This window comes from Gossypium arboreum, chromosome 8, assembly GCF_025698485.1.
Source record: "Gossypium arboreum isolate Shixiya-1 chromosome 8, ASM2569848v2, whole genome shotgun sequence".
Classification (NCBI taxonomy): Eukaryota; Viridiplantae; Streptophyta; class Magnoliopsida; order Malvales; family Malvaceae; genus Gossypium; species Gossypium arboreum.
In genome coordinates this window covers 3,061,094-3,197,076 of record NC_069077.1, presented here as the reverse complement: position 1 = coordinate 3,197,076, position 135,983 = coordinate 3,061,094, and the positions used below count along the sequence as shown (strand labels likewise).

General features: G+C 30.4%; 16 protein-coding genes and 2 long non-coding RNA genes across 23 annotated transcripts; 11 read left to right on the top strand and 7 right to left on the bottom strand.

Moving 5' to 3' along the window:
• Positions 1-3,675: 3,675 nt before the first annotated feature.
• Positions 3,676-4,583, bottom strand: LOC108465870 (putative gamma-glutamylcyclotransferase At3g02910). Its single transcript, XM_017766258.2, has one exon. The coding sequence runs from the start codon at positions 4,364-4,366 to the stop codon at positions 3,776-3,778; it is 591 nt and encodes a 196-aa protein (XP_017621747.1). The 5' UTR covers positions 4,367-4,583; the 3' UTR covers positions 3,676-3,775.
• Positions 4,584-8,926: 4,343 nt separating this feature from the next.
• LOC108467703 (F-box/LRR-repeat protein 14) lies at positions 8,927-11,319 on the top strand. The gene is made up of 2 exons (XM_017768438.2): positions 8,927-9,210; positions 9,698-11,319. Exon 2 carries the CDS (start codon positions 9,743-9,745, stop codon positions 11,144-11,146), a length of 1,404 nt encoding a protein of 467 aa, XP_017623927.1. The 5' UTR covers positions 8,927-9,210; positions 9,698-9,742; the 3' UTR covers positions 11,147-11,319.
• Positions 11,320-12,747: 1,428 nt separating this feature from the next.
• LOC108469981 (V-type proton ATPase subunit H-like) lies at positions 12,748-18,421 on the top strand. 2 transcript variants are annotated; one of them, XM_017771126.2, is made up of 12 exons: positions 12,748-13,008; positions 13,334-13,406; positions 13,998-14,123; positions 14,321-14,423; positions 14,507-14,579; positions 15,525-15,590; positions 15,689-15,800; positions 15,994-16,155; positions 16,268-16,393; positions 16,707-16,832; positions 16,976-17,155; positions 17,899-18,421. In XM_017771126.2, the coding sequence occupies exons 2-12, from the start codon at positions 13,377-13,379 to the stop codon at positions 18,145-18,147; spliced, it is 1,353 nt and encodes a 450-aa protein (XP_017626615.1). In that variant the 5' UTR covers positions 12,748-13,008; positions 13,334-13,376; the 3' UTR covers positions 18,148-18,421. The 2 variants fall into 2 exon arrangements, with proteins under 2 accessions (XP_017626615.1, XP_052873993.1); XM_053018033.1 differs by lacking the exon at positions 12,748-13,008 and adding an exon at positions 13,058-13,116.
• A 20,739-nt stretch (positions 18,422-39,160) lies between these two features.
• On the top strand, positions 39,161-43,006 carry LOC108469856 (WEB family protein At3g02930, chloroplastic-like). The gene is made up of 3 exons (XM_017770925.2): positions 39,161-39,564; positions 40,020-40,233; positions 40,357-43,006. Exons 1-3 carry the CDS (start codon positions 39,548-39,550, stop codon positions 42,679-42,681), a joined length of 2,556 nt encoding a protein of 851 aa, XP_017626414.1. The 5' UTR covers positions 39,161-39,547; the 3' UTR covers positions 42,682-43,006.
• A 1,192-nt stretch (positions 43,007-44,198) lies between these two features.
• On the top strand, positions 44,199-47,621 carry LOC108470249 (uncharacterized). The gene is made up of 7 exons (XM_017771536.2): positions 44,199-44,607; positions 44,943-45,044; positions 45,322-45,436; positions 46,080-46,195; positions 46,270-46,455; positions 46,879-47,021; positions 47,107-47,621. Exons 1-7 carry the CDS (start codon positions 44,483-44,485, stop codon positions 47,286-47,288), a joined length of 969 nt encoding a protein of 322 aa, XP_017627025.1. The 5' UTR covers positions 44,199-44,482; the 3' UTR covers positions 47,289-47,621.
• An 87-nt stretch (positions 47,622-47,708) lies between these two features.
• LOC108470248 (uncharacterized) lies at positions 47,709-54,151 on the bottom strand. Of its 2 annotated transcripts, none has more exons than XM_017771534.2 (11): positions 54,031-54,151; positions 52,109-52,164; positions 50,703-50,827; positions 50,519-50,610; positions 49,710-49,915; positions 49,453-49,641; positions 49,172-49,372; positions 48,913-49,066; positions 48,710-48,773; positions 48,057-48,113; positions 47,709-47,969 (listed from the first exon to the last, which is right to left on the bottom strand). In XM_017771534.2, the coding sequence occupies exons 1-11, from the start codon at positions 54,100-54,102 to the stop codon at positions 47,893-47,895; spliced, it is 1,293 nt and encodes a 430-aa protein (XP_017627023.1). In that variant the 5' UTR covers positions 54,103-54,151; the 3' UTR covers positions 47,709-47,892. The 2 variants fall into 2 exon arrangements, 1 of the variants encoding a protein (XP_017627023.1); XR_001869292.2 differs by having other exon boundaries at positions 47,927-47,969; positions 48,963-49,066.
• A 1,674-nt stretch (positions 54,152-55,825) lies between these two features.
• Positions 55,826-59,261, bottom strand: LOC108468966 (G-type lectin S-receptor-like serine/threonine-protein kinase At1g11330). The gene is made up of 7 exons (XM_017769836.2): positions 57,829-59,261; positions 57,642-57,749; positions 57,375-57,553; positions 57,067-57,277; positions 56,725-56,962; positions 56,496-56,646; positions 55,826-56,409 (listed from the first exon to the last, which is right to left on the bottom strand). The coding sequence occupies exons 1-7, from the start codon at positions 59,114-59,116 to the stop codon at positions 56,113-56,115; spliced, it is 2,472 nt and encodes an 823-aa protein (XP_017625325.1). The 5' UTR covers positions 59,117-59,261; the 3' UTR covers positions 55,826-56,112.
• A 1,649-nt stretch (positions 59,262-60,910) lies between these two features.
• LOC108467480 (histone acetyltransferase MCC1) lies at positions 60,911-64,599 on the bottom strand. The gene is made up of 6 exons (XM_017768103.2): positions 64,328-64,599; positions 63,317-63,527; positions 63,081-63,225; positions 62,738-62,837; positions 62,395-62,623; positions 60,911-61,249 (listed from the first exon to the last, which is right to left on the bottom strand). Exons 2-6 carry the CDS (start codon positions 63,502-63,504, stop codon positions 61,078-61,080), a joined length of 834 nt encoding a protein of 277 aa, XP_017623592.1. The 5' UTR covers positions 63,505-63,527; positions 64,328-64,599; the 3' UTR covers positions 60,911-61,077.
• A 1,279-nt stretch (positions 64,600-65,878) lies between these two features.
• LOC108469982 (heat stress transcription factor A-1e) lies at positions 65,879-69,796 on the top strand. Its single transcript, XM_017771127.2, has 3 exons — positions 65,879-66,351; positions 67,787-69,073; positions 69,270-69,796. Exons 1-2 carry the CDS (start codon positions 66,103-66,105, stop codon positions 69,047-69,049), a joined length of 1,512 nt encoding a protein of 503 aa, XP_017626616.1. The 5' UTR covers positions 65,879-66,102; the 3' UTR covers positions 69,050-69,073; positions 69,270-69,796.
• Positions 69,797-73,349: 3,553 nt separating this feature from the next.
• On the top strand, positions 73,350-76,508 carry LOC108470288 (TOM1-like protein 1). Of its 2 annotated transcripts, none has more exons than XM_017771588.2 (4): positions 73,350-73,561; positions 74,418-74,947; positions 75,282-75,545; positions 75,787-76,508. In XM_017771588.2, the coding sequence occupies exons 2-4, from the start codon at positions 74,429-74,431 to the stop codon at positions 76,207-76,209; spliced, it is 1,206 nt and encodes a 401-aa protein (XP_017627077.1). In that variant the 5' UTR covers positions 73,350-73,561; positions 74,418-74,428; the 3' UTR covers positions 76,210-76,508. The 2 variants fall into 2 exon arrangements, with proteins under 2 accessions (XP_017627077.1, XP_017627076.1); XM_017771587.2 differs by having other exon boundaries at positions 73,352-73,561; positions 74,395-74,947.
• A 1,610-nt stretch (positions 76,509-78,118) lies between these two features.
• Positions 78,119-82,929, top strand: LOC108470095 (probable arabinosyltransferase ARAD1). Of its 2 annotated transcripts, XM_017771303.2 has the most exons (9): positions 78,119-78,690; positions 78,841-79,014; positions 79,800-79,957; positions 80,046-80,193; positions 80,648-80,763; positions 80,838-80,976; positions 81,203-81,313; positions 81,874-81,942; positions 82,557-82,929. In XM_017771303.2, the coding sequence occupies exons 1-9, from the start codon at positions 78,199-78,201 to the stop codon at positions 82,683-82,685; spliced, it is 1,536 nt and encodes a 511-aa protein (XP_017626792.1). In that variant the 5' UTR covers positions 78,119-78,198; the 3' UTR covers positions 82,686-82,929. The 2 variants fall into 2 exon arrangements, with proteins under 2 accessions (XP_017626792.1, XP_017626793.1); XM_017771304.2 differs by lacking the exon at positions 81,874-81,942 and having other exon boundaries at positions 78,134-78,690.
• A 4,747-nt stretch (positions 82,930-87,676) lies between these two features.
• On the top strand, positions 87,677-92,459 carry LOC108469859 (cellulose synthase-like protein D3). 2 transcript variants are annotated; one of them, XM_017770929.2, is made up of 3 exons: positions 87,677-88,152; positions 88,659-89,563; positions 89,698-92,459. In XM_017770929.2, the coding sequence occupies exons 2-3, from the start codon at positions 88,695-88,697 to the stop codon at positions 92,258-92,260; spliced, it is 3,432 nt and encodes a 1,143-aa protein (XP_017626418.1). In that variant the 5' UTR covers positions 87,677-88,152; positions 88,659-88,694; the 3' UTR covers positions 92,261-92,459. The 2 variants fall into 2 exon arrangements, with proteins under 2 accessions (XP_017626418.1, XP_052887403.1); XM_053031443.1 differs by having other exon boundaries at positions 87,677-88,401.
• A 5,768-nt stretch (positions 92,460-98,227) lies between these two features.
• Positions 98,228-98,757, bottom strand: LOC128296325 (uncharacterized). The gene is made up of 2 exons (XR_008286894.1): positions 98,643-98,757; positions 98,228-98,512 (listed from the first exon to the last, which is right to left on the bottom strand). It is a non-coding gene; the product is annotated as an uncharacterized LOC128296325 (long non-coding RNA).
• A 12,462-nt stretch (positions 98,758-111,219) lies between these two features.
• LOC108469450 (dirigent protein 4-like) lies at positions 111,220-111,783 on the bottom strand. Its single transcript, XM_017770331.2, has one exon. It carries the CDS (start codon positions 111,776-111,778, stop codon positions 111,239-111,241), a length of 540 nt encoding a protein of 179 aa, XP_017625820.1. The 5' UTR covers positions 111,779-111,783; the 3' UTR covers positions 111,220-111,238.
• Positions 111,784-114,805: 3,022 nt separating this feature from the next.
• Positions 114,806-116,155, top strand: LOC108468497 (glucan endo-1,3-beta-glucosidase-like). The gene is made up of 2 exons (XM_017769377.2): positions 114,806-114,955; positions 115,022-116,155. The coding sequence occupies exons 1-2, from the start codon at positions 114,886-114,888 to the stop codon at positions 115,963-115,965; spliced, it is 1,014 nt and encodes a 337-aa protein (XP_017624866.2). The 5' UTR covers positions 114,806-114,885; the 3' UTR covers positions 115,966-116,155.
• A 60-nt stretch (positions 116,156-116,215) lies between these two features.
• On the bottom strand, positions 116,216-116,762 carry LOC128279442 (uncharacterized). Its single transcript, XR_008269621.1, has 2 exons — positions 116,649-116,762; positions 116,216-116,510 (listed from the first exon to the last, which is right to left on the bottom strand). It is a non-coding gene; the product is annotated as an uncharacterized LOC128279442 (long non-coding RNA).
• Positions 116,763-129,186: 12,424 nt separating this feature from the next.
• LOC108470319 (uncharacterized) lies at positions 129,187-133,860 on the top strand. Its single transcript, XM_053018473.1, has 8 exons — positions 129,187-129,771; positions 130,070-130,165; positions 130,810-130,956; positions 131,006-131,315; positions 131,628-131,718; positions 131,917-132,244; positions 132,523-132,671; positions 133,078-133,860. Exons 1-8 carry the CDS (start codon positions 129,409-129,411, stop codon positions 133,589-133,591), a joined length of 1,998 nt encoding a protein of 665 aa, XP_052874433.1. The 5' UTR covers positions 129,187-129,408; the 3' UTR covers positions 133,592-133,860.
• A 740-nt stretch (positions 133,861-134,600) lies between these two features.
• On the top strand, positions 134,601-135,804 carry LOC108469520 (NAC domain-containing protein 45-like). The gene is made up of 2 exons (XM_017770391.2): positions 134,601-134,865; positions 135,244-135,804. Exons 1-2 carry the CDS (start codon positions 134,664-134,666, stop codon positions 135,552-135,554), a joined length of 513 nt encoding a protein of 170 aa, XP_017625880.1. The 5' UTR covers positions 134,601-134,663; the 3' UTR covers positions 135,555-135,804.
• Positions 135,805-135,983: the final 179 nt, after the last annotated feature.

Sequence of the window (135,983 nt, the reverse complement as noted above, 5' to 3'; positions counted from 1 at the left end):
TCGAATTTTTTATTCATCCCTAATATCAGCCACACACTTGTTTTCTTATCCTTTTTGGTTTAGGCATCTTCCAAATATTGGAATTTTACGTGGAAGCATATCATCCACTTGCGAAAATAAATATTTAATGCTAAAATAATTATTTTTGCAAAAATACATTTTAAAACGAAATTTCCTTTTTTTTCTTCTATAAAAAACATAATGAAAAACACACACCATTTGCCTTTTGTGTCATTTTATTTTATTTTTAGATTATTTCCGCATTTAATTTTCAAAACCTTAATCAAATTATTCTTGAATAAAAAAATTGTCTAAATCATCAAAATTAAATGATATTATATCAAAATTCACATATAACTTATAAAATTCAAAAAATTTATTATTAATTATTTGAAAATCAATAAATTTTAAAAAATTTATCTACATAAGCAATATGATACATATAAACTATCACACGAGCTTATCACATGAATATAATTTAAAAGTTTTATCAATTTATTCATCCAAAAAATATTAAAATTTGAAAGTAATAAAATAAGTAAACTTTAGGAACTAAATTTACATTGTGCGTAAAAATTTGTCCACCGATAAAGTTTTTTGTCAATATATATATTATTAAAAAATCTAGTTTATCAATATAGTAATATTTTATATTTACAGGAATAATTATATTTATTTAATATAAAATAAATTGATGTATTTATTTAAATACGTGTGATTAAATCAAAATAAATGTTTTATGTAAATATTTGAGTCATAAATAAATTTTCACGTGTATAATTACATGAGTCAACATTCATGTATCAAATTGCATAACAAATCAAAGTTCATAAATAGTTTTGAAATTTATCCCTATCTCATAAATAGAGTTTTTGGAACTTGAAAAATAATGATAAATTTAGTTCTCAACATTTACATCTTTTGTTATTTTGACTCTCATTTTATTTTTTAGTTAATTTTAGTTATTGAACTTTCAAAAGAGTCAAATTATTTTTGAAACGAAAATACTATTTACAATATTAAATTTTTAAAGATGTCGGTCTACAACCCGTATGATAATCTACATGTATTTCATACAACACATAACATTGTTTGTATTATACTCATGTCAATAAATAATTTAAATTTTATAATAAAATAAAAATTCTTATTTGGGTTTATATAAAATAAATGGAATATTAATTTAAGCGGAGATTTTAATGAAAATAATTTTTATCTCAAAAATAGTAATTTACATAAATCATGGCAATATAATAGTTTGAAAAATATGCAAATAAATTTTAAAAATAAGATTTTAAATTCAGGGTTGCCATCAGTATTGAGATATGGGAGTTATCAATTGAGGCAATCGCTTGTCGTTTCATTCGACGACAATGAAATGAGATAGCCCATCATATAATTTTGTCTACTTATCAATTCATATTTCTCTTTCTTTCTCTTTTAGATATATATATATATATATATATATATATATGAACTCATTTATTACATAGATATATAGAAGTAATTAACTGAGAATATAATAATTAGGGTATTAATTATAATTTTTTATAACTATAAATTAATTATATTTTTTAAAATATGATTAATTAATAAAGTATAATTTAAAAAGTTATTTCTTTTACTAAATTGCCATTGCACATGGATTTTAATAAATATAATTTTAATTACATGAAAAATAGAAAAATAATAGTTGAACATTATCATTACTCTTTGAAATGAAATAAATAGACAGTGATCAAAATGTTTTATTTTGAAAAGTTAAGTGACAAAAAATTATTTTAATAGTTAAATGATTAAAATAAAATAAATTTGATAGTTTGGTGAATGGTTTTGTACTTTGCCCTATAAATTACATAATATATAAAATTAATGTAATATAAAGTATTATAAACTTAAAACGGACTTGAGTATTGAATATTTAAGCTCGAGTCCGCTTCATATTTTAAATAGGCTTAAATTTTTTGCCCAAATCTTCTCAAATTTTAAGCGAATCTCAAGGTTTAGGCGGATAGCACCACCCATTAATTGATCTAGTACTTTAATCTTTTCATTTTCATAAAACCAATAAAAATATCTGTATGGTGGGACTTTAACTCCAAACAAATTAAATAAAATATTTAATTTATCACTTAGCTAAACTTTTATTTTAATAAATTTTTTGTACATACTTTAGTACTTCCATTAATTGTATATAAATTTATACATACTATTATTTAAGTGTTTTATTAAATTGGAGTCACTAACTTGGTTAGAGAAATTACGGAAATATTTTTTCGTAATAAAATAAATCATATTATTCGATAATACTTTAATTTTTTCATTTAAAAAACTAATAAAACATGTTCATAGTGGGATTTGAACCCAAACTAATAGCATAAATAAAACATTTAATTTACCACACAACTAAAATTTTATTTTAATAATTTTATACATTTTAATTTTATTATCCATACTTTATTACTTCCATCAATTGTGCATATATATACTATTATTATTATTATTATTATTATTATTATTATTATTAATAAAACCTCGATTGAGTTGGTATCACAAGTTAATCGGATATCAAGTCGATTATGAAATGACTAATATTCTTTTTACTAAATGATTATAATATTTTTGTTTTTTTAAACTTTTATATAGTTTTTAAATAAAAGAACTAAAATTAATATGTATAGGATTGAACTCATATTTAATGGATTTATAAACAAATTATTTACCACTACGCCATTAATAATTATTGAGTATTTTTTAAATAATTTAAAAATAATTTTTAACACAATGTTTATTCTTAACAAATTTCTTTCAAGGGTTAACTAGGTACCAACTCGATTAGGAAATTACAAATATATCATTTTATTAAGGAATAAACCTCAAAATTATACACGTTAAAATCTAATTGTGGTTCAAATATATACTTAAAACTTTAAATTTAATTTATTCATACACGTTTAAAGAAATAAATACATCAATTTATTTTATATTGAATAAATATAATTATTAATGCATGCAATATATAAACATAAAATGAAGTTATATTAATAATTGTATTAATAATTTATAAGAATTAGATCAAATTAAATTTTCATGTATAAAATTATACAAATCAAAGTTTATGTTTATAATTATACATTAAACTATAGTTCATGTATAATTTAAAATTGTTCCTTTATTAAGTGACTAGTATTATTATTTTGACGCCTTTTTTATTTTTCAAACTTTTACATATTTTTAAAATAAAAGAACAAAAATTAACATATTAAAGAATTAAACACATGTTTAATAATTTTATAAACAAATTTTGCTATCACTCCACTGATAATAATTCTTAACTTAACTTTAAAAAATAGCTTTTAACATAAAATATTTTTGTCCGTTAAATTTATGTATGTATATTATCTTATTTTAATAATAAAACTATTGATTGGGTTAATGTCTCTATATTTTTATATAATTTTAAAATAAAAATTAAAATTAACATGTAATGAGATTAAACCTGTGTTTAAAAAATTATAAACAATTTTTATTATTATTATACTATTAATAATTTAACAACTACTCGAGATTGATAAAATGATAAACCATTAAAAATATTATTGAATAAAGTCTTTCTGCGCTGCTTTTTTTTTTAATAATCTTTCTGGTAAAGCTTTAAAAAAGAAGCTCAATAAATTTTCTCAATTTGAATTTCTTCGATATTCCAAATTAAACAAAAAGAAGATTCATAACAAAATACAAAAATTTTATAAACACCCAAATATTTTTTCCTGAATTAATCGGAAGGAGATGAAATAAAAATCCTAACATGATCCAGAAAACTGAGATCTTGAGGCCTATCTTTCCTTTTCACATACCCTTTGGCTTCTTTCTCTGAATAAATCCCAAACCCTTTCCTCCCGTTCTTCATCCACATCTCCTTCTCGAAGCTCTTGTGCGCGTAATACGCCTCCGCCGCGCACGTTATTCCCCCCGCGGCCGCGCGGGTTAACACCGCCTGATCTTCCTCGTTTTCTTTGTTATTCCCGCTTTCGTTCCCGTAGCCAGCGGGAATCAGCAGGATCGGCAGCCGCTCGTAATGACCGCGACTCGTGCCTTCCAACTCATCGACGCGGGCGAGTCCCCGTGACGACACGGCGTACAACTCGCCCGTGACTCGGTGTCCTGAACCGGGCAGGTTGAGGAGGAAAGGGACGCGGTAAGGCCCGCAAACGAGAGGGTATTTCTCCACCGTTTGGTAACTGCCTTTGAACACGGCATCTCCGGTTCGCATCAGATCTTGAAGAAGAACGTGATTGGAGAACCCTCGTTTCAAGGTTCCGTACGTGAATATAAGGCTCGTACAGCTACTGTTTTCGGATACCATCTTTCTTTTTTCTTTTTGACGAGTAGCTGTGGTGATTGGCCTATGAGAAAGTGAGGGAAAACTGAAGGAAAAAAAAAAAAAGAGAAAGAAAAAAAAATGATTTGCTGATGCTTATATAATTAAACCGTATATGGATATGGAGTTCTATTTATAGGAGGATTCCACTTTTGGCTGGTTGGTAATTTTAACTATAAAAAATTCTGTCATTGAAATTTACTGACGGCAAATCAGAGGAAAAGCATATGGTAAAATCTATACAGTTAAAATATGTTTAGTATTATGAATATTAAGTCAACAATCACATCCATCAATATCAATATAAATTTAAATAAACTTTAAATTATAATAATCATTAAAATTATATCTCTACTTCATTTATATTTCTTATATTTATAAATAGAGATTTTAAAAAACTTTATAAATATTTTGATTAATTAAAAAAATATGCTCTCTATTTCCTCTCTCATTCTCTTTGTTCTTTACTCATTATCTATTTATTTTATAACACTTAAAATTTATTTCATCTATTTATATTTTTAAAAATTTAATCCATTTATTTTTGATTCTAGAGTTTAAGTCCAACTGTAGATATTGTCACAATAATAAATTTAATCAAAAAATTAATAATATTAACAATTAGATCTAAAATTTAAAATCTAAAAATATATTAATTAAATTTCTAAAACGTATAAATACATGAACTAAATTCTTAATTTTTGAAAAGTGCAAACACTATAGACGCACTTTAATCAACTTATTTTGCTGACAAATATTTTATTTTATTTTATGACCCTCACGATATTTGTGAAAAACTTAAATATATTTATTAAAACAGTTTTGAAATTTTATTAAAAACATATTATAAAATAAATAAATATTAAAATAATGGAATTTTGTCAGATATTTTTATAATTTTTGAATTTTATAATTTTATAATATTTTTAATTACTTTAAAAATATTTAAATAAAAATTTACTTTATTTTTGTTTTCTCCCACATGTTGCTCTATATCGTAACTTAGTGCATCATTTTTTACTTCATTTGCATCACCTTCAATTAATCAAAATCGTTACTCCTTCCTTAGTGTCTTCACCTACCGCTCGAACCACTCTTTTAGCAACTACCATCATGCTTCAAACTCCTTTTATTACCGAAACCAAGATTTCAAGTAGAGTTTTTTGTGAGTCGGGCTATGGCCCATTTCTAAAAACTTCTCAAGTTTGGCACGAACAACCGACCCTAAAAAAAACCATATTATTGTTTAAAATAATAAAATATCAAATATATAATCTTATATTAATATTTATATATTTTATAATTAAATTTAAATAAAAATATTTTAAAATATATTTAAGTTAAATTCAAGTTGGATCACGTCAACCCAAATACAAAAAATCATTATCAAGCCTCGTTTAAATTGAACTGAATAAGTTAAACCGACCGATAACTCAATCCATGGACAAGTGTAACTCTAAACCTACAAAATAACAAAAATTTTCTATAAGATTTCTTATAACTTTTATAATTTTTAAAAATTAATTATGTATAACTTATTCTATATTGTATATATTTTCTTAAATATATTTTTTGTAATTTCTAACATTTTTATAATATATAAACAATATCTATGAAATTTAATCATATCTATTTTATTATTTTCTATATTTTTATTATCTTCCTTTTTTGTAATTTTTCATAATATATAATAAATATTACAGTTTTCCTATATACTTTATAGTTTGTAATTTTCTAAATTTGATGTAATATTTTAATATTTTTAACTTTAAATAATTGAAAATAATTTAATTCCTTGCAATATAATTAAAATATTAATCCATCCACATCAACATTTTCCCACGTCAAACGCTCCATCATCATTTTTCTATGCCAGTTATTATTCATGAACGAACTATTAGGAGGTTTAATAGAAAATTATATTTTAGGGACTCAATTGATTACTAAATATCAATGAGGACACAATTCATTGTAATTTTCGATTAAAAGCTCAATTGGTTTTATAATTATTTTATGAGAACTTTGTTGATATTTAAGCTTTAATATTTTAACAATCTAACTTTCACATTTCATATCCCATTTATGTAGATGATGCATGTTAAGTATGATTGAAATTTTAAAAATATATTTATTTTTCATCTAAAAAAAATCTTTCAACCATCCCATGTATATATAAACATAGATAAAATTTTAGATCAATATAATAAAGATACTAGATTAATTTAAATTTTTATATGCATAACAATTACAAGTACATTGATAAATTCATTGGTAGAATTGTTAAAAATATTAATAGTACAAAAGTTTTGAAAATTGTATAAGCTTCAAATGTGCTCCAAGTCCCTATACTTTTGTACATTTAAAATTTAGTCCTATTATTTTTGGATTTAAATATCGGGTCTAATTGTTAATACCTTTAAAATTATTCTATTAAATTTGTTGATGTAACATTTTGAATAAAAGAATTTCATTTGTCAAAATAGTGACAAGAAAAAAGACGTTTGTAATAGACTTGAATTTAACAAAAAATATAACAATTCCGATAATTAAATTTGTATTCTTAAATTTTAAGAATAAAATAACTAAATTCTTCAAAATCAAAGTAGAACAACTAAATTTTAAATGTGTAAAAATATTTCCTCCTCATATGAACAAAGAAAATACAATAAACAAAGGTGGCATGCTTAACTATATGTTTGGCACCTCATCAAATTTAATAATAACAACAAACTTTTAACGGTTTTGTAAATTTTATATTCCTATATTTTAATTATTTAATTTAAATATTATATTTAGAATATTTTAAATCATATATAATTTCAAATAATTTATACATACAATAATTTTATGCAAGTCACCAACTCGGTTAGAAATTTTATGGAAATGCCCTTTTATAATTAAAATAAGTTATATTTTTCAAAGGTAATTTAATTTTTTATTAAGAGATACGTATATGATGAGATTTGAATCTATAGTAATTGAATTAGTAAAACCTTAATTTACTACTCATTACTCAACTAAAGCTTTATTTTAATATATTTTATAGATTTTTTTAATTTGCGAACCTATTTATACTTGCTATTAATAAAGTCTCTAATTGAGTTGATATCACGAGTCAACTGGTACCAACTCAATTAGGAAATTACGCTAATATGCTTCTATAATTAAAATAAATAATATTATTAAAGGGTACTTTAATATTTTCACTTTAAGAAAAAAAAATGCATATAATAGGATTCAAATCCTCACAAATTACATTATTAAAACATTTAATTTACTACTTAACTAAAACTGTATTTTACTATTTTATACATTTTAATTTTATTATGTACACTTTATTACCTCCATTAGTTGCATATTTATACGTATTGTTATTTAAGTTGCTAATTGAGTTGGTATCACCAGTCAATGTGTACCAACTCAGCTACGGAAATTATGAAAATGTGCTTCCATAATTAAAGTAAATTATATTAGTCAATGGCATTTTAATATTTTTATTTTAACAAAAACCAATAAAAATATGCATATAGTCTGATTTGAACTCACAACAATTTTATTTGTAAAATCTTAAAATTTCCACTCAACCAAAATTCATCTGAATATATATATATATATATATATATATACATTTTATTTTAATATATCCAATTTATTATATCTATTATTTGTATATCTATACTTCTAATAGAATCTCGGATTGGGCTGGTGTAACAAGACAATTGAGCATCAACTCGGTTAGTAGAATTACAAAAAAATGTTATTTCATATTTAAAAAAATTTATATTATTCAAGGGTATTTTAGTCTTTTTCAAAACTCGATAAAATTTTTGCACATGGTTGGATTTGAGCTCGTGTTATTTACAGTAATAAAAATCCACTTTACCCCTAAATCAAAGCTTTATTGTAAATACAAAAGGACTTTTTTCTAATTTTTCTAATTGACTTGGTTCTTTTATTTTATTATTTATTGTATGTTAATTTCAAATACAAATTTATGTTCAAAATACGTAATTTTCACGTACATACGTGCATAATAGAATTTCTAGTATTATTTATAAAGCTCTTTATTTAGTTAGTGTCACTCATCAATCCGGTTCTAATTCAACTAGAGGAATTACTTTATTGTCTCTTCACATTTAAAATAAATTATATTATTTGAGGGATCTTTAATCTTTTATTTAAAAAACCACTAAAATATGCATCTAATGATATTTAAACTCATGCCAAATAGATTAGTAAAACCTTAAACTTATCACTTAACTAAATTTTTATTTTAATATGCACAAATTATTATTAATAATGTTATTAATTGAGTTGGTATGACAAGTCATCTTGATATTAATTCACAATTAATGATAAAATTATGATAAATTATTGTAATCTATTTAATATTATTTATCTAATTATTTATTTGTTTCAATTTTATTTTACTCAGAATTATTTTTTTAAATTTTAATATGATGGAATATTCCATTTGTTATTATAATTAATTAATTTTAAATATTATCTTTTATTATTTATTATATATTATTTTTAAGCAAGAAATGGGATTTCTATAAGGCAAACTTTTCAAAAATAAATTTTTTTTCGTATATCTATGTTTTCTTTAAAGGCAGATATTTTCTGAGACCTTTAATGGATATTTACGTAAGATCGTAACGTTAATTGCTACCACCAACCGGCGACCGATAAAGCCGCCGCAAAGGCAAATAAGAACTTTGCTATTACACCAAAACTGAAACAGAACGAAACGTTCCTTTTAACAAAAGCTTAGTTTCCAACTTTTTAATTCTAAGGGATTTCTCACTTTCATCAAATTTCCTTTTCAGGTAACACTTAAAAATCATTTAATTCTTTTTATATCTATTGTTCCTTGTCAGTATAATCCAAATCCTTATCTCTCTTTTTTATTTTTTTTTAGATTTGTTTGTGACTCATAATTCATTAGTTTCATGTGTAGATTTTTCTGCTTTTTCATATCAAATTTTGATTTAGATTTATGTTCTGGGAAACGATTGGAACAATGGGTTCTCTTTGTTTTTGTGCTTAGTTGATCAGATCCTGTGTTTTTCTCCTTTGATTGTTTGCATTGGAAGCGGTATGACAAAAACAATAGAAAAATAAATTATTTGCCTTCGAAATTATTAAGAACAGTTTATTTAGGTTAGGTTCATCCGGTTTTTTATGGGTTTTAGTCAGATTTTAATTGTACATAAATTTTGTTCCATTCTTTGTAGTCTGCAAATTGTTGGGTTTTAGAATTTCTGTTTAAATTTGTGTTATTAGATGGAAAAATTTGATCTTTCTTTGCTGCAGAAATCCTAGGGTTCTGTTGTTGAAGTAAATGATATCTGGTTTACAATGGATGAGTTACCAGAGAACTTGGTTTGGGAAATTTTAGGCAGGATTAGGAAAACCGGGGACCGAAACTCAGTTTCGTTAGCGTGTAAACGTCTTTATGAACTTGATAACGAACAGAGAATTTCTCTTCGAGTTGGGTGCGGGTTAGATCCTGCGAATGAAGCTTTGGCTTCCCTCTGCAATAGGTTTCCCAACTTAACAAGAGTAGAAGTCACTTACTCCGGTTGGATGTCCAAACTCGGCAAACAAATGGATGACCAGGGGCTCTCGATTCTTTCTGGTTACTGCCCGTTACTGAGTGATCTCACTCTAAGTTATTGCACATTTATAACTGATATGGGCCTTCGTTACTTGTCTTCTTGCTCCAAGCTTTCGGCATTGAAGCTGAACTTCACCCCGAGAATTACCGGGTGTGGCATACTATCCCTTGTTGTAGGCTGCAGAAGCCTCACGATTCTCCACCTTATCCGCTGCTTGAATGTTAACAGTGTTGAGTGGTTAGAATATCTTGGCAAGCTTGAAACACTCGAAGATCTGTCTATTAAAAATTGTAGAGCAATCGGGGAAGGTGATTTGATAAAGCTAGGACCGAGTTGGCGAAAGCTAAAAAGGTTGCAATTCGAGGTGGATGCTAATTACCGTTATATGAAAGTTTATGATCGGTTGGCTGTAGATCGATGGCAAAGACAGTGGATTCCATGTGAAAATATGCAGGAGCTTAGCTTGGTCAATTGCATCATCAGCCCTGGAAGAGGGCTGGCTTGTGTATTAGGGAAGTGCAGGAACTTGGAGAAAATTCACTTGGACATGTGCGTTGGAGTACGAGACTCTGATATTGTAAGCTTAGCACAAAAATCTAGTAATCTTCGGTCAATATCCCTCCGAGTTCCTTCTGATTTCTCACTGCCTTTACTGATGAACAATCCATTGAGATTAACCGACGAGAGTCTAAAAGCCATTGCTCAAAACTGTTTGATGCTTGAAACACTGAGGATATCTTTCTCTGATGGAGAGTTCCCTTCGTTTTCATCGTTCACGTTAAATGGAATCCTTAGTGTGATCCAAAATTGCCCTGTCCGGGAACTCGCACTGGACCATGTCTATTCCTTTACTGATGTTGGGATGGAAGCTCTATGCATGGCTCAGCATTTAGAAACCCTGGAGCTCATGAGATGCCAAGAAATAAGCGATGAAGGGTTGCAGCTCGTAAGCCAGTTTCCTCGTCTGCATGTTTTGCGGCTGAGCAAATGTTTGGGGATTACAAATGGCGGGTTCAGAACTCTCATCGGTTCATACAAACTCGACTTGTTGGCCGTTGAGGATTGTCCTCAAATTTCAGAAAGAGCAATCTTCGGTGCGGCTAGATCAATATCATTCCGGCAAGATTTATCGTGGATGAATTGAAACATCTTTTACAGGTTTGAGTCAATGATTATGTGGGGGTTTTCTTTTGATTGTTTGTATCCTTTCTAATTTCAATGAACATTCACAGATGTTGTTGCATCAGCTTTACATGTAACAGTTGATAATAACAATGTAACTTGTATATGCCAAATTGTATTATTGATTGTTGAAAATGCTATCCTAATTTATCTTCTGTGATCTATATCCTTGTAACAGGTTGAGTTTAAGATGAGTACAACAATGGCTGCCCCCATTCTTTTTATTTGTTTATTTTATTTTAATTTTTAAAGAATGAATCTGTAGTTGTCCCTCCATCTCTCTAATATTTACCAGACGTGAGTTTGGTTGAGTTTGATTAGAATTTTTTTATAATAATTTAGTTCAATTTTCGATTTTTTATATTATTCGGTAAAATTCTTAAAGTTTTTCGTAAATATTTTTAAAATTAATTTTTCAAAGTAAATAAAATAATTAACAAAAATGATTTTTCATAAAATTATCAATAAAATTGACTTAAGGATGCTTTGCTGCTATTTAATGTTTAATATAAATTTATACAATTTTAAGAATATGATTATATGTTTGTTTTAACCAAAATATAATTATATGTTAAAATTATAGTACACTGTTTTCTTTTGTAATTGGTACAATAAATAATTTGTCTCGTCCTTCTAGTATATGAAAATATAGTTCTCGTGGCATTATTTAGTTAGCTGAATTTTTTAATGAAGGATTATTTTAATTACCAAATCTAGCCAAAAAAAAAAGATCGCTAAATAAGAAAATAAGTATATTTTACGAGTATCATGAATTAATCCTTTTCATAAAGAAGCTAAGTGCAAATAATCCTTTTATAACGAAGCTAAGTGCAAATTTATTATAGGTAATATTGAAATTTACCAATATATATTTGTTTTTATTGATATTTATTATTATATTTTAAAAATATTTAGAAATTTATCATTAGAAATTTACCATTGACTCTTATATGGTTAAATTTTACTACTAAGTTTTCAATTTTATTACATTTTACCAGTAATTTTGATTTTTTAAAATTGAATTTTACCACTCAATATTAATTTAGATAATTTAAAAATAGAATATAATAAGAAAAATTATTTTCAATATTATGCTTTAATAACTAACAATAATTTAACATATAAAAATAAAAATTAATAAATTAAATTAGAATTTCTATTTAATGAAATAAAAACTTGAAAAATAAATATATATATCAAAAGAAAAATAAGTTTATTTTATAAAATAACCATTTTATTTAATATTAATTAACTTATTATTTTTAAAGGTTAATTTAAAAATATAAAATATTTTTATTAAATATTATCTTTAAATTAAATAAAATATAACTTTAATCAACCAAATTTAATATAGTATTAAAATTATAGTGATAAATATCTTTAGATGACAATGATAATAGTAAATACCAATCAAAGTGTAAGGACAAATTTCAATTTACACCTAAAATATAGTGACAAAAACATTAATCACTCTAAAGAAAGTCCAGATAGCCACGCGTCGAGCTTATAAAGCAAAACCAGCGAGAAGGAAGCCTACTCACGGGAGCACCAGATCCACCCTCTTCAATCAAAATCCTCTTTACGGACCTGGCCAGAAGAACAGGGCCACACCAGATTAAAGAAGAAAAAAACAAAAAATCTTATAAACAATCCGACACCGTTTCCGATCTTATTAGTATTTTTGTATTATTATCTAAATTATCGTCCACTTTTTCTCGATTTTCCTCCAAATTTCCTTTCCATCCAAACAACAGGCTCTCTTTCCCGTCTCTGCATTTACGTTCTATTTTTTTTTTAGATTTATTTTTTTAAAAAAAACTAAAGGTGATTGAGATAATTTTTTCTCCTAATTATTTTTTTTTCTTTTAAATTGTTTTAATGTTCACGTAATCTGAAAAGTTCAACTTGCTTTTTCTCTGATTCAATTATTTTGTACTCTCCTGTTTTTTTTTTTAGATTTATTTTAATTTATGCAATTTTAACTGAGAAGTGAATTGAAGTATACGTTAGATTAATCAGATTGGATCTGTTAATTTGGTTCTTCAGATTTGAGATTATAGGTTTTTGTTGTGTTTAGTTAAAATCGGAGTTCGATTTTAAATTTATTAAATTAGTTATTTACTCTCTTTTTTTATGTGAAATTCTGTAGGGATTTGAGTTCGTCTGGATTTGAAGTACTTTCTTGAGCATATATGGACCGTGCTGAACTATCCACTGAACAGGTTGGTGATCTATCACTACATTAGCTTTATTTGTTATGATTTTATAGAAAAAAGTGAAAATTTCATTTGCGATTAAGTTGCGATTTCTCTTTAGCTTTAGAATCATTTGATCATTGTTGTTGTTCTTTCTTTTTGGCTTTGGAAGCAAAATGGAAGTGCGATCGGCTATAAAAGCTAATGATAAATTTGAAAATTTCATCAATAAATTTGTAAAGAAACATATTTCCTGCATGAATCAGGCATTACATTTTCGTCTGTTGCGGTAGATTTGGTGGAATTCCATGGATGATAATTTTCATTTTCAGTTACTGACTGCGAAAACCAGTCTATTATACTTGAATATGTGTTTTATATTTTGAAACCCTGAAAAGCATGGATCTTATAAAAAAATAGGTTAGGCGTTCTCCTAATGTTCTATTTTGATGGGATACAGAGGTTTTAGGACTCTTTTAAATTCTTCAAATTGTTTGTTTGTATATTTGATAGGAAATCTCTGTTTCAAACAATTCTATTCTTAAGCTGTATTCGAAGATATAGTGACGGTGACATGTTAATGGTGATTCCGTTTTGATGTCTTTTTCTCCTTTGAAGGTTCTGAAGAGGGACATCCCATGGGAAACATACATGACAACTAAGCTGATTTCAGGAACAGGCTTGCAGCTGTTAAGGCGTTATGATAATAGAGCTGAAAGTGTCAGGGCACAGTTGTTGGATGATGTAATGTTTTATAGCTCTTCTTAACATACGAGCTGTATATTATTTTGTTGATATGTTCTTTTTTCCCCCTCCAATTGATTCACTAGTTATACTAATTTCTCTTCCACAGTAAATTGAATCACATTTCTTAAAGGAAAATCTTATAGAAATAAGGATAGTCTTTGCAGTGATATTGATTGGTAAAATGACTCTGACAGGATGGTCCAGCCTATGTTCAAGTGTTTGTTAACATCTTACGTGATATCTTTAAAGAAGAAACAGTGGAATATGTTCTGGCTTTAATTGATGAAATGCTTACAGGTATTTGAACTTTGAAGAATATTGATCTTTTGACAATGTCATTCATCATAAACAAATTTACTTAATGATATTTTCTATTGCAGCCAATCCGAAACGAGCCAGACTATTTCATGACAAGTCTCTTGCTAATGAAGATACTTATGAACCTTTCCTAAGTTAAGTTTTTACCAAAGATTGCTTTCATTATCAATTTGTGCCTTTTTTTTGGGTGTTAGTGCGAGTGGATAAGTAAGGTGGCTGATACTCTTTGATTTTTCAACTACATATTCTTTAATCTTTCAGTTATGACCAGTGGTACCCTAAAATAGTCTATAGTGTCTGCTTGATGACTGCTACACAGTTAGAATTACCTTTCTAAATGTTATATCTATATATATTGGCTTCACTTCTCCTTTATTGCATTATTTTAACTCTAAATTGAGCTGGTTCCTACGCACTGACTCTGCTTACTGAAGAAACTGTCTTTTATTGTTAGTGATGGCTATTGACTTTTTAGGAATTTTTCATTGAAAAGTGGGTGCTGGCCCCTTCAAGTTAATATAGTTTTCTCTTCTCTAGCATTCTCTTGCTTGAAATCTGAGTTAATTTGGTAGGATTTATCTCCATCTGCATAATGAACATGTACAAGCATCAGGAGTCTTGATATCTTGCACATAACAGACTCTTAAGCGATTGTTCGTTGTAAGTTGTCTCACTAGTTGTAAAATAAATAGTTGCATGTTTTGCTAGTATATTTGATATTATGCTGAAAATATGCACGTATGCAACAGGTTGTGATCTTAGCTCAAAGGTTCTAGTTACTATGTGGTTAGCAGACATGGTATTTATGAGGAGCTTCTGCTTTTTGCTGCTAGGTTCAAGAGTTTTTAGATGGAAATAATTTGTATCTTGTAGGTCACCAAGCATGAGTTTATATATGGCTGTCAGTGTCATATATTCTTTTTTAATCTATATTCTGCTCTCATCTGTGTTACCTTATATATTTGGAAGAATAGAAATGTCTCTCGTTAAATTTGAAAATGTTCATCCATGTACACTTGATTTCCTATCTTGTACTAAATTAACTGAACTAAAACTATCCAAAATTTGGTCTACTTTCAGGTTGCTGTGGAAAGGCAACTGGTTCATACAAGAAAAGAGCTGCAAGATACTTGCCTTGATAGTAAGGTACAAAATATGTAATCCATATAAGCAATGAAGTTGGCATTGTGTCTTGCATCCATTATCTAATGATTCTTTACATTCTTTCTTCTATTAATTTATAGTGCAAGGCCAAAAACCCAGGATGGCGTTGTTGCAAATGGAGAAAATTCAAAGAAGAAGGGCACTACCATTAATGATGTACTAAAGGAATTGGTTGAATGGCTGTGCACACAGGTTAGCATACTGCTTTGCATTCTCCCTATGATTTTAGATGCCTTCTGGAAGTTCCCATGTCCGTTTTGCAGTCTCTGGTTGTCTCATTCTCACTCATGGCCTTGTTGCAGCATGATTTCTTGTGAAGAAGATTCTATTTTTGTTGACTTGGATTAGAGTTGTCCTTACTTCTTGATGCTTAATGTCTTCGCAGCTGAAGAAGCCTTCCCATCCTACTTGTGGTATTCCAACTGCTATTAACTGCCTTGCATCATTACTGAAGGAACCTGTCGTCAGATCTTCCTTTGTTCAAGCAGATGGGGTGAAGTTACTGATTCCTTTAATTACTCCGGCATCTACCCAGCAATCTATCCAGGTATTTTTTATTTACATATTTTGAGGTGGTTAAGTGTTAAAGAGGTGATTGTTTTCCTTATAAGCCATTTGAGTGGCCTAATTCTGAAATTGACAACTAATCTTTGTGACAGCTTCTCTATGAAACATGCCTCTGCGTGTGGCTGTTATCTTATTATGAGCCAGCAATCGAGTATTTAGCAACATCTAGGGCTCTTCCAAGACTGGTTGATGTTGTTAGGAGTTCCACAAAGGAGAAGGTGAGCTCTTCTAATGTGCCAATTATCCAAGTTCTGCCTTGTAATGTTGATGTTACTGGAATAAAATGTATGCATGAGCAAGCATCCTTTAATGTGGTACATGGGCAGAATTCTGTTATTTTTCGAGCTTTCCTTTCCCCTTTTAACTTTTTCTGCAATTCTGTACTAGCTTTATGAATTTTTATTATTACCAGGGATGAATTGTATGCTTTTAGATGCAGGCTGATTAATCTATTTCTATGCCAATTTTCTCATTTGAAACATGTCTTTGATTTGTGTAATTATTTATTTGGGTATGACCAATTGCGGCCAGGTTGTCAGGGTTGTTGTATTGACCTTTAGGAACTTGTTATCCAAAGGCACATTCGGTGCTCAGATGGTTGACCTTGGACTGCCGCAGATTGTTCAGAGTTTGAAAGCACAAGCCTGGAGTGATGAGGTAAGAAAACATAATGTTTAATGCTTATGTTAAATCTTATTTTTCCTTCAGCTTAATTGTTAGATTCAATGCAGCTATGCTGAATTTTATGTACTCTTTATATACTGATTCTTGCATACGGATTTGATTTGGATATCTCATAGGATCTATTGGAGGCTCTCAATCACCTGGAAGATGGGTTGAAGGATAACATTAAGAAACTGAGTTCCTTCGATAAATATAAGCAAGAAGTTCTCCTTGGTCATCTTGATTGGTCACCCATGCATAAAGATCCATTGTTTTGGCGGGATAATGTTTCATGCTTTGAAGAGAATGATTTCCAGGTATATTTTTTCTTTTGTTTCTCATGGCTTTCAATTTTTCATGCTGTTTGCTTGCTTCTGGGTAACTTTACGAAGAGCAATTCAAATATAAAAATGTTAAGTTGTCCAATTGGTCTGTTCAAAAATTACCGACCACCCAAATCTTCTTAGCGTAGTATTGAGAAACACCAACTTACCACCACATACACTCACACATGTAAACTGCTAATTTGTGCAGTGTTTTGGCCTTTTGTTAAGTCTATCACTCTTAGAAGGAAAGTACTGCCTGGATTAGACAATATGTAACTCCCTGATGATTGCTTGCCTATCAGTAACAATTATTCATACGCAAGTATAGATATGTAAATTTTTTAAAAAGAATGTGTTCTATGAAAAAAGAATCCTGTCTGATAATGTGCTAAAGTTAAATTTCCAATCTGATGTTCAATGTTGTCAAGGGAGCCAGGTGCACTTTAGGTGTTACAATCCTTAAATATATACATTCATATGTGCATAAGTATATGCATGTTTTTGTATGTCTGTGTCTATGGAAAATGGGCAAAAGATATATAATCATAACAAATGAGTGTTGCTGCTGCATTTTTCCTTGAAACGAGTTATTGTCATAATAATTTGTTTCACTTCTGCTATTTTTTGTTGCGTAATGACGAGATCTGGGATCAGTTAAAACAAGCATATTTATGTAGATTGAGAATATCCAAGTAGAAAACCGTGTGGTAATTAGTTATCATGTACTTTCCCAGGTTCTAAGGGTCCTCATTACAATTATGGAGACGTCCAGTGACCCAAGAGCTCTGGCTGTTGCTTGCTTTGATCTCTCACAATTTATTCAGCACCATCCTGCTGGCCGGGTGATAGTAAACGACCTCAAGGCAAAGGAGCGGGTGATGAAGTTGATGAACCACGACAGTGCTGAGGTTACCAAGAATGCCTTGCTCTGCATCCAAAGGCTTTTCCTAGGTGCCAAATATGCTAGCTTTTTGCAGGCGTAGTTCAGCTTCATCGTGCTCGGTCATGTCCTCATCGGATGGTAAGTAAATTATGCTTTGTAGGAGTTTTATATTCTCGTTCAAGTCCAGTTGGGATGGCTGATATTTCTGTCGGATACTTCGTTGCGAACATGTCTAAGGAAGAATTGTTTTGATTCTTTTGTCAAAAAAAACCTTCAAAATTAGTGTTTTTAAAATTTTGAGTTGTGGTGGGTGTAGAATAAAATGTATGCAGTCCTTGCCCTATTTTTAAAATAAACTGCATTACAATGAACAACTTATTTTTAGCTTGAATATTTTGAACTTTGATGACTGTTTTTTTTTTTTTTCTTACTCTTTGGTATCTAGTAAATACAAATACATATGGGCAGTGGTGGAGCCAGAAACTTTATTTAGGGCCGGAATTAAATTGTATATTTTTACGATATTAAAAATATAATTTCATCATTTTAGTAGTCTATCTTTATAATTTTTAAAGGGTTAAATTAAATTTTTATTATTTTTGATGGTCAGAGAGTAATTTTACTATTATTAATTTAAAATTTTATAAATTATAAATGAAATAAATTAAAATTAACTATTTTAGGGGTGATGGCCTTTGGGTGTCTGTTAAGCTTCGCCACCGTTACTACAAAATTGTGAGAGATTCATTTACACCAATATATAAATAAAAAGTTCTGTACTTTTTTTAACCATAGATCATAATTAAATCTACGGTTAAGATTAAGATTAAAAAATTTCTCTGATTAAAAACATTCCTTAATCCAACAATTAACTTTGAGATCAACATTAAAATTTGTTTGGTGCATACCAAAAAAAAATCTCACCGGTTTCTTCCAAAACAAGGGAAAGTCTATATTTAAATTTTATTTATCTTCTTTTATCATTCAAGCCAACTTTTTTTTTTTTCACAAGTTGTAGATAAATTATTTAATTCTCGCTGTTAAACTTCCTTTTAATTCATGATTTGTTTTTTTTTTTGAATTTTCACTTGAACATTTTTAAACATTGAATATGAAATCTAGCCTAAAAATAATCACAAGAAGGGGAACAAAATCGTTTTACTACTAATCATTATGGAAATAAGAAGGAACGTGCATTGGCAATTAAAATTTTTAAATTGTAATTAGTTTGAAATGGTAGGAGAATTTTTTTTTCAATTTTATTTTTTCATAAATATTTTTGTCGTCTTTGAAGTAACTTTATTATTGTTAACTTTCTTTTTACCGTTTTACATTTTATTTGAAAAAATGCAAAAAAATTAAGAATAATAATAAATATAAAGAAAACCACTGAACTTAAATATAGTAATTTCTATATATATATATATATATATATATTTGTAAATAAGGTGACAAAATCAATTGATAGTCACTGATTATCCCTTTGAATTGATACAAAGGTATTGAATAGGTACCTGCGAATCCACCGTATACTGCCAACACTGCTGTGGGGGCTTTTAGGCTTCCTCGAACTTTCCTGTGTTTAACACGGCCAAATTGTATATATTTTTTTTCAATATTGTGAAAGAAGTATATTTATGTATATTGTGAAAGAAGTATATTTATATGCTGAAATTGTACTTAATATATCAATATATGTATGAGGAGAGAAATGGGTGTGAAATTCAATTCCAGAAAATCCAAAAATGTGGGGTTGGTATGGTTTGAAGTTTAGCTCAATGAAATTGAAGCATACGTGAATCTTCCCCCTATAATGTATAATATGCAATTAATAGAAAGCAAAAGAGACTAAAAGGCCCACAAGCAAACCCAGCTCTTACCATTCCAGGCACGTACTACACATGTTTTGGTTTGATTCGATTTTATTAAATTTTTAAAATTTTATTTTATATTAATTTTATATTTTAATTTTTGAGTTTATTTAAAACTTTTGATTATCCTTTTAATAATGTTATTTTTAAAACTCGAGTTTACGTTTTATTCTTAAGAGTGTAATATATTTTATCAATAAACTTAATATTTATTTTTGTATTATAGCTTTTGACATTATTTGTAAGATTATATTGAATTTTAAAGTCATCTTTCAAATATAAAAATTAATTAAAATTAAATAAGAATAAAATTTACTTTGCGTAACACGGAGTTTTAACTTTCACTTTAAAACCCTTCGACAATTTTAAATGATTTTCGATTTTTTCTCACCCTAATCTTTTCTATTATTACTCATATTACTTTTTATTCACTATTATTTAATATAAATTTAATCACGTTTCATAAATATAATTTAGATAATTTATTTATATACTTATACATAGAAATTATGGAAAAGTAATATAAGAGGATCTGACTTTTGTTTTATAACTTAATTTACACTGTGGTTACTTAAAATTCATCATATTCAAATATAATTATAAATATTTGAATTTAGGTGATCTGAGTTATTTTAAATTGAATCATTTAAAAATTATTTATTTAGATTATTTTAGTTTTAAATTATTGATATTTTATGATTAAATTTTAGTTAAATTAATTTTAAATTTAAAATAATCAATTTAAAATTAAAATTTAGATAAAATTCTAATAAAATATACATTTTATTCAGGTAAAGTATTAAAATAGTCGCTTTTGCTCGCCTTAAGTCATATTTTAGTCACTTATGTTTGAAATTTTACGTTTTAGTTACTTACGTTATCGTGTTGTAACATTAGTCACTGAGCCGTTAATTGCCGTTAATATTGTAACTGTAAGCTGACGTGGCACATTAAATCATCATTTCAAACGAAAATTTTAGGTTAAATTATACATTTAGTTCCTATATTTTTTTCATTTTGAGCAATTTAATTCTTTTATTTTATGTTCTTTTAACTTTTTTTTTGTTTATTTTCCATTATCTTCTACTTCTCCCTTTGCTTTCCTCCCTCTCTATTTTTTTAACGTAGTTTTTCTATGTTTTCCATTTGTTAAAACTAATCCCTATACTTTCATTTTGGTGAACAATTTAATTTTTTTTTATTTCTTTATTTGTTAAAGCTAAATATCTCTGATTACATACTCTGTGTGCAAACCCAGAGACCGTTTTCGATCAATGCAAGATAAATAAAATTGATCCTATTGAATTAATCGATAACGATTCTTCTTCAATGTATAATAGAACACTAAGCTAAATTCTATCAAAGACATTGATTTTCTTACCAAATTGATGCCAAGAACTAGAAACCAAGCTAACCCTAACGAGATCAGAAAGGTTAACCAGATTAATGAGAATCTTCATTAAAATATTAGGTCCAAACAATTCTATAAAATCACTACAATAATCTATTTTTGGATCCTTTGTATAGCTTCAGCAATAACTATAAAATATCAAAAACCCCAATTCACAATTGTCTATAATAAGCAAAAAAAAAATTATTCTGAGTTTTCATTAAAGATCAATACAAAATTATTACCCTAAGCTAAAGACATATTAAAAACTAATCAAAAGTAGGATTAAACAGAACGTACATGAAATACCTAATACCAAAATAAAAGCATAGGGATTAATTTTAACAAATTGAAAATATAGAAAAACTATGTTAAAAGAAATGGAGAAGGGAGGAAACTAGAGGGATGGATAAGCAAAAGAAAATGAAAAATAAACCAAAAAAAAAGTTAAAAACATAAAAGAAAATTAAATTTCTCAAAACGATAAAATATAAGGACCAATTGTAAAATTTAATCTAAACATTTCATTTAAATTGATTATTTAACATGTCGCATCGACTTATCGTTACACTATTAATGGTAATTAACGGCTCAGTGACTAAAATGTTACAGCACGATAACGTAAGTGATTAAAACGTAACATTTCAAACATAAGTAACTAAAATATAACTTGAGGCAAACAAAAATTACTATTTTGGAGTTTACCCTTTTACTTAAAAAAATAAATTTCTTTATTTTATTCCTGGGACGAAATATTAGAATATTCTCGAAGACAAACCTCTGACACTTTGAAACAGATTTAATCTCTCTTTTTCTAATTAAATATAAAAAGTATATATATATATGTATATATAAAGTAAAAAAGTATTATTCATCATCTGAACAAGCACAGCTGTCAACTCTTGAGCTTTTGCTACAAAAATAATTTTCCTCTAAAATTAAATAAAAACAAAAATAAAATAAACCTGAAATATTATTCATTATCTGGCTGGCTGGTGGATTAGGTACATCTCTAGATCCTGCCAACTTAACACAACAACTTAGATTCCAATTTTTGCGCATCAATTATATATAAATTTTAATTTTTATAACTTTTTTTAATTATTCATGAATTTTATTAGATTATATTTAATTTTTTGTTCGATTAGATTTTATATTGTTTTAATTCTATTTTGTAATTGTTTTAATAGGAAAGTAGGGTTTAAACATGATTTAACCTATATTCTCTTGATTGTTATAATAGTAACAATGCCGATTGAATTAAAGTTTTATTTTGGTCAAATTTTGCTATTAGCTCTTATATTATATGAAAATTGCAGATTTAATCTCTATATTCTAATTTTGATAAATTTTATTATTGTACTTTTTGAATTTTAAATTTCAATTATGATCCAAGAAATAATAGTCAAACTTGTTAGGACAAATTTTGTTTAATCTCGTGCAATGCATCAATTGTGAATTTAGTTATTGATATCTCATTTAATCAATTTTAGTTCTTATATTTTTAGATTTTAAAATTTTAATCTAATATATACTAAATTAATTAATTGAAATTACGAGATCTTTCTATGAGTAATACTTAAAAATATCAAATTAACGTCACATTATATAGATGATAATATATTTGTCGTATAATATTTTAGAAATAATAAAATTTAACTTAAACGAAACCAACAACTCCTATTTTGGTTAGGATAGAGATGAAAATTTAAAATTCAAAAACACAAAAATTAAAATGATAATTAAATTAAAATACAAAGAGTAAACCCATAATTTATGGATACCTAATGATAAAATTTTACCATTGACTTTTACATATACGATTAACATAAAACTTTAATTAGTTTATTTTAGTTATTTTTTTAAATGTTTATTTCTTAAAAAAATGTGATAAAAATTAAAATACAATAATATATTTTAAATAAATATACGTAACAATTATCGTAATTTAATTAATTAATCCATTATCACCATCATATATATGTTTTATTTTTTAATATGTTGTTTAAACTATGTATATCGAACTATTTTAATTTTTAAATTGATTACGATTTGATTTAATTTTTAAATAATGATTTTGAATATATTTTTATTATTTTAAATTAATTTTTATAAATTAGTTTCTTTAATATTTTAATAAATAAAATGAATAATATTAAAATTTTAAGCTTTAACTTATTTGTTTTTAATTACTAAATTGTTTTAAAATATATATTTAAATAATTTTAACTTTAAAAATATTTTTTCAACTAAGGGAAGTTTTAGTATATTAATAACTAAATTACTTCAAACATGTAACACCTCCTACCCGTATTTCGAGCCTAGAATAGGGTACGAGGTATTACCGAACTTAATATGATCAATCATGTAAAAATCATCCATAAAATTTCTTCTAAATTAAAAACTTTCATACATATGTTTAACGTCCCTTATATGGGCCTATGGGGCCCAAAATATACATTCAGGGTGGTTTGGGACCAAACCGTAAACATATGAAACTTTTACAACACTTAGAAAATTTTCATACTTTGGAGAGTCACACGCCCGTGTTTTCAACCCGTGTAACTCTCTGTTTATAACTTCATCACCCTTGTCAGTCGTACACTTCATATAAATAATAAGAAACATGTATGGGCTCATTTCTCATTAAATTTCTCATATATATACACAATTTCATGTTATGTAATCATACAACATATATCAGTCATATCTTTGTAATCTGAATATATTTTTATAACAACTTATCTTGATTTCATATTGTTTCATATTTAAGCTTAAATAACCAAAGTATTTGAAATATTATCTTTATGCAAATAGTACACATAAGGTATATAATTCCATAATTATGAATAAACACATTTATCAAATATTTTCCATATTCATATACCAATGTCTCATGTCTCCATATATAAATAACTGTCATTTTCATGAATTCCGAGTTCAATTTCATAATTATTTGTCTCCTATTCAATTTATTCCATGTCGGAACTTTATTCATTAATACGTTTGAATTATCAATACATATGGACAGTACATTCAAGATGAACAATTATATAATCACAAATGAATTCATTTATCAACCAAGTTCTATACTCATATCTTATCAACTCGCACTTCCTGTATCATATAATTCCATGTAACACTTACTAAACTTTGTCAAATTAGTGAACGTCTTACGGAATTGAGTACTTTGTTTTCTCGATGCTATAGTTCAACTATGGTCTTACACATCTTCACACAATGATGCCATAGCCCAGCTATGGTCTTACACATATTCATATATCGATGCCATAGCCCAGCTATGGTCTTACACGTAATCACATACCACATATCGATGCCATAGCCCAACTATGGTCGTACACGAATCACATATCTCACTGATGCCATATCCCAGATATGGTCTTATACAGTAGCATATATCACACCGATGTCATATCCCAAATATGGTCTTATACGGAAATCACTTGTCACTTGTAGCCGAAGCTACCACTATTCACTGATCAGGTAGCCGGAGCTACCATTTTTCACTGATCAGGTAACCGGAGCTACCACTTTTCATCGATCGGTGCGTGAGCTACCACTTTTCATCGATCGTGGCCAAGCTACCACTTTTCACTTGTCATTTGTCCTTGATCAGATAAGTGTAGTCAAAGCTATCACTTATCACTTTCACTTGTCTTTGATCAGATAACTGTAGCCGAAGCTATCACTTATCACTTGTTGCCATGGTCCAACCATGGTCTTTTCCTTCAATTAATCTTGTCACTGAACTGAAATGCTCAATTTGATCATTTATTCAATTTTCATGCTTTTACATTATTCATGATTTTATTATCAATACATATGAAATAACACATCATGAAATTCATAAAATTAACAAATAATCACCAAAATTTAGCCATATAAACTCACAAGTTCAATTTTTGTATTATAACGATAATCATAATGTCATAATAAATATTCCAAATAAAACATTATATCATTTCTAATCCAACACTTATCGATTATAATCGGGCATGTGATCAATTTATACACGAGTCATTCATATGTTTTTTCCTCCTCCTCCTCTCCATCCACATTCTTGGTATAAATAACACACTTGTAAGTAACCTTATCCATAATTTTCACTAATTACTTATGTGAATATTCAAGCTATCCACCCGTGTCATAGCCACTAAATTATTTATATCTGAAGCTACAGAACTCCAAATTAAGATCCACTAATTTTTCCTGAAACTAAACTCACATATCTTCTTACCATAAAAATTTCATAATTTTTGGTTGGGCCAATTAATACAGTTTATTCATTGAAGTCTCTCCTGTTCTGCTGTCTGACAGTTCCGACCCTTCTTCACTAAAAATTAATTATATCCTTGTACAGGATTCAAATGGTGTTCTCGTTTATTTCTCTTGAAAATAGACTCATTCAGGATTCTAAAAATATAAATTTAAGCCCCTAATTATTTTTATCCAATTTTTTATGATTTTACAAAGTCAGAACAGGGGAACCCAAAATTATTCTAACCTTATCTCACAAAATTTATCATATCTCATGATTTACAATTCCATTGCTTACATCATTTCTTCTAGACTCAATAAGCTTTAATTTCATATTTTATCCATCCTCTAATTCAATTTCTACAATTTTTGGTGATTTTTCAAAGTTAGACTACTGCTGCTGTCCAAAACAGTTTTAGTGCAAAATGTTGATTTCCATTTTGCCCCAAAGTTCACAATTCATACAATTCAGTCCTTACTCAATTAACTCCTCAATTAAGATAATTTTCTCAATTAATAGTTTTCATAGACATTATAAGTTATTTCATAACTATTGAACTTCATAATTTCTACATAAAACTCTAACTTCAAACTCTTTTACAATTAGGTCCCAAACATTCACTTTCTATTCAATTCTTTCAATAAAATCAGCATATAAACAATTTAAAGCTCTAATTCCATGCCAAATCATCATATACTTCCAGAACATATTCATAGAAACTTTTAATTTCTTTCATAGAATCAAAAACTAATGAATTTAACAAGTGGACCTAGTTGTAAAAGTCACAAAAACACAAAAAAATTCAAGAAATAATCAAGAATTGAACTTACTTGAAGTAAAAATATGAAAAACCAGCTTAAGGTAACTCTTCCATGGTGTTTTTGCTGATGAGAATGCAGAAAAATAAAGAGAAATCTAGATAATTCCACTTTAGTCCTAGCTTTATTAAGTAAATTTTGCAATTTTCTAATTTTGCCCTTAATTCTCCTTATTTTCTTGCTGATTTCATGCCATTGTCGTCCAGCCCAAAGAGACCTTGGGTCTATTTTCCTTTTAAACCCTCTTTCTTTTATCATTTAAGCTATTTAATAATTTCCCACAATTTTTCATTTAATACAATTTAGTCCTTTTTGTTCAATTAACTATCAGAACTTTAAAATTTCTTGACGAAACTTTAATACTAACTTATTAACACTCCATAAATATTTATAAAAATATTTATGGCTCGATTGAAAATTCTCGAGGTCTCGATACCTTGTTTTCGATTCTAATTATTTTAATATTTATTTTTAGTACACTATTCACTAATTCAAAATTTTTCCTAACTTCACATTTAACTTATACTCACTAAATTGATAATATTTCCTACTCATTTGTCCAATTTAGTGATCTCGAATCACTGTTCCAATACCACTGAAAATTAGGCTGTTACAAAACATGTTTGTAAAAATTAAAAACCAAATTTGTTAGTCACCGACTTAAAGTTGATGAGAGGGACCAACTTAGATTAATTAAAATATTGAAGGAGTTGAAATCATTTAAATTTCAACTAAAAACAAAATAAAATTTATAATTAAGTGTACAAAACATAATCAAAGGAGTTAAAATAATTAAAATAATATAAAACATCAACTAAATTCAATAAATAGATTAAAATTTAAGAATAGGGACTAAATTATAAATATGACAATGAACAAAGGACTTATCTTGGAGATATCCCGAAAATAAAATAAATAAAACCTTCCATTGTGAATGATAGGAATAATGTAAATTAAGAAAGAATATGTGATGGATTATGAAATAATGTATAAAATCAATAAAAGAGAAAGATGATAATGAAAAGGAAGTTGAATCACGAAGTATGACATGACGTATTAATTTAAGAACAAAAATTAAATTGTAAAAATATGAAAATTATTGTGGCTTTAGTGTAAATATTCAAAATTTATGGCGTCAAAAATATATACATGGAAAATTTAAGGGTTAAAATTGAAAATCTCCAAAGGAGGAAAAGACTAAAATATAAAATAATTGGTAGATGAGGACCAAATTGAATAAGTGAATAAATGAGAGAGATTAAATTGTAATTCTTTTTAAAAGTGAGTACCTACTCAAAAGTGAAATGTTGAGAGGAAAAATGGTCATTTCCCAATTTGGATATATATAAATTATTAAAGTATAATAATTATGGATTATTTGGTGTTGAAAGATAATTGGTTGAGATATTTTATTATTATTGTATAATTGTTTTATTGTTAGATATTTTTATTAATTAATTAATGGATGAATAAATGAAAAAAAAAAGATGAAAAGAAGTTATCCATCATTTTCCCATGTTTTTGTCCACCATGGGAGAAAAAGAAGAAGTTTTGAGGTTTTTTCAATTTGATCCTTTCCATCAAAATTCATTATTTTTATTTAGAAATCAAAAGAATTTTTATGGCCTCCAAGAGGGGCAAGTGACAACAAGACTATGGTGCGTATGAATATCATCTTGAATTCAAGAGAATTGAAGTTGGAGGAGATAGAAAATCAAGCTAAGACTTGAAATCAATAAGATAAGGTAAGAACATAGGTAAGACCATCAAGATTTTGTCATGTTTTTAAGCATGATATTGTTGAAAAAATATGAAAACGATCTTAAAGTAGAATTCTGTTATATAAAATTTTGTGTTCTTAATATGTTAATGAAGAGAAAGAAGAGAAATTGATGGAAAATATTTTAGAGAAAGGAAAGGAGATGTAGAAAGTGGTGAAATTAAGGAAATGAAAATTTTAACTAAAAGGAGATAAGTACTCAAATGAATTCCGGTTATTTTTCAAATGGCTGAAGTCAATCATGCGGTAAGTTAAGTGAATGGGAATGTAATAGAAATCACGGACTAAAATGTTAATGATTAATATTTAGTGTAGAAATTGGCAAAGTGGTTTCTTTTGAGAATATATAAGATGTTTAGAAAAAAAAGACTCAACTTTAAAATTCACAAAAATTATAGAAAATAAGTTAGAAAATGAACAAAACATTGCTCTATATGTGTATATATATATATATATGAATATGATAAATGAAAAGTTATATCGCTCAGTTTTTAATTAAGAGTTATCACATTTTATACTTGATGAATTATGTTTCTTAAATTTAAAATTATATCACTTTATTATTAACAATAAACATAATTATTCAATATTATTGAATAATTATGTTTATTGTTAATAATATGTGACTTTCATTTAAATAATTATGTTCCTATAAAGAGACATGAGACCTCTTATAAATAGGAGTGAAATTTTATTTGTATGACGCACCCAAAAATATAAAAACAAAGTTTCTTTCCAGTCTCTCACCATCTTTCATAGTTCTATATTGTTTTATAAAGAATTGTTGTAGAAATTGATATCATTTTGCTATGCTCCACTCAGTGCTCAGTTAATTGTTTCTGTTAGTACAAAACATAAATAGTCATTGAGTTTTATTGTATCATCGAAATTCATTTGCCAGTAACTCTTTTGCACACTATAATATAGGTGAAGGCAAATAAAAATTTTAAAAAAGTGACATAAATAGTCACACTTTGAAACATTGGTTAATTTCTCATAATTCAGTTTTATCTCCACACATCAACAGTAATTACAAAAATTAAGTTGATGTTTTATGGTAATTGTGAGATTAATTTTTATTCCGTAAACATTTCCTCTACAGCATTAGAAGCAGAAAAACGTGCTAAAAAATGTGGTGGAATACTGGATTTGATGTGTACATATGACTTTAAAACGCTGACGTGTCTTCAAGTTAGAGGTGACAAATGTCATAGTTTGAAGTGATTTAAAACTGATTATTATCATATATGCGCAAAAAGAAGTTTATTGGATTTATCCTTTTGAAAGAACATTTATTTTTAATATAGTGTTTTTATCTTTTATTATAGTATTGTTGTAATATTTAATTTTATCGTCATGTTTATTTTTATATTAACTGTGAATAAATGAGTTGTTTATCTAAAAACTTAACCCAATTTAACGAAAAAGGAAACAATGAATCGAGTGAAATAAATAAATAAATAAATAAAACATGGCAGCCACAAAAGGGGAGGGTAATATATTAGATATTGAATTGGCATAAGGCATTTGCCAGTTGATATCCTAACCTTTTTGTTTCCCTACTCTCCATGTGCTTCCCAGTTGTTTTTCAAGCTCAGATTTATTTAAAAAACTAATATTATTTAATTTAATTTTTGAAAATTTTTAGCTATAGAATCTCTTTGATTTCTTTTAATTTTAAAATAGAGTAGATAGTCACTTTTGAAAAAGAAGAAGAACAATTTAATCTGTATCACTTTCGGAATTAAGCAATTAAGGGTAATTAATAATAATGTTAATATTTTCTGTCAATTGTACATAATATGTTTATATATTTAATTTTTATTTTAACCTTAATTCTAAAAAAATTCAACAAATTCAGCCTCAACATTTACACATTTACATAAATGTTGTTGGATAAATTCGTTAAATTAGTACTAAATTGATGAATGTATAAACTTTGAGCACTAAATTTGTCATTATACCAAATAAAATTATGTATAATTAATGGAAAGCATTAACGTCATGATTAATTGTCTTTAGTTGCTCACTTTTGAAATTGAAAAGGATTAAATTGCTCTGATTTTTTGAAAATGACCAATTTGTTAAAATTTAAAATTAAAAGAGATTGAAAAGTTTTTTACTAAATTTTTAATAGGATTTTATGATATAGGGTTTTCACTTTTCTTTAAAAACACAAAAGGCTATAATTTAAGGATAAATAAAATAGATATAGAGGTTGAAAATGAATATTGGATTTATTGATGTCTTTTTTAAACAATCATATGATGAAATTAGATTAAGGTTAAATGTTGAATTTGTTGTTTAATGGGTAAAATTAAATAAATTATTGGGGTTAAAGTTAAAATTTATTATTTACTAATTGTATAAATTTTAAAAATATATAATTTTATCATCGGGGAGAGATAAGGCCATTGTCTGCTCTTTGTCTCTACCTCTAGATTAAATTTTTTTAGGGATTACTTACACAATGACTAAACCTTTCAAAATGATTAAATAATGATCAATCCTTGTGGAATGTACTTAACTAATGATTTTTCAAGCATTTTACCGCAAAATATAATACAAAATTAAGTGAATGTGTACCGCTTACGATTGAGTACATAGCAACTAATTAAGTTTGATATTTTTTGGGTTCAAAATTTAAATATTACTTAAAAACATAAAAATATGATTTGAAATTTAATATAGAACTTTTATTTGAGTGATTTAAAAGAAATTAACCCTTATTTAATCATTTTAAAAGATTTAACTTAAAATTTTAAAATTATTTAATCATAATTTAAAAAGTTAGATAAACCTATAAAAGGTTTGCCTAATTTGAACTTGGATTAAACTTGAATTCCATATTTTATTTTGTAAAAAAAATTACATTTGCATGTAGATTTTTATACATGTTCTTTAGTCTGAAAAGATTATATGAAATAGTGATGTTACATCATTTGTATTTTTTCCAATAGTTTAATATCATATCAGTATTTTCATCTTGAATTTTAGTATTTTTATCCTGAAAAAATAAATCCAAATAAAAATCTTGAAATTCAAGATGAAATTACTAGTGTGACATTAAATTATTGAAATGAATAATATTCTTATTTTATACAATCATTTCTCATATTTTAAGTACTTAAAAGATACTTGTAATTGGGATTCGAATAGTAATTTTAAATTGTAACTGGTATTCTTGTAATAAAATAAGGAAGTTAAAAAATTCAAATTCTATTACTTTTTCATGAATAATAAAATAATATTAATTTAATTATAATTTTTACTTGACTCGTTGAAAAAATTATTATATATGTATATATATATTGCAATAGAAAGAGACCAATTTTTTATTTAATTTTCAATAATTAATTTTAACAAATGATGCGTTTTATTTTTTATCCTTGAAAAAATAATAAAAGAAATTAAGAAATAACAATAGAAAAGATCAGTATTGGCACTAGCAAAGGGAACCAAAGGAATGAATGTTGAGACATGCCATGTGGAACGTCATGTGCATTGCTGTTCTTTTAAATTCTTTTCAACTTGAAATTCATAATTAATTTAATATCAAATGGGAAACATTCATAAAAATTACTATGTGCAGATAGTTTGTGCTTGTTTTAATTAGGTATATACATTTATATTTTTTATTAAATTGGTTTGAGTTAATTTATCTCTCAACTTTTAAAAGAAATTAAATTTTTCATCAAAATTTTAAAATATAATTGAATTATTATTTTTTAATAAAATATTGATCAAAACGTTAAATTTTAAACATGGTAACTCGCATGGTAATCCACACGTGCTTCGTTTTATTTTTTAAAATTTTTATAAACTTTTGTAATTTTGAATTTTACAAAATTTTAAATATTTTTATAATTTTTTAATTATTTATTGACGTGACATATAAGACAAATATTGTCATGTTAACATGAAGTACATGTAAATTGCCATGCGAGTTGTCACGCCAACCTCATTAAAATTTTAATGTTTTAATTAACATTTCCTTTAAAAACTATTCAACTCTCTTTGAAAGTTAATGGTCAAATTTAACTAAAAAAGATCAAAATAATAAAATATATATATATATAAATATTGAAAGTTAAATATAACATTATGCCTTTTAATTATCATATATTGCAACAAAATTTTGATTAAGTGTCTAATTCAATAAAAGATTTACCCTTATCAAGAAATAATATTGTATAATCATCTTAAGGAGACTTACTTCGAAAATAACTTTTAAAGATCATATTAAAGTCCAAAGATTCTAAGATCAACTAAGGATAATTAAATGTCATCTTGTTGATAATTGGTAATAATCATCCCACTTATTTTCTACATAAAGTTGAAATCTTGTACGTTTATAAATAAACAGTTTAGGCATGTGATTGAGATAAGCTTAGAGCGCACAATTAAATCCATTTTGTGAGAAGCATCTTATACGATTTTTATTTTTCACCATTAGATGATTTGTTTTCTACATTCAGTAGGAAAGATTGTTTTCGTTGGAGTAGAGTTCAAACTAAACGTATTTGGGTGAGGCTGTAGTTATCTGAATGTTAAATTGAGCTGCAATTATCTAAAATTTAAGATAAATTGAGCTTAAATGATTGTTTGTATTATGAGAGTTAATAGCTTACGGCATAGTAATAAGTTAAGTTTAAACTGTATTAATAATTTACGATGTTTTGTTTTTATAAGTTCCAAACTAAATGACAAAAGGTGTTCCCACTTCACCTCCCACACCTATTAATTTCGAGTTTTCGGCTGTGTATTAAGGTTAGCTTATTGAATTTGTTAATCTATATTCTCTCTATTTCTAATATCAAGGAGCGATCATTCTATTTGACTTTTACATTAACCTCGATATCTATAAATATTGAAATTTAAATTCTGAAAAATAAATTGTAAAAATAACAAGGAGAAACAATAGTATTTAAAAGAAAATCTCGAAATATTTATTTTTCCGCATATTATTCTTAATTTCAACTCTTTTAAGTTATTTCCTTTTTAATTTTATGCCAAATCTAAAGCTTGTTGCACACATTTCACTTATTCATCACTAAGAAAGGAATTTTCAATAAATATTAAATTGGAAAATAAAAAATGAAGACAATTTAATATAAATGAACTTTTAGCTCCAATAACTTAATGTAATATTTAAATCTGGATTTAGTCAGGTTAAATTTATAATAAGGCACATCTGAATAAAATCAGGAATTATATAAGAGGGTCTAGATAAAATTAAAAAGGAGTTTGAAGATAAATTTGTTTAAATTAAATTTTAAAAATATCATTTTATTTAATTTAAATATTCTTTTACATTCTTATATTATTAAAAAATTACATTTAAAAAAATTTAAATATCATCGATTGAGTCTTAACTCGATTGACATTCGTATTGTTATCAGTGTATGAAATTAATGTTAAAAAAAAATCATTTGGCCTCGTTAACATGATCACATGCATGCAATCCTTTTTATTTCTCCCTTTTCCTTTTTACCATTTTTGGGAAGCTTCTTCTTTAAGAAATATTATATGATAGGTTAAGATCAATGTATTTAATATATTCCCCAACTACATGAATATGAAGTACATAAATTTAAACTAAATATATCATTAATATATTTTTTTTCATTTTCTTTGGCCTAGGAGTAGGAGGTGTTGTTCTTTTATAAAAAAATTAATTCAATGATATATGCATTTATTTTCTCCACCAAATGGATTTAAATGTTGTTATAATAAATAAATAATTGATCGAATTATCAATAAGTGTTAGATGTAACGATAAGATATATTGTAATCTTAAAAGAGAATTTGAATTTAAACATTAAAAATAGCATTGTCGGAAAATAATCATAAACATTGAAAAGATTAATCTCTATAAATCATAAAATGACCATAAAAATACCATGATTTCTAAAGATAAAACTCTTTTATCTTGGTGCTTATGTAATTTTAATAAAATATACACACAATAAAAAAGAATTAGACCAAGTAATGATGAATATGATACAAATATATTCACGTACAAAATTATATATGTTTAAATATATAAATCTGTTTTGGCCTCTAAACTATAGTAAAGTTTATACTTTGACCTTTTTTTTATTAATTTTTTGGATCGCTTTGTCCTTTCTATTTTCATTATCGGTTCATCATGTTATCCCTTAACCATTTTAGTTCAAAAAAAAATCTGATGTGTGCGCTTGTTCACCCCTTGATAATATACTTAAGGTCTGTTTTGACTCTTACACTTCTTCACATTTGATTAGCTTAGATGATGACGTGGAATTTTTAAAATGGAAATGCTCAAAGGGCTACCATGATAGGTGAAATGAAAGTAGATGGGCATAGTAACTGAAAAAAATATAATTAAAAGGCGAAAATGAGAATTTCACTATAAAACAAGGGTTAAAACTGGTATTAGATTAAATTAAAGTTATTCATAAGTTGGGTCTGACCAAAGTTTGGTTCTGAAAAATTTTCGTACTTAACCCTGCTCAAAAATCTCGTTTTACTATTTAAAATAACAATAGAATATTAAAAATAATATTTTATAATTAAATTTAAATAAAAATAATTTATTGTAATTTAACTTGAATGCGAATTAAAACAGGTGAATCAAACATACAAAATATTTTATGGTTTGACCCTTTGAACAGGTCCAGACTAAGTATACATTGATGTAAAAATAATTAAATACAATTATAGGATGTAATAGATAAACAAACAAAAGAAAATGAATTGCCATGAAGGTCTAAGTGGACCCACCTACCAATAAAGCAATTGATTTAGGGGAAATTTCCAGCACATGGAGCATTGATATATGGAACATTATTCAGGATTATTAATAAATCTCTTTGATGGAAATTATTAACATATCTTAACCAAATTACACTAATTAATTAATTAATTAATTCAAAGCCCCTTTTTAATAAGCATTAAAAAAAGCTTTGCAAAATCTCTATCTCTCTGTCTCACATGTGCTTTCCTTTTTCTTATTTATTTAGGTTTTAGTTGAATTAAAATATTTATGTACCAAATATATAATTATAAATGTTAAAAATTGAAAATTTTCAATAATAATAATAACTTTGAAAAGATGAATATTCTTGTTAAACTTGAGCTATCATATTCATATCCCCACCTTCTCTTATATTGATTGCTTCAAACATGGAGAATTTTTAACTAACAACATTTATCAAATCATGATTCAATTTTGTCATTTATTTCATTAAGATAATATTGTCTTCTTCTTTTTTAATTATTTTCTTTTTACATTATATAGAAAATTATAAAATTTTAATTTGAGATCCTTTTGTTACACTTAAATTTAAAATTATATAATAATGATTAAATATTAATTTTGATCTTTGTGCTATACTCAAATTTAAGATTTAATTTTTATACGTCAAATTTTTTATAAATGATTTGGTATTTTAATAGTTACAATGTCATTAATTATTCTAAATATTTTATTTTGATTAAAATGTTGATGTAATTTTAAGAGTTGCTAATATTATTAAAATTATTTGTTAAATTTAAGTCAACTGCAATACTATTTTTGTTATATAGCTATTGAGTGAAGTATTTTTCTTTTAAATTTCAAAACGTCCCATTAACAAATTTAATGAAGAATTTAATAGCGTTAATAATTGGAATTAAAATTTAAATTTCTAAAAGTAATAGTACGAAAATTAAATTTCAAGATACAAATAATATAAATAATTAAAATATATTTTAATATTTAAATATTTACTCTATAATTTAACTTCGATATAAGGCGCTAAATAATTAATTAATTAAAGCTTGAAAATTTGCCAAAAAAAGATAATAACACAATAACTTAACTATGAATGTTCTTAAATGAATCAAAGAGATTATTGTCACGAGATAACAATCTTTAGCCATAAATTACCAAAACAAATAAATTGAGTAAATTAAGGAGAAAGTTGTACCATAATCTACCAATTAATCCAATCCATTCACATAATTTTAATGTCTCGAATTTATTCTCAAAATGTTTTTTCTTTTTACACATGAAAAATACTTTCAAGTTAGTATTTAAAACCTATTTGGACTGTCACGTAGAATTGTCGTTATGGATGCAATGGAGTTTAACAGTAGAGTAACCATTTCGTAATAAAACGATAACGTAAGTAATTAAAACGTAATATTTTAAACATAAATGACTAAAATATAATTTAAAACATGTAAAAATGATTATTTTTATATTTTATCATTTCAAATTTATAAATATTTCGATTGAAATTCAATCCCAATCTCAACCCGAATGGGGAGAGATAAATTTTGGGTAACAACATGTTTTTGAGGTAAAGTCCCACCTAATGCAATCTAATAGTTTTAATAAAAGAAATTTGGCCCCAACCAATGGAAAATTAGGGGAAAAGGTTTTGTAGGTTGCTAGTCATCTTCCTCCCACCATACAATTTTTTTTTTTTCTCTTTTCCAATGTGCTGTAAAACTCAACTTTGTTAATTACGCCATCTAAAAAGTTCACTATATTTAGTTATATATAGTTTTATGTATGCTATATCTACATATTTTGATTAATTTGGTTGCATTCTATTTCGTTTGTTAAATTATTAATTGATTTTTATTCTAATAAAATAATATTTTTTATTTTTTATAAATACATCAAAAAAAAAATTTCTTAATTTATCATTTTAAACAAATTAATTTTTAATTTTCACGTTAATTTTAATAAATATATTATATAATTATTTTCATTCATCATGAATGTATCATAAGATTAAATTAATTATTATTATTAAGTGATTTAATTTAATTCTTATAGTACTATTAAAAAGAATTACATAGTATAAAATTTAATTGAGTTAATATTTATTGTTTTAAAATTAGTTATTTACTATTATCAAGATTAATATTTTTAAAGTTTTTGTAATGGTTCGTAAATAAAATTTTTTATTTAAAGTTTAATTGCCAATGAAAAAAAAACCTTTATGTATTTTCTAATTATATAGGTTAATTTTATTATAATTTCATTTTTTAATGATATAAAATTAAATTGATACATATCAACAAGTGGTTGGAGTGCGATGGTAAGATACATTATATTTTTAAGAGGATTACATAGATTTAAACATTAGAGACAACATTATTAAGAGGAACAACCTCAAATTTTGAACATAAATCATAAAACGAATATATAATATTATTAAATAATAAACTTTAAAACTCTTAAATCAAAACATACTATATTGTTAAATATTTGTTGTTTAGCTAATTGACAAAGAACTTTTTTTCACTATTAGAACAATTTAACTTTTAAATATTAGTGGGGCTCTATAACCATTTTAACCTTGGATCATAGAATTCTTTCTTGATTTTTGGGAGGTTTTCGATATACAAATAAATATTAATTAGTGTTTTATAGGTCAAAATAATAGAACTAACATTCATGTTTTGTCATTATTCTAGCCGACAAAGGTTTAATTAGCTTAATAAATTATTTAAGAAAAAGATTAAGCACGGTGCTTAGTGGACTGAAATTATATTTTAGTGGTAAATGGACAATCGACATAAAATACTTTCTTATTTTTATGAAAAAAAATTCTACCTTACTTTTCACCTAATTAGACTTAAAAAAATTAAAGATAACTTAAAAATAAATCATTTTTAATCTAAAACTTTTAACTCACTAATGAGGTCTTAGTTTTCGGTATTAAGTACTTCATTTGAGACTCATTGTATATAATTATACATTTAACTTAAAAATAACACGAGATTTGAATCAAGCAAAATTTTTTCTTGTTTAAGAAAATTATAAATATAAATAAGATCATAAATAATATACATTTAACCAAGTATTGAGTATAATGATAAATTAAATCGTACTCCTAAACATGGGCCATAAAGTGAGAATGAAAAAAAATTTATTACAATACATAAAAAAATTAAAAGGTCATTGTACTCTTCACATATTTCAAATTTAGTCATTATATTTTTATTTCAATGAATTTAGTCTCACTATTTATTTGATTTTAAAATTCAAGTCTAATTATTAACACTATTTTTTATAAAATATATAAAAAAACTCAATTGGTAACAATGTAAACTAAAAATATAACGTTATAATGAACATGTATTTAACAAAACAACTTAAACAGTCAACAGTTGAACCTGAAATTTGAAATTTGAAAAATAAAGAAACTAAATTCTTAAAAATAAAAAAATATGGACTAAAATATGAATTTATAAAAGTACGGGAACTTGTAACAATTTTAACCAAAAAAAAAATAAAAAAAATGAAGCACGAGTCTATCATGACCCAGGCCTCCCTGCTAACTCTCTCTACTTTTACTTTGTTGAAAAAGTAAGAGTAGGGTTTGGCCTTTTGTAGCCTTAGAATATTTTAAACTCTCGTTTAGCCTCTCAAAAAGTTTCCTACACTTTATTTTTATATATAAAAGGGTAAAATACAAAATTATTTTTGAAATTGATGTTAATCAAAGATTTAACATAAAGTTTTTCATGTTATAAAAAATATAAAATTTATATTATATTATTTTAATAATTTTATTATAAATTTTAGTCATATTTATTTTTTTATACAACGCTAGAATTATTTATAACATCTTTCTAATCATAAATAGAAAGATAATACACTTCAACACTCTCAAAGTCTCAAGTCTATATTTTCTTACACTACTAATAATATCCACAACTATCAAGTTAAGACTTAATTGATTAAATTAAAAAAGTTACATACAAAAATCGTATTATAATATTATTTTGTATCTCATTTAGATTATCCTTTTTAACATACAGTATCATTACGTCGTGTTTCATTTGTTTTTCTATGTCTCGTAATTTTATTATTTTATTCCCAAAAATCTACCCTTTTCGATTAACAGTCTAGGAAACAACTCCCGGGACGTTTTCGTAACTTCCATCATGCCGTCACACCTAAAAATAAACAAATTAAAGAAAAAGAAAATTTCCAAAAAGAAGAAAAAAGAAACATAACAGTTTCAAATGATGTGTAGTGTTCTTTTATGTTTCAAGCCACTCCTGAGACTAGAAAAATACCACCCAAAATAATTTGCTTCCCTCTCTTTCCCTTCAATTTGTTCCCTTTTTTTTTTTTTTTTCTGATTCTACAAAAACAAGGAAAAGAACCAGTTTTTTTATTCTGATCTTTGATAGCTAAAAAAGGGTTCTTCAGTTTATATTTAGCATTACAGTTCTTCAATTCTTTTTTTTTCCCTTCCAAAAATGTCACCATTTTAGCTACCAATTGCTGCTTTATACCTTCTCTGTCTGTATCTTTCCTTGTTTGAGAACAAGTTCTTCAGCTCTCTGGGTATATTTTTCATTATCAAACATGTCTGCTAAATCCAAGTAAGTTACACTCATTTTCTTTTCCCATTTTTTTTTCTCGGGAAAATTTCAAGTTTTCTTCCTTAATCCCTTTATTTTAGACTAGATCTGACTTGGGTTTTTTTTTCCTGGGTTTCTATTTTAAGTTCTTTTGATGATTTCACTTAAATTTTGGATTATTTGGATCTATTTTTTTTAGAGTAGCAATCTCACTTGCTTTCCACTACTTTTTCCTCACTCAATTTCGTACTTTCTTTTAACTTGATTTTATTCTTTGATTCTATTTTCCAAACGGGGTTTACTTAATTTTGATCTTTACTAAATTGAAGTTGAAAAAAGTTACCAAAATTGATAATTGGATCCATATTTACTTTAATTTTCACATCAAATCTTGTTTAATTTCATTTAATAGTGTGCTTAAATTACTGGGAATTTTGATTCTAATGCTCAAAATTTAACACTTTGAATTTTAACAGATCTGAAACTCCAAGCAAGGTTTCACCAGCAACGCCTAGAGTGGCAAGTAAACTAAGCAAGGGATTGGCTAAATCAGAGCCTGATTCGCCTTCTCCTTTGCAGAGTACTCGCCATTCGGTGGATCGATCCCTGCGATCATCGCTTAATTCGAAGCCGCTTAATTCGAAGCCTTCGATTGATCGGAAATCGCCGAAGGCCGCCGCCCCAGCTGAAGTAAGTTGTTTTCGATTCAAATCGTTTGATGTTTGAGGATCAAACAAGCATATATTGTTGTGAGTGTAACTATGGAACTAATGAAATTTGAGTTGCTTTGTTTGGTTGGTTTCGGGTTTGCAGAAACCGCAAACTCGGGTCGGAAAGGGTTCGGAGTTGCAGGCGCAGTTGAATGTGGTTCAGGAGGATTTGAAGAAAGCAAAGGAGCAAATAGAATTGATCGAGAAAGAGAAGGTGCAAGCCATCGATGAACTGAAAGAAGCGCAGAAAGCAGCCGAAGAAGCGAATGAAAAGCTTAGGGAGGCTGTTGTGGCTCAAAAGCGAGCCGAAGAGAGCTCCGAGATCGAGAAGTTCCGTGCCATTGAGTTGGAGCAGGCGGGGATCGAGGCTGCCCGTAAGAAAGATGAAGAATGGGAGAAAGAAATCGAGTCCGTGCGGAACCAGCATGCTTTGGATGTGGCTGCGCTTCTATCGAACACGGAGGAGCTTCAAAGGGTGAAGCAGGAACTTGCTGCGACTTGTGATGCGAAGAACCAAGCGTTGAGCCATGCCAATGATGCAACCAAGATTGCTGAAATGCATGCCGAGAAGGTGGAGATTCTTTCGGCTGAATTGGTTCGGTTGAAGTCCTTGCTTGATTCGAAGCATGAAACCGAGGCTAATGAAAACAATGAAATGGTGTTGAATCTTAAGGCTGAGATAGAATCGTTGAAACGGGAACTCGAGAAAGCAAAGATCTACAAGGAGAAATTGATGGAAAAGGAAGCTGTCGTTGAACATCTTAATGTTGAGTTAGAAGCTGCGAGAATGGCTGAATCTTATGCGCGCAATGTATTAGAGGAATGCAAAAATAGGGTCGAAGAATTAGAAATGCAGATTGAGGAAACGAAGAAGTTGGAACGATCGGCATCGGAATCTCTGGAATCAGTTATGAAGCAACTAGAGGACAACAACGATGCACTGCATGATGCTGAATCTGAAATTGCTGCTCTTAAAGAGAAGGTCGGGTTATTGGAAATGACAATCAGTAGACAAAGAGGCGATCTTGAGGAATCTGAATGTCGCATTCATAAGGCAAAGGAAGAAACTGCAGATGCAGAGAAATTGGTCGACTCTCTAAAGTCCGAGTTAGAAACTATGAAGGAAGAAAAGATCCAAGCTCTAGATAACGAGAAGCTTGCGGCTTCCAGCGTTCAAGTTCTTTTGGAAGAGAAGAACAAACTCATTAATGAGTTGGAAAATTCTCGGGATGAGGAAGAGAAGAGCAAGAAAGCAATGGAAAGCTTAGCTTCGGCATTACACGAAGTTTCTGCAGAAGCTAGGGAAGCTAAAGAGAAGCTGTTATCGAGTGCAGCCGAGTATGAACATTACGAGGCGCAGTTAGAGGATCTAAGATTGGTCTTGAAAGCAAAAAATGATAAGTATGAAACCATGCTTGATGATGCAAAGAATGAGATCGATCTTCTTACAAATACCATTGAACAGTCCAAGAACGAATACCAGAATTCGAAAATTGAATGGGAACAGAAAGAAATGCATTTAGTAGATTGCGTAAAAAAATCAGAAGAAGAAAGCTCTTCTCTCGAAAAAGAAGTTAATAGGCTGGTGAATTTGTTGAAACAATCCAAGGAAGAAGCTTCGGCATCGAAGGAAGAAGAAGCTCAGTTGAAAGAGAGCCTAAAGGAAGTTGAATCCGAGGTGATTTATTTGCAAGAAGCTCTAAAGGAAGTCAAAACCGAGAGCAGGAAATTGAAGGAGAGTTTGTTGGACAAAGAAACGGAATTGCAGAGTGTCACTCAAGAAAACGAGGAACTCCGAGCTAAGGAAGCTGCTTCTCTTAAGAAAATCGAGCAGTTGTCAAAGTTGTTAGAAGAAGCTACAATCGAAAAGCAAAATGAGGAGAACGGCGAGTTATCGGACAGTGAGAAGGACTACGATTTGCTGCCTAAGGTAGTTGAATTCTCTGAAGAGAATGGACATGGAATTGACGAAAAGCCTAAGCAAGAGCTGTCATCGGAACAACCTGATGAGCCTAAAAAAGAATCCCCGGACTTAAACAATGACTCGAAAGATGAGCCTCTTCAAGCAAAGGGTGCCAAAGAGGAGAACGTGAAAGGAAAAGCGAACAACAACGAAACGAAAGGCAAAGAGGATGAATCAGTTGAAGTTGAATTCAAAATGTGGGAAAGCTGCAAAATCGAAAAGAAAGAATTTTCACCCGAAAGGGAAACCGAGCAAGAATCCTTCGACGAGGAAGTAGAGTCAAAGGTGGAGAACACCGAAGCTGAAGGCTTTGATCAAATAAACGGTTCTACGGAAAATGCTGACGACGGCAAAATCTCCCCATCAAAGCAGCAGCAGCAGCAACAACAACAAAAAAAGAAGAAGCCTCTACTCCGTAAATTCGGGAGCCTACTGAAGAAGAAAGGAAGTAACAACCCGAAATAGATAACGAAAAACCCGAAACCCGAAATCCGTAATGGCATGACTTTTAGCCTTACCAGCAAGCAGGTATAGCAGATAATGTCTTGCAAGCTGAATGTGTTTTGCTTCACTTATTTTGTTTGTTTTTTCTTCTAAAAATGTCCTCAAATAGAATTTAAAATTGAAGAGGGTTGTATTCATGTTTAGTTTCTTCTTCTTATTTTTTTTTTATTTGATTCTCCATATTGGATAGTATCTTGTATGTGATGGAGATAATTCTTTTTTTTTTTTTTTTAATTTTCTTGTACTTCATTTTTAAAATTCATGAAATTGTGTGTTGACTTAAAAAGTTGTGGACTTTGTATTTCAATGTGCTTTCTTTATGTTTTACAAGGAATCCAAAGTGTTACGCATTCATTATTGCTCCAAGTTTTTAACTTTAATTCGGGTTCTTCGATGGAAAAATTATAATTAGTTAGTAATATTAATAATTAATTTTAATTAAATTAATCTTAAAATCCGTATTAAAATATTCCATTGGATTGCATTCGATAAATTAAACATTTATTCTATTAACAAAATTATGAAAATTTCAAATATAATACTATTAGCAATTAACTTTCATCAAATCAATTTTAAAACTTGAATTAAATTTTAAAAAATAATACTATTATATTCAAATATCAAAATATATAATTTAAAAAAATACAAATATTATATTAAAAAATTATCAAACTCAGATAATAAATGATATATAGCAACCAAATGATGTAGAAAATCAATTAAAATTGTTACATCTTCAAATAATTATTGCTTGATAAATCTCAAAATTATATATAAACTTTGATTTAACTTGTAATTATATACATAAACTTTAATTTAGTGCGTTATATATATGAAACTCTAATTGCGTGTAAATGTGTATTTGAAACTTTATTTTGATTTAATCATACACATTTAAAAAAGAATAAAATAAAATTTTTATATTGGATAAAATATAATTATTTATGTATACAATATATAAACATAAAATGATGTTATACCAATAATTTTGTTAATAATTTACAAAATTGGATCAAATCAAAATTTCATGTATAAAATTGTACAAAATCAAAATTCACGTATACAATTAAACATTAAACCATAGTTTAGGTATGATTTTAGAATTTATCCTTTTTTAATGACATTCAACAATCTTCATTATTTTTATATATTAATTTCCAACTATTTGATGCTATTTATAGAGTCAAAATTAAAATTTAATTTGTATATATCTCTAATATTAATTAAGTAATAATTAATAGATAAAATTATTTATTTATTTTATAATTATAAATTTATTAAAATTAAAACATAATTTTACTTTCAGATCAAAATTTTAAACTAATAATTATAAATTAAATTATCACAATACGTGTAACTAATAAACCTAACCCAACTTCTATTCTGGGTAATTTTAATTAATAATTAGAACTACCATTCATATTTTACGTAAACCTTTCTTTAATCTAAAATTAAAATATAATTATTTTAAAATGTAAATGTAATAATATGATGAACAATAATTAATTTTATAGATCTCAGTATACCAAATAGTTAAGGTCTTGAAAAGCTGGTATACACGGTCATCCAAAACACGGACGACCGCTGGTAAACGGCGCCGTTTGTACTCCTATTACACGCGCAGAAAACAAAAAATTAAGATCCTAAAACTCCAGTTTCTCTTTAATTAATATTTTAAGGAGAAAAGAAAAAACTCCAAAATTATCTTCAGCTCTGTCAAATTTTTCTTAATTTTTAAGTTGTATATAAAAAAAGGTTGAGAATGTGGTTGGAGATCATCTGCGGAATTATCATTTACCAGTTGTTCCGGCGCTTCTTTTATGGTGGCAACGATGTTTTAGACGTGGAAACCTCTGCTTTTAATGCTATTTTCTCCGTCGCCAATCGGTACTTTTCTTTTCTTTTCACAATTTCAGCATTTCTTATGATTTTATGATAAAATTGTCCGAAATAAGTGTGAAACTTTCTTGATTTTGGCACAGCCTGTTGCTAAAATGAGTTTGATTGTGTAAAGATTACTGGATTGTTAAGGTTTGCTTGATTTCCTGGAAAATTGAAATCGGTCAAAGACTTTTTTTTTTTTTTCGTTTGGGAGATCAAAAATGAAAAACAGAATATTTTCGCTGTTCAATCTTTCCATTAAGTTTCCTTTGGTTTTCATTGACCATAATTAAGTCCCCATCTCCTCTATAACTGTTTCTTTTTGTGCATCATCTTTGTAGACTAGAAAAGCTTTGTGGTGGAAAAGTGTATGTGGGGCTTAACATTCCTGATGCTGACACTGGTTCTCGAAAGAGTATCGATATTGTTCTCGTTACCAAAGGGTAAGTTTTTTCTGCTTTGCGAGCTTCATTTCATTTTCTCAGCTTATGTTCTTATATATGTTTACACACATGCATATTAGTTTTATTTGGCTTGTTTAAGTTGCATACGAAGATGAAACATTGACATAAGATTGAAAACATGTTAAATATATATATTGAGAGGGAGGACTTTATCTCTCATTGTCATCTGTGTTTTTATTGGTTGCAACTTGCAAGGATATGATTATGTAAGGACTTCTCTTTAATGCTCATTTTATTTCTTGATGCATTTGTGCAGAGAAGCAGCGGTTATTTCTGTCAAGAATGTGTCGGGGTTTGTTTCTATAAATGATGATGGTAGCTGGACTTCTGAAGGTGGCCGCAGCCACCGGAAAGAGCGTATTCCTGATCCTGTAAGTCACCATGCTCGCATGCCTGCTTCTTCAGCAACTCAATCTATATTGCTTTTGAATGTTTATCATAAGAAGGGTGTCTGTTTCCATAAAAGCTTTGCTAGATCGGTTGTATTCTTAGTGTCGGTTGTGCAGTATTAAGTGCGTAAATTTATCCATTTCTCGTTTTTCTCCATGTTCTCAAGCATCTTTCTATTGAAAAGAACATCCACAAAAGACAGGAATTACTTGATGGTCTATGGCTGTTGTGGGGGAAGAAAAAATGTCTAGTTTACAAAATTGGCTTTTAGCAATTATGAATATGCACTTGCTTTTGGTTGAAGCTCAAACAATATTGTTAAGTGGTGTTATCTCACATTTCTTAAGTATTAGGTTTCCTGAGGTCTTATATTAAAGTTGCACATTCTACTTATTGCCAATTTGCTTTGGGGTGGATGCTTGGTATGATATTTGTCAGCAGCATGTGAATGTGTGTGGGTGTTAAGTGACTCCTATGGTCTTATTATAAAGTTGGGCCTTCCACCTATTTCAAATTGTTATTAAGTTGGATACAATTGCGAAGCCTTACTTTAAATACGTTGAAAATTTTCCAACTCTAGAGAGCGGAGCAGTGAAGATGATTATAAAATATTTGTTGTTTCAGGTTGCAGAGGCTAAAAACACAGCTTCAGTCCTTGAATCGTATCTTGAACAAAGGGGAGTTACTTTACCTGAAGGATATTTTTCTTACAAAGTTATAATTCCCAATCCAAACTTCCGGTATGTACAAAATGGTTTTATTTCCTTTAAAAAATTCTTATAAGAGTATGTACTGAATAGTTTTTCAATTGCAGTGAGATTTATAGAAAATTTCCACCTGAGGTAATCACTTATGATCAATGGGTGCAATTAGAACCAGAACCCAAAGGTATGATATTCGGGTGGGTTAAGGGCGCTTTTCGTGGTGGGAAGAAGGAAATGCAGGACTCTTTCCATCAGCAACTTAACTTCATTCTCAGCACAGCCCCTATGTGGGACAGGTTTGTTATCTGATGTGCTAATAACTTTTTTTTTTCACTTTATATAACATTATGTTATAAATTTCTTATGCATGTTATTCCCTTTTTGTCAATAATGTTGATAATATGCCTGACTATATGGTACTGAAATTTTTTTATTTGATTTTACTTAGTTTTCTCTGCTTTTCTGCCGAATGAATTATTCATTGGGAAATAAAATGACATTACAGTACTAAGAAAATTGAACTTGACAAAATTTGAGTTAAGCATTAGGGATTAAGTAATAATTAAGCTGTCCTGTCTTACCCTACCCATTGCTTCAATTCTGCAGTCCTAGGAAGATAAAGTGTTTGTTATCCGAGGATACTTAGTTATTCTTTTGGTTATGTTCTCATCGTAGGCAATTTTAGTTCAAGAAATCATTATTTTCCATGATTTCTGTAGGCTGGAGCTTAAAGGAAGCAAGCATGTTCTAGGAGAATTCCTGGAATTTAAAGGGAAGCAGGAAGATAACCTGGCTTTGAGGAATATCAAGAGATCGAAAGTTGGCCACATGGCTGTCCAAAAGACTAGCATGCTTGGATTAGGTAAATCCCCATAGTTTAATTTTAAACCGCATTTTTTAGTCATATAATCTTCTTATATCTCTACTTAATTTACTTGGTGATGCAGCCCATTCAAAGCTCCAGGTAGTGTACTATCCTCGAGATTATCGAAGTGAAGGAATTTCGGCTTCAGAATGGAGGGAAGTTGAAGTGAGATCAAGTACTGAGGTCATATTCCACCCTCAAAATTCTACTAAAGTCCGTAAATACAAGCTTTCTTCAATCTCGTCTATGTCACTAAGTGCCTAAGTCCTAAACGATGAAGACCAGGTATGCCGACTTCGGTTTATAATAAAACAGGCCGCTGATAAAAACCAGTTCTATAAATGCATCAATATCTTTTGTTAATCTAGGGTTTTGTTTTTCTTTTGTGGTTGTTTAGTTGCTAGTTTTATAGAAAACAATTCCAACAAAAAAGGAAATATGCATATATTCTATTCAAAGTATAATTGCCAAAATATCGGGAAAAAAAGGGGTGATATCTTATGGTTATTTGAATTGGACTAGAGGTGTCACAAAGTGGTATCAAATTGATTGATATGTGAACTGGTATGGACTGAAACTAAAAAATTGGTTGAATCAGTTTTTCTTTTATGAGTTTTTTGATGGTTTATTTAATCACACAAATTGATCCAATCCTGAAAACCTAACTTCAACAATGCTGCTATCTCCATCAAATTTAGTTAAATCGTATTAAAAAAAATGATTTAAAGGTATCTTTGTTACACAAGGATATATCAAAATACAAATATGCTCTCTCTCTTTTTCTTTTTTTCTTTTTTAAATGGGTATGTTTTGAAGATTTATCTTAATAGATATGTTTGGATATAGACACTTTTATGGGAGTTGGCTCTCAGAAGGAGAATTCTTCTGGTATATCTTGAAACTTATAAGACAAAAAGGCATTATATTTCCTTTGAAGATCTCCACCTGATATATATATATGGCATTTGAAGTCAGTAAAATGGTACTCAACAATTGCAAAAGGTTGCAAATAAAGAGGATTACATAAACTACCTTTAAGTCTAAATGAAGCAACCTTTTCTGATGTAACCAACTTCACAAGATCTTTGCCTGAAAATCAACATAAAAAAAACAAATAACAAATAACTAAACAAATCCTTAAAGCAGGAAAAATATAAATGAATCGCTTGTCGCCTTCCAAAATAACAAAAACAAGGAAGATAGGGTAATGGACTTTATTTATATTGAAAAGAATCCTGTCCATTTATCTTACCTAGACTCGGGTACAAGTACTGTATAATGTGTATATATATGTATATGCCTTTTCTAGAAAATAAAATTAAGAGTCGGACCAAATTATAACATAAGAAGTCCAAGTTGATTTTAAGAATAGAACTGTCTTGGGTTGAGCAACCCACCCAACCCAGTAAGTTCAGCCCAACTCACATTACATTTGGACAAGGTTTTTGTCTCGACTCAACTTGGCTCGAATTCAGTTTAAATAATAATAAAATTTTAAAATTAATTTAATTATAAAATTACATAAAATATTAATATAAATATATTTTATTCATTTTTAACAGCAAAACAAGCTTTTGGGTGGGTTGGGCATGGCCTTAAAATTTTTTTGGAACTGAGCCATGGCCTGGCCAAGCCCAGCTCATGACAGATCTATAATTGAGAATATTTTCATTATTTTTACTTACCCGTAATATTCTTTACTCCTCCATCGACATTAACAAGGACGGTCCGTACCTGGTATTGTTTCAACTACAGAAGCAATTTAGAAACATATATATTAGTGCAGCTCATTACCAGTTAATAAAGATGATAATTAATTCAACATATTATACAAAGCTTTGATTTTAAAAAGGTTATATAAGTTAAGTAACTTTTAATTTCTTTTAACCTTGGAGAGAAGGGTCTTTGCAAGATCTAATACACCAATAGAGGAAGAACCTTTAGCATAAGCAGGCACAAATTCCCCATTCTGATAGCCAGCCAAAAAGTGATAAGCAGCTTGGCCTGGAGAGAGCTTTGATATAGAAGGGATGGTTCCAGAACTGCAGGACAGAAAAAAGTTCCATTCTTTTAACATCAGATGACATTGCAAATACTGCATATGATTGTTAAAATGAACTGAACAACGTTCAGGTATTGTGTGTTACCTATCAGATGTTGCAAGGATGACAGCAGATGGTATCCTATATGGATTTATGCCATCTAGTTTTTTGGTTTGAAACAAAGGTGCAACCCCTTGAGGAGAAAGCACTACACTGGCATCTGCAGATACCAATAGATCGGAATAACTCTGAATGGCATTCTCGGGAGCAAACAAAAGAACTACAGAATCGCAAGATACTAGGAGCCTGAAATTTACAACGTACAAACCTGAGTTAGATATGCACATCTATTTTGGAAATGTAGAAGTAGATAGAAAGCTTTTTACCTCGCAGATAGTGGAAGGCCTCCACGGGCAAATATAACTGGCTCAGATAAAGCAGTTAATGCTAATTTAGTTCCATTTATATCAGCAAATGCTTTACCGCATAAAATAAGTGAAGATCGTTCAATATCAGCAGCTATAAATCCATTATTTCCTTGAGCTCCAAGCCCTATGATATCCTCGACAGCTGTACTGAAGAAAAAAATGTTAGAAGCTGATAAATAATGAATTAGTAAAACAACAGCATTAAAATTTCAAACCTTATTGATGTAGCAATGTAAACGGTTAAAGGACAAGAATCATGGGAAACAGCACGAGTAGGAGTCTCCCAAAGAACGCTTGAAAGTGACAATATGGCAGATGGACTGTCACTAATCACACGAACTTTAGCATCAGATTCCGGAGATAAACCGATAGCCCCGTCATGGACAAAAATGTTTGAGACCGATGATATGTGAGTTGTGACCTGATAAAATCAAGAATAGCAGAACAAGCATTATTGTTTATCAGACTATATATTGCTATAGATATCCAAGAAGCAAGACATTAATATCTGTGATCTCAATACATCTTTTATGCTCAACAATTTAAAAAATCAAACATAATGATTTTATGTTTTTCCTTGAAAAGTACTTAGATACTCCTCTGTTGTTTTACATAAACGGTCCAGTATTACTACTCTCTCTCTCTCTCTCTCTATATATATATATATATTATATGGACTTGTCTTCTGCATCCCTCTCTTGTCACATGTTCCAGAAGCACCTTTCAGAAATTAAGCTTCAACCTACCTAGTAATGAGTTTGACATTTCCCACTAGTGATATAATTGATCATGCTGGCATTGTATGCAAACAGGGAACAGTCTGCAGAAAAATGTTATCATTTTTGAATAAGGAGGATCCAAATTTATTCTCTAAGATTCTAACCATGCATATAGACAGGTGGTGTGTGAGAAAGAATGCATGCGAGTGAGCCGGAGAGAGCAAAGATAAGAAAAATTTTCATTCTTCTATCTAAGAGAAAGGCAAAACAAGAACAAAAACAGTAGAGAACAAAACAAGACATGCCTGCTTCAAAAGTTTACTATATTGTGCCTTTGAAATTGTTGAATTTCCCCCAAGAGTTCCTCTAACATGAAGTGGAAGCCCTGACAAGGTTTCTGACATAAGAAATGGGAACCCCGGAATCAGAAACATGTAAACAATATAACGGACAAAAATACCAATTCAGACAATACATATAAAGTTTTACCTGCAATGGTTGCACCTTTTGCTAGCAACTCAGAAGACTTCAAATTTTGGAAAGCTTTATCCTTCACAATCACACCTTTTCCAGCCAAACCCCAATTAAGTCCATAAGAAAATCCAGGGTTTTCCCTATTAAAAGAAGCAAAGAGCAGAATGCTAAGTGTGCAACTTCCATTAAGTGCAAACTAAAGACTGTCACATACTGTCACATGAATATCACACTTAGCAGCTATATGATTTTTTAACCATGTGGTGAACAAGATATGAATCAGATTCAAACACACATAAAATTCTATTACAAGCAAAAAGCATGAAACTCTTTAGAGTTCAATCAATGGCTGAACAGAAACCATTACAACAGTTCGGTATTCAATGGCTATGAAGCACTGAAATGGAAACACAATATGAGTACAACATGATGGACACAACAAAACACCACCTTTTACCAAAATTAGGATACAGGTACGACAAGACACAATAATAACATAATGTTTATATATTTGGCGGACAGAGTAATGCAAATAAATGTGATTGATAGGCACATATGTCCACCAAAAGGTGGTTCTAAAATTGCATGTGCTTGGTATGTCCAAATGCCTAAAAAAGATGGCTTTTAACATCATTCAAGCAAAATTGAACTAAGGAAAACAATCCTAAGATATTTCTAGAGGCAAAGCAAGAGAAGATATAGAAACTGAACTGATATTTGCCAATCATGATTATTGATGGTTCTTCACCACTGCCTTTGTTGAAGAGAAGATTCACTAACACTAATACATGAAGGCTGTATCAGCCAACATCTTTCTTTTCTTTTCTTCTTCACTTCCTTGTTTATGTGTTCCTTTTCTTGATTTAATATCCAGGGTTCAAAAAATCATTTTAGTTATTAATTTATCTGTTTTTTTTTTTTTTAATCTAGTTGAGGATTTGTCATTCCTTTTTAGCTAAATTGTACTGTGGGTTTAAAATTTATTTTAAGAAATGAAAAAAGAAAAAGTAAACCTCCAGCTGTGTCCCTGTTGTGTTAGTGTCTTGACAGCATCTTTTTTTTTTTTTTTTTCTTTTTGGTGTGTTCCAACATATAGGATGCATATCCGGCCATAAGGAGGCTTGTCATAACCAACGTTGGTATGAAGGGTATATGCCGTGTTGGTGATTCATACTAATCAGTAAAGATATGTGTTTTCCTCCAGATTTGACAGGCAGAAGCAGGAGGAAAAATTCAAAAGCCAGAGACACACCAAATGAAATGTCAATAAATTGATGTCTATGGAAGCCTAAAGAGGAGGAGCAAGGGAACCAAATGTGACTTGATGAAATTTGTATACCGTGCTGGCCAGTCAAAATCATTCCATACCATATGCATTCTTAAACAGCTTAAATATCTATGTTTCTCAAGTAAACCTTTACCTTAGAGATTCAGCTGTTTCACCTTCCTTGTCAATAAAGGGGGCTGAAACTTTGTTCTGCAAAAACCAAAACCTAATAATACTATTAGGTCAAAATTAGTTTAGACTGAACGTAACAAAACACAGAATGTGAGACAAAGCTGAAGTTGAAACAAGGAAAAATAGTTGGTCACAGAATGTGATTCTTGGGGATTTAACAGAATGATGCTGTGAAGCACGAGAAATGCATGCAATAATGTAAATGAAAGACTTTAATACTGTTCCAAAGACAAAACAAATAAATTGTACCCAGATCAAATCAATAAGACCCATGTTACTTAGACTCTTAATTTTTCCTAAAGTATTCATGGCTGATACATATTTGGACATGGGGATGGGATATAATCCTCCAAATATATGATAAAACTTCAGTAAAATTGAGCATACCCATGTCAAACACATACCCATATCCAAGAGATGGCACGATAATCGATTAACAACGCCAATGCAGCTTTTGTGATATGATTATGGTTGATGAAATGTACTAACAAACGAATGAATTTGATTACTGCACTTTCTCCATTCTAAAAAGGGGGAGTGGGGAAGCAGTGTAATTGAGAATTAAGAACCTAGAATGAGTAGCACATATCACCAGCAACACACACAGAGATTATATATACCAGAAGATTTTACTCTTACCTATGTTACTTGGACCCAGATGAATATAAGATAAGAGGTACATGTTCGACATAGTTGTGCCCAGTTTTTTCTAAGCTCTTCTATATATTTGTAGAATCATACCCCCATGGCCAAATATGTATTGGGAATAGAATATTGAACACGGGAACTTTAAATATGCTAGGGTAACAATTAGCATAGATTCCTACTGCTACACCAATTCAAAATAAGGGGTCTAAATGTTCAACAAATTTGCCCATGCTTAAGAAATTAAATGTTAGCATTATACTACATGTAAAAGCCCATTGTGATTGGTTTATACAAAGGTGGTTTATAGAAAGGAAGTTAACCCCAATCCCTAGCTCATAAACCTCTCTCCCGGAAATTCAAACTCAAGACATTTAAGCTGAATTTCAAGTAAGAGTCCACTCCAAATGCCCTTTCAACATTTGCAAAGTTCAAGTTTTTTTTTTTTTGCTAGAGCCTACTCTACTGCTGCTATATGGAGTGCTCTTAGACCTATAGAGCAAATAAGGTAGCTTGGAATAGGTTAATCTGGTTTCAGTACAATGTTCCTAGGTACTATTACCTCTTGGATGGCGATTAAGGACAGACTGTCAACAAAGGATCATTTCTGGGGAATACCACAATGATGAAGTTTGCTCTTTCTGTAAGCAAGAAAATGAAACCAGAAGCCATCTTTTTTTCACTAGCGGGGTAACCAACCAAGTTTGGCAAGCAGTGTAGGAGCTTTGCCAAATTCAAAGAATGGCTTTCAATTGAGAGGAGGAACCGACAATGGCAGTTTAACCACTTGAAAACCAAAGTTCTTATTACTTTCATGTTGCTAATTGCTTGGACTGCTTAGTGCTAACATCAATTTTATATGTAAACAAAGGAATCAGTTCAATTTTTTGCTTATGCAGATTAAGGAATCGGTTTCCATAGTGTTAACTTAGCTCTTTGTACAGTTTGGAACCTAAATAGTTCAATTTTTGCTAAATGATTGTAAAATATATTGTCATTGTAGCAGTTTACTCGCTTATTTATTATATAATGAAAAACTCATTTCAGCTCTAAGCTCATACAAATGCTAAATACTTAGCTCCAGCTAAAGAATCTAAACAAACAATTTAAAAAAAAAAAAGCCAACAACGAAATGCCCCAAAACTCAAACGATAAAATGAAAATATCTAAAATTTCATGTCAAAAGAAGTTAAGCCACATCGAAAGAGCAAAAAATAAAGGAACATAAAAGAGACTTACGCGCCGAGAAGAATTTAGGAAACGAGAGGAAGAAGAAATTTGGAGGAATCGCTTGAGAAAACAGTTCCTCATTTTCGTTTTATTAGCTGATAATGACAGAAACACCTCCGAGAAAATCAATGACTTTGGGAAAATGATAAAACCCAGAATGGTTTTTTTGGTTAAAATTTTCCTTTAGTCCCTGTACTTTTCGAAAATTAGGAATTTAGTCATTGTACTTGTATTTTCAGGATTTTAGTCCCTCTCTAGTTCCTGAATTTTATAATATGAAAAATAGAGGGACTACATTCCTAAGTTTTGAAAAGTATAAGGATTATAGACATATTTTAACCTTTTTTTTTGTAATTACACCCTGTCATTCAAATATATCTAAAAATAATAATTTTTAAGTTCTATCAGCGAGTTTCAAGCAATGATTTAATAATTGGTACTGTAGATTAGTACCTATTGACGAGTAGAAGAATAAATTTTAGATCTAAGTCGATCTGACGATTAATGTCAGAGATTAAAGAAAAAAGTTGTTTTATGAAAAAAATTGAACTGTAGAAGAAAAAGGAAAAAAGAGTTTTCAATTGGTGCAGGAAGTGCGAATAAAAAAACCCATATAGTATCGATTTTAACAGTTTAGTGACTTAGATGAGGACTTTTGAATAGTTCATAAACCAAATTATAATTTTTTAGTTAAGTGACAAAATTAAAACTTACTCATAATTTAGTGACAAATGATGCAATTTACCTTAGAATTTTTAAACAAAAAGTAAGCAGTTTAAAAGTTGTGAATTTATTCTTTATACTTTAATTTGGTTATTTTTTATTTTTGTATTTTTAATTTTAAAATTTTAGTTCTATTATATATTCATTAAAATGAGTTTTTGTTATTTTCAAATTTTGATGTGACAAACATTATCATATGAGTATTGCCATGTCAGTTTGCTATTTTCAACTATTACTTATAAGTTGTTTGCATCAAAATTTGAATTTCAAAATTTAAAAAATATAGGGATTAAAAATGATCCAATTAGAGAATATGAGCTAAAACTATAATTTTATGCATAGTCCATGACTAATAGCATAATTTAACTGAACAAATTTAACCATTAACATTTGTGTTAAAATTGAAAATTCAAAATTTTAAAAATAAAGAGACTAAAACATGAATAATACAAGACTTAGTCATCGAGTAAAGTAATAAACCAGTTGAATTGTCGGATCAAATTTTTTTCCATCTCATCTTTTTATCTTCTATGTCGATAATAGTTACATAGAACATATATTATTTTGGAGGGATTCTTGATTTAATGTAATGGAGAAAGCAGGTTATTTGGGAGATGAAAGATTAACAATCTCACTATTAAACATAGAAATGACCGTTGACATTGTTGGCTGATCATCTGCGCATTATTCTACGCGCATCAATCCAACATGTATGCATCTCAGTATTTCCGAAAGACAACTTTGCTCATAATCAACTTCAATATCTATTAATGCCAAGATGTTATCTTCAATCCACAAGTTCCATGCCTACAAAAATCACAAACTAGTGTCGTTAACCATTGGAAACTTGGATATGTTGTTAGTGATTACGTGAAGTTTGTAAACATACATATCCCAGAAGGCTTAAACAAAGCTCATTGTAAAATTTTGTTTTTCTTCTTCCACTAATGATTTCCAGTAATAAAATACCATAGCTGAAAACATCAGATTCTCTGAAAAAAATAAGCTTGGGCAGGGTGGCTTTGGCCCGGTTTATAGAGTGAGCATTTTAGTTTTATCTAAAAATTCTATAGCAATTGAATTTTTATAATTTAATCCTTCAATTTCAATTCATTAACTTATCAACTAAATTACTTAACCATTCTTTTTTATATTCCTATTTTATATTTACAAACTCGATTGCTGTTCCGGTACTACTAAAAATCGGATTGTTATACCCTCTATTTTTATCGTTGGATAAGGTTCAATTATACTCCCAATGAGAGAATACAAGTATTGGGAGAGAAAAAAAAAAAAACTAGTTAAGATTCCACATTGAAACAATAAAATCCAGCGGGCTCTATCCGACCCAATCTGTTTTTTTTTTCATCATCTGCCTTCGGTATTGGTAATGGTTACATCATTTATAGACCATTTATTATTTGGAAGGGATTCTCCATAAAATGCAGCAGTGAAAGCAGGTTGTGTTGGAGATAGAAGATCAGTGATCTCACTGTTAAGCATAGAAATCACCATCGACATCGATGGCCGATTGTTGGCTTGTTCTTGCACGCACAACAATCCAACATGTATGCATCTCAGTAGTTCTTGATGGCAACATTGCTTAGAAACAAGCTCAGTATCTGCTAATGCCAAAATGTTATCTTCAATCCACAACTTCCATGCCTGCAAAAACAAAAAACAAGTAAACGATTGTTTTTAACCATTGAAAAGTTGGATCTATTAGTGATTATGTAAAGTTGTAAACTTACATATCCGAGAAGGCTAAAAAAATGTTCATTGTTATAGAAACTTGTGTTTCTTCTTCCACTAATGATTTCCAGTAATAAAACACCATAGCTAAAAACGTCAGATTTCTCCGAGAAATGTCCTCTGAATACATATTCAGGAGCCATATATCCACTGCAGATTAAGATTAATTTAACAACAGTATATTTGTACGAAAAAAGGGTTCATGAAAGAGATCCCTAAGTTACTTACTATGTTCCCACTATCCTTCTTGTATTTGCTTGATTTTCGTTGCCACCAAAAATTCTAGCCATCCCAAAATCTGAAATTTTTGGATTCATTTCTTCATCTAATAAGATATTACTTGCCTTTAAATCTCTGTGTATAATTCGCAATCTCGAATCTTGGTGAAGATAAAGAAGGCCTCGACTGATTCCTTTGATGATATTAAACCTGTTTTTCCAGTCCAAGAGTTTTCGCTTTGTCGAATCTTCAAAGAAAGCAAAGAGTATTTCAGATGGGAAACTCAATGCAAGAGTAAAAAAACAAATAAGATGTTAAAGTGATTGGGAAAGTTGAGTAATGATTTCTAACCAAAGAGAAATGCATCCAAGCTTTTGTTAGGCATGTATTCATACACCAACATCTTTTCTTCTCTTTCGATACAACATCCCAACAGTCGAACGAGATTTCGATGTTGAAGTTTAGAAATCACTAACACCTCATTGGCAAATTCTTCAAATCCCTGTCCTGAAACACTTGACAATCTCTTCACTGCTATTTCTTTCCCATCCAACAACTTTCCCTGAAAAAAAAGTAGACCCTTTGAAGTCCATATTTTCAATCAAAGTCGAGTGTGACATGGGTTTGAACTCATTTTTGCATAAAGCTAAAAAGCTCACCCTATAAACCGGGCCAAAGCCACCCTGCCCAAGCTTATTTGAAGGGTTGAAGTCTATTGTTGCAGTGGCAAGTTCCTCAAATTTGAAGAGTGGCAGCTGATGAAGTTTGGTCTCTTTTCCATTGTCTTCAAACATGGCAAGTTCCTCAAATTTCACATATACTCTTCTGCCTGTCCTATCTGATCATATACACACAAAATTCATAGCTCATTATATGTCAGAATTCCAGTTTTCGACTATGGAAATAGAATCAACAGTGGAAAGTACCTCTATCTTTGTTCATCCACCTTAGTAGAAAAATTAAGGAGACGACAATAATGATGGTTGTTCCTATTACCACTGTTATTATGATAGCTACGGTTATGTTCTTTTTATCTGCAAATCCAAAGAACGAAACTGTGAACAGAATTGCAGTGAAGGCAGATAACTAAATGAATACTGAAAAAAATGTTACCGAGTTCGGATCGAGGCAAGCGAATATATAGATCTATCCCTCCATAGGAGAATTCTTGTATATCGATCAAGTCTTTGCTCCACGACATACAACCGATACCGGCATCGAACGCGTAAGCGATACATGAGCAGTTGTTCAAGCATCGGTTTTTGCATTCGTTTTCGAGGTATTCGGACCACTCCGCAAAGTCAGGCACTTTGATTCTCTCGAGCTTCAAAAACCCATATTCGTTATCGTCTGGTTCGCTGTCAGTGTTGTTTACTCGATGGCATCGCAACGGGTTGATCCTCGTACATCCATTAGTCCAATTTCCACTGTTCCATTCATCTATGTTGTTGGGTTTGAACCCTTTCATACAGCTGCAAATTGATGGTTTTTGAGAATTACAGATCCCAAATGCCCCACACGTTCCATAAAGGGCACATTCAGTTTCAGCAGGAGAGTCGTAAGTAGTCCAATTCCCTTTCTCATCATCCCAAAATCGTTGACGAGTAATTCCTTGGGGATCCAAGTAAACATATGATAAATAAGAACTGTTGAAGAAGGCTAAAGTAAGATAAAAAGTTCCTTGGTTGTCATTCACGAGACTTAGTCCATTAAGAACGAAAGAATTCATGTTCGGTATGCCGGTGAAGCTATGGCCATTCCACGGACCGCTCCGCCAATACGGTTTCGTATTGTTCCAAACGAAATTCTGAGGGATGGCTAAAGGCTGTAGACCCGAAGTAAAACTGCCAGTAGATGGATCAGAAGAGCTTTTCCATGATGTCAACTCCACTTTCTCACCGGTTCTTACATTTGTACCGAGTCTCATCATCGGCACAAACACGTTTAACGGCTCCCAGAAACTCTCCCACACGGTGTTTCCGTTAGCCTTCAAAACAAGGTTTCCAGTGTCTAAAATCTGAGCACTTACATTCACTCCTCTAGGATTTCTAACATTGGACGACCACAGAGTCTGGTTTTGACCGTCGGAAACGACGAGGTTTCCGTCGTCGGAAACCATGAAAACCCCAGAATCATCCTTAAGAGGCTTGTTTCTATTCGCTATCCAAATCACAGATTCTTCGAGAACCCCTCTATTATTGTACCATATTCCAACATAGCGATGATCAGTTGAACTAGAAAGGCTAAAGAATCCCAATCGGAAAACCCCATTGTTGGAAACTAAAGCTTGAGAATCGTTGATGGGTGTTGACAATGTAATGGTATCAAAGGCATTGCCAAAGCTTAAACAGCACAAACAATAATAGAGATGAAGAAGAAGTGACAAGTTTGAACCACTCATTATTCACAGAATTCTATGGTCTTCATGAACAAGAACCATTACTAAGCTATTCAAATAAGACGGGTCAATATAAGACAGCCAGTTGACATATGTTGTATTGTTGACTAGTATTTTAATACATTATGATCAAGGCAAGATCCTCAAAGTATTCAACTTTATCAGCTATTCAAATATTTTCTTTTATAGCGTTTAAAGACCGATGAGGTTTGCGTGGCTTTCTTTCCTTCTTCTATAGACTTTTAAAAACCAGAAGTTGGGTTGGGGTCCTGGGGTGGTTGATGATTTTGGTTAAAATATGCCATAGATACTTATACTCTTCACAGATTTACAATTTAGTCTCTATACTTTTATTTTTAGTAAGATTTGTCATTTATTTTTCAATTTTTAAAATTCAGGTTCAACTATTAACACTGATAAATTCTTTTTATTAATCCATTGGTATGATATTTTGAAATAAAAAAAGCTCACTAGTAGTAATGTAACAAAAAAAAAAAAGAACTTTGTCACAATCAAACTCACATCTTTCTGCATTAACAACAATGCTCATACTAATTGAGTTAAGTCTCAATCAGTAAAACTGACATATATTTAAAAAACAAGATATTACAAATTGAGAAAATGGCTCTTGAATATTAGAGATGAACCGACCCAAATTTTAGACCGGTAGTCATATCTTTGTATATGTCTAGTTCTATTGTTTAGATGTATTTTGATTTGTTAATTTGATTAGCAATTTTAATTAATGATAACATTCGCAATTTATATATAAATGAATTTTGATAGGTTAATAATTTATTTATATATAATTGAGGGCTTGATTTAATAATAAATTTGATACTTCATAATTTTGAGATATTAAGTTCAATTTATAATAGTAAATTATGTATGGGTAAATAGAACGAAGTCAGAAATTTTATTTAGGAGGTCGATAAAAATTATAAAATTTTCAAAGATTAAAGTTTAAAGTTTTTTGTTGAAAAGGCTGAAATTATTAAATTATGTAAATGTTTACTGAATAATAATTTTAAACGATTTATTATATTTTAAATTTCAATAATTTTTATTTTAATAATATTGTTTGAGAATTTTAAATTGTGGCCTATTGGTTGGGTATTCACCTCCTCTAAGAATAATTTGGGTTCAAATAATGTTTTGATTGGTGCTATATAATGAAATAATTTAAATAAAAATTAATTGTAAAAAATATTTTAGTATTATTTACTATTAAAGTTATAATTTTACAAAGAGAAAATATTGTGACACTTGATTATTCTCATCAAGTCAATAAATGTATCTGAGAGTTAAAGTTGTAAAAAGTTAATTATTTTCTTAAATTTTTAATTCAAATTACTTTCTACAATATCTAAATAATGATAAATCATTCGAATAATTTATTTTATCTAACTACTATTTCTTTCTCCTAATGTAGGAAAACTATTTAATCAAATAGTAATCACAAATCATGTTATAATTTAATCTTCAATTTATTCAACTCATTTAATAATACTAGACTCATAACTAGTGTATATTCTCAACTTTTTCAAATTATTATTTAACATCTCAGCTAACAGAAGTGCCTGATTGATACATTATTAATACTTTAAGGACTCAATTAAAATATTTTAAAGTCTAAAGGGACTAAGTTGCCACCTTTTACACTACATGGACTAATTTGAATTGATCACTAACAACAGGGACAAATTTGAAGTGATCATGAGAAGTAAGACCTCTAAAATACTTTGACCATTTCTTTTTGCAGACAATAAAATCAACACACAACAAATAGTAAAGATATAAACAAACAATTTTCTCCATTTCTTTTTATTTCTTTAGGAAACATTAACAGATGAAGGGGCACAGGGGGAGACTATAGATCAGTCATTGAATATTCTTCTGCTCTTTGGATTGTGGTATCAACTCTGCTATTTTTTTAATGTCTCGAACCACAACTACAACACTTATTAAACATACTCTAACCCGGAACACTCGATATTAGTCATTCTCTTATTTTGAGTTAGTACAGGACCCCGGGTTTCGTTACCTTTAGGCCATTTCACTTTCGCCATCATCAGCTTAGCAGCAACGGACTTGAGACCGGTCTTCATGCAACGAACAATAACTGTGACGAGCTCTCTGCAGAATACAGTTTTAAATCAGTTATTTCACTAAAAAAACTTTGCAGAGCCAGATGGTGTTCGGGACACAAAAGGCAATACGTCGGATTGAAACATAATGGACAAAGATAACCAATTCTTGAACACTTTCAACTTTCAAGGGACATGAAAGGTACAATGCTAGTTCAATGGCTTCATTACCTGCAGGAAAATTCTCATAAACTATTCTTTCTTCTAGCAATAGTCTCGAACTTGCAATCAAACTATTTGGTAATAAAACAGACTACGAGTGTAATTTGAACCGGACCTCATGAATAAAAGGTAAATATCTTAAACTAAAAGGTTCAAGTTTAAGGTTTCATTATTACTAGATTGTTTAAAATTAAAAACATGCAGTCTCAATCATGGCAGTCATTTAATCTTTAAGCATAGTACTATTTCCAACATAAGAACCCCATAAAAATGCCACAACCATATTCCACTTGGACCACAATAAATTCGAAGGAAAGAAAGGATGAAAATCAACAGAATGACTTCCTCAACTATTGCTTTCGTATTTCTTAAAAAAAAAAAAAGCATTTACGGTCTTAAAAGCTAAACTTTTAGTTTTTACTGATCGTGAAAACTATAATAGGGTATGCTATGTTATGATCGGAGTCATAAACAAACTTTGGGTGCAGCCTAATAGAATGCAAAGAACAAAGTATAGCTGTCTGGTTTGAAATTCATAGATTAAGATAACACATTCAGTCCTGGCAATACCGTACAGACTGAATCATATTTGTTACTCCTAAAGGATGCAATGATAATTGGAACTTTAATAACGGTATTGGTGCAAAAATCATCCACCGTACCGCACAAGCCATATGCTTGTTAAGCTTTGTTTTGGAAGCCTAGTGGGAACCTATTTTCACTGCACTTCCCGACAATCTGTTAGTCAAGTTGAATCTGTGTATGACCCAATTATTACAGAAAGTCGAGCATGGCCCTAAATATTTGCCTGCTCAAGTTGTAACGATCTCTTTTCTCTGGTTTATGTCCTGCCCTCTAAATAGCTATGTACTCCTCATAATAGTAGTTATAATGAAAGATGAGAAAGTAAGGGTAAAAAGCTTATATTTTTATATAGTAACATGTAATTTAAAAGGTATATTTGAGACTTACAATGGTGAGCAAGGAGAACGTCCACCATTTACGTAATAAACGAACAAATATGAATCATAATGCTGACCATTGATCAAGTAAAATCCATGCAACCTCCGTACGCAATTGAACGACATCTTTGTGTATAAATGAATGGCTGGATTATTATAAGAAATCACATGCAAGTAAACTGCACGGCACACTGGGATGCTCGAAGCATATTTAATAACTTCTCGTATAAGTGCTGTAGCTGTTGATCAAATACCAAGCAAACTTTTGTCATAGGCTGAAGATTTCATTTAAAAAGAAAAATGGAAAAAGGAAATGATGAAGAAGAACCGTTATTAGATGAAAATGCTCCTACCTATACCGAGATTTCTGTATGCATCTACAACTCCGAGTGTCAGAATATACACTAATGTTTGATCCACCCTTGATGAGTCATACCTGAGCAAATCCGCTATCTGCATGGTATATGTTAGTCAAAATGAATTGCATGAACCATTCAAATAGTTCATTATAAACGAAAATTGAAGAAAATATTTAAGACCTGAAAACAGAACCTACATGTTGAATGACAACGATTAATTATTATACCAAATGGTTACTACTTATTCAAACATTTTAAACCCTGCTTAAGTAAAAATCCAACCACCAAGCAAAGATCATTAATGCATTATATACACATAGGCACATAGATAAAACACCTCACTATCCTTTGCCAAGATGATTCTTGCAGTAACAAATCCGATAAGCTCATCACTTTGACCATCAGGTCGACTGCGATCAACAGCTGCCCATGACACAACATCACACCCATTCACGACACTTTGGAAAAACTCAGACTCATACCTGAAGAGAACAATACCCTTCCTTGAAGATGCAAGAACAAGAAATACTCTTTACCAAAGAACCTCGATAGAAAAACCAATACACTTCTTACCTAATAGGAAATACGTCACTGTGGATTCGTTCTAAGGTCTCTAAATCAGATGGCTTTATAGGCCTATAGCAGATGGTAGGACGATGTTGGATTCTTGGGTTCACCATCAAGGACGTATAATTAATCCCCAAAAAATATGTGATAGATTTGAAGTTGTAAAGGAATTCCTGCTTCCATTTATGCAGCATCAGCCACAATCTCCATGCAGCACCTGAATGAAAACCGACACAAAATTCCACATTCTATTAGTTCCTTCTAATGTCATATAAACCCGACACCAAGCTGAAAACACACAAAACCACAACTCGTGGACATGACTCAGAAACTAAAGGTCCCTTCATTTTATAGCCATTATACCCTTCTTTACATCATTAGAGAACTTCAAAGAAAACTATGTAACAGCTTTCCAATTACAACATTATTTCTTTTGCTATTCTGTTCTTTATTTTAACTGTACCAAATCATATTTTTGAAGAATTAAAAATTAAAAAAGGTTTTTTTCTTTTAAAAGCAACATCAATGATTTCACTTCTTTATCACCTGCATTTTCTTTTATAAACAAATTAATAAACCAACAGCAAGTAGCAAAGAACAAACTACACCTAAAATAAAGCTTCAAAAACATACTAAGATTCACTTTCTTTTACCTATTTCCATAAGAAAACAAAGAAACCAATAACAAGGTTTAACATTTAAACCCAGCTTTCTTTCACCCCTTTCACCTAAAATAAACCCAGAATTCTACTATCCAATTGAATAATTGAATATCAATAAAGAAAGCTTTAACATTTAAATGAAGCAAAAACCCAGAATTCTAAATACACTAAAAAACTAACAAAACCAATAAACAAAAGGATAAATTATTGAAAACCAAGTTGGAAATCAACCCAAATAGGCAAAATAAAAAAAATAAAAAAAGAATCCAAAGAACAAAGACCTTAAATGCAGAATAGCAAAATTACAAACAAAACTATTGAAAATTTTGTGGAGAAAAGGGGAAAGCTACCATACCTGGAGAATCTCAAGCTAAAACAAAGATCGAATTAGAAGGGGATCGTGGGAAATCAAAGGGTTTAAAAGAAAGGTTTTATTTGTTGATCAGTGAAGGGGGGAAAAGGAAACGGCAGAGAAACATACGACTTGAGACCAGACACGGGCTTTTGTCTTATTGGTGATGATTTGTGTTTTCTTTCTTGGGAATAAATTGATGATTGTTGATTAATTAGAAGTGTAGTAATCAAAGTAGATGAATAGATTCTTAATCTGATTCTTAAGCTAAACAAAACTCAATGTGGAAGATAAGGCTATTTTCGGAAAAATATAAAAATTATTTATTACATTTCTAAGTGAAAACATTTCCCCAGCTATTTTTTTTATTGTTGGGTTAATATTATTTTAACCTTCTCAACTTGTATAAAGTATCTAATTGGTCCTTAATTTTTTTTTTTTAATTTAGTTGGTACTTTTCGTTACTCTAAGTTGATATCTCTGCATTAAAATCGTGAGTTTATATTGACGTAACATTAATAGCCAATCCGATAGTTACATTAAGAATAAACTTGAACAAATGAGTGTCTAAATTCAAATATATATGAACAAATGAGTGTCTATATTCAAATATAATGGTATAAGAAATCAAAGACAATTCATATTTATTATAAACACTATTAATCTCTTCATAAGTTTTTTTTTTTTACTACATCATTTGTAATGGTATAAGTTTTTCCTTTCGAAAAGCATATTTGAATTTTGTCATAGTTTCATTGAACATCACTGCTTGAATTTTAGTCGAAGTTTTCAAATAACGAAAAGGCAATTTTAAATCATATTCAAATAATATATATTGTTTTTAAAGATTATAGATAGATTATAAATTATCGATATAGAAAAATAATAATATTTTAATATTCTATATTATTTTTATAAAAATAATATATTCATCTACAGTTAGATCTATTCATGATTGGACTATTTGTCTAGACCCGAAGGTCCATTTAAAATTTGAGAGTGTTTGGAGAAAAATATCAAACCCGAAAAATAAATTTGGATAAAAAAATTAGATATGTTTAAAAGATGGATCGAGCTCGACCTTGAACATTTAAGTCTCGAACTCATTTCAAATTTAACCCAATTTTAAAAGGTTACAATGTTTTATGCTATTCTTTATAAATAATGTAATTTATAACACATAAAAATAAAAATTCAATCTATAATAATATATAATACTACTATAATGTAAATATTAAAAAATTAAAATGACTATATATAAAAATTATAATAAATAAAAATATATAAAACTATTAAATATTAAATTAAATAATAAATATTTTTAACAAATATGCGGGACTAACATGAGTTGGGATTAACCGTTTATAAAGATATATTTTATTTAATTAATTTTATTTTAATTATATTTAAGATTGATTGAATTTCTAATATATATTTTATTTAATTATTTAAAATATAAAATCAGACAATTAAAAATTTTAAATAAAGACCTACCAACAAAGTAGTAATTAATTTTATATTTTATATATATGGTTTTACAAATAGTCACGTGTTAAGTCGGTCTTTTTTCTTTATTTTTTTAATTTCATTTCATTTCTTCATGTAAATAATCAAATCTATAAAAAGCACCATAAAGGCCTAAAACCCTTCCTTAGCTTTTACTCTTTCAAATCTTAGCTCTTCCCATGGCAAATTCACTCACTCGCTGATCTTCAAATCCATATTTATTTTCTTCGAAAACTCTTTTCCTTAATTTTTCTTATCACTAAAATCCTGTAATGGATTCTCTTCATGATTCAATATCAGCGGCGAACGCGGCGGCCACTGCCAACGGCAACACCGTGCCCCCTTTTCTCAGCAAAACCTACGATGTGGTGAATGACCCATCGACCGACTCCGTCGTGTCGTGGAGTAGCGGTAATAACAGTTTTGTTGTCTGGAAAGTGCCGGAGTTTGCAAGGGATCTTTTGCCCAAGTATTTTAAGCACAATAACTTCTCCAGCTTTGTCAGGCAGCTCAATACATATGTGGGTATTTCTTTTTTTCCTTTTTATTCATTTTCTTTTTCTTCTTATTTGTTTTTAAATAAATATCGATTTTTATACATTTCGATAGTATTTGGGCGTTAGCTTTAGGTTATATAGTCCTGCTTGGAATTTTAACGCAAATTTGTTGTTTGATTTTCTTCGACGCTCTGGGTCTAGTTTGTTTTGCTTTAAAAAAAAAGAAAAAAAAGAACCCTTATGGATGTTGGATTATGAATGGTGATATTGGTTTTGCTGAAATTAGTGCGAATTCCCGCTGTAATATGCTGGTTATGCTGTTGAGTGACAATAAACTTGAATCTATTTACAATAACTGAGTAGCTCTTTAATGGTTGTAGTTCGTGGTATTATATCTGATCATCAATGGCGTGCAAATGATTGATTGAAAAGAATTGAGATATATAAAAACGAAGAACTGAATGTTTGTGTATATGATTTGGGGTCCGACACAAATCTTTTCAGCCGAAAGGATTGAAGGAGCTAAGGATCTCAATTTGTCTGGCCAAATTTGACGATTTTGAAATGAGATTTGCTGCCAATGAGATCTGCTGATGCGCCTTTGGATGTTTTGTTATTGTTTGGGTTAATGAATCCATGTAGCATGCTTTGATTTAGTGACAGACTTTTCATTTAGAGATTCAGTATGCAATCCTCTGTGCAATTTTCAGATACTAGCATCTTGCCTCGTTTCTTTTTCAAGAAACATTATCTTGGATGTTTCACTTAAATTCTTTGTGCCGTCCTTTGCTTTCCCCCCTTTTTGCTTTTGTATCAGCTGAAATGTCTAGTTTAGCATTCATGTGTGTTATTTGTACCAGCTTCATGTTTATAAAACAAATCCTGAATGCCATTATTAATATTTTCATCTAAAATCCTATATAAACTCTGCAGATGTATTTTACAATCTGTGACATTTTTGAGTCAGTCTCGATTCTTATTTTGCTCGTCATGTGATCTAACTACATGTGTTTGCTTAAAGAGAAAGTCAAGACGAAGTGCTTCATAACCTAAATTTTGTTCAGATTTTTAAAAAAAAAAATCTTTTTGACCAACAAGTGAACAAAGGTCTGATGGTGAGAGTAGAATTCGTAGGCTGCTGCTGTGGATTGTAATTTGAAATGTTATTCATTGAGAGGGTCGACTTTAGATATTGAAGTTCCCCGACCTATTTTCTTTTTCTTGAGCTGATGAACTCATCAAACTGTAATTGTGTTTGTTATCTGCAGGTTTAAGTATATGCATGTAATTACTAATTGATTGTGGTCAGGCATTCGGGTTCTACCAAGACAGATGATATCTGATTCAATTAGATATTAAACTTCAATCCTACTTTATCATATGCGGGGTTTGCTAAATTCAGTTCGGTAAATATATAGAATAAATTGTGTAGTTGATTATCATAACTTTTTTCCTTTAGGGTTTTAGAAAAGTTGACCCTGACCGCTGGGAATTCGCTAATGAGGGGTTCCTACGAGGTCAGAAACATCTATTGAAAACTATCAGCAGGCGGAAACCTCCTAATGTCCAGAGTAATCAGCAACCTCAAGTTCAGAACTCATCTGTTGGAGCTTGCATTGAGGTCGGGAAGTTTGGTCTCGAAGAGGAGGTTGAAAGACTTAAGAGGGACAAGAATGTTCTCATGCAGGAACTTGTTAGGTTGAGGCAGCAGCAGCAAACAACGGATAGCCAGTTGCAAACTGTTGGCCAGCGTGTACAGGTGATGGAGCAGAGGCAGCAGCAAATGATGTCTTTTCTTGCCAAGGCCATGCAAAGTCCGAGTTTCTTAGGCCAGCTTGTACAGCAGCAAAATGAAAGCAACAGGCGCATTACTGGAGCAAACAAGAAGAGGAGACTCCCCAGGCAGGATGAAGAAAATTTAGCTGGTGAAAATGGTGCCGTATCTGCTAAAGGGCAGATTGTAAAGTTCCAGCCTTCACTGAATGAGGCAGCGAAGGCGATGCTGCACCAGATAATGAAGATGAATACATCACCTAGGTTGGACCCTTCGATAAATAATTCGGGTTCATTCTTGATTGATGGTGTTCCTCCTTCCAATGCACCGGACAGCAGGAGCTCGTCCAGTCGGATTTCAGGTGTGACACTTTCAGAAGTCCAACCAGCTTCTGCGCAATCTTATCTGCAAGCGGAATCGGGTTTTCCTGACACTTGTCTGTCAGCTGCTGCTCATTTAACATCCGATCATACTAATGCAGATCAAATTTCTCGGATAAATGAGCATAAATCTCAGAAACATGGAGTTATTCCAAATGTTTCTCAAATGCAAGGAACTATGCCTGATGGCACAGTTGGACTTACTGACAGAAGTTTGGCAGGATCTGAGAGAGGCAGTGCGGAGTATCTTGATCCACTATTAGACGTTTTGGATGGTACAATGCCTGTAGAAACTGATGATTTTTCTGCCGATCATGATATGGACATCTTGCTCAATGGATCTCCTGAACTTCCAGCAATTAATGACGTTTTTTGGGAGAAGTTTCTTGCAACAAGCCCTCTCACCGGGGACACCGATGAAATTAGTTCAAGCTCACTTGAAAATGGTGCAAACCTGGAACAACAGCAAGCACCGGTAAGGCAAGAGAGCGGTTGGGATGGAATTCATCATATGAACCATCTTACCGAGCAAATGGGCCTTCTTTCATCAAATGGCCAGACCAGGTGACGTCCCACAAATCATATGCGTGAGGTAAATTTTTGAACTTTTCAACCATTTTAATGTAGTCGTTACAAACATAGTACTATCCTGAATCAGTAGATAACAAGGAAATGCTCTTTGTTTTAATATTTTGATATTTATTGCCATTTTTAATCTGCAATGAGCGCAATGTTAAGAGAAGCTATCATCAGTTTTTGAGTTTTACAGTTTGGTATGGTTTTTGCAGAGGTTGATGATGATCTATGATGCAGTCAAGAAAAGCTTTTTAATTCAAAGAGAAATGGTTTGTTGTTGAAAGGGGTTACTTTTGGTGTTACTACATGTACCAATAACATAAATGCATTGGAAATGGTTATCCAAATACATATGTATGATGTTTCTCGACTTTACTTATCATCTTACAAATATGTTGTCTTTTGCACCTGTTTTACCCGTAGATGAATTCTAGGAAGAAGGATCTTTTCGCATGGCCCTCACTTGCCCGCTATTACTAGTTATTCGGGTTTTTTTTTCTTGAAATTCTTATTTTCGGTACATGTTTAGAAATGATCCGATTACATATATGTTGAGTAAAACTTGAATAGTAGGCTCATTGGCTGAAATGAGTTCATTTATATCCGAGACCAAGGTTCAATTTGTAGGTTTGTCTATGTGGTAGTGTAATGTGTGTGTTTGAGTTTCAACTTAATATTGTATAAAAAAAAACCTTACGTGTTGAGTAAATATATAATCCTTTCAAATGATTTCAAGTGAGATTCAATTGTCTGGAGATTTAACCTTTATTTTTCTTTTTTTGGATATTACAACTTTACTTTGCACATATATATATAACAACAAAATTATTAAGCTTTGCATGCTTTTTCTAAGATGTGCACATGAATATAACATGTTATAACAGGCATCTTAAGAAAAATTTCAAGCATGATCATATTAAAATCAATGGATATCTCTAAACATGATATCAATAATATTCATAAATTCCATTCCAAAACATGCTTAGAAACAAAACTTCAAAAGGGAACTAATTTAATCATTTTTTTCAATGAAGTAGTGGTTTTCCCATTTTTCATTTTTCTGAGCTAAGAGCATCTAAATATTTTGGCTTCAACAATACTACAACAGATAATTACTTGCATTTTGGTACTCAAATTGTTTTGGGTCCTTTGAACCTTAAGAACTCATACTTATTTAATTTTATATTGGATTTTTTTTATTGGACAAGTATGTGATGTATGGTTCTAAAAATGACAATTTCACATTTTGCCATTTTTGCTGAGTTTAAAATAAATGCTTTTTCTTTCTTCAAGCTATCAAATTTCATTTTCCAACTCATTTATTTTTGGAAACCTCAAATTTTATTTTCAATTTTTCATTTGAGCTTTCCAAATCAATTTTTGTTTTCAAAAGAAAATTAATTTCAACTTTAAATTTTGAAATCATTTTCTTGTGTTTGGAATTCATTGTCTCAAATTTTAATATTTATTCACTAAAAGTATTTTGTAGTTTATCAAAAGACTATGAGTTTAAATCATGTGAATTAAATGATATCTCTTGCTCTTTAAGAGCCATGAAACATATCACCTTTGAATTTGATCGGTGACTTTCACTTGATTGTTCATCTTTGATTTGCTTACCACTAGTTCAGCTTTCTTTCTCACAAGTCTTCTTAATCTCCTTTTCTTCCTTCTTAACTACATAGATTTTCCCTAGTCTATCCCATATCTACATAAGGAAATTTTGTTGAAAATTTCTATTACTCATGCCACAAAGGGGTGTGTGTGCATGGCCTTATAGTTGGATTGAGCGTTTGTCTTGTCATTTGCACCATAATAAAATGTTTGGAGAAAAAAATTTCATCTTTACTTTTCAATTTGAATGATTTTCTCATTTAGGAGTGGAGGATATATGAAGAAATGACTGTTTTGCAAAGTTGTTGACTTTGACTCAAATGTCATCTTTTAAATTTGATATTTTACCTCCATCGTCTCTCTCAATGGTGAAACACTTGATGGAGAATTAGCTCTGATACTAATTATTAGGCTTAAAAATACCAAGAGGAGATATATTGATATTTTAAAATTTTCTACTAACTTTTTTAAATGACAAGGAAAGGGATGAAAAGTTTGGACAATTCGATTTATAATGGTTCGACCTCAATTGCCTACATTTACTATCTTGATATACTTCAATCAATGATTTTCCAATTTACTATACTTGAATTATTACCTTTCAAAGAAAATGTGTAAGACTTACAATGCATATCTTTTTCACAAGGCTAAGATAGAAATTTCTCGAATTTTTACGACTTAACTAAAACCCTCTAGCTTTTTGGCTCAATTAGAAACTATTTACAATCTACTTAAGGTTTTATACCTCAAAAACCTTAAATATGCTCTTTACAGAAGGAGAAGATGAGCAAATTAATAATAAACTTCTATAGGTGTGTGTTTGCAAATTGAAGCTCTAAACGCAAAGATTTGAGAGTTAGAAAATATATTAAAATAAATTCTAAATGAGTATGTACAAGAGAAAATGAAGAAAATAAAGAATTGAATGTTTTTTTCTTGATTTCTATGCTTGAATGGTCATCTCTTATATCTTGAAGTATTCTTGATGTGTATATATAACAAGGGAAAAATTTGTTACCTTTATAGTCATTGAAGATAGTTTCTAGTCATTGGAAGCATTGCAGATAGACTTATATTTATACAACTCACAAGATATATGGGTAGAAATGAACTTGTATCAGTAAAAGTCTGGAGGAATGCTTGGGGTACTCTCTGACTTATTTATATTTAAATAATATTAAGATAGATATAAACTAACAAACAAATGGCTCTAAATCAGGAACAATAATAATAGCATAATAGTAAAATGATAATAAAATAGTGAAAAAATAATAAGAAAATAGTAACAAAACAGCAAGAACACAATAATTTTTTTTTGTCTTTTTGCTAAGTCGAGCTTAAGCCCTAACCAAAAAAGCTTTACTTGAGATTTGACCCGTTTTTAGATGGACCTTGTTTTTGTGCCAAAATCTATTTTTTATCTATATTTTACTCAAATCATTTTACTTTTTAAACGAATTTTTGGACCGGCCTAACTATTCATCATTACCAGTTTTGGCCAAACTTTGTTTCAAGAGTTGGTGCATGCTGGTGGTGCTCCTATGCTAGGAGAGGGGCTACCAAGTTGAAGCTGACAGTGGCTATTGCCTAACCTCTTTTTTTCTTCTAAACAAAATAGTCTTTGTTCAATAGCAGGAGGATTCAAAGGAAGGAAACGAGAAAACAATTCTATCCTACTAACTTTTCAGGCTCAATAAATTCTCACTCTGCTGGGTTGATAGTTGAATCTGGAATCACCTTAAACTACCCTAGAGTGGAAAAAGTAATTCCACTTAACTTGTAACAAGTACTTTCTGAGTTATTTGTCCAAAATTGAACGATCCGTTAAATTTTGAGATGATTTAAATAAAAATATTAAGTTTAAAAAATAAATTTAGATAAAAAAATTAGATCCATTTAAAATATAACTTGAATTTGAGCTTGAATATTCAAGGTTCGAATTGACCCGCTTTTAAGTTTATAATACTTTATATTATGTTGTTTTTTATAAATTATATAATTTATAATACATAAAATGAAATCTATAATAATATATAATACTACTACAATATAAACATTAAAAATTATTTAATTTACTAAATATAATATTTTAATAAATAAAAATATATAAAATCATTAAGTACTAATTTTAAAATAATATAAATATATATATATTTAAAAATAATACGGACAGGTTTAAAATGAGTTTAGGTTAGCTATTTATAAATTATAGGCAGATTTGGACAAAATTTTAAGTCTATATTTTGAGTCGGGCCGAACTTGGAGAAATATAAAATATGTTAATATCAACCTAGGCCTACCTGGTTTACGAACACCTCTACCTTCCAATCCTTTCGAGCCAAACCTTTAGCAAAATGAGTTCCAGATAGACCAAAATAAAAAAGAGGCTGATAAATGAGTTGTTAATATATCATTCAAGTAGCAATTCATTTTTATATCATATTAAAAAATATATTTTTTATTCATTTTAAGATGATTTAATAAAAATGTAAATTTAATAACTAAAAATATGATAAATTTAATTAAAAACTAAAATAGCTTTTATTTAAACATGAATTATTATGCCTTCAAACATAGAATAAATACATCCTAATATCCTACCTTTTAATAGAAAAAGAAAATGATAGAAGACGCCAAGAAGCTGCATTTATAAAAAGTGGTACGGTGCCGTTTATTTTCTTTTTCATTGACAAATGGAATCACGGCAATAACCTTCACATATACGCTATATTTATTATTTTACTTAACAAAAAAGCAAAAAGAAAAAGAAATTTAATAAAATAAAATAAAAAAACGTGCCTTTTTGCGTCGTATATGAAGAAAGACCGAGTCTGAAACTCCAATGAAAGATCAAAAACTCAACTTTACAGTTTGATTTCAATTTCCAAAGGTAAATCAATTCATGGTCTCTGTTATAATTTTTTTATTTTTAATTTTTAATTTTCATTACATTTTTTATGTAATTTATGATTTTTTTTCCTGATTTTGATTTTGAAGTATTTAGAATCTAGGTTTAGCTGACCCAGCAGTTGACTTAATGAACCTGATTTTTTTTTTTACAATTTTTTTCCTTATAATTATTAGTAGTTAAGCAAGCCCTTTAACTAGTTTTCTGGTAATCTGATCCAAGTTTAGATTTTTTTTTTTAAGGTTTTAAAGGTTTGGAGTTTTTTTAGTTTATGTACTCATGCACTTGTATCTGTGTTCTAAATTGCTGCTAAAATAGGAAGGGAGAAATTGATATTTGTTTTTAAACTCTTGAGTTATTTTGCTTTGAATTAGGTATTTGTTCTTTTGTTTCTTTAATCAGTAACTTGTTCAATTTTTGGAGGTTTTGAAGTTAAAATTTTGAAAACTGAGTTTTTTTTTTTCTCTCCTGAAGATTGGGGAATTGGGGTTTTACTCATTTTTGTGTTTGAAGTATTTTAATGCTATATAAATTTTAGATTTGAATCAAGTTCTGCTGGAACTTACTAGGGATGAACATTGAAAAGAAAACCAGATATTTGATTGTTCTGATTAATGATGATGGAGGAAAATCATAGTTATTCCTGTTTGGTTATTTCTAACATTTATGTAATTTTGAGGCTTTTGGGTGTTTATATTTACCATGGAAGATTACTAGGAAGAAATTTTATGTTAGATTCTGACCCTAGGATGGATGTCATTATTTCTTTGCGTTTCTCCATTTTAATTTTTTTTTTTGTTTGGATGTTTTTTCAGGATATAGATTTTTTGTTTTGAAGGTTTGGTGAAAATGGACAAGAATTTGATGGACAAAGTTTCTGCCTTTGGTGAGCTCCTGAAGACGGAAGGAGCCGAGGTGGGAAGAAAGATGAGTGCTGGCATGAGCTCGGTTAGCTTTAAAGTGAAAGAGCTCTTCCAAGGCCCGAACCCTGCTGATAAGCTTGTCGACGATGCCACCTCAGAGGCCCTTGATGAGCCTGACTGGGCCTTGAATCTCGATATCTGTGACATGATCAACCATGAAAAAATTAGCAGTGTTGAACTGATTCGTGGCATAAAACGAAAGATAATGTTGAAGAACCCTAGGGTTCAATACTTGTCATTGGTGTTGCTTGAAACTTGTGTCAAGAATTGCGAGAAGGCATTTTCCGAGGTAGCAGCTGAGAGAGTTCTTGATGAGATGGTTAAGCTTATTGATGATCCACAGACTGTTGTTAATAATCGAAACAAAGCTTTGATGCTTATTGAAGCCTGGGGGGAGTCAACCAGTGAGCTCCGCTATTTGCCTGTTTATGAAGAGACTTACAAGGTAAAAACGTATATTTTCTATATCATTTTCTACTGTTGTTGAAATAAGTTTTGAAAAACAATTATTTGGTTTTATTTACTTGTTTTCCCATGATGGTGTTTCTGATTGAAAGTCGTGGAGCTTTAGTTCTATTCATTAAATTTATACGCTTGCTGGTACAGTCTTGGAATTGTTGTTTATTTATCCTGCAAATCCTCATAAAATCATGAGATGGGGAATTTTTTGAACAATTGAATCCAAATACACGGTGCAATGTTGCTACTAAGATGAACCTGTATCTTTATCTTTTGATGACTAGTGAGATTCTGTTGAATGATCCTTTTTTCCTTTGTAGAGTTTAAAATCAAGGGGTATTCGCTTTCCTGGACGTGACAATGAGAGTTTGGCACCTATTTTTACCCCCCCTCGCTCAGTTTCTGCAGCTGAAGTGGATGCTAGTCTTGCAAATCAGTTTCAACATGACATGCAGCTTCAGCATGACACTCCTCCCCAAGCCTTTACCGCTGAACAAACTAAGGAAGCATTTGATGTAGCAAGAAATAGCATTGAGCTTCTTTCAACTGTGTTATCCTCATCACCACAACAAGATGCTCTCGAGGTATTATTGTCTTTTTATGCTCTATATAGTTTCTAACTTCATAAATTAGGAATGAAGTATTCTTCCTTCTGGTGGTGCCGAGTAACACGCCTTTAAAAATTCGAGTCTTGGCTCTTATGAGTTGTTAATGTGTTTTGTCTACCTATTCCTTTATCAACGAATGTTTTAGAATGATGTTACATGTAGTGAGCCTTTTTTAAACTCGTTGAATCTTAAGTAATTTTCGTTGTTTTGTTGGCAGGATGACTTGACAACTACACTTGTCCAGCAATGTCGGCAGTCCCAATCCACTATTCTAAGAATCATTGACACTGCTGGAGATAACGAGGCCTTGCTTTTTGAAGCTTTGAATGTGAACGATGAGATCCAGAAAGCTCTCTCAAAGTACGAAGAGTTGAATGAGCCATCAGCAGTTCGACGTGAGCCGGAACCTGCTATGATTCCAGTGGCTGTTGAGCCTGATGATTCTCCCCGTCATCCGAAAGAAGATACCTTGATCCGAAAACCAGCAGGTACACGACACGGGACTCACGGTGGAAGCAATGATGACATGATGGATGATCTCGATGAAATGATTTTCGGTAAGAAAGGTGGAGGTTCATCCGGAGGGGGTCAAGATTCAAAGAAGCAACAAGGACCAAAAGATGATCTAATCACATTCTGACTGCTATTCAATACCATTCACAATTTACAACACAAGGCCCGTGCCGGGCCATTGTAAGCATAGAAAAAGACTGGAATAGGAAACTCGGGACGGGATTGCGGACTTTTTCTTTCGCATGCTACCTTTGATTGTTCCAGAACGTTATGTGTAAGTAATACATGCTTGGATTTGTTTACTTGGCTGTCATATTGGTGGTTTGATGACATGACTGGCTCTTTGCTCATTGCTGCTTTATTTATGTCCTTCCATTTTATATATTTATATGGAATTATGGATATTGGGTTACACAACGAAAATAACTACATTTTGATGAGGTTTTTAGATCAAGTTTTTGATTTAATTATTTGGGTGTTGGTGTATGATTTAAGTTTGTGATCTTTAGTCTAATCTAGTCCAGTGTAGATCAAGTTTTCAGCCCCAAGTAACGACAAAGCTACAAAATTATTCTAGGGTTCAAAATAAATTATGATTTTTTGGGGGTTACAAAATTTGAGGGACTAAATGAACACCAATTTGTATTGATCAATGTATTAAAATTTCATAATATATAGACAAGTATAATAAAAATGCAAATGCATGTCTAAATAATTATAGTGTAGGATTATGTGAGCTTTTAGTCTCACAAATTTGAGTTCTTCTAAATTCAATAGTAAAATTTAAATTATACTAACAGTCCGCGACAAAAATACATGCATAGCATGCACATTTGATGAGATCTCACTTGCACATGATGACACTCGAACTTAAGTACATAAATACCAAAGGTTTTCGTCTTAACCAAGAATGTCAATGCCTCGTTAACAATGCAATTATTCTATTTAAATATTATTATAAATATAAAATAAAAATTAATTATGATTTTAGTCCTTCCACTATGCTAAAATATGAGGTTCAATCCCTCTATTTTTGGGATGAACTATTTTAATTTGACGTAATTTAATACTTTATTTTTATAATATTATTAGTAGGTTCAAATTAATAACATGGTTAATTGTAGCAATTAAGTGATAACATTTATTGATAAAATATGATTGATCGAATTTTATATAGTCTTAATTATGTGATTGAATAATAATAAATTCTATTGCATCAATTTGAGTATTCTAATAATATTATAAAAGTAGAAGATTTAAATAAAGTCGAGGAACACAACTAAGGTTCTAGAGGGACTAAAGCCAAAATAAGACTAAAGTTTAATTATAGTTTTAGTCTTTCTACTATGTTAAATTTCTTTTATTGCTATTCAATTCACACAATCAAAGTAACATGAAAGCCATATTTAACCGGAATAAATTTGCATATCAAATGAATGCTTAATGTTCACATTATTACTTCTAGAGTTAATCGTGCCCTACATCCTCAAACAATATCTTCATTTTAAATTACTTCTTAAATATTAAAATATTTTAATTACTTCCCGAACTATTCAGCTGTATCAATAAGGTCATTGCATTATTGAAATTATCAATTTAACCTTTAAATGATATGTCAAATTTTACGTGGCATAGTTTAAAATGAAAAGGCTAAAGAAAAATGTATATTGTAAAAATATTGGGTTTTAAGGTTTTCGTAACTTTTATAAAAGCTTTATTGCTTACTCACTTTTTTTTCGGTTTTACTTCAGTTTTAGTTTTTATTTTTAAAAGTTATACCTAATATTTTACTTTTTTAAAATTATTATTTAAATTATGACACGTAAGATTTGACATATCATGTAATGATTAAAATGAATGATTTTAATAATTAAAGGAATATAACATCAATAGTTTGATGATGTAATTTGATTGTTTTGAAGTTTTTGGGTCAATTTAGAATGTGTGTCATAGTTTGGGGATATCTATGTAATTAACACTTACTTTAATGGCAGCAATGCCATCAAGTTGGACTTAGAGGGACTAAAACCATAATTAGATTAAAAAATTATATCGATTAAAACACTCAGATCTCTACACTATCCTCCACTGACACGGTTCCTCTAATACACTGAAAATGAGAGCGAAGCAAATGCCGTCGTCGATCTTAACGAGATCCAAATCCCCAGTTATTCTCTTATTCGCCGTCACTATCCTCGCTCTCTCTTTCTTCTTCTTCTTCCTCTTTTCTCCCTCCTCCACCACGACCACCACCGCCGCCGTCGCTGTTCCCTATCGGTATCCGTCCGTACGTCCCGAAACCTCGTTCGTCGCCTCCCTCGAGCACTTCCTCGCTCACAAGGCTCCCAAAATCCCCGCCTCTTCCGACGATACGGTGGGTTCCGTGATCGATCATGACGTCAGGAGGCTCGACGAGAGGAAGTTCGTCAAGGAAATGGAGTGGTTGCGTGGCGATCCGTACTACCCGATGTCCATGCCGGTTAGGGTTTACGTTTACGAAATGCCGAGCAAGTTCACCTACGATTTGCTTTGGTTGTTTTGGAATACTTATCGAGAAACTTCTAATCTTACTTCCAATGGCAGCCCCGTTCACCGTTTAATCGAACAGGTGAGATCATTTCATTTTAATAGGAAATATATCTCTATATGGTAAGTAGCGAGTTGAAGTGAATTGAAGATTCTCGATTTGGTTAGCAAAGTTGACAAATTGTTTTATATATATATTTTTCAAATTGGCTTTTCTTTATTGGTGTTGCAGCATTCTATTGATTATTGGCTTTGGGCGGATTTGATTGCTCCTGAATCCGAAAGGCTATTGAAGAATGTTGTGAGAGTTGTTAAGCAGGAGGAGGCGGATTTATTTTATGTGCCGTTTTTCACCACGATTAGCTTTTTCTTATTGGAGAAACAACAATGCAAGGCGTTATATAGGGTGTGAGTGCGTTTCCTGGTTTTATAATATTTGTTTCTACATTTTCTTGTTACCCTGTTTTAGAATGTTTAGAATACGAGCTTGATTTCACTCCTATTCTGTTGTTTACTTTTTGTGTCTACGGTAAGTGTGTGCGACTGTTTTTTGCTGTGTCATGCACTTGTTGAGTTATTCGGGTTTATCAATTATTATAATTTAGGTAAATGCATTTTATGGAGTCATTCTTTTCAAAGGAGGTAGTGATTTATGTTGCACTAGCTCTTTGTGTTTGGTGAAGTACCTGTTTCCAACACTTGTGCCCTACAGGGATGTGACTTTCAAGCATACTTCAAAAAAGTAGAAAAACTTGGAAAATTTGACCATACCCATGCCCAACACATACTCACACCCGAGTCCGAGCAACATAGGTAGTACTTAGTAGGGCAAGCAAATAAATTTATAATTGGGTCAATTCCTGTGCATTTCAAGTTCTAGATTAAGTTTATTAATAATTTAGCTAGTTTCTGCTTGACTTTCTTCTTTTTGCTGTCACTAAACTCAACTTTTGAGATCCAATTTGTATTAAGGTGTTGATTGGTTTGTCTTGTCTTAGTTTTGGTTTGTGTTTCATGAATTATGTTATCCTTTTTAATTCCATTTTCTCTGATTGAAAAGTTTTTGGGGCACATATATTGCACAAAACAGTGCATGGTTTCCCTTCAATAACTTGTTTAATGTTTTATTTGAACAAATGTGTAAGTTTTAGAATTTGCCTATTCAAGGATTTTGTTTCCTTTTGGTTTCAGGAAGCCCTGAAATGGGTGACAGATCAACCTGCATGGAAACGATCTGAAGGAAGGGATCACATATTTCCCATTCATCATCCATGGTCCTTTAAGTCAGTTCGCAGATATGTGAAAAATGCAATTTGGCTTTTACCAGACATGGACTCCACAGGGAATTGGTAAATATATGACTCTTGCAGATGAGATAGAACTTTCAACATTACTAGTCATTTCAGCTTTTGAAAACGAAATACTTCAACATTCTAGGTACAAACCGGGGCAAGTTTCACTGGAGAAGGACCTCATTCTCCCTTATGTACCAAATGTTGATTTATGTGATGCAAAATGCTTATTGGAAAGTGAATCAAAGAGAACAGCACTGCTTTTCTTCCGCGGACGACTTAAAAGAAATGCTGTGAGGGTTTCAACTGTCTTATTAAAAAAGCCTTTGATTTTTTGCATTTTCACTGAATTTTCTATAATGAAAGAATGGCTCATTTTGGGCTTGTCAATAATATACATGCTTCTCCAAGAGGTTTCCAGAGTTTTGCCAACTTGTCCCCCCCCCAAATACTAGAATGGTTTAACAAGAAAGGGAAGGTGGACGGAAGAGAGGAGGAAGATGTGCCTATGTGTTTTAGAATTTTTATGAATTTGAATGGAGTGTTAAGTTATCCTTTTTAAACAGAAGAAGATGCCTTCTCGGGCCTTTTCTTTGAATCCCACCTAGATATTTTAATGGTTGACTTCAAAGTAGCATTACATGTTTTCTCTCCAACATTGCCTTTACTCTCTGTCAGTCTTACACGCATGAATAATGTTTTTCATTTGATCTCTTGGCTGCTTATTTTGTAATTTTTCTTTCTCAGGGAGGAAAGATACGTGCTAAAATTGGTGCAGAACTAACAGGTGCCAAGGATGTAGTCATAGAGGAGGGAACTGCTGGGGAGGGAGGAAAAGCTGCTGCTCAGAAGGGGATGCGTAGGTAAGATAAGCTGATTCTTTTTCAGGGTGTTATATATCCTCCTTAATGCTGTGATTTTTCTCCTCTGTTATCAGGTCTATATTTTGTTTAAGTCCAGCTGGTGACACTCCCTCCTCTGCTAGATTGTTTGATGCTATTGTCAGTGGGTGTATACCTGTTATTATTAGTGATGAATTGGAGCTCCCTTTTGAAGGAATACTTGATTATAGGAAGGTATGCGTGCTTTTTCCTTTGCTTGAGTTGTCACTTCCTTTCCCTTGATGCATCTTGGCTACCTTGAGGGTGCTTTCTACATTTTGTTCAATGACTGCCTAAAAATAGAACTTCACTACTTTTGCTGATTAAGCTGCAATCAAAGAATAAAATGGAGTTCATATACACATAATAGCTAGTAAGTCACTTATTTTTTATTGTCTATTTTTTGTTTCTTTTCATGCAGATGGCTGTATTTATTTCTTCAACTGATGCTGTGCAACCTGGTTGGATTCTAAGATACTTAACGAGCATTAGTTCTACTCAGATAAGAGAAATGAGGAGGAACCTTGCCGAGGTTTGTGTTTGCAAAGTTAGATGGAAAAAAAAATCCCCATTGTCCATGCTTGTATCTAAGGATAAAGTTTTAGCAACCTGTTCTATTTTGCATAATGATCTCTTTATGTCTTAACAATTTTGCTGGTACCAGGTGAGAGGCCTTTAGGATTTTATATGAGTTAGCAAGAATTTAATTTCATTTGGTAATATTTAGCTACTCACATGACTTGTTTTCATCTAAGGGAAGGGAATTTTTTTTACTTATTTTGAGAAGGTTTTATTTTTTTTACTAGTTTTACTCATCCTTCTATTTTCAAGTTTAAATTTGTACAAACTATTCTTTATGTTATAACAGGTTATTTTAATATTCATGTAATAATTAAGCTTTTCCTTGAGTTAATACACTAAACAACCAAACGAGGCATAAGTTTCATTAATAATTGGGTTTTACATTTTTAATTTCCTGCTTAACCTTTATCTTTTCATTCAGGAGAATAATCTGAAAGAAAGAAACTTTGGAGAATATTGTTAGCTAATACCATCTTTCATGATGCTAATTTGACTTACTCATTTGTCCAGTACTCAAGGCATTTCGTTTACTCTAATCCAGCTCAACCCTTGGGGCCGGAAGATCTAGTTTGGCGAATGGTTTACTACTTTCTTTTCACTAAAATTTTAGCCTATATTTGTATCTTTGGTTGCCATATTTGAGAAATAATGCTGAATCTTATTGCTCCGAGTATACAATTGTTTCTGTTGGAAAAACTAATTTAGAAGGGAAATTCTCCTTGATGGCAATAGTGGTGCCACCTCATTAGTAGTTATCTCAGTTTCATTACCACATCGTTACATAGGTCGTTGAAATTGGTTTTGCTTGTACAGAGATGATCCTTTTAGTATCAGGCAGGACTGTTAATGCTTGAAAATTGAGAACAGAAATAGAATAGGATAAAAAGATAGGAAAACAATAAAAGAAGATGGGTGTAGAAACTTATTAGATGTTGGATTATGTTACTAACAGACATGCATGTATCATAAGAATGATGACATTGCCTATGCATGCTGCATGCTAGTTTTAGTTTTTTATTTTTTATTATTTTTTTATTTTTTTTATGGCTATGAATCTATTGAGAGAGTAATTGTGTTTCTCATTAGAGTCATCTTCCTTGTAAAAGCTGGTGGTAATACATGAAAATGTAATGTTCAAATGATTAACAAGTTTTTGAACTTGTGATTTACCTTGCATTTCTTGTTTGCAACAGATGGCTGGTAAATTGGTGAACATCAAGCTTCATACTCGGAGATCCCAACGCGTGGTTAAAGAATCAAGAAGTGTCTGCACTTGTGATTGCAGGCGATCCAACAGTACCCATTCCAATCCTATCAATTGATTGATCTCATTTTGTGGCTGTTGTTAGAATCATGAACCTGAGTTTGCAAGAACACCTTTTTGATTACCCAAAGTAACATTTTGGCTTTTGTTCATTGTAAATTGTTGCACGAATAGAGGGATGAATATATATACAATATAAATGCATGTGATTAAGTCATTCATTGAAATATCATATTTGTAATTAAAATCAATCATTTTCATATTAGTATCACTAATTATAATACAATATTAATGATTTTGAATGTCGTTATTTTAACTTTATTTTAGCTTTGCTCGTAAAAATATTACTTTTTACTAGTAGTGTACTTGATAATAATCTTTCTTTATGTGTCAATTTGTTATTATACTAGATAATGATACAATCACAAAAAATTACATAAAAGATATTTATAAAAAAGGTAAACTACATAAATGGTGATCAAACTTTCAAAAGTTTCATTTTAGGTAATTGGGAAAAAAAGTTTGCAATTTAGACACTTACATTTCGTAGTAGCAATATTTATATATATTTTTCATTTCTCACATAATTTAAGTAAAATAAAAATTTATCATTTTAGTCCGAATCTTTTCAATATAAATGAGGTTTAATCCTTTAATAATAAAAAGAGAGGTTAACCCTTGAAATTGGGGGCAACAACAGCCACCTGCTGTTTCAGCTTTTGAAGTGAAGAGTAGTAAGGGGAGGTTTGACAGTTGGATGAAACCTCAATGAGTGAAACCCCAGAAGACGAGATCAGGATAAGCAATACTGATGATGAAAGCTTGTGAGTTCTCACCTGACACTAAGTGGTAGAGAGATTAGGGGCATTGCTTAAAGTTTTAAGATAGAAGTTGTGCCCAATTTGTCAAGTTATTTGGGGGTCCTTACATTTTTCTTTGTTGGTTTGGTTTTAATTTAACCGATCTGAGAATGGAGATACCGAGTAGCTTTAGTTTCCCGTTTCGAAATATATGTTCATACCTTTAGTTTTTAAAAGAATGGAATGAAGAATTAAGGATATTGGAGTTGCCCTAGAAATGCAATTACCAGGATCTAAGATTGTGTAAGCTGAATCGGAGCACCTACACCAAAATATCCCTTCGCTAAACATTCCCACCACCCTTAACTGAGATTGAAAGGCAGAAGCTGCAAAGCAAATAATAATAATTTTTTAGGGATTAAAACACATCATTCAACTTCCAAATGCAAAAAAAAAGTTGCCTTCCAGTTAGGTCCCTCAAAAGCAGAACAAAAACGATTCAGCTATAGGTTTTCCACAAACCAAACTCAAGCCCCTTTTCTTTTCTTCAATTTTTAGCCTTAACCTCATTCTTTTAGGAGGATTAAACCTCGTTTATATTTGAAGAATGGGAAACTAAAATGATAATTTGTTTGTTTTACTTGAATTATGTGGAAAATACAAAATTTTAGAAATAATCCCACATCAGATTTTCAATTACGATTTTAATGGAAGTGATAAAAATTATCAAACTATATAATGTGAGTGTCTAAATTGTAAATTTTTTTCAGTGCCTAAAATGAAAAATTTTAAAATTGGGTGACCACCTGTATAGTTTACCCAATAAAAGATTGTCTAGTGATTAATTGAAATGGTAAAGTTTTATCTTTAAAAGTCTTGATGTCAGGTTTAGAATTTATTATTATTTAATTAAAAAATAAAAAGCAGCTTAATACTTTCAACAAGGTATAATTGGGTATCCACTTATTCAACCGATTTGTTGAGCCTTTGTAATCATTAAAATTTAATTAAAAAAACTTTAATGCAAGTTTAATTATTAAATTGAGCTTATTATAGTATTATTTTTTGTTACATGACTATTAAATAATTTTATTTTTTAATTTTAAAATGTCATAACGATGAATTTAATAAAAAATTTAACGATTTTAACAAGTGAACCTAAATTTTAAAATATGAAAAATAGAAGGACAAACTTTCTAGAAATAAAAATAAAATGGACTAAATTTTAAATATTCAAAACTTAGAACACATTGTAACCTGGGTTTTTACTAAAATAAATTAAAAAATTATTTACCAAAATAGGTTGTCAGCCAGATTATTTACTAAAATAGAGTGTTTTTTTCATTCGCGCCTATCTGACAGGCGCGAATGATTATTTTATATTAAAAAAATATTTTTTGTTTTTATATTAAAAATATTAAAAAATATTTTCGGTCAATATGACTGCGTATAAATCTGAATCTGAGTTGCGCCTACTTGAGAGGCGCGACTAATCGAGCCTTTCTCTGAGGCGCAAATGATTGTGCCTACCTCAGATGCGCAAATGGTTGTTGTGGGGCCCACACGAGCTTACCTTTTCCCCTATATATACCCCGATTAACAAATGAACACATCAAATCATTTGGTGGATGCTGGTTTTTTCACTAAAATAAATTTAGAGGTTTTTATTTAGACGGCATATAAATGAAGTATTTGTTATGCTCCTATAATTGGTGAATACAATATTAATATTCTAAATTTTGGTGAATACAATATCAATATTCTAAATTTTGTAGCAGGTGAAAGTTACCAATCGTATTGTTTCTTTTATGGTCCCAATCATATTCTATGTATATGCTAAAGTTTTAAAAAAATAGGTTTGTATAAATTTTAACTTGATTTTCAAATAAATAAAAATAATAATCATTCTTTATGGGCTCGATATTTGTTTAAATATGTGAGTCGATATTATGTTTCTTCAATAATCAGACTTAATTTTGATGGTTTATTTATCTACTTTTTGATGTAATAAATATGTGCCCTTATCTAGAAAAAAAATAAAAAGATTAGAAATATTGCTGACTATAATTACATGGTGGTAGACTTTGTAAATTGAACGCGGAAAAATATGAAATAAGAATTTTTAAACATAATTATTATTTTTATTGAATTTGAATGAGTTGGTTCGATTCCCATAAAGTAAAAATTTGAGAATAAATTTATAAATTACAGAGGCTGCAGGGAGGGACTGTTAGAACAATGAGGCAGGTAGCAAGTAAGCGACATCTGAAATTGAAGGTGCACTTGTCAAGCTGCCCATTTGTGCCTATCTACTAGTAGATTAATCGCGCCTATCCGATAGGCTCGATTCCTTTTACCCATATTTTGACTGTTAAACCTTATTTTTACTCATATATATTTAAATATTTTAATAAAATAAAAAATAATATTTTATTTAAAAACCAAAAAAAAAAGAATTTAATATAAAATAATCATTTGAGCCTGTCAGATAGGCGCGAATGAATAAAACACCTCATTTTCGTATATAATTGGGCTGACAACCTATTTTGATAAATAATTCTTTTTTTTTTTAATTTATTTTAGTAAAAAAGCCTTGTAACCTCTTATCAAACACACCCAATATCAACGTATTAACTTCAATCATCATCTCTCGTGGGAAGGACAAAAAAGTCACATCACAAAAGATAAAATCCGTCTGAAGACAAAAAGGAATATCAAACAAACAATGATGGAACATGTGAGCTTTCGCGTTGGTATGAACATTTTTGAAAAAACGGAACATTTCCATTTGACAAAATGTCATCAATACCCTTTTCTCTTATCTTCTACCGAAATTCCCATAATACCCTCATCCTAATATTAATGATCAACGATTCTTTTTACTCGTTTTCCCCCTTTTGGTCAATAGGAACCAACACCTAAACCCCAAAATTCAAAATTTAAATAATAACAATAAACAAATACCAAATAATAATAATAAAATGTTATTTTATTATTATTTTGGCCATAAAAGAAAGAAAAGTAACCAATAATAATAAAAAGAAAATTCCCACCATACTCCTAAATTTAATGAATTTATGTTCTTTTATTTTAAATTTTTTATAATTTCTCTTAATTTCAATATTGAGTAAATTAATTTATTTAAAAAATTAGAACAATTGATATTTAAATAAATTAATTCATCAATGCATACACATTTTATTAAATTTTGTTTTGATTCTAAAATTGGATACAATTTTAAAGAGTCTAAAAATTCAAAAAGAATATATAAAATAAATTTTAGATTCAAGTATATATATAAATAGACAAAATGTGTAAATTTTGAAGTATAAATTTATTGTTATACTGATTAAAAATATATAAAATTGATAAAAATATTAATATTATAATTAATTATCTTTAAATACTTTTAAAATTGACAAATATTAAATTATTTTAATTTTTAAAAATTATATCAAAATTAAGAACCGGAAAGATTCTTTTACCTTTTCTTTCTCTCCTTTTTGGTCATAAAATAGCAACCTCCTTTTTCTCTCTTTGTCCAAAACCAACACCTAACAAGCCTTGCCCATAATAATAATAATAATAATAATAATAAAATAGTGATTGTATTATATAATTTAACATTATAATTTAAAATATTTAAAAGATTATAATTTTATATCATATAAAATTTAATGCATTTTATATAAATTCTATATTTTTACCATAGCTTATCAAATGTCATATGATACTCATAATATAAATACTCAAAAAACATTGTAATATATAAAATTAGTAAGAATAGGTTTGAATGGGATGTATTTAGTGTAAAAATAACGGTGGCGGTAAAATTAGATACTATAATGATATTGTAGCATGAAAAAAAAATAAGTTAAACACATCGTACTGTACCAATCACTTATCTAAACTCACTTTAAAAAAAATATTAACAAATCTGTTCAATACATTCAAATAGTTAGATTGATCAAATAAAAATCAATTAATATATATATTTAAATATATATTTTAATTGTTATAAAATTTTAATAATTTATTTAACATTCCAAACCAATTATCTGACAAAAAATTGATAATACTACCGATTTAATCACGGATTCAATTTTAAAAATCATGAACAATTTCCGTTAAATACAGATTCCTTTTTACCAGCATTAAATACAGATTGAAGTGTTGATATATAAAAAAATTACTACAAAAGAATCCAAAATATTATTTTTAATTTATATTAAAAAAAATCAAAATGATGGTAGGCCGGCAATGACCAACTCATAAACTTTCATGATCCATTCACACGTTCTCTTCCCCTTCACTTCACCACTTCCAATTTAAAAAGACCCCATTTATTAAGAAATTTTCCTTTATTTTTTATTACAAAAATGAATCCCAACTCATCCTTACCATATACAAAAAAACACGCTCTTTTTTGATTTCATGCCTTAAAATAACCATATACTCGACCAGTCGTGATATCTTAGTGCTTGTAGTTTTGCTTCTCACGACTTGGTCTCTTTTTCATATTTTTTTTCTTACAAAGGTTTAACAGGCAACAGTTGGAGACCAACAACTCAAGAGAATCATAGAATATGAACAGTTTGAATTGTTCAGGTTTTTTATAAGGCTATGTCAAGATTGGACAAAGAAAAAGGGTTTTAAATAATATCCCTTTTTTTTATAAAGATTTTCAAGTGCTTTCTTTTTGGAAGTTGACAGAAAGTATAAAAGGTGAGGTTTTATCTTGTTGGTGTTGCTAATGCTATGTCAAAGATCTGTTCTTTGCTTTGTTTTTAGTCATGTTTTGATCTTTTTCTTCCTTTAAGGAAAATTGGGTTTTTAATTGTTTCTTTGAAGCCTTTTTGTTTGGTTGATTGGAAAATGAGAGAGAAAGAGAGGGAAATTTTGAGATTTTGATATAGGGTATTTTTTTAGTTTTTTTTGTGGGGTTGAACTTGAAGTTTTAGTTCTAGTTTTCAGGTATGTTTATTTGTGTTTCTTTACTTTCTCTGTGTATATTTAGTGTTATGTGAGACCTGTTTGGTTGCTAAGAAACTGTGGGAACCTAAGGAAAAAAAAGATTTAGCTATTCCATTTGTTTGCTGATTTTGACTTAATTTGAACTTAAAGTTATATATGATTTAGTTGCTTTTACTATCAATTGTTGAAATTTGCATATTTGAGTAAAATCTTTATTAGTGCTTATAGTGATAATATGTTGAATTATGGAAATTCAGGATTTGTTGGGATAGTTCTCTGTTAGTACTAAAAGGATGGCATCGAGGTCCTTCAAAGGGAGTCGATCATCTTTATCAATTTCATCGGATGCAGCTGAGTCACATAAGCCTCCAGTGCCTCCAACTGTGACATTTGCACGGAGAACTTCCTCGGGTCGATACGTGAGCTACTCAAGGGATGATCTTGACAGTGAGCTTGGTTGTAGTGATTTCATGAACTATACGGTGCATATACCGCCCACCCCAGACAACCAACCAATGGACCCTTCTATTTCTCAGAAGGTTGAAGAGCAATACGTGTCAAATTCACTTTTTACCGGTGGATTCAATAGTGTTACACGAGCTCATCTTATGGACAAGGTGATCGAGTCTGAAACAAACCATCCCCAGATGGCTGGTGCAAAGGGATCTTCATGTGCAATTCCTGGGTGTGATGCAAATGTGATGAGCGATGAACGCGGTCTAGATATTCTCCCTTGTGAGTGTGATTTCAAAATCTGTCGGGATTGTTACATTGATGCGGTGAAAACTGGGGGTGGAATATGCCCTGGGTGTAAGGAGCCGTATAAGAACACGGATCTCGATGAAACAGCTGTGGATAGTAATACCAGGCCACTTCCACTACCTCCTCCGAGTACAATGTCCAAAATGGAGAGGAGATTGTCTTTAATGAAGTCAACAAAGTCGGCCCTGATGAGGAGTCAAACTGGAGACTTTGATCACAATCGGTGGTTGTTTGAGACTAGAGGGACTTATGGTTATGGCAATGCTATATGGCCAAAGGATGGTAACCTAGGAAACGGAGACGATGATGAAGCTGCTGAGCCAACAGAGTTGATGAACAAACCGTGGAGGCCTCTCACTCGGAAATTAAAAATACCAGCAGCCATTCTGAGTCCATATCGGTATTGTCTCCATTTCTAGATCATCGAACATGTTATATTTCTTCACTATGTCGCATCTTTGAATATTTGTATCTTTGTAACAGGTCTTCCGTCATTACCTTAACTTTGCTTGCAATGTCATATTATGCTTGCAGGCTTTTAATATTTATACGAGTTGTTGTCCTTGGCTTGTTTTTGGCTTGGAGGGTCACCAATCCGAACAAAGATGCGATATGGCTATGGGGAATGTCTGTTGTTTGTGAAATTTGGTTTGCTTTTTCATGGCTTCTCGACCAACTGCCGAAGCTCTGTCCGATTAATCGTGCTACAGACCTTAACGTGCTGAAGGAAAAATTTGAAACACCAAGTCCTAGCAACCCTACTGGAAAGTCTGACCTTCCAGGAATCGATGTATTTGTCTCTACTGCGGATCCTGAGAAAGAACCACCTCTTGTCACTGCAAACACTATCTTGTCAATTCTAGCAGCCAACTACCCCGTTGAAAAACTTGCTTGTTATGTTTCTGATGACGGAGGAGCACTTTTAACGTTCGAGGCTATGGCTGAAGCAGCGAGTTTTGCTAATTTATGGGTTCCTTTTTGTCGTAAACATGATATTGAACCGAGGAATCCGGAATCTTACTTCAATTTGAAGAGAGATCCTTACAAGAATAAAGTCAAACCAGATTTTGTTAAGGACCGACGGCGAGTTAAACGTGAATATGATGAATTCAAGGTCCGTATCAATGGTTTGCCGGACTCCATTTGCCGTAGATCCGATGCCTTTCATGCAAGGGAGGAAATCAAGGCAATGAAGCTTCAGAGACAGAACAGAGGGGATGAACCTATAGACAGTGTGAAAATCCCGAAAGCGACATGGATGGCTGATGGAACTCATTGGCCTGGGACTTGGTTGAATCCATCAACCGATCACTCTCGGGGTGACCATGCTGGTATAATACAGGTGATGTTGAAACCTCCAAGTGATGAACCACTACATGGAACTGCTGAGGATGGGCTAATTGATCTCACTGATGTTGATATTCGTCTCCCATTGCTTGTTTATGTTTCTCGTGAGAAGCGCCCAGGCTATGATCACAACAAGAAGGCAGGTGCCATGAATGCCCTGGTTCGGGCGTCTGCAATTATGTCAAATGGTCCATTTATCCTGAACCTCGACTGTGACCACTATATCTACAACTCTCAGGCAATGAGGGAAGGCATGTGTTTCATGATGGATCGAGGAGGTGACCGCCTTTGTTATGTCCAGTTCCCTCAGAGGTTTGAGGGTATTGACCCTTCGGATCGATATGCCAATCACAATACTGTTTTCTTTGATGTGAACATGAGAGCTCTTGATGGTCTTATGGGTCCTGTCTATGTTGGAACCGGATGCCTCTTTCGAAGGATTGCGCTTTATGGCTTTGACCCGCCTCGATCAAAAGAACACCATGCTGGATGCTGCAGTTGCTGCTTTGGTCGTAGCAGAAAGCATTCTTCAATGGCACACACCCCGGAGGAGAATCGTGCACTGAGAATGGGTGATTCCGATGATGAAGAGATGAACCTATCGTTGCTTCCGAAGCGGTTCGGGAACTCAACATTTCTCATTGATTCAATTCCAGTGGCGGAGTTTCAAGGTCGTCCCCTTGCGGATCATCCAGCTGTGAAGAATGGGCGCCCCCCTGGTGCTTTAACTATTCCTCGTGAACTTCTAGATGCCTCAACTGTTGCTGAGGCAATCAGTGTTATTTCGTGCTGGTACGAGGACAAGACTGAGTGGGGACAGCGTGTTGGGTGGATTTATGGTTCCGTTACCGAAGATGTGGTCACTGGATATAGAATGCACAACAGAGGATGGAAATCAGTTTATTGTGTGACCAAACGTGATGCTTTCCGTGGAACCGCTCCGATCAATCTCACTGATCGACTTCACCAAGTCCTGCGTTGGGCAACTGGCTCTGTTGAGATCTTCTTTTCCCGTAACAATGCTCTCCTCGCCAGTCCACGAATGAAGTTATTGCAGAGGATTGCATATCTAAACGTCGGAATCTACCCCTTTACCTCGATTTTCCTGATTGTCTACTGCTTCCTTCCCGCACTTTCCCTCTTCTCCGGCCAGTTCATCGTGCAGACCCTCAATGTCACTTTCCTTACATACCTCCTCATCATTACTGTAACTCTTTGTTTGCTTGCCGTGCTAGAAATCAAGTGGTCTGGTATTGAGTTAGAAGAATGGTGGAGAAACGAGCAGTTTTGGTTAATTGGGGGCACAAGTGCCCATCTTGCTGCTGTGCTTCAAGGGCTATTGAAAGTGATTGCTGGGATCGAGATTTCGTTCACTTTGACGTCAAAATCTGGGGGGGACGATTTGGATGATGAGTATGCTGATCTCTACGTTGTCAAATGGACGTCCCTGATGATACCACCGATAACAATCATGATGGTCAACTTAATAGCGATAGCGGTCGGGTTTAGCCGAACAGTTTACAGCGTCATACCTCAGTGGAGCCGTCTGCTCGGTGGAGTTTTCTTCAGTTTTTGGGTTTTGGCTCATCTCTATCCCTTTGCTAAAGGGCTTATGGGAAGAAGAGGGCGTACGCCTACCATCGTTTTTGTGTGGTCGGGTCTTATTGCCATTACCATATCCCTCCTTTGGGTCGCAATAAATCCCCCATCCGGTACTAACCAAATCGGAGGCTCGTTCCAGTTCCCTTGATCCGGCATTCTTTACGCTAAGGCGAATCGGTTCAATGACATTCCTTCATTCTTTCCTTTTCCCCGTACAAGCCGATTATGCCTGTGAAAAATACTAGTCATGTTCTATATATACATGTCCTTGCTGATGTTTTTATATGGATTACTCAATTGTACCTCAAATTATTTTTTGTTATGGATAGCCATTTTTATATGCTTAACTTGTTTACTTTCGAAACTTGGATTGATTGAGGAGCAAAAACCGAATTTAACTGCGTCTTATAGTAAGAAAAACAAACTTGGATACTCTCTAGAATTGAAGAAAAAAATATTGTATATGTTGAGATTGAAATATCGTATTTGCACGTTACTTTTATAAAAAAAATTAAATAGTAGGATAATATATTTTAAGCGCATTCAAATTTATGTTGTCTTATATTGATAATAATGTTTATGTCGATCGAGTCAAGATTTAATTGAGAAAATCAACATACATTTAATTATTTTAAATTTTATTTTTAAAATATTATGTAAGTTTTATTTTTAATTGACATAGTAAAAGAAGATTTACTCGTAAATATTGATTGCTAACCTTAAACCCAAATTTTAACCAAGTATACAATAATTAAATGATTAATGTTATGATTATCTATATAATATATTTTAATTTATTGTTTAATATAAAAATATATTAAATTTACCTATTAATTATATTTATATAAGTAACATAAACTATTAATTAAGAAATTACAAAGCCTTTATTTCTTTTATTTAATCAATACTCATTTTAAGTGTTTTAATATCTTAATTAATAGTTTACCTTACATGCAGGTAAATATAATTTATAGATAAATTTATCAATTTAATTATAAAATTATTAAACTTTTTCTCATATACTAATTAAGTTATATTTGTACAAGGGTGCTTATCGATAAAAGTTAGTTATAATCGATTTGAACCCAAAACACCATACATGATAAATAATATATTTTATTATTATAATTAAAGAATCAACTAATTTTTATGTGAATCTTTTAAAAATATATCTAATATAAAAAAAATTCACCCATATTGTGAGTGTGCCATAAATCTAGAAATTTTGATGTTTTAAAATTTTAATTATTGTCGAAATAAAGTTTTAAAAATGAAAAATAAATTTAGAAAATAGAGTAAAATATTGCTATATGTATATATCAAAATTTAAAATAAATTACATTGTAGAATCAATTTGAGGAAATATAATAGCTTTGCTCACTGTTTAGATACTCCAGCTCACAACTTTTTGTATCGGCATGTGAAAGTATCTCTTTATTTCAAGAGGTGAGCAATATCTCGCTATTGTTATTGCTATTCCTTTATGTAAGTTTTAGAGTATTCCAAAACCTTACTCCAAATATCATCAATTATCATTAAATATTTTTTATCTTCCGTGGAAGTAAACAACTTCTATGCTAATTCTTCGTCCATTATCTTCCTATCATTTTTATCTAAAATTTTGAAACTAGATAAACTATTTTCTCAATTTTTTTTTAGCACCGTTGAAAAACGTATACCAAAACTAAGTACTTGAAATGACTAATGACTTGGCTATACCGATATATATTCTTGGCAAGAGTGATCTTTCCTAGACCATCCATTCCACATATGCAAACAACCTTTAGTGCCATGAGTTTCCTAGTCAACGAGAAGGGAGACTAATTTCTTGATATCAACATCCAATCCAACAACATTCTTATCGATGATGTGAGGATAAGGTTACCTTGATTCTCTGTGTAATAGCCAATTTTGGCCTAAAAAATAAAACCCAAATAAAAATAAAATAGTCCAAAATAAATGTCCATTTACAAAACCCACACCAGCCCAAAATTTAAAACCCAAAATAAACTCAATAACCTAAACCTTAATAGCCCACTTGCTTAAAATTTTTCAGCATCAAACCCTAGCCCTCAAGCCTCCAGCAGCCGCACACTAGGCCAACCACTGGTCACTTCGCGCAGAGCCTTCCCCGCACGCCATCGCCGGCCTCCACTCGTCTGACACCTGCAAGACGAACCTAACACGCAACATGCAAAAAACAAAAAGGAAAAAAAACAAAAAATAGTAGCAGACAATAAGCAAAAAAAAACAAACAAAATGGATCTATGTAATTCGGTTATAAAAACCAAGGCATATCACTTTGTATTTTTTACGCATATTAAGCAATCAAAAAGCAAAAATAAAAGCAAAAAAAAGGTTGATTTCGATTTCCATTTTCGTGTTCTTTTCTTTTTTATATTTTATTTATAAATCTCTTCTAAACAAAAATAATAAGATGAGGAGAGGGCTTACCCGGAATCCCTGTGATTGTGTCGCTGGAGACTCTCTCTGTTGCTGAAATCAGACCCAAAAGGAGGAGAGGAGAGACTTTCTTCCTCTCGATCGACGGGCTGAAGGCGCAAAAGGGGAGGGGTTTCCAAACCCTAACAAAGATTTATCAATGGGGAAAAAGGGAGTGTTTTTCTGATTTTTTAGAGAAGGAAGCAAAAATGAAGCAAAAATAAAATTTTTTAACTTAAATAAAGCAATAAAACGGTGTCGTTTTGCACCCTGAGCCCTAGTGCGGCGCCGTATGGAGCCTTTGCCTGCGCGACCCGACCCGTACCCAGGGGGATCCGCGTTTTTCTCATTATTGGGAAATTTATGTTCGAGGTCCCTCTGCTTTTGCGAGACTTTGCAATGTGGTCCTTTTATGCTTCTTTTATTTTTTTAATTTTTGCCGCATGTTTTTGTTTTCGTTTCAGTATGGTCTATCTCGAAACACAGCGCATGAGGGCTGGGGATATTTCCCAATTAGTCCCTCATTTGTTTCAGCGTGTTTCATCTAGGCCCTCGACAGCCTATTTTCTATTATTTATAATTTATACCCTAAATTTTAATTCTATTTCAACTTAATCCTTGGTCTGTTTAATTGATTTATTTATTTCTTTTTCATTTTTTAAGATATGTTATTATTATTCATTTTAGGTTCCTACATTATATACTTCAAATTATTATATCGTGTTTATTTTGAAATTATTTATATACTTCAAATTATTATGTCTTTTATTTTGAAATTACTTATATACTTCAAAATATTATATCTTATTTATTTTGAAATTATTTATATACTTTAAACTTTTATATATATTATTTATTTTGAAATTATTTATATACTTTAAACTTTTATATATATTATTTATTTTGAAATTATTTATATACTTTAAACTTTTATATATTATTTATTTTAGATTATTTATATACATGTGTTTTTCTATTTAAACTGTTTTTATACATTATTTATTTCAAATTTCTCTTTTCATATTATTTATTCTAAATATTTTTATACGTTATTTATGTTAAACCATTTTATATATTATCCATTTTAAGTTTCTATATGTTATTTTGTTATACTATTTTATATGTGAACGATTTTAAATTCTTTTGTTATTTATTACAAACCTTTTATCATTATTTACTTTAAGATTTCATATATATATATATATTACTTATATTAAATTATTTTATATACTTTTTATATATTATATATATATTTTTGAAAATTTGTTTTCCATATAATATTTATTTTAGACATTCTATGTTTTCTTTTAAATGGTTATATATACTATTTATTTTAAGTTGTATTTTAAATTATTTTGTGTATTAATTATTTTAGATTGTATTATACTATTCCCATTAAATTGTTTTTTATAATATCTATTTTTAATTTATTTTTTTATGTATTACTTATTTAAAATTGTTTCGTTATTTATTTTAAATGGCTTTATGTTATTTATTTCATTCTTCCGATTATTATTGATGGTATCCGAATAATATGTGTTGTGTGGTTTTTGCTATTGAGTATTATAATTCATTCATTCATATTTTCATATTACGCCATTCGCTTGTATAATATTGTATTCGTATTGTATTATTCCATGCTCTATGTTATATCTTTGTTTTATCTAGTTTAAATCATATCGTACATTAAACCCCAACATATTTATCCGACTTAAATCACTTTATTTTATTTCAAACAAAATAAATGTATGCCTTCAAATGTTGTATTTTCCATTATTCAAAAAAGAAATATTTTAAACAAGGCAATGTTTCGCGTTCTGGAATATCAAGGAATTGTGCCCTAACTTACGGGGTTTCGGTTTTCTCGTTGATTCTAAATAGCCAGATATCCTTTCGAGTTTTAAAATACATGAAATTCCAATGAAAATTAAAGGCAAACTCATTCTTGAGAGTACAAAGTGTCGTGTCCTAACTCACGGGATGTGACGTTTTATTACTTCGAGACGAGAGAGTCTTTAACACTCTTTTCTGTCTAATTCAAGCGTTCTTTTTAAAAAAATCTATGTTAATAAAAAGATCGTATCTTAAATCTATTCCCGATTCTCAACTTTCGACATTAAGACATTAACTAATCAATTTGGTACCAATTTTTGGCGTGACGAAGGTGCTAATCCTTCCTCGCACGTAATCGACTCCCGAACCCTTTCTCTCGAGTTTCGTAGACCAAAAACACCGTTTTAGCATACTAAAACATTTTAAAACAAAGGTGATCCGATCTCATCAAATAAAGATCGGTGGCAACTCCCGTTTTAATTTTCTTTTTCAAATGAAGTCGATTCCCGCTTTCAAAAAATGGTTTCGACACTCGACTTCGAGTTGAAGAACTTGATCCTTTTCCATTATCCCTTAACTTTATTACATCATGTCTTTAATTATCGAGTCAATTCATTAATTTTGACTGTGATTCGACATAGCAAACATCCCTCTTTAAAAAAATAAGTGATGTAATTTGAAAAACTAAATTCTGACTGTGATTCGACAGAGCAAACATCCCTCTTTAAGAAAATAAGTGATGCAATTTGAAAAACTAACTTTCGTTTTAGATGCAACTTTGAGTAAAAAGCTCTCTTTCACATCTTTGGCATTGAAAGCCAATTCTCTCTGATCTCAATAACATAGGTAGGCACTACCTCATTGTCTAACTTTTCTTGCATCAGCCACTTTTAAGAAGCCTTGCATCCATTTCAGCTCCCTTACTAAACTTTCAACTTGGTGATCAACGCCAGGTTACTTGTTGAGTTAGCATGCCAATTGCTTCCAGAACAGAAGATACAGAACACAAATCTATAGATTTTCTATATATTTTCAACACTGATTTTTCTCATATGTACGTATTGCTTCTTCCCAAGAAAACAAATATAAAGACGCAATTCATCCATTTTTTTAATTTAATTTTTCATCTCTCTTAACTTTTTGTACAATTTATAAAATCAACTCAAAATAAATGAAAAAGCTAACACCTGTTAACTTTATTGATATGTCATAGACATGAAGTGATACATTGACTCCACATTAACAATTAATTAAATTTAAAAATTTTAAAAATTCAGAAAAATTATAAAATAAATTAAAAATTATTAAAAGAATTAATATGTAGTTTACCACCTAAACTTATATGTTGTCATCAAGGTTGGTACTTCTACACTAATACTGTTAATTTTGCTAATGTGGTATGACACATGATAAATAAATTAAAAATATAATTTTTAGATAAATTAGGTACCAATTAAATACTTTTAAACTAATTTAAGGTACAAACCATAAACAGTCTATGAAAAGAGATTAGTCGAATGGAAAAAACAGTCTATGAAAAGAGATTAGTCGGATGGAAGAAAAGGGATAAGGGTTAGAACAAGCAATCTTAGCAAATCCTCAATTAAATATATCAAGCAAGTAAATATAAAATAAGCTCAATCCCAAATATTTAAAAATAATAATAATTAATGTTTGTTTCATTTGCATAATTAGTTGGTTTAAAATGGTAATGATAATTAATAAAAAAATGGTAAAGATAAATAATTTTTGCATGATACTTTTATTTTGTTAATTTAATTATTAGTATGTATTTAAAAATAAAAAATTGAGCCCTAAAATTAACAAGAAAAATAATCAAGAGAAGAGAATATATATTGTTTATTATTATAACCACTTATTCTTATCGTGACATTATAGAAAATAATTCAATTATAACTTATACTAATTTTGATATGTCCTTTAATTATGATCATTCAATGATCCAAACACGGATTCTATAAAATTCTCTACATTGGCGCAATCACATTTTCCGGAGACACAAGCGCATGTAGAAGGAGGTGGGCAACCAGGAGAACCGCACTGGTTTACGCAATCTTGCTACTCGTGCAATCCAAAGACCTAGCACTCACATTATTCAAAGTACCTGCAAAATTATATTAAAATTCTTAAAAACAATCTATAAAAAATAGTAAGATAATTTTAGATACCAAAAATCTTAATTAAAAAATAAATTACTAAAAATTAAATAAGAAAAAGTGTGGATAAATATATACAAAGAGTAGAAACGAAGAGGAGGAGCAACAAAACTACAGTCGTGGTTGATGCCTTCATTTTTTGTTTCTCCTCTAACGATATTACAAAAGCTTTCTTTTAGGTTTTATGATACTTAAAATTGAAATCTAATGTTTATATAGGCAAGGTTGAAGAGAAAGTTTAGGAAAGAAATTAGCCAATTTATTTAGATAATGTCATTTTTTGAATAATTTTATACATGTGATTTTATTTTATATTTAATTACCCAAAATTCTACCCAATAATATTTACTTTCCAAAATTAAAAAATACGTTGAATAGTTTTATACTTACCATAAATAAATGCCATTCCATTTTATATTTACTTACCAATTTCATTTTTAATAATATTTACTTTCCAAATTTGATTTCATAAAATTAACATTTTATGCGTTACTATAGTTGCGGGGACTTGATTATTGATTTTTTTTTCATAGAATGATCGAGAATTCTTTGATGTTGGACTTGCAAATTTAGTATTTAAAAATAAGCTCAATCCAAGATATTTAAAATAAGCTCAATCCCAAATATTTAAAATAAGCTCAATCCAAGAAGAAAAGGGATAATGTTTGTTTATTTAAAAATAAAAAATTGAGCCCTAAAATTAACAAGAAAAATAATCAAGAGAAGAGAATATATATTGTTTATTATTATAACCACTTATTCTTATCGTGACATTATAGAAAATAATTCAATTATAACTTATACTAATTTTGATATGTCCCTTAATTATGATCATTCAATGATCCAAACACGGATTCTACAGAATTCTCTACATTGGCGCAATCACATTTTCCGGAGACACAAGCACATGTAGAAGGAGGTGGGCAACCAGGAGAACCGCACTGGTTTACGCAATCTTTGCTACTCGTGCAATCCAAAGACCTAGCACTCACATTATTCAAAGTACCTGCAAAATTATATTAAAATTCTTAAAACAATCTATAAAAATAGTAAGATAATTTTAGATACCAAAATCTTAATTAAAAATAAATTACTAAAAATTAAATAAGAAAAGTGTGGATAAATATATACAAAGAGTAGAAACGAAGAGGAGGAGCAACAAAACTACAGTCGTGGTTGATGCCTTCATTTTTTGTTTCTCCTCTAACGATATTACAAAAGCTTTCTTTTAGGTTTTATGATACTTAAAATTGAAATCTAAGGTTTATATAGGCAAGGGTGAAGAGAAAGTTTAGGAAAGAAATTAGCCAATTTATTTAGATAATGTCATTTTTTGAATAATTTTATACATGTGATTTTATTTTATATTTAATTACCCAAAATTCTACCCAATAATATTTACTTTCCAAAAATTAAAAAAATACGTTGAATAGTTTTATACTTACCATAAATAAATGCCATTCCATTTTATATTTACTTACCAATTTCATTTTTAATAATATTTACTTTCCAAATTTGATTTCATAAAATTAACATTTTATGCTTACTATAGTTGCGGGACTTGATTATTGATTTTTTTTTTTCATAGAATGATCGAGAATTCTTTGATGTTGGACTTGCAAATTTAGTATTTTTAGTTTTAATATATCTCTTTGTTTATTTTTGTATCGAGACTGTACGGGCTTAAATTTGCCCGGCCCTTCAGAGAACCCAACAACAAAACTCAATTACAAGAACGGCCCAATTCCTACCCATTTTACAAACCAACCCTAACCCAAACCCAAACCCGGATAGCCCAATAGGCCCAACCTAAACCCAAATCTCAACCAAAGTCTAACCTTAGCTCACCCTTGCGCCGTACCCCCCTCCCACGTGCCTCCGTCAGTGTACCCTCCGCCCGATGACCTCTTCCTTGCACCGATACTCATTTTAAGTGTTTTAATATCTTAATTAATAGTTTACGTTACACACAGAAAAATATAATTTATAGATAAATTTATCAATTTAATTATAAAATTATTAATTTTTTTCTCATATACTAATTAAGTTATATTTGTACAACGGTGTTTATCGATAAAAATTAGTTATAATCGATTCGAACCTAAAATACCATACATGATAAATAATTAATTTTACCATTATAATTAAAGAATCAACTAATTTTATGTGAATATTTTAAAAATATATCTAATATTAAAAAATTCACCCACATTGTGGGTGTGCCATAAATCTAGAAATTTTGATGTTTTAAAAATTTTAATTATTACCTAAAAGAAGTTTTAAAACTGAAAATAAATTTAGAAAATAGAGTAAAATTTTGCTATATGTATATATCAAGAATTTAAATAAATTACATTGTAGAATCAATTTGAGGAAATATAATAGCTTTGTTCACTATTTAAATACTGCAGCTTACATAACTTTTTGTGTCGGCATGTGAAAGTATCTCCTTATTTCGAGAGGTAAGCAATATCTTGCTATTGTTATTGCTATTCCTTTATGCAGGTTTTAGAGGATTCCAAAACCTTACTCCAAATATCATCAATTATCATTAAATATTTTTTATCCTCCGTGAAAGTAAACAACTTCTATGCTAATTCTTCTTCCATTTTCTCATTTTTATCTAAATTTTGAAACTAGATAAAATATTTTCTCAATTTTTTTTGGCACCGTTGAGAAAGGTATACCTAAACTAAGTACTTGAAATGACTAATGACTTGGCTATACTGAAATATTTTCTTGGCAAGAGTGATCTTTCCTAGACCATCCATCCCACATATGCAAACAACTTGTAGTGTCAAGAGTTTCCTAGTCAACGAGAAGGGAGATTAATTTCTTGATATCAACATCCAATCCAACAACATTCTTATCAATGATGTGAGGATAAGACTATCTTGATTCTCGGCTTCGAGTTGAAGAACTTGATCCTTCTCCATTATCCCTTAACTTTATTACATCATGTCTTTAATTATCGATTCAATTCTTTAATTTTGACTGTGATTCGACATAGCAAACTTCCCTCTTTAAGAAAATAAGTGATGCAATTTGAAAAACTAAATTCTGACTGTGATTCGACAGAGCAACATCCCTCTTTAAGAAAATAAGTGATGCAATTTGAAAAGCTAACTTTCATTTTAGATGTAATTTTGAGTAAAAAGCTCTCTTTGACATCTTCTGTAACACCCTAAAAATTTCTACAGTAAGATATTATCCTTAATATAGTAAAATAAGGAAATAAAGTGACAAGAAGAGGAAAATTTGAGTTATGTCACTGGGAAGTATATTATGATATACTGATTTAAGAAAGGACTAAATTGTAAAAGTGAGAAAAGTTTTGTGGCCAAGAGTAAATACTCAAAATTTGAGGGATTAAAATGTAAATATGAAAAGTTGAAGGACTAATAGTGCAAATATTTTAAGGGTGGAATGATCTAGAAACCAAGGAAAATTGATGAATTAAGACCAAATTGAATAGGTGAAGAATTATGAGGGACTAAATTGCAATTTTACCAAATTAAGTGATGACTCAAGAATGGAATTTTAAAAGATCACTAAGGGCAAAATGGTCAATTGGAAGAGAGAGAAATCTAGAGACAATGATGATGTTGGAGATATTTTAGATAAATTAAATAAATAAATATTAGTTTATTAATACTTTAAATTGATTTTTAAATGATATTTTATTATTTTATTATTTTATTTAGTATATATAAGGAAAGAAAGATGAAGAATCATCATCTTTTCTTTCACATGCAAACCAACGTGAGAGAGAGGAAGAAGAAAAGAAGTTTTCTTTCTTTATAATTTGGTCCTTCCACCAAAAATTCACCATTTTCACCTAAAAATCAAAAGAATTTTCATAGCTACTAAGAGAGAAAAATGTTAAGGAGACCATGAGGAGTTAGAATATCAAGTTGGATTCAAGAAATAGAAGCTGGACGAGAGAGAAAATCAAGTTAAAGACTAGTATCAATAGAACAAGGTAAGTACATCAATATTTCAATATGTTTTTAAGTTTGTTATTATTGACAAAGCATGGAAATAATGTAATAGTAGAGTTTTCTTACATAAGGTCATTTATTCTTGATATGTTAGTGAAGAGAAAATAAGAGAAAGTGATGAGAAATGGTGTAGAAAAAGAAAATAAGGGTGTTATAACATGGTAATTAATATCTTGCACTAAAACAGTTTTGGACAGCAGCAGTAGTCTAACTTTGAAAAATCATAAAAAATTGTATAAATCTAATTATAGGATGAATAAAACATGAAATTAAATCTTGTTAAATCTAGTTTCTTATAGAATAAATTATGTAAGCAATGGAATTGTAAATCATGAGATATGATGAATTTTGTGAGACAAGGTCAAAATGATTTCGGGTTCCCCTGTTCTGACTTTGTAAAATTAAAAAAAATTGGATAAAAATATTTATGGCCTTAAATTTATATATTTAGAATCCTAAATGAGTCTATTTTCAATAGAAACAAACGGGAACATCATTCGAATTCTGTATGAGGAGATAATTAATTTTTAGTGAAGAAGGGTCACAACTGTCAGACAGCAGAATAAGGGTGAGTTTAAAGAATAAACTGTACTTATTGGTTAAAGCAAAAATTATGAAAATTTTATGGAAATAATATATACGAGTCTAGTTTCAGGTAAAATTATCGGATCTTAATTTGGAGTTCTATCTCTCCAGATATAAATAATTTAGTGATTATGACGCAGATAGACAGCTTGAATATTCATAAAAGTAAATAATAAAAATTATAGATAATGTTACTTACAAGTGTGTATATACATTAAGGATGTGGAATGGAGAAGAGGAGTAGGAAAAATATGTATGAATATTCATCTAGCATGGCTAATTTTCATATTTTAGGCTCAGGGACTAAATTGAATAAAAGTAAAACTTTATGGGTAATTTTGTAAAAATGTCAGAAATGACCAAATTGCATGAAATGGATTATTTTATTATTTAAATTATAAAATTGAATGAAATTATTAATTTAGTTCAAGATCAGGGGAAAACATGTTTTAGGGATTAAATTGAAAAGAGTTGAAATTATGGAAAATTCTGATATTTTATAGAATTCATGGACTGTTATCAATATGTATGAGAATAATAGCTAGAAATAAGGATTAAATTGCAAGAATTTTATTTTCCTGACCCTAAGGATGAAATCGTCATTAATTAAAAGTTTAGGGGCAAAATGGTAATTTTGCCTAGAGCATTAATTAAATGCATTAGAATATGAAATGAATGAAAATGATGATCAAATTTATTTATAAAGATCCGGACGACTCAAATACGAGACTTGATCGTGGAAAATAAAAATATCGGATTAATGAAATTATAAACACAAACAAGCAATGAGGTAAGTTTGTGTAACTTGAATTGTATTTTTAAATACTTGAAATATGTGGTTATGTGATGAAAATATGATTTGAATGTTCAATTCATGATAATTGATGAAATATTGATAATACTCGATATAAATTGAAAATAAATCCCGGTTGAATGGAATGGAATTCGATGGATCATTGGAAAAGGAATTGATGGTAAAAAGGATCTAGCCCGAACGGGTGATCCTATTCTGATATAGCCCTCCCGAAGAATACGTGTAAAATAGATTTAGCCCGGATGGGTAATCTGAATTAGGGTCTGAATTTAGCCTGGACTGGTAATTCAGATCCAAACTCATTAGAGTAATTGTCGCTGCGAGGATTTAGCTCGACCGGTAATCCCGACAATACTCTATGAGTTTATATTAAAGGGATTTAGCTCGATCGTAATCCCATTGTAAGGATGAGGTTCGCGGGAGTGTGCTTTCTGAAATGAAATGTGTAAGACCATGGTTGAAAGATACCATGGCAACATGATATGAAATGTGTAAGACCATGGTTGAAAGATACCATGGCAACATGATATGAAATGTGTAAGACAATGGTTGAAAGATACCATGGCAACAGGATATGAAATGTGTAAGACCATGGTTGAAAGATACCATGGCAACATGATATAAAATGTGTAAGCCGCTATAAGGATGAGGTTCGCGGGAGTGTGCTTTCTGAAATGAAATGTGTAAGACCATGGTTGAAAGATACCATGGCAACATGATATGAAATGTGGAAGACCATGGTTGAAAGATACCATGGCAACATGACGGGAATGAATAAGACCATGGTTGAAAGATACCATGGCAACCTGACAGAAAATGAGTAAGACCATAGTTGAAGACACTATGACATCATGTCAAAGATAAATAAGACCGTGGATGGGAGACGCGATGACATCTATTGAACAATTGATATTCAGGTAATATGTATCAGATGACGAATAGTTATATGAAATGGTTGTGTGAAATGTTTACAAGAACTGGTCATATGGAAATGTATGTACAAAATAGTTGTATGAAATAATTATGAAGATAGATAAACAAAATAAGAATAAGTACATGGAATATAATTTATGTTAAGTTTGATATAAACTTTACGGAACAAATATACATAAAATAAATGGAAATGATGGAGTATGAAATATTGATATAATGAAATGATTGATATATACTTATGAAGAAACGGTAAGAGAATGATATGTTTCATGACATGTACATATATGATTATTTTTGATATGTTGATACAAGGAAATTATGTAAGTAAAGACAATTATTAAACTCAAGCGTGACATGTCCAGAAAATAAGTATATCAATGTTGAATTTATATGAAATATGTGCAAGTATACTAACAATGATGTTGTTTGACGCTTAGACAAGTGTCAAGCTATTGATAGAATGATAACATGTTTAATTATAAGAAGCATTGAAATGGTAAATACTTAGATGAAAATATTTAAGATTTTGCGAAATTTTTTTATGATCCCGATTTAATTCCGGTTGGTTTTTAATGTATGTTTGGGGCTTCAAGGGCCCAATAGAGAGACATTATGATTATTTTCAAAATATCAATAATAAATGACTCAGAATTATCTGAAAATGTTCAATAAACTCCTGTAATGCCTTGTACCTATTCCGGCAATGGATACGAGTAGGGGGTGTTACATCTTCGGCATTGTAAGCCAACTCTCTGATCTCAGTAACATACGTAGGCACCACCTCATTGTCTAACTTTTCTTGCATCAGCCACTTTTAAGAAGCCTTGCATCTATTTCAGCTCCCTTACTAAACTCTCAACTTGGTGATCAACGACGGATTACTTGTTGAGTTAGCATGCCAATTGCTTCCAGAACAGAGGATACAGAACACAAATCCATAGATTTTCTCTATATTTTCAACACTGATTTTTCTCATATGTATGTATTGCTTCTTCCCAGGAAAACAAATAGAAAGAAGCAATTCATCCATTTTTTTTAATTTAATTTTTTATCTCTCTTAATTTTTTGTGCAATTTATAAAATCAACCCAAAATAAATGAAAAAGTTAATACTTGTTAACTTTATTGATATGTCATAGACATGAAGTGATATATTGACGCCACATTAACAATTAATTATGTAGCGACACAAAAAATTTTGCTTTCAATCGCTAATTGAGGTGACTTATCGGAAATTTGAAAACCGATTTTTGATTTTATTTAAAAAGGGAGTCGCCACCGATCTTTTTTCTAAGTGTGATCGGACACCTAATAAATTATCCTTTTTTTTTAAAAGAAAACTTATTCTTGAACAAAAATGAAGGCTGAATTTAGGTCTACGTGAAAATCCAGAGAAAAATAGGGTCCGGGAGTCGGTTACGCGCGAGGAAGGTATTAGCACCTTCGCGACGCCCAATATTGGTATCTTGTTAAACATATGTTGTCTTGGTTTTCAAAAATACGAGTTCAATGTAAGATTTAATCGTGATCCTATTGAAAAGACGAGAAATTTTAAATTTTGATTTGTTAGAAAGGCGTTCCATTTTCAACACTAGCCGATATGATTCACCCAACATAGGGATGAAATCAACGACTTAGTGTTAAACCGATATGTTGCCTCATGTATTGAAATTAATTAGAAAACAAGAATAAGATTTTCGACGTAATGCAAAGCAAAATTGATATGAAATAAAAATAAATAAATGGAAGAGCTAGAAATATATTGAAGCAAATAATAAATGTGACAATAATATTAAAAACGATAAAGATGTATGCGATATTAAACGTAATAGTAGAATTAAACATGAAAGGTAAACAATGAATGTACAGGTATACACATATAATAATGGTTAATATGATTATGAAAACATGATATTAAAAATATTAACGATGCTATATATACGTATATAATATGGTGTTAAAATACATACATCATATAGATATTAAAATATATACATAAGATAGTACAAAAACATTAAAACGTATATATACATGACGTACATAATATGGTAAAAAATCTATGTAATATAGTATTGAAAATATATACATGACATGTATAAAGATATAATATTAAAAGATACATATACGTAATATATATATAATAAAAACATGCATATATATTATAGTACTAAAATATTTACATAGTATACGCCTATTAGAAATAATAATAATGTTAAAAAAACAACTATTAATACTACATAAATATACACACATATACATATATATATTTAAAAATTACGTAATAATAATAAAATACGTACATACTATATATATACATATAATATAGTTATTAAGAAAATACATACAATATATAATATTAAGAATATATATAATAATATGGTATTAAAAATATAGTATTGTAAAAACATAATATATACATATAAGTATTGATTTTTTTGTTTAAAAAATAATACTAACAATAGTAATAATAAAATACTAATAAATAATAGATATAGTAATAATAAGAACGATAAACGACGACGAGGAAAATAAAATAATAAAAGAAAATTAGTAACGCTATGTATACGTAAACATAATATAATAAGAATATTAAAATAAAGTAATTAGAAAATAATACTATGTACAAAAATATATACATAATATGGTATTAAAATATACATACATATATAACATAGTATTTAAGAATGTATACATAAGATGATATAAAATACATACATGGAATAGTATAAGAAATATATTACTAATGACATTAAATATATATATATATATATAATATAAAATATATATAATATACCTATATTATAAATGATAGTAAAAATTTCATACACTACATAAGTACATACATATATATATAAATAATAATAATGTTAGAAATATACCATATAGTATTAGAAATATACATAATATATATGCATATTAGAAATAAAAATAATGCTAGAAACACCTATTGATAATGCTACATAAAAATATTTATATATATATATATATATATATATGTGTGTATTAAAGATATATGCACATATATAATTAAACTTATACTACTATTAATAATAAGAAGAAGAAGAATATAAATAATAGTGAATGTAATAGTATTGAATAATATTGCAAATGATTAATTTAATAATAAAGAAATGAAAATAAGTCAAAAGGACTAAAATTGATTGAAGGACAAAATTCTGGGGCAGATTTAAAAGGGAAATAAAGAGGAAGGGACTTATTAGAACGCGGATAAAACTGTGGGAGGCCAAAAGCACAATAAACCCATTTGCCCCAAAACGCGCAGTATTTGGGGACTAAATCAGAAATCGAAGTAAACTATTGGGCCAAATTGAAAATAACAACAAATTTGATTGTAAAATCATAAAATGCGGAAGGGCCAAGAGCGCAATTAGCCCTTCTGCTATAAAAAACACGCGGATCCTAGTGGGTCGGGTCGGGTCGGTCCGACCGGGGCCAAAACGACGTCGTTTTCTTTTAAACGGGGGGGACCAAAACGCACTGTTTTGGTCCCTATAAAAGACAAAAAAAAAAATTTAAAAAATCATTTGAACGAGGGAAAGAAAAAAAAAAGGGAGAGGGGGAGGGAAGAGATTTTCGGCCATGGGCCGGTCATTGGTCCGATCGCCGGACCGTCGCGGTGGCCAGAAAAGGTAATTTTTTTCTTTTTTCTTTTTAATTATTTGTTTTATTTTTTTATGTTTTAATATATATATGTGGGAAAATAGGCCCAAAAACGAAACTAAAATAGGAAAAAAAAGAAAAAAGAAAAAAAAGAAATTACCTTAGGTTCTTAAGCTTTCGATTTTGGTATCCTTGGTCTTCTGATTTGGTATTATGCTTATGCTTTAGTATCACTGGAATTGCTATTCTGTCTTTTGTTTTTAGAATCGAATGTTTTCCTTTTTTTATCAAAAAATTGCCGACTCCTTTACATTTGTTTTTGATGGCTTTTATAGCCTTTACAAGCCTTTTCTATTATTTACTGTCTTTTCATCTTAATTCCTTGCAGGTGCAGAGGGATGGTGGCCATAGTGGTGGTGGCAGAGGGTGGTTGGGGGCAGAAGGCAAGTGGGGAGGCTAATTCGGCTAAGGGCTGATTAGGGTTAGGGTGGTTAGGGTATTGGGCTTGAACTATGTTGGGTTTGGGTTGTTGGGGTTATTGGGCTGATGTAATTGGGGTGGGTATTAGGTTGGAATGGGTTGTTTTGTATTGGGTTAGTGGGTTTAGGTTGGAATGGGTTTAGTTTTGTTTAGGTTTAGTTGTAATGTATTTGGGCTGGGGCAAATTTTAAACGGGCCCAAAATTGGCCTACAATAAATTAATTTAAAAATTTTAAAAATTCAGAAAAATTCAGAAAATTTATAAAAATAAATTAAAAATTATTAAAATAATTAATATGTAGTTTACCACCTAAACTTATATGTTGTCATTAGGGTTGGTATTTTTACACTAACATGAAGTGACACATTGACGCCACATTAACAATTAATTAAATTTAAAAATTTAAAAAATCAAAAAATTATAAAAATAAATTAAAATTATCAAAAGAATTAATGTGTAGTTACCACCTAAACTTATATGTTGTCATCGGGGTTGGTATTTCTACACTAACACTGTTAATTTTACTAACGTGGTATGATACATGATACATAAATTAAAAATATAATTTTTAGATAAATTAGGTACCAATTAAATACTTTTAAACTAATTTAATGTACAAACCATAAACAGTCTATGAAAAGAGATTAGTCGAATGGAAGAAAAGGATAAGGGTTAGAACAAGCAATCTTAGCAAATCCTCAATTAAATATATCAAGCAAGTAAATATAAAATAAGCTCAATCCCAAATATTTAAAAATAATAATAATTAATGTTTGTTTAATTTGCATAATTAGTTGGTTTAAAAATGGTAATGATAATTAATAAAAAATGGTAAAGATAAATAATTTTTGCATGATACTTTTATTTTGTTAATTTAATTATTAGTATGTATTTAAAAATAAAAAATTGAGCCCTAAAATTAACAAGAAAAATAATCAAGAGAAGAGAATATATATTGTTTATTATTATAACCACTTATTCTTATCGTGACATTATAGAAAATAATTCAATTATAACTTATACTAATTTTGATATGTCCTTTAATTATGATCATTCAATGATCCAAACACGGATTCTATAAAATTCTCTACATTGGCGCAATCACATTTTCCGGAGACACAAGCGCATGTAGAAGGAGGTGGGCAACCAGAGAACCGACTGGTTTACGCAATCTTGCTACTCGTGCAATCCAAAGACCTAGCACTCACATTATTTAAAGTACCTGCAAAATTATATTAAAATTCTTAAAACAATCTATAAAAAATAGTAAGATAATTTTAGATACCAAAAATCTTAATTAAAAATAAATTACTAAAAATTAAATAAGAAAAGTGTGGATAAATATATACAAAGAGTAGAAACGAAGAGGAGGAGCAACAAAACTACAGTCGTGGTTGATGCCTTCATTTTTGTTTCTCCTCTAACGATATTACAAAAGCTTTCTTTTAGGTTTTATGATACTTAAAATTGAAATCTAATGTTTATATAGGCAAGGTTGAAGAGAAAGTTTAGAAAAGAAATTAGCCAATTTATTTAGATAATGTCATTTTTGAATAATTTTATACATGTGATTTTATTTTATATTTAATTACCCAAAATTCTACCCAATAATATTTACTTTCCAAAAATTAAAAAATATGTTGAATAGGTTTATACTTACCATAAATAAATGCCATTCCATTTTATATTTACTTACCAATTTCATTTTTAATAATATTTACTTTCCAAATTTGATTTCATAAAATTAACATTTTATGTTACTATAGTTGCAAGGACTTGATTATTGATTTTTTTCATAGAATTATCGAGAATTTTTTGATGTTGGACTTGCAATTTTAGTATTTTTAGTTGTAATATATCTCTCAGTTTATTCTTGTATCGAGACAATTTAGAAGATTTAAATTATTATTTCTATAGAGAAGATGAATACTTAGCTACAATTTTTAGTGTTCAAATTTAGATTTCTGTTAATATTTTTAAAAAGTCAAAATATGAGGCTATCACGTAGCACTATACTATTGGTCGTCAGTGCCATATTAGTATACATTAACAATAATAAGATATCTCCGTATGTATTAACCTTAATTAAATTAGTGTTACATGAAAATATAATTACAATTATAATTACATTTATTTAAAGCAGGAGTCGTGTAATTTTTTAAATCACATCAACATATCTTTATTCTAATAAAGTGGTGCACAAACACACAATCCAAGAGAATTGAGTCTCAAATATGGGATCAGTAATGAATCACAGTCACATCAAAATCAACGATAACAGTGGTAGCATTTAGAAAAAAAGTCTTAAGTAGTGCAAACCCTTTTGCCATCCTAAATTTTCCTCTTCCTCCGACCACCGCAACCTCACGTTCAGTCTCTGTTATCGGATTCCTCGAAAATAGGCTTATAGAGCTGCCGTTGAACTTACCCGTAGTAAATCCAAAATCCACATACATCACACCGGTGGTTGTATTTCCACCAACCATGAGTGCAAGGCCCTGAGCATTGCCAATCACCTCAGAGTTATCCTCAGGACCTATCTTTAGAATATCATCAATGGCATATAGGGTACCAAATGGGAGTGATGAGATGTTAGCTTGGGCTACCTCCACCGCTGTTGGGTTTTTACCGCCTAGAGTTTCATGCAAAAAGAAGTGAAGATGGGTGACCTTGACCGCCTTGGTGTCATATGGTAGGCTTTGCGAGTAGTATTGGCTCTGCACTGTCACCTTGGAGAGGCAGACCATGAGAAACCAAGTCAATACCAATGTTCCTTTCATTTTGTTACTTCATTTTTTGTTAAACAAATAGAAACTTTATACTGAGAAAGCAGAAGGTAGTAGTGGGTACATAATTAGCCGGCTGAAATTGGAATATTTGAATAAATAAGAATTTCATCACTTTGTAATTTCCATAGTCAACGTCTTGTCTACAATCCACTTGCTGTTAATCAATTTTAGATTGGAAGTTGACTTTTTTTATTTACTAGTCAAAGTAAGAATGTAATCATTTGAAGGTAACAGCCTAGCCACAAGGTTAGTTACAACAACAAAAGAAGGCATACAGTACTGGGACAGGTTCTAACTAATCAGTCAGCTACCATATTCACTTCTCTGAACACATGCTAGAATTTGACAGTCGAAATTGGCCGGCATTATTCTTTTATCCTTCGAATCTGAGTTATTGACGGGGCTTCCTCTGTGACATCCTCAAGCATATCAATTGCAATCTTGCTATCACATTCACTTATTACTATAGAATAGTTCCTTAGCCGAGCTATTTATAAGCCATGAAGTATTGCCCATAATTCCGCCGTAAGCACAGAACCTCTCCCAATAAATCTTCTATAACCTGCAATCCACTTACCATAGGAATCCCGTAACACTCCACCTATCGCAGACCAGATCCCATTTACATTTGCAACACCATCAGTATTTATTTTAATCCAACCATGACAGGGAGGCCTATATTTAACCTGAAAACTTCGACTGGTCGTACTTGTGCTTTCCATTTTTATTGCATTGCAGAGACTAATGGCAAAACATTCTGCCCTTCTAAGAACCTCTTCAGTGGCTGGACTCTGCTGGAAAATAGTTTTGTTCCTATTCTTCCACAAAAACCAGCAAGCGACAGCAAACATTACACCCCAATCTACTGTCCCCGAATTCAAAGCAAACTTATTTCTCAAGCTAGCAAGCACCCATTCGGTCAATTCCATTCCAAAGAACTGATATGAGCAGCTGGAGGGAATCAAGTTTAACCAAACACCTGTAGCAATCGGACAGTCACGCAAAATGTGTAAAACAGATTCCTGAGAGTCACCACAATCCACAAATGGAGCAACCTGTTTCATCGGTTAGGCCTCTCTTGATTTGTTAAGAGCTTTTGTCTCATAACCAAACATAGAAAATGTTTTATTCTCGGGTCCCAAACGACTTTCCAAGAAGAACTAGCTGAATCAGTATCTATTTGGACTAGATTTCTGTAGGCTTCCCTCACGGAGAATCTGCCTGAGACACTAGTTTTCCATAAGCATTTATTCGTACCCAACTCATCATTCGCTGGAGGACAGACTGCAATGAATTCCAACAGTTCCCTATCAAAGCATGGACGCAACATGCACCAATTCCATCGACCAGCCAAAAATACATTAAGCCTGGTTTAGTTACTGGTGTAATAGTGAAACCAAAATTCTTTTTAGCAGGGTCTGAATTTAATTATATTTTTTATAGATCATAATGTAAGTTTATTATATATTAATTTATAATTTTTTTATTTTTAAAATGATTAAATAGATTTTTTTATTTTATTTTAAGGGGGTTAAAGTGTAATTTTATTATATTAATTTATAATCTTTTATTAAAAATTTCATTTTGAAGGGTAAAATGCAATTCAATATATATATTAATTTTCAACAAAATTGACTTGATGATATTTGAGAAAATAGAGAGAATTTTAAATTATGCTTGTAACTAAAATTTTATTGGGTGTTTCATTGGGTCATTAAGGCTTCAAGTAGATGAATTTCATCATTGTTCCACGAATCGAGCCAGTTTAAATGGATTAAATGAGTTCCATTTGACTAATTGACCTCTAAAAGACAATTTATGCGCATCCATCATGAGTTTTAATCCGTAGCTCATGATATTCTCTTCCACCCATTCTTGTGATACTCTCGTCTTGTCTTAAAAATGACACTAGTTTGACTTGCCCATCCCATCAGTTGGGATTAGAGATGTTCATGAGTGGGGTTGGAATGGGTCTATACATGATATTAACATATTATATGATTGCTCAAGCTGGATCCGATTAAAATATGGGCCTAAAATTTGCCTAAGTCAATCCATGTTTGTAAATGATTAGCTTAAGTCCATTTTAGGTTCGTCTACATTATTTTTAAAATTAATAATTTTATATATTTTTATTTATTAAAATTTTATATATAGTCCACCTTAACAATTTTATTCCTTATATACTACTATAGATTTAATTTTTATGTGTTATAAATTACATAATATATAAAAATAAAATAACGAAAAAGGATACATCTCAAAACTATACATGAATTATGGTTTAATGTATAATTATATATCTGAAATTTTGATTTGATCCAATTCTTGTAAATTATGAATACAATTATTGATATAACATTATTTTATGTTTATATATTACATACACAAATAATTATATTTATCCAATCTAAAAATAAATTGATGTATTTATTTCTTTAAATGTGTAAGATTAAATCAAAATTAAAATTTCAAGTATATGTTTGAACCAAAATTAGAGTTTTACATGTATAATTGCACCAAATTAAAATTCATATGCACAATTACACATTAAATCAAAGTTCATGTATAATTTTGAGATTTACCCCTAATATAAAACATTACTAACTTAAAAATGGGTCGAGTCAGGCCGAGCTTAGGCATTGAATATTCAAACTCAAGACTGGCCTAAATTTTAAACAAGCTTAAATTTTTTACATAAACCCATTGTTGGACCTTCTTAAATTTCAAATAAACTTTTGAACTTGAACAGATAACTTGCCATATAAACAACATGGTGGGAAGGGAATATATAATAAGTGTCATATTAGTGGGCTTAATAGATATATCTCTTTGGAAGTTGTTAGATTTTATGCTCATTAATTTATTTAAATAATAAGGTTAGAGGCCAATTTGGATTTTGGGATCCTTTTTGTGAAATAAAATACAAATTTTCCATTTATTCAATTATTTTTTAAGGTAATTTCCATTTATTTATAAAAATGGATATATAAATATAGTGATACCAACATAGTAAAGACCGCCACTAAATTAAAATTTCCTAGTCAAACATCTTAGAAAAAAGCAACTGTAAAACAAGAAAAAAGGAAATTGGGAAAATGGTTCCAAAGTTTGCCCAATTGTTTGTCTCAACATTGCTGCTATTAACTCCATTGCTATCTCTAGCAGGTAAACCCTTTCTCAATCTTCAATTTTCAGTCCATTTTATCTTTTATTGATGTGTTAATGTTGCAGATGGTCGAGATATTGGTGTTTGCTATGGATTAAATGGAGATAATCTTCCATCTCCAAATGAAGTAATTAATCTTTACAAAAGATGTCAAATTGATAATATTAGGATCTATCAGCCGTACCCTGAAGTGCTCGAAGCATTAAGAGGATCGGGAATATCAGTGACGATCGGTCCGAGAAATGAGGACATAGCGAGCTTCGCAACGAGCCAAGATGCAGCCAATGATTGGGTTAACACTAACATCGTCCCATACGCGGACGATATTTTATTCAGATGGATCACCATAGGCAACGAAGTTATTCCAGGACCATTAGGCTCAAATGTCCCTGCTGCCATGAACAACATCCGAAATGCACTTGCCTCGGCCGGGATAACCTTGGCTAAGGTCACAACCGTACTCCCTGGAACTGCCCTCGCAACCTCGTATCCTCCATCTGCTGGTGCTTTCGGAAGTGATATAACGGAGACTATAACCGGTATTGCTGCGATCCTGGCTCAACAGGATACACCCATTTTGATCAATGTATACCCTTACTTTGCCTACTCATCGGATCCTTCTCATATTTCTGCCCAATACGCCATGTTCACTTCTACTGCGCCTGTGGTGATCGATGGAAGCTTCCAATATTTCAACCTCTTTGATGCCATGGTTGATGCTTTCAATGCTGCACTTGAAAAGATCAACTTTGGCAACGTGAAAGTCGCTGTAGCCGAGACCGGATGGCCAACAGCCGGAAATGAGCCCTACACGAGTGTGGCCAATGCTCAAACTTACAACCGTAACCTGCTGAATCATGTGATGCAGAACGGGACACCAAGAAGGCCTGACTATATAATGCCCACATTTTTCTTTGAGATGTTCAATGAAGACTTGAAGGGAAATGTAGTTGAGCAGAACTTTGGATTCTTCTACCCCAGCATGCAACCTGTCTATCCTTTTTGGTGATTTCAATATTGCTTTCAAAATTATGGTAATTTGATTTTGTATTTAATAATTTAATGCTTTTTAATTACATCATAGCTCAAAGAATAAAGTCTATGAAAAGGGATAGGGTTAGAACAAGCAGTCTTTGCAAATCCTCGTTTAAATAAGATGAGCTCAATCCTAATATTAAAATAAAATTTATTAATGTTAATTTGCATTTTTTCATGATATTTTTATTGTTGTTAATTAACAAATGAAACAAAAAGAAAAATTGGCAAGAGAATACAATATAAATATTATTTATAATTATAATAACTTATTCTTATTGTGGCATTTTAGTAGATAATTTAATTATAATTTATAATAATTTCAATATGTTCTTTAAGTATGACCGTTTAACGGTCCAAATACGGATTCTACAGCAATTTCTATATGGGCGCAATCACACTTTCCAGAGACACAAGTACATGTAGCAGGAGCTGGACAACCGGGAGAACCACACTGGTTTATGCAATCTTTACTGCTCTTGCAAATCAAAGACCTAGCATTCACATTATTTAAAGTACCTGCAAAAATATATTAAAATTCTTATAAATAGTAATTTAATTCTTAGTGCTTCATGGTAAATTTAGATACCAAAATCTTATTTTTAAAAATAAATTACTAAAAGTTAAATAAGAAAAAGTGTGTGGATAAATACATACAAAGAGTAGAAACGAAGAGGAGGAGCAACAAAACTATAGTCGTGGTTGATGGCTTCATTTTTTGTTTCTTCTCTAACAAAATTATAAAAGCTTTCTTTTAGGTTTTATGATCTTTAAAATTGAAATCCTAAGGTTTATATAGGCAATAGTGAAGAGAAAGTTTAGGAAAGAAATTAGCCATAATCTCATTTTTTTGAATAATTTTATACTTACCAAAATGTGATTCTATTTTATATTTACTTACCTAAAATTCTTCCCAATAATATTTACTTTCCAAAATTAAAAATACGTTGAATAATTTTATACTTACCATCATAATGTCATTCCATCTTATATTTACTTACCAAGTTCTTTTTTTTCAATAATAATTATTGTCGAAACCATTTTAAGAAAAACGGGGTCGACTTTAGTTTTGAAAATGAAAACAAACAATGGAGTCGCCATCAATCCTTTTTGATGAAGTGTGATCAGTTCACCTTAAATTAATCATTTTAATAAAAGTTAAGATTTACTAAAACGATAATTTTTGGTCTACGAGAATCAGAAAATGAGTTTGGGAGTCGGTTACGTACGAGGAAGAATTAGCATCCTCGTGATGCTCAAAAATTGGTACCTAGTTGATTAATTAGTGTCTTAGTGTCGAAACTTTGAAAACTTGAAAGACTTTAAAATACAATCCCTCTTTTTGTAGAAACACTTGAATGTTAAAGACATTCTCGTCTCGAAATAATAAAATGTCTCATCTAGTAAGTTAGGACACAACATCTTGAATTTTCGAGAACGAGCTTGCCTTTTATTTAAAATTTGTGTATTTTAACCTATTAAAAGGGTATTCGATCTTGAGAGTAAACGAGAAGAATCGAAACTCAGTAAGTTAGGGCACAATATCTTGAATTTCTAAGTACCGAATATTGCCTTTGTTTGCAAAAATCTTATCTCGAGGTATCAAGATATCATATCCAGTAAGTTAGGACACAACACCGCGTATCTCTGAGAATAAGCACTTTATTCAAAACTCGTGTTGCGATTTTAAAAGAATATTTCGTAATTTAGGTTAAATGAGAAAAATCGAAACCCAGTAAGTTAGGACACGATTTCTTGAATTTCCAAACACGGATATCGCTTTATTTTAGAAAACACAATTGTATGTGTCGAGTAAAAGACTAATGTAATTATGACTTTATGGTAAAATGAGAAAACAAATTATAATGCTAATATGTGCAACAAAGAACATAGTAAACGTAATAACATAAATAACGATGACAAGTGTAAAATAATCAATACAATAAATAATGGGTTAATAAAAACAATAAGTGAATAAACAAAATTATTTGATGAGATAAAAAAGGCTCGAATAACAAATAATAAAAAGCTAAGCACATAAATGAGAGAATAATAAAAAAGATTAAATAGAACAGACAAAAAAATGATAATAAGAATAATAATAATAAAACAAAAGAATAATGAAAATGATACCAGAATAATGAAAATGATACCTTAATAATGATATGGTAATAATAATTGTAACAGCCTAATTTTTAGTGGTGTCGAAACAGTGATTCGAGATCACTAAATCCGACAAATGAGTAGGAAATATTATTAATTTAGTGAGTATAAGTTAAATGTGAAGTTAGGAAAAATTTTGAAATAGTGAATAGTGTACTAAAAATAAATACTAAAATAATTAGAATAAAAAACGAGGTATCGAGACCTCGGAAATTTTAAATCGAGCCATAAATATTTTTATAAATATTTATGGATCAAGAAATTTTAAAGTTCTGATAGTTAATTGAACAAAAAAGACTAAATTGTATCAAATGCAAAATTGTGGGAAATGATTAAATAGCTTAAATGATAAAAGAAAGAGGGTTTAAAAGGAAAATAGACCCAAGGTCTATTTGGGCTGGACGGCAAGAGCATGAAATCAGCAAGAAAATAAGGAGAATTAAGGGCGAAATTAGAAAATTGCAAAATTTACTTAATAAAGCTAGGACTAAAGTGGAATTATCTAGATTTCTCTTTATTTTTCTGCATTCTCATCAGCAAAAACTCCATGGAAGAGTTCTATTAAGCTGGTTTTTCATATTTTTACTTCAAGTAAGTTCAATTCTTGATTATTTCTTGAAATTTTTGTGTTTTTATGACTTTTACAAATAGGTCCACTTGTTGAATTCATTAGTTTTTGATTCTATGAAAGAAATTGAAAGTTTCTATGAATATGTGCTGGAAGTATATGATGATTTGGCATGGAATTAGAGCTTAAAATTGTTTATATGCTGATTTTTTTGAAAGAATTGAATAGAAAGTGAATGTTTGGGACCTAATTGTAAAAGAGTTTGAAGTTAGAGTTTTATGTGGAAATTATGAATTTAAATAGTTATGAAATAACTTATAATGTCTAGGAAAGGTATTAATTGAGAAAATTATCTTAATTGAGAGGTTAATTGAGCAAGGACTGAATTGTATGAATTGTGAAATTTGGGGCAAAATGGAAATCAACATTTTGCACTAAAACTGTTTTGGACAGCAGCAGTAGTCTAACTTTGAAAAATCACCAAAAATTGTAGAAATGGAATTAGAGGATGAATAAAATATGAAATTAAAGCTTATTGAGTCTAATTTCTTATAGAAGAAATTATGTAAGCAGTGGAATTGTAAATCATGATATATGATAAATTTTGTGAGACAAGGTCAGAATGATTTCGGGTTCCCCTGTTCTGACTTTGTAAAATCATCAAAAATTGGATAAAAATAATTATGGGATTAAATTTATATGTTTAGAATCCTAAATGAGTCTATTTTCAAGAGAAACAAATGGAAACATCATTCGAATCCTGTACAAGGAGATAATTAATTTTTAGTGAAGAAGGGTCGGAACTGTCAGACAGCAGAATAGGGGGGACTTCAATGAATAAACTGTATTAATTGGCCCAACAAAAAATTATGAAATTTTTATGGTAAGAAGATATTTGAGTCTAGTTTTAGGGAAAATTAGCGGACCTCAATTTGGAGTTCCGTAGCTTCAGATATAAATAATTTAGTGACTATGACACAGGTGGATAGCTTGAATATTCACATAAGTAATTAGTGAAAATTATGGATAAGGTTACTCACAAGTGTGTTATTTATACTAAGGATGAGGATGGAGAGGAGGAGGAGGAAAAATATACATATATATATGAATGACTCGTGTATAAATTGATCACATGCCCGATTATAAACGATAAGTGTTGAATTAGAAATAATATAATGACTTATTTGGAATATTTATTATGAAATTATGATTATCGTTATAATACAAAAATCGAACTTCTGAGTTTATATGGCTAAATTTTAGTGATCATTTGTTAATTTTATGAATTTCATGATGTGTTATTTCATATGTATTGATGATAAAATCGTGAATAATGTAAAAGCATGAAAATTGAATAAATAATCAAATTGAGCATTTCAGTTCAGTGACAAGATGAATTGAAGGAAAAGACCATGGTTGGACCATGGCAACAAGTGATAAGTGATAGCTTCGGCTACACTTACCTGATCAAGGACAAATGAAAGTGATAAGTAATAGCTTCGGCTACACTTATCAGGACAAATGAAAGTGATAAGTGATAGCTTCGGCTACACTTATCTGATCAATGACAAATAACAAGTGAAAAGTGGTAGCCTAGGCTACCTGATCAGTGAAAAGTGGTAGCTTCTGCTACCTGATCAGTGAAAAGTGGTAGCTCCGGCTACCTGATTAGTGAAAAGTGGAAGCTCCGGCTACCTGATCAGTGAAAAATGGTAGCTCTGGCTACCTGATCAGTGATTAGTGGTAGCTTCGGCTACAAGTGACAAGTGATTTCCGTATAAGACCATATTTGGGATATTGCATCAGTAAGATATGTGATTCGTGTAAGACCATAGCTGGGTTATGGCATCAATATGTGATATGTGATTACGTGTAAGACCATAGCTGGGCTATGGCATCGATATATGAATATGTGTAAGACCATAGCTGGGCTATGGCATCATTATCTGAAGATGTGTAAGACCATAGTTGAACTATGGCATCGAGAAAACGAAGTACTCAATTCCGTAAGATGTTCGCTAATTTGAAGAAGTTTGGTAAGTATTACATAGAATTATGTGACATAAGGAAATACGAGTTGATGAGACATGAGCATAAAACTTGGTTGATGAATGAGTTCATTTGTGATTATATATTTCTACGCCTTGAGTGTATTATCCGTATGAATTGGTATTCCAAATGAGTTAATGAGAAAACTTCTAGTATGAAATAATCTTAGTTCAAAATGAAATATCATGAAAACGTACTTGAAATACATTGGTATGTCTTGTATATGCTATTTGAATTCATAAATGTGGAAAGTAAATGTATGTGGAAATATGAGAATGGAATTTATTGATGAATACGTACATCCAAATTTATATGATAGATTTTAGTGAATATTGAAATTGGGCTCAATAAGTGATTTGGCAATTTAAATCGTGATTGGTAGGAAGAGTTAATGAATTTCATATTTATGAACTGTTACACGTATTTGTCTGAAATACGAGGAAGTGATGGTAATTGATACATAGAAATATGAAACTATGATATATATATAAAAACATGGAATATGTTTGATAAATGTGTTCATTCATAATTATGGAATTATGTACCTCATATGTGCTATTTGCATAAAGATGATATTTCAAATACTTTGGTGAATAAAGCTTAAATACTTTGGTAAATAAAGCTTAAATATGAAATAGTATGAAATCGAAACAAATTGTTATGAAAATATATTTAAATTATCTGTAAGTGTTTCGTGCTTCTCGATAATGCCTCCAACTCTATTCCGGCGACGGATACGGGTAGGGGGTGTTACAATAATAGTAATAGAGAACGACAATACATTAATAATAATAATAATAATATATGTTAATAACAATAATAATAATATGTAAAAAAGGAAAATAATAACATAGTAAAAATAATAATAATATGTTAATAAAAATAATAGTAGCATAATAATAGAAAGGTAATGGTAATAAAAATAAAAATAAAAATAATAGTAATAATGATAATAATAATAATAGTAACAGAAAAAAGCAACATAACGATAAAAGTAATAATAATAATTATTATAATAGTAATAATATAAAATTAATGATATAATAATGTAATAATAATAATAATCTTGACAATAGATAATAATAATAAAAGGCATAATAATAATAGTAATAAACAAAAATAGTAATAATAATAATGAAAGTAGTGGAAATAATAATAATAATAATAATAATAATAATAATAATAATAATAAATATAATAATAATGGAAAAATAGCAAAAATAACTAAAAGGATTGAGTTGAACTTAAAATAGGAGTTCGGGGCGAATTTGGAATAAAAATACAAAGAAAAGGACCAGTTTGGCCCGCGGATAACAATGGAGGACCAAAATGGGCAATATCCCATCCTTCCAAAACGCACGGCACCAAGAGGGACCGAACCAGAATCCAGGTCAAATTCGGGGGCAAAATTGAAAAATCAAAAGACTTGATTACAAAGTAATAAAAAGGAAGAAGGACCACGCGCGCAAATTTTCCTTTTTTCAAAAAAACATGCGGATCCTGAGGCGAATGGGTCAGGTCGCGGGTCAGCTATGCCAAACGGCGCTGTTTGGGGCGCTATAGCCCCCAAGTGAAACGACGTCGTTTTGCTTACAATATAAAAGGCTAATTTTTGACAAAAAAATCATTCTGCCATCATTTTAAAAAAAAATCTTAGAAACTCTCTCACTCCCTCTCTCTCGCCCTCTGATCGGAGCCAAAATCCGGCGAGCAGGCCGTCGTATGTCACCGCCGACCACCGAAAGGTGCCTCTTTTTTAATTTCTTTTTGTATTTTTTGATAGGCTTTTAATATGTGTACATATGTGAGGGACTAGATTCAAAAATAGAAAGAAAAGAAAAGAAAAAAAGTCACCTTAGGTTTTTTGGTTTTGATTTTTGGTATTTGGTTCTCTGATTTGAGACAATTCCCCTGCTTTAGTGTTGTTAAAGTCACTATTTTGCTCTCGATTTTAAGAAAGATCGAGTGCTTTTCATTAAAAAAAATGCCGACCCCTACAAAGTGTCCCTGGCTTGGCTTTTTAAAGCCATTTACATATATTGTTTATCACTTTTTGTCTTTTCTTCATTTAATTTTGCAGGTGCAAGTGGGCGACAAGACTAGGGCAGTGTGGAGCAGGTGGCCGACTGGCATGGGGAGATGGGACAGAGGGCAAAGGCGGTAGCAGCTTAGGTTAATTTAGGGTTTTTTTTTGTTTTATTTTCTAATAAATGTATTGGGCTAGGGTTAGGCTAAAATTGGGCATTGCTTTGTTGTTTGGGTGGTTTTGGGTTAGGATAGGTTGGGTTTTGTATTTGATTTGGGCTTGTTAGGTCTGGGCAAATATAGCCCGTTACAATTATTTTTCAGGTCGATTGAGTCTTAGCTCAGTTAGTATCTGTATTGTTGTCAGTGCAAGATGATATAAGTTCAAGTGTGCTAAAACGCATTATCCTCTTATTTAAGGGTTAGGGAGAGGCTATGGATAATCATTGATATTGTATAAAAAAAAAAGACTATTTGAGAAAAAAAATAAAAAATTATTAAGTGTCAAAATAAGGATTGATTTTTTTGTGTATAACGATTGAGACACTTTGTTGGATTATATTGGATTACATTATTTTATTTCATAGGATTAGGATTAGCATTCAATCCCCCAAAATATCAATGGAATCAAAATGCTTAATGCAGGGTAAAGTCAGAAAAATTTTTTAGAGGCCGAAAATAAATTGTAATTTTTACAATAATAATGTAATTTTTTAAAGGATTATATCAAAATTTTATTATTTTTAAGGGGCAAAGTACAATTTTACTTTTACTAGTTTAGAGTTTTAAAGATTTTAAAATAATTAAATGAAATTTTTTCCATTTTAGAGGGGCCGGGACCCTGCCAACCCCCATTTCGCCCCTGGGTTAATGTACCAAATAGTACTGAGTTTAGCATAAATTTTAATGTAGTACTGATATATATATATAATTAAGTATTTATTTTAGCTTTTGTTAAACAAAGTAGTACATAAGTTTAACACCATTAAATTTTAAAATTTTATCTAATCAACACTTGATAAGTGTTTTTATTCAACATTTTATTAAGTTAAAATTTTAATAAAATTTACACAATTTTAGTACACATAATGTAGTATAATATAATATAAAAAAGAAAAGAAAAGAAAAGGAAGTACGAGAGAACTTAGAAAATGAAAATCTTATTTCTTCATGTTGTCCGTGGGTTGGGCCGGGTCGAGACCCAATTCCAAAATAAATTAAATTTGTATTTCTAAAATTTGATACAACACGTAATTAATAAGGTATCGATTTTGATCGAGATGTACAAGAGAGAAATAAATTCAAGTTAGGCGACGACAGTGACATAAGTCGAGACAAAGGTTTCGTGGGGCGAAACAACCCAATAGAGAGACTAGTTGTGAAATAGCCGAGGCATTGAAAAACTTCTAAGGCGAGTCAAATTAGTGTCATCTTTAGGACACGATAAGAGTGTCACAAGAATGGATGAGAGAGAATATCATGAGCCACGGATTAAAACTCATGATGGATGCACACAAATTGTCCATTAGAGGTCAATTAGTCAAATGTGACTCATTTAATCCATTTGAACTGACTTAATTTGTGAAATTATGATGAAGCTCATCTACTTGAAACTTTAATTATCTAGTGAAATACCCTAACAAAACTTGAGTTATCAGGATAATTTAAAATTTCCTATTTTTATCAAATATCCTCAAGTCAAAACAAATTTTAATAAAATTGAATTGATATTGAAATTGAAATTGAATTTTGGTTTAGTTTTAAGATTAAATTAAATGTACAATTTTAAAGTAGGGATTAAACCAAGCAATTTCCAAATGCCAAATTAAATTGAACCATTTTGTATCTAGATTTTCGATCAAATTAATCTTGGTATAATTCTTCATGTTGAACATGAAGGGTGATGGACTTTGAACATTTCTCGGAAAAAAAATTATTTTAAATAATTAATAATCATTTTGAAATAAAAATTCTATTTTCATTTTTAAGTTGATTGTTAATCGAAATTCGTCCAAAATTAATCAATCAACCTTTATATGAATGATTTAGTTTAGAAAATAAATCTAGTTTAAATATATCATCAAGTAAAAATATGATTAGCTCTGAAATTAAATTTTAATTAACGTTTATTTAGTTTGCATAAATTTTTTATATAAAATTCAAAACTATCATTAACTCCTTCACAATATAAGAAGATAAGCGCGTTTTAGCGAGTTTAAATTTATATTATCCTCCGTTAAAAATATTATCAATGCTAATTGAGTTAAAATTCACTCGACGATTTACATAATTAACTAAGTTAAATATGGTGTTGTTAAATAATTTTCTGCATTATATTTTTAATATTTGTTAATTTAATTACGAATGCACTTTTTTTAAAATTTAGTTACCCATACATGCTTTCTAAAAGAAAATTGAGCAACAAAAGTTAACAAATGAAATTTTTGTAAACAAAATTCAAAGAGAATATATATTATATTGTTTATTATAATAATTTATTCTTATTGTGATATTATAGCAAATAATTCAATTACAACTTATACTAAATTCAATATGTTCTTTAAACATGACCATCTAATGGTCCAAACACAGATTCTACGGTAGCTTCTACATGAGCACAATCACACTTTTCGGAGACACAAACGCATGAAGCAGGTGGTGGACAACCAGGGGAACCGCACTGATTTATGCAATCTTTGCTACTCTTGCAAGTCAAAGACCTAGCATTCACATTATTTAAGGTATCTGCAAAAATGACCATTGTTTATACTTCTTACATATATTAAAATCTATAAAAATATTGAAAATTATAAAATAAATAAGAAAAAATATGGATAAATAAATACCAAAAAAAGAAAGGAATAGCAAAAGCAACAAAGCCATGGTTTTGGTTGATGGCTTCATTTTTCTTTTCTCTAAAAATATTGCAAAACTTTTTTTTTTTTAAGGTTGTATGATCCTTAAAAGATGAAATTCTAAGCCTTATATAGGCAATAGGCAATAGTGGAAAGATAATGTATAATTGTATACATGAACTTTAATTTGGTGTAATTGTTAAAGATATGTGACCCAAATTCTTGTTAAATAAAAATACAAGTGGCAAAATAGGGGGATCTACGGTACAGGCTGCACAAGTGAAATCCGTATAGAAGTATGCTTCCTCTATTTGATGTTGATTAGAATAAGGTGTTCTAACCTTACTGCACAAGTGAAAACCTATAAATAGACGTAGTCGTCTCTCCTCTTGTATTCATTCAAATTCGACATAGTGAATTTTCTTCTCCTCTGTTGTAGTTTTTTTCAAAAGGGTTTCCACGTAAAATGTATGTGTTCTATTTTTCTCTCTTTTCTTTCCATTATCGACATTCTATTTTTATAGTAATCATACACGCGAAACTCTAATTGTGGTTCAAATGCATACTTGAAACTTTAATTTTGATTTAGTCATACACATTTAAAGAAATAAATACATCTTTTCTGCGAAGAGGTTTATAAAAGGTATGGCCTCTAATCTAGGAAAATTTAGTTTGGTCAGTGAAAGATGGGAGCAGTATTAAATGTCAGAGTGACCTGTGGATTCCTACTGTTGGTCCTCTTTGCAATCATATTTCATCTCACTCCAACTTGGAGCCGGATTGCTTTCTTAAGGGTATGGTTATTGAGGAAGGATATTGGAATCTGAATATTTTCCGACTTTGGCTTCCAAAATAGATCATTTTTAGGCTTGTGAGGATTCCCCCTCCATGTCCAACAGTTGGATCGAATAAAGTCATATGGGGTGGTACATCAACAGGAATCTTCACACTCAATAGTGCATATGGGAAGATTCGGAAAAAGTCTTGGAACCCAAAAGAGGCGGTTTGGTAACTTCCATGGAAATTTCAAGGTCCTCAGATGATTAGATACTTCATCTAGCTTGCCTTTCAGCAAAGACTTATTACTAATGTAGAAAGAGTGAAAAGGTGCTTGAGTCATGATAGTTCTTGTGGGTTTTGTTGTCATGAATATGAAGATGTGCTACACATTTTAATGGATTGTCCGGCAGCTAGAAATATCTAGAAACACATAATTCCCAAAGATAAGATATCTTGGTTTTATTCAGGTGGACTTATGGAGTGGCTAAAGGCAAATTTACAGAATTCTCAACAGTTATATGTAGGAAGTGTCGATTGGAAATGCTTTTTTGGACTCATTACGTGGCTTATTTGGGAAAATCGTAACCTTCTCACATTCCAAGGTATTCCATAGAGTGCAAGTGAAATTGTTAGTCTCTTACAGTTGGGTCAAATAGTATGTTTCATGTTGTAAAAATGTAACAAAGATTGATGTGTAACCAAATATATCTCCTTCGTCCTTTTATGGGGATTGGATCTACTTAAGGACAGATGGTGTGGTCAAAGTGGATAGAGGATTTGCTGCAGCATGAGGAGTTTTGCCGGATCGAAGTGAAAGGTGGATAATTGGTTTTAACAGATATTTGGGGTTTTGTTCCGTTACTAAAGTTGAGTTATGGGGTATTAAAGATAGTTTAGAGCTTCTTTTGGAACGAAATTTTGATTGCCTCTTAATTCAGACAAATAGCATGGAGGAAATCAACGCAATTCAAAACCAAGCTTCTACTGGTTTAGAATTGGCATTGGTTAGGAGGATTCACCAACTCTTATCCAGAATAGAATATTGGACCACTCAACATATTCCTAGGGAATATAATAAGGAAGCGGACGGAATCGTTAAATTAGAACAAGAAAGGAGAGAAGACTACAAGTATTCGAGGCTTCTTCTTTGGGAAGTTAGTTTTATGTTAATGTAACTCTTTCAGGTTTTTTTTATCTATTCACCCAAAAAATACATCAATTTATTTTTATATTGGATAAATATAATTATTTATATATGTAATATAAAAATATTATATCAATAATTGTGTTAATAATTTATAAGAATAGGATCAAATCAAGATTTCATGTATAAAATTATACAAAATCAAAGTTCGTGTATACAATTGCACATTAAACCATAGTTCATATATAATTTTGAGATTTATCCCTATATTTACTTACCAAATTTTCCAACAATATTTACTTTTCAAATTTAAAATAAATTATTTTTTAAATCTATAATAAATTATTGAATTTCATAGGATTAGAATTTAGAGATAATTACTCCCAAAGTATTTGAGAAAGAAACCTAAAATTGTTGGGTGTGGAAATAATGATTGAATTTTTTGTGCATAATGATTGAGAGACTTTGTTAGATTACATTATTTTATTTCGTAGGATTAGAATTAGCATTCAATTGGGGATTGAGTATTAACTCGATTGGTATGAGTATTGTTGTCAATGCAGAAAAATGTGGGTTCAAATGTAATGAAGCGCATTATCCTCTTATTTATTGGTTGGGAAGAGACTATGTGTAATTCTAGGTTTTATCTTAAAAAAGAGAAGATATAATCAAAACTTATAATTAGAGTTCTAGATATTGTTTGTATATTAAGAGTTTCGTTCAATATTGATGAGAGTTTTTTAAAGAAAATTATCATACTACTTATGGTTCAATTGTTAATAAATAATTTATAACTATATTTTTAATGTTAAATTTTTCACGGAGATAAAAACATTTTACATTTTGATAACATGTTAAATAATACTACCTAACGTGATGACATTTTAACGTGCTATATAAAATTTGATAATACAAACCAAAAATAATTAGAATACATTTAATATTCTTAATCACATTTACATATCTATTTAAATTTATTATTATTAATTTCAAACCATATATTTTAATTTTCATTCAATGTTATTTTAATAATATCTTATTAAGGTTATATTAGGAATTTAAATTTTTTCATTTAAATAAATTGTTTTCTTATTTATTCACTCTCCTGTTTTACAGTTATTTCACTTTTCATTATTTTTACTTTTCTATTGTAAATATCTTATTTTTCTTTTGGTTAAAATGTGCTTATAGTCTCTGTTCTTTTGAAAATTTAAAATTTAGTCCTTATGCTTGTATTTCAAGTAATTTAGTTTTTCTACTTTTAGATTTCAAAATTTAAGTCCAATTCTTAATATTGTTATTTTTCTTATTAAATTGGTTACTCGATATTTTGAAATAAAATAAAACTACTCACTTAATAGTCATGTAATTAAAAAGATGTTGTAATTAAATTAACATGAATTTAAGAAAAAATTTAATAGTAATAATAATTGGACCTGAATTTTGAAATATGAAAAATATAGGGACTAAATTCTTAGATATACAAGTATACAGACAAATTCCTAATTTTCAATAAGTACAGGGACTATAGCCATATTTTATACTTTTCTTTTCTATTATTCGGGGCAAATCGGTTCATTATCCCGGTTGACAGGAATATACATCCGGTTCAACTTAAAACCGCCATTTCACCCTAAAAAACACAAACCCTACCAAAACCCTGAACCTTCCCTTCTTTCACTTTGCGTCTCTCTTTTTGTTTCCACCATTTTTCACCCACCATGCAACTTCAGAATTCTTGCTTTTAAAGCCAATCCCTTTTGACAAGAAAAGCCTTAGAACCCCAAATCCAATCTCACATTTATTTTCTTTGCTGGAGGTGTTCAAAAAAAAATGGCAAAAACTTGTGCAATGGGACTAATCTCAGCTCTTGCAGCAGCTTCTGCATCTTCTTCACTTTTATCCCAAACCAATCAAAACGTTGCTTTTGCTGATGGACCCTTCAATTTTCCTTTATTTTCTTCTTCTTCTCCTTCCCCTTCCCCTTCCCCTTCAGGCTCTCCTCAGTCATCTACTGGGCAACTACCATCTCAGCCGTCTGCTTCACCGGCATCTACGACTGATAAGGAAGGTTCTGGGAATGTTAAGGCTAGGAATGATAATCCAAGGACGTCCTCTGCTGGCTTTGATCCTGAGGCTTTGGAAAGAGGAGCCAAGGCTTTGAGGGAAATCAGCAGTTCCTCTAATGCGAAAAAGGTTTCCCCTTTGGACTCCAGAAGTTTAGGTTTCGTTGTTTTATATGTTTGATTTGGGGTTTTCTAGGCCTTTTGGAAAGTGGGTTTCTTTGATTTTGTAGCTTTTCTTGAAGGATTTTAATGGATTTATGTAAAGTTCATTGAAGTGGCATTCTTTTAAATGTTTAGTTTCTGAGTCAGTTGGTTTGGATTTTTTTTATTTGAGATTATGAGGATTGAATTAGTTTAATCTTGGTCATTCATTTCGTTAAAAAGGTAATTTTTTTTTTATGCTAATGGCTGATTGCTTGTTGGTGTAGGCTTTTGAACTTATGAAGAAGCAAGAAGAGACAAGGCAGGCAGAGTTGGCTGAAAGAGCTGCAGAATTTAAGGCAATGCAAGCCCAAGCTGAAACTGTAAGTTTTCTTCTGAAATCTCTCCTCATGAAGATTTGGTGGCATGAATATATTAATTTCTAATATTAGAACTCTAATCAGATTTTTAATTCTTGGAATTAAATGTTTGTATTTGTTGTCAATTAAATGCATATGTTTTGCTTGTGTCATTCTCAAATGTCATTTCTTTTTCTGTTTTTAGGAGTGTAAATAATGTTTAGTGTAATCAAATTAGCAATTACCATTTTCATTATAAGGCTAATTTGTACTAAAAACCCATTTGTACATTTATCATTTTCATTATAAGCCTAATTTGCAGTAAAAGCCCTTTTATACGTAAAAGTGCTTAGTTTACTACACGCTGTAACGTTATTGGCCCTTGTAAACCAAATGTTGCAATGTCATTTTCCTAACATTTGAATACCTACTAATCACATTCCATTGGAATATGGGGATGGTAAGGCACCAAACACCACCGTAATGGCCTTTGGGAGATACAGGCTTTGTCATTTAAATAGTTGGTTTACAATGTTATGAAAACTGAATGTTCTACATTTCATATTCTTTATCCAAACTTGCTTCGGAATGTTGTTATGCATTTGAAACTCTGTTATGGTATGTTGTTTTTCTTATTCGTTTTTTATTACCTACATGGTTGCTGGCAGGAAAGACAAAGGGTAATATACGATGAACAGAAGAAACTAACTCAGCATCAAGCCCAAACAAAGTCACAGATGGCTCGTTACGAGGATGAATTGGCAAGGAAGAGGATGCAGGCATGTATCTATTTATACTTTTGCATTCATGAAACAGTTACCATGAAATATATGGAAAACAAAATGAATGTCTATGTTATTGTAGGCAGAAAATGAATACCAAAGAGCCAGGAATCAGGAGCTTGTAAAACTGCAAGAGGAATCAGCAATTAGACAGGAGCAGGCTCGAAGAGCTACAGAAGAACAGATTCAAGCACAGCGTCGACAAACAGAGAGGGAGAAAGCTGAGATCGAACGTGAAACAATCAGAGTGAAAGCTATGGCAGAAGCAGAAGGGAGAGCCCATGAAGCAAAGCTTGCTGAAGAAGTCAATAGGCGCATGCTTGTAGATCGTGCAAATGCAGAAAGAGAGAAGTGGGTTGCTGCAATTAATACTACTTTTGATCATATTGGAGGTATTAATTCCATATCATGCATCCCGTAATTGTAGGGAGCTTTAAACAGCTAGATTCCAAAAGTGACATGTTCCCTTTTTTCTATAGTTTCTGTATGATCTAACCTAGTAGAAGATAACTGTACACTGATCAATCCTGCCACTCCTATGTTTTCTTGCCGTACTGGATGCATTATTTGCTTATTTGTGTATTCTTTTCTGGCCTGAAATAGAATTGCTGCTGAGTGATTACTTTGATATGTTTCTTAAGTCGCATTTGTTTATCTTATACTACTGAAGAAGCTGTGGTTGTCGATGCAATCTTTTTGTCTAGGTGGTTTGCGAGCCATTTTGACAGATCAAAATAAGCTGGTTGTGGCTGTTGGAGGATTGACTGCTCTGGCAGCTGGTATTTATACTACCAGGTAAATTATAGATTTTGCTTGAAGATTCATATTTTGCGTCTCTGTTTGCCTTGTATGATTGTATATGTTTGTGGTGTTGATGAGTTGCTACAAGTTCGTTCAATTCTTTCATCAGAGTTTGCCAGTGTTGATTATCGGTTTATTTATTTGTCACAATTCGAGTGTAATTGCTTTTCATTTGTCATCCCTCTGGGGCAGGGAAGGTGCGAGGGTGATTTGGGGCTACGTAGATAGAATACTGGGGCAGCCATCACTTATCCGTGAATCTTCCAGAGGGAAGTATCCTTGGTCTGGCATATTTTCACGTGCTATGAGCTCTCTACGCAATGGGGATAAAACGTCATCAAAAAATGGAAATGGGTTTGGTGATGTGATTTTGCACCCTTCTCTTCAAAAACGAATTCAGCAACTATCGGGTGCAACTGCCAATACAAAAGCTCACCAAGCACCGTTTAGGAATATGCTTTTCTATGGCCCTCCTGGAACAGGAAAAACAATGGCTGCAAGAGAACTGGCTCGAAAATCTGTATGAGCTGCTATACCTTCATTGTCCCATTTGTAGCTGGCACTTACGTTTATCTTTTATTTGCAGATTAAAAAAATGCATATTTTGATTCTTTGACCATCTTTTGGGTAGTTCAATCTGATGTTAGACTTTGGGTATACATTCGGATTTAAGTGTTGGATACAAATATGTATCCTACATGAATTTGTTCAAATTTTAAAGGTTCTTTGACCATCTTGAATTCGTTTCTGTTTTCTTCATGTTTTTTTAGTTCTCTGATATATTATATTATTGTTCAGGGATTAGATTATGCGTTGATGACAGGTGGAGATGTTGCTCCATTGGGACCACAGGCAGTTACAAAGATACACCAGTTATTTGACTGGGCAAAGAAGTCCAAGAGAGGCTTGTTGCTGTTCATTGATGAAGCAGATGCATTTTTATGCGAGTAAGTCGACACCATTTGGTTATTTTGCTCCTACTTCTCATTTTTCTTGATGTACCTGTGTCAGTGTTTGACACCCATGTCAAGTATAGGGATATGACCCTGAAAGGATCCTCCAAAAATATGGAAAAACTGAGAAGATAAATTGAACATACCTATGTTTGACATATTCCAGTATCGGAACTTACACTCGAGTCCATGTAACCAAGTTCTTAATCATCAAACAATCTTCCTTCATAGTTGTTTAGCCAAGAAGAGGTATTAGTCTTATGGTAAGTGGTAACAATCACATGTCCTCGATAACTGTTGTACACGGAAGTAACCGACCTAGGATGAAAACATTAGAATCCATTGTTAATTTGGAAGGTTACCTTTGAATATTGATTGTTTCAGCTTAACTGTTTTGCAGACGGAACAAAACCTACATGAGTGAAGCGCAAAGAAGTGCACTCAATGCTCTTCTTTTCCGCACAGGTGACCAGTCCAAGGACATAGTCCTTGCTCTTGCTACAAACCGTCCTGGTGATCTTGATTCAGCTGTGGCCGATCGCATTGATGAAGTACTGGAATTCCCTTTGCCCGGGGAAGATGAACGCTTCAAACTCCTAAAGCTCTATCTAGACAAGTACATAGCTCAGGCTGGTTCAAGAAAACCCGGTTTGCTTCAAAATCTTTTCAAAAAGCAGCAGCAAAAGATTGAGATCAAAGGACTGACCGACGATATCTTAAGAGAAGCTGCAGCAAAGACTGAAGGATTTTCTGGAAGGGAAATAGCCAAACTGATGGCGAGCGTTCAAGCAGCTGTTTATGGGAGTGAGAGCTGTGTGCTTGACCCGAACCTATTCCGGGAAGTGGTAGATTATAAGGTTGCAGAACATCAACAAAGAAGAAAACTGGCTGGCGCGGATGGAGATCGCGCATGATTCAATTTCGGGTTTCTTTGGGGGTGAGTTTAGCTGATTAGAAGGCCCGATTTTTGGAGTATAGGGCATCATGTTGTCATTGTTTTCCCTCATGTAATTTGGGGTAGAGGTACAAATATATATTGATGCTGAAGTTCTTAATAGGTTAAAATTTGTTTCCCATAAATCCTATGGTTATCCTATACCATAGCCTATGTTAACCAGATTCGTGTTTTCATCAAGTATGTGTCCATTTACATATAACTATCAAGTTTTGAATTTTTATTAAATTAATTATTATTTAAAATTTAACTTAAGTAAATAATTGAAATAAAATTAGGAAAAGGAATTTATTGAAGATTTAATTGAAATAAAATTTAACATAAGTAAAGTTTTATGGAAGAATTAAATTTGATTTAGAAAGGATTTTTTTAATAATTTAGAGAGAATTTTTAAATTAGGAAAAGGAATTTATAAGAATTCAACACATTGCGTGCATATAAAATTAGGTTAAAATATGCTATAAGTCCGTGTATTCATTGTAAATTTAGAATTTAGTCTTTTTATTTTTCAGATTTTAAAATTTAAGTCGAGTTGTTAATATTATTAAAATTTTTATGATATTTTGAAATACAGAAAATAAAGTCTCCCACTTGGTAGTAATGTACATTAAAAATGATATTATAATAAATTTGAATTTAACAAAATAAGATTGACAGTTAGACTTAAATTTTAAAATTTAAAAAGTAAAGAGATTAAATTCTTAGAAATAAAAATAGAAGAACTAAATTCTAAATTTATAAAGAACACATTAACCTATTGTATATTTTAACCATAAAAATATATTTTTTAAAAGAAGTTGCGATCAATTCGATGAAATCCAAATAATTAAATGAGATATTATTTTTGTTTATTTGTTTTACAAAAAAATTCTCTAAAAATTACAGTCCTACTCGGTACTCCAACACAATTAGGATTAGTGAAAAACTTCAATCTTCTTACATATATAGCAATATCAAAACCCCAAGTTGCCAAGGGAAAAAAAAACAACAAATATACACAGAGCAACATCAAAACACCAAGTTTTGTAACAATGGCGGAAGCTTTAGTTTCTGATGATAGTTTCCTGGATGAGTATGAAAACAAGGCATTACCAATTGGGTATAGATTTGTTCCTCGAGATCATGAGTTGATTTCCTTTTATCTCTTCAACAAAATCAAGGGATTTCAGCTTCCTTTTGATGTTATCAAAAACATTGATTTTTATTACTTGGATCCGTTTCATTTTTCACCTTGTAAGTTGTTATCTAAACATTAAAGCTTTATGTTTATCCGACTTTCGATATTGTCTTTAATGAAGATTTTGTTTTATACATCTTCCGTGAGCATGGATGTTTAGAGAGGAGATAAGCTCAAACAACGCGATTGTCTCATTGAGTGTTAGAGAAGATCGATGAACCATACGAGTTGTTCATGATTCAACTTGATTTGCCTTAAATGTCCCATAGTATATAGAGTATGAGTTGAATTCTAACTATGTGTAATTTGCATGGTTTGTGTTCTTAAGCATCCAATGAGACACTTTTACTCTCGAAACTCGAACTTTTAACAGAGATGAGAAGCAACATTAGTTAAACAGAAGCATAAATAAATTGTTGTATTTGTTTTTACAGGTGAATTTAAGCATGGTAGGAAGAATAATGAAGCTTATTACTTCACCAAAACGAAGGAAATAAGGTCGAAAATGGATCGAATAGAACGACATACGAGAAATGGTTACTGGAAATCTTGTGGAAAGGCGGAGGAGATCAAACATAGGGATAGAATAATTGGGTTGAAGAGATTGTTTGTGTTTCATTGGAGAATCCCAGAATTAGGGTTTGGGAAATGGGTGATGCATGAATTCAGCATTCACCCTACCTTTCTGGTACCTCATCCACTACTTGATGAAAAAATCAAGGCCAAGGTATATTTATATATTTAATTTGCAATAAATATATAATATGTAATAATAATTTGTAATACATAAAAATAGAAATACTCATGGGTCGGGCCACGTGAATCAGTCCGAAGGTCTGCCCGAAAAGTGAGAGGTTTTGAGTAAAAATATAGGCCTGAAAAATCGGATTGCCTAAAAAATAAGGCTTGTTTAGAAAACGGACCAGGTCTCAGGTAAGGCTTTTTTGCCCGAGCCTAGCCCGACCCAAAAATGAAAAAAAAAAACTGTTTTTTTACTGTTTCTTGCTGTTTTTTTTAATTGTTTTGTTATTATTTTGTTATTGTTTTTTTATTATTTTGTTACCATTTCATTAGTATGTTGTTATTATTTTATTGTTATTATATAACTCTTATTTTATTGTTAATTTTGTTACTATTTTAGAGTTATTTGTTTGTTAAGTTGCATTTACCTTAA

Excerpts from the sequence above, each read along its gene's own strand:
- LOC108469982 (XM_017771127.2), top strand. The coding sequence starts at position 66,103 with ATGGATTCTCTTCATGATTCAATATCAGCGGCGAACGCGGCGGCCACT. Across the intron at positions 66,352-67,786 it reads TCAGGCAGCTCAATACATAT|GGTTTTAGAAAAGTTGACCC; the intron begins GTGGGTATTTCT and ends TTTTTCCTTTAG.
- LOC108468497 (XM_017769377.2), top strand. The coding sequence starts at position 114,886 with ATGGTTCCAAAGTTTGCCCAATTGTTTGTCTCAACATTGCTGCTATTA. Across the intron at positions 114,956-115,021 it reads TCCATTGCTATCTCTAGCAG|ATGGTCGAGATATTGGTGTT; the intron begins GTAAACCCTTTC and ends TTAATGTTGCAG.
- LOC108469856 (XM_017770925.2), top strand. Across the intron at positions 40,234-40,356 it reads AGGCCGCCGCCCCAGCTGAA|AAACCGCAAACTCGGGTCGG; the intron begins GTAAGTTGTTTT and ends TCGGGTTTGCAG.
- LOC108467703 (XM_017768438.2), top strand. The coding sequence starts at position 9,743 with ATGGATGAGTTACCAGAGAACTTGGTTTGGGAAATTTTAGGCAGGATT.
- LOC108467480 (XM_017768103.2), bottom strand. The coding sequence starts at position 63,504 with ATGCTGCATAAATGGAAGCAGGAATTCCTTTACAACTTCAAATCTATC. Across the intron at positions 63,226-63,316 it reads AGTGACGTATTTCCTATTAG|GTATGAGTCTGAGTTTTTCC; the intron begins GTAAGAAGTGTA and ends TGTTCTCTTCAG. Across the intron at positions 61,250-62,394 it reads CGTTCTCCTTGCTCACCATT|AGAGCTCGTCACAGTTATTG; the intron begins GTAAGTCTCAAA and ends TGTATTCTGCAG.
- LOC108470319 (XM_053018473.1), top strand. The coding sequence starts at position 129,409 with ATGGCAAAAACTTGTGCAATGGGACTAATCTCAGCTCTTGCAGCAGCT. Across the intron at positions 132,245-132,522 it reads GAGAACTGGCTCGAAAATCT|GGATTAGATTATGCGTTGAT; the intron begins GTATGAGCTGCT and ends ATTATTGTTCAG. Across the intron at positions 132,672-133,077 it reads GCAGATGCATTTTTATGCGA|ACGGAACAAAACCTACATGA; the intron begins GTAAGTCGACAC and ends ACTGTTTTGCAG.
- LOC108469450 (XM_017770331.2), bottom strand. The coding sequence starts at position 111,778 with ATGAAAGGAACATTGGTATTGACTTGGTTTCTCATGGTCTGCCTCTCC.
- LOC108470248 (XM_017771534.2), bottom strand. The coding sequence starts at position 54,102 with ATGAGGAACTGTTTTCTCAAGCGATTCCTCCAAATTTCTTCTTCCTCT. Across the intron at positions 50,611-50,702 it reads AAAAGGTGCAACCATTGCAG|AAACCTTGTCAGGGCTTCCA; the intron begins GTAAAACTTTAT and ends TTCTTATGTCAG. Across the intron at positions 48,114-48,709 it reads AGGAGTAAAGAATATTACGG|GCAAAGATCTTGTGAAGTTG; the intron begins GTAAGTAAAAAT and ends GTTGATTTTCAG.
- LOC108468966 (XM_017769836.2), bottom strand. The coding sequence starts at position 59,116 with ATGAGTGGTTCAAACTTGTCACTTCTTCTTCATCTCTATTATTGTTTG. Across the intron at positions 57,750-57,828 it reads CTTGCCTCGATCCGAACTCG|ATAAAAAGAACATAACCGTA; the intron begins GTAACATTTTTT and ends TTGGATTTGCAG. Across the intron at positions 57,278-57,374 it reads GCTTTGGCCCGGTTTATAGG|GGAAAGTTGTTGGATGGGAA; the intron begins GTGAGCTTTTTA and ends CTTTTTTTTCAG.
- LOC108470095 (XM_017771303.2), top strand. The coding sequence starts at position 78,199 with ATGAGAGCGAAGCAAATGCCGTCGTCGATCTTAACGAGATCCAAATCC. Across the intron at positions 78,691-78,840 it reads TTCACCGTTTAATCGAACAG|CATTCTATTGATTATTGGCT; the intron begins GTGAGATCATTT and ends TTGGTGTTGCAG. Across the intron at positions 79,958-80,045 it reads ATGGACTCCACAGGGAATTG|GTACAAACCGGGGCAAGTTT; the intron begins GTAAATATATGA and ends TCAACATTCTAG.
- LOC108469981 (XM_017771126.2), top strand. The coding sequence starts at position 13,377 with ATGGACCGTGCTGAACTATCCACTGAACAG. Across the intron at positions 14,580-15,524 it reads ACTTATGAACCTTTCCTAAG|GTTGCTGTGGAAAGGCAACT; the intron begins TTAAGTTTTTAC and ends GTCTACTTTCAG. Across the intron at positions 16,394-16,706 it reads GGAGTTCCACAAAGGAGAAG|GTTGTCAGGGTTGTTGTATT; the intron begins GTGAGCTCTTCT and ends AATTGCGGCCAG.
- LOC108469859 (XM_017770929.2), top strand. The coding sequence starts at position 88,695 with ATGGCATCGAGGTCCTTCAAAGGGAGTCGATCATCTTTATCAATTTCA. Across the intron at positions 89,564-89,697 it reads GCCATTCTGAGTCCATATCG|GCTTTTAATATTTATACGAG; the intron begins GTATTGTCTCCA and ends TTATGCTTGCAG.
- LOC108470288 (XM_017771588.2), top strand. The coding sequence starts at position 74,429 with ATGGACAAGAATTTGATGGACAAAGTTTCTGCCTTTGGTGAGCTCCTG. Across the intron at positions 74,948-75,281 it reads TTTATGAAGAGACTTACAAG|AGTTTAAAATCAAGGGGTAT; the intron begins GTAAAAACGTAT and ends TTTCCTTTGTAG. Across the intron at positions 75,546-75,786 it reads CACAACAAGATGCTCTCGAG|GATGACTTGACAACTACACT; the intron begins GTATTATTGTCT and ends TTTTGTTGGCAG.
- LOC108470249 (XM_017771536.2), top strand. The coding sequence starts at position 44,483 with ATGTGGTTGGAGATCATCTGCGGAATTATCATTTACCAGTTGTTCCGG. Across the intron at positions 44,608-44,942 it reads ATTTTCTCCGTCGCCAATCG|ACTAGAAAAGCTTTGTGGTG; the intron begins GTACTTTTCTTT and ends TCATCTTTGTAG. Across the intron at positions 45,045-45,321 it reads ATTGTTCTCGTTACCAAAGG|AGAAGCAGCGGTTATTTCTG; the intron begins GTAAGTTTTTTC and ends GCATTTGTGCAG.
- LOC108469520 (XM_017770391.2), top strand. The coding sequence starts at position 134,664 with ATGGCGGAAGCTTTAGTTTCTGATGATAGTTTCCTGGATGAGTATGAA. Across the intron at positions 134,866-135,243 it reads TCCGTTTCATTTTTCACCTT|GTGAATTTAAGCATGGTAGG; the intron begins GTAAGTTGTTAT and ends TTGTTTTTACAG.
- LOC108465870 (XM_017766258.2), bottom strand. The coding sequence starts at position 4,366 with ATGGTATCCGAAAACAGTAGCTGTACGAGCCTTATATTCACGTACGGA.